Raw genomic sequence first — 106,087 nt, forward strand, 5'->3', positions numbered from 1 at the left:
GAACCCTAAAAAAGAATGAAATTCTACCATTTACAACAACGTGGATGGACCTAGAGAGTATTACACTTAGTGAAATAAGTCAAGAGAAAGACAAATAATCTATGTTATCACTTACACGTGGAATCTAAAAAGTAAAACAAACTAATATATATAACAAAACAGAAACACACTCATGGATACAGAGAACAAACCAGTGGTTACCAATGGAGAGCGGGAAGGGGGGAGGGGCAATACAGGGGTATGGGATTAAGAGATACAAACTATTATGTTTAAAATAGATGAGCAGGGCCTCCCTGGTGGCGCAGTGGCTGAGAGTCCGCCTGCCGATGCAGGGGATACGGGTTCGTGACCCGGTCCGGGAGGATCCCATATGCTGCAGAGCTGGGCCCGTGAGCCATGGCCGCTGAGCCTGCGCATCCGGAGCCTGTGCTCCGCAACGGGAGAGGCCACAACAGTGAGAGGCCCGCGTACCGCAAAAAAAAAAAAAAAATAGATGAGCAACAGCACAGGGAAATATAACCATTATTTTGTAATAATTTTAAATGGAGTTTAATCTATAAAAATATTGAATCACTATGTTGTACACCTGAAACTAATATAATATTGTAAATCAACTATACTTCAATAAAGCATATGGGATGACAGTACACACACCAAGCCTGGAACAGTGTTTATTGGAGGAAATAATAGAGATAGAACAGTAGCAGGTGTGTAACTCCACTCCCCTCCAACGTCCTTTTTCATAAGGGGCAGAAAACAGACTTTGCAGAGTCAGATAAGAGTCCAGGAGATGAACCTAACCTCTGGGCTCACCAGGTCCACAGCTCCCTTCCATGTGACCTTGGTCTGTGGTCCAAGTCGTTCAGATACAGTCATTTGATATGACATACCACCTCAGCCCTTTTCCACCACATCAGCATGCTTCCAGAGAGGTTATTCTTTTTTTTTTTTTTTTGTGGTACACGGGCCTCTCACTGTTGTGGCCTCTCCCATTGCGGAGCACAGGCTCCAGACGCGCAGGCTCAGCGGCCATGGCTCACGGGCCCAGCCGCTCCACGGCATGTGGGATCTTCCCGGACCGGGGCACGAACCCGTGTCCCCTGCATCGGCAGGCGGACCCTCAACCACTGCGCCACCAGGGGAGCCCCAGAAAGGTTATTCTTTTCACTCTGAGCTTTAACTAGTTTCTGTAATTGAAACAGACTCTTTCCAGAGGAAGCCAACTTCCTCCTTAGGAGGCCAGTCTGCAGGGAAGCAACATCTGGACAAGTTAATCCTTGCCTCTTTGTCCACCCGTTGATTTCGAAGGATAACTTCTATGTGTCATAGTCTGTTCCACTAGCAGACTTGTACCTGTACCCGTTGAACCCATACGATTGTAAAGCTAGTCTCTGGCTTTGCTGTAGTAGACACTGAAGGATGGTTAGAACAGTGAGCAGGAAAAGGAAGGTCAAGAATAACACCTGAAGTCCTCCCCAAAACCGGGGACCAAGGGATGCCAGAACAGACAAGAGAAGAGGTTCTAAGCTGCTGGTCAGGGCACATTACTCAGCCATGCTACCTGTCTCTATATACAGGAGTCTGATTGTTCTACCTTGCCACCAGTGTGAATCTAAACAACACAGTTTGGTCAGGGTACAATCCATCCCTTATCTGGTTTGTTAGGACACTGGGACTTGAGCCACTTCACTTGCTATTTGGTCTAGCAGTTGAGAGATCCCATATGGATCTCACCAGTTCATTAATCCCCCAACCCAGAAATGAAGCCCCATGTGAAGCCGTAGTTTCATGTACTATTTACAACAACCACTTCCAGGCCCAAGGCTGGTGTGGATCCTGGGAGTCCTGGAAAACGTGGATGGCTACCCCAGAATGAAGATCATATTCACTAAAGGCAAACAAAAGATGGCTATCTGTTTAGACAGTTAGAATAGCCCAAGGACACATAGTCTATTCCGGGGAGTTATAGTCATTCATGGTCATTGTCATGGTCATTGTCATGGTCATTGTTTCTACTGGTAGGCATAAGCCGCCTTGAGTAATTAAATAGGACTGAATCTGTAGCTGTGACTGGGGAGTGTGCATGGCCTGGAGAGAAGACAAGGTGCTTTATAGGCCCTGGGACCTGGGTCTTTTCTTGGTGGTTTCACTGGCAGGCATTGGATAGGGTAACACAATAGAGTATGCCAAGGGGCCAGGAGTGCTGGGAGCAGACGTGGCATTGTGACCACTCTCCCCTCCACATCTGATTCTAGACTAATGTCCCACCTTGGAGACTATCAGGGATGAAGAAATTTTCCTCTACCCTTCTAGGTTCTTCTGGCTGGTCTAAGAATTAAAATGACATGAGACAGATTAACAGGAGAAAATCAAAGAAAAGTTTAATAACATGTATACCTGGGAGAGACCCAGGAAAACTGAGCAACTCACCAAAAGGGTTAAAAACCTCACCTTAAATGCAAAAGAAGAGATTAGAGACGGAAGAGAATTTTAAGGGTAGTGGTTTAGGACTTCCAAAGTCAGGAAGGCAATTGACATTGAGATGGAAAAGCAAATGTTTGCTTAAACAAATGTTTGCTGGGCCAGGCAGTCAATGGGACACAGGGTGGATTCTGGTCTCAAAGAGTTTCCCCCGTAACACCTACTCCATATTCTTTTCAGGTATCTCTGGTTAGAGCTCTACTCTGGGACTATGTCTTCTATCTAAGTTCTTTTAGGCAGTTAGGGAAAAGGTCAAAGCTTCTTCCTGAGTCTTTTGGGCCTTGGATGTTTTCAGTTCTAAATAATCCACATGCCAAAGAGACATTTTGGGTTGGCAAGTTTTGCTCCCTTACAAGTGTTGCTCTCTTCTCAAAACGATCAATGTGAGCTTCCCTGGTGGCACAGTGGTTGAGAGTCCGCCTGCCGATGCAGGGGACACGGGCTCGTGCCCCGGTCCGGGAAGATCCCACATGCCAAGGAGCAGCTGGGCCCGTGAGCCATGGCTGCTGAGCCTGCGCATCTGGAGCCTGTGCTCCGCAATGGGAGAGGCCACAACAGTGAGAAGCCCGTGTACGGCAAAAAAAAAAAAAAAAAAAAAAAAAAGATCAATGTAGTGAGCCTTTTCTCCAACTTTAGATTAGGTTGTACTTTCACGAACACCAGACGAAGCACTCGGCTTGTGTTTGGAAGCATGCCAAACAGAAACGGCTGCTTTTCAGATACTAGAATCACATTCATGTCGATGAGATAGATATTCATTCTATGACAAGCACCACTCCCAAAGTGAGGCCTGGGAATTTCAGTAGATTCCTGTCTCCCACTCAAGCTCAGGATGGACAAGGACACAGGCCATTGAGTGCAAAGTGGGGCAGAATCATGGGCAACAGTTATAGCATTTTTGCTGGTATCAGTTGCTCTCTCTCCTGAGCTTTATTCATTTAAATTGAGTATCTATCATATGATTTTACCTGACAGTTTTGTGTGTGCGTGTGTGTGTAATTGGTTTATTTTGCAGTTTGTCTATAAATTCAGGGAGAAATAAAACAATCTTGCCAACCAAAGAAACTTCCATACCAGTTTAATATGAAGTAAGCGTTACAGTATTTACGCGCATGCGAGGTAGCACAAAAGTGTCTACAAAGTCTGAACAGAATTTCACACCACTGTATATAGAAAAGTAGAGGCAAAAATAATTAAAACTACTCTCATCTCTGGGATTAACTCCATAAACCTTCAAAGTTAGCCCCGGAGGCATGTGTGTTTACAGCTCAAAGGATCAGAAAGCACAGATTTGCACTGCAAAATCAAAAGGTTGGCCCTCCCGTGGGGCCTATTCTGTTTCCAGGAGACATCCCAAGGAGAAGAGGAGGGGGGTGTCAAGGAGGCAAAGGTCTCCTGGACCTTCTTAGTGACTCTAGGTCTAAAAATGTAACCAACACAGACAGATTAACAGGAGAAGAGCATACAAATTGATTTAGTACAAGTTTTCCGTGACACAGGAGCCTTCATAAGGAAATGAAGACCCAAAGAGACAGTTAGACTAGTGTACTTCTATGCTGGGTTTAAGGAAGAGTGGACAGTCCTGGGGGATAACTTAAGGAGTGTGAGGTCTAAGAAGTAAATTGGGGGAAAGTTAGCAAGGCTGGTTGGTTAGGATTCTTCTTGGTGTCTCTTTATCTTCAGAGATAAGAGTGCTCCTTTCCCAGGTATAGGGAGGATACCTCTCACCTGAGGGTTTTATGGCCTGTTTCTGGAAAGGAGGGCCAGAGGGGGAAGGAGGTCCGAGCGATTTCCCTTCTGCTGTTTTCTCAAACTTCTTCAGCTTAAAATATTCAGCATGTCAAGGTGCCATGTTTTAGGGTAGCGTGTCCTGAACCCATCAGAGGCAATCACCTCCCTCCTTTTTTTTAAACAAAGGAAGCTTGACCACGTCACCCTGACTTGGCCTGCTCCTGCCTTTCCTGCAACTGCTATTAATCATCTTTTAGAACAAATCACATGAAAACTGCCGGGACCTATTTTACATAGTATATGTCTTTATATACTTACAGAAGTAATACGCAAACACATTCCTGTAGTTTTTCGAAAAAGACAGAAGTATATAGAATTAAAAGGTAAAATTTTCTTCCTCCTCCACCCTCCACCCACAGCCCACCCTGCCCCCACTCCTCCCTTCAGAAGTGACTCTGACCTGTTTTTATGCATATCAAGAAACAAGGACAGAAGTGATCTGACTGGTTGGGTGGGTCCTCTGGCTTCTTGGGTCTTTCGCACCTCAAAGATGTCATGGCCCTCAGAGCAAAGTCTGGGGCACTGAAGGCCATTTATTGTATGAGGTTTTTCATTTATTTATAAGGAATGTTATCTGAAAGTTAAACCTTGCCAGACATTACCCTTGACAGCTTGATCAATGAATCTAGAAGATCTGTGATGGAGGCCGGGTCTGATTAAGATTTCTGGGCTTGTATCGATGACTTTTGACGAATTAAAAGATACTGGGAATTCCTGGTGGTCCAGTGGTTAGGATTCGGCGCTTTCACTGCCGTGGCCTGGGTTCAATCCCTGGTTGAGTAACTAGGATTCCGCAAGCCACGCAGCGTGGCCAATAAAAAGAAAATAAAAAGGAAAGATATTAAGAGTGCCTCTTCTCCCTCTTCTTTCCTCTCTCCCTCCCCTTCCCTTCCTTCTCACTGGAAACATTCTTCCTGGCCTATCACACACCTGCCAAAGTCTTCAATTACCACCTTCATTAGAATAACTCTGAAGCTCTCCGCAGGGATCCAACCTACAGCCAAGAGCATCCAGATGTGTCTTAGCAAGACTGGCAGCCAAGAGTGGCTCCACCATCCACCCCAATGTCCAAACAGAAACCTGAGTATCACCCCCCGATTTCACCCTCTTTCCTGTCCCCCACATCAAATTGAACGCCAAGCGCAGTGGCTTCTACCTTCTTGTTTAGTTCTTAAATCCAGAGCTTCTCAACCAGCGGGCCCTGCACACTGCCGTGCCCCAGACCTGGTTAGGGTGGGTTGAATTACCTGTGGGGCAGCTGGAGGAGGTGAGGGGCGGACCCCCAGGGCCAGTGCCTCAATCTGTGAGCAGTGTCCTCCCAGTACCCCAGTGCACAGGATGAATAGTATCACTTTTCTGTGTGTTCTGCCACTTGGGTCCTCTCCTCTCCATCTCCACGGCCACCATGACTGTGGTCCCCACCATGTGTCATCTCTTTGCTTCAAGCCTGCCCGTCCACTCCATGCACCACACCAGAACCAACAATCTTCCCCTGACGATACACTTCCCTGCTTCCCTGCCATCTGCAGGATAAACTTCAGGCTCATAGCCCGGTAAATCAGGCTATAGGACTCTTCTGTACCCAGTTGTTGGGGGAAACACTGACTGAAACTGCCCACCCTGGCCAGGCACCACAGTAACCATTTGCAGGAGTTATTTTACAACAGGAGGTCCTGGTAAGGAACACAGAACTAACAAGCCACCACCAACCAGAAGAATTTGGGAAAGGTCAAAAGGAGACGCCAGTCCATATGTCCTACCAACCTCTCAGAATCCTTCTCACTGGAATCCGTCTTGTCTGAGCAATGTGCACACCACCAGGAAGGACCCTGAGTCAGAATGATTGGCCAGAGACAACCTGGAAACGAATCCCATCACCATAAAACCCAAGACTACGAGCCATGTGGCAGAGCAGTTCTTCCGGGTTCCCTTACCCTGCTGCTCGCCGCCCAGGTGCCCCTTCCCAATAAAGTCTCTTGCTTTATCAGCACATGTGTCTCCTCGGACAATTCATTTCCGAGTGTTAGACAAGAGCCCACTCTGGGGCTCTGGAAGGGGTCTCCCTTCCTGCAACACACTAATCTTTCCTGCCTTCTCTCCGCCCCACCCCCACCCCGTTCCCTTCTTCCTCTACTTTCTAGGCACACCAAACTACAGGTCCATCCATCATCCTTTCAGTGCAATTCCAAAAATTAAAATCCAAAATAGTTTTGACAACTAAACATTTTATTTTCTTTCACAGCAAATTCATTTGGTAGCAAATGACTGACTGGTGGCTTTTTATGGTCTTAATTGGTCATGCTTAGTGCACGTATTTATACATTTTCCCTACAGATGAATTAATATTTTGCATTACCCACTGAGAAGTTATGAAAATATGTATAGGTACTGTATTATCATTCTAAAATTAAAAACTCTGAATTCTAGGGCTTCCCTGGTGGCGCAGTGGTTGAGAGTTCACCTGCCGATGCAGGGGACACGGGTTCGTGCCCTGTTCCGGGAGGATCCCACATGCCGCAGAGCGGCTGGGCCCATGAGCCATGGCCACTGAGCCTGCGCGTCTGGAGCCTGTGCTCCGCAACGGGAGAGGCCACAACAGTGAGAGGCCCGCGTACCGCAAAAAAAAACCACACACAAAAAACCTCTGAATTCTAAAATATAGCTCACCTTCAGGATGTTGAATAAGTGAGTGTGGACCTGTGGCAGATACTGGAATTGTCTTGGGCCTGGAATACTCACCCTGTCACCACCCCTTTTATCCAGCTAATTGATCGGTTGTTATTGCTGCTTCACAAACCATGCCAAAACTTGGTGGATGAACCAACAATCGTTGATTTAGCTCACACACCTGCAGTTTGGTCAGGGTTCAGCAGGGAGAGCTGGCCTCTGCTCCACCAGGTCAGCTGGGGTGGCTTGACTGGGGACTGGAGGGCCCATTTCCAGGATGGCCCACTTACATGGCCAGCAAGGTGGGCTGGCTGTCGGCTGGGAACTCAGTCGAGGCTGAGGACGGGGCGAGGGAGGGGACGACTCAGTTCCTTTCCACATGAGCTTCTCCACCAGACCCTCTCCACGGGCTGAACAGGCTTCCTCACAACATGGCGGCTGGGTTCCAAGAAGGGGACTGAGGGACAGGAAGTGGAAGCTGTCCATTTCTAAAGCACAGCATCACTTCCACCTATTCCATGATCACGCAGTTACAGGGTACTAGTCACAGACCTTGATGGGAGGAGTGTCACAGAATTTTGAAATGTTTTAAATAGCCACAATACTCCTCCTCATTCTTCAAGTAGCAGTTCCAATACCATCCCCTTTGAGAAGTTTCCTGCACTTCTTGGAAGAGTGCAAAATGCTCCTCCTTTGTATTTACCTACAGTGTGTAGAGAATTTCCTTTTTAAAATCAACTTTACTGAGGCATAATTTAAATACATTAATATTCCCCTTTTGTAAGGCTATGGTTTGATCGGGTTTTGACAAATGTATACACCTGTGTAATCACCACCACAATCAAGACGTAGAATATTTCCATTACGCTAAAAAGTTCCCTCCGCCCGAAAGATTTCTTAAAAAGCTCTGTTGAGACTTTCATTGTTCTTGTTCTTGCTGCTGCTGTTTTTTTGTTTGTTTATTTGGTTGGTTGGTTGGTTGGTTGGTTTGAGCTGTGCAAAGGGGAAGTAAGAGTTAAGAAAATCTATGATTAGAGTCTACTCTTCTAAATTAAGGGAAGCAGATGGAACGACGCATTTGTCAGCTACTGCTAACCACAAAAGTTTGGTAGTTCCAAGCGTTGCTATGCTTCGCCTCACTAAGGAAGTTGGGTAAAATGAGTAATGACAACTAAGTCCCCACCTCTACAGGCACAAGGCACATCAGATCTCATTTCTGCCTAAGGTGCTCCAATGGCTTCATGCTGCCTTTAGAATGAAATTTAATTCCCTTGCCCCAGATGACACCACTGTGATCTGGCCTCTGGGACTCTCTATGCTATGGTCACTTCAGTTCCTTCCTTCAGTTCCTCTAACTCAGTGTGTTCCTACCTCAGGGCCTTTGCACTAGCTGTTCCCCCTTTTGTGGCAATCAGATAGATCTTTTCAATGTCACCTCCTCAGAGAAGCTGTCCCTAAATTCCTGACCCAAATACTTTCCCTTGCATATCACAACATCAAAATGAAACCACTCCATATCTGAACAGGGAATGTAGAAAGATCTGGATCTTATGCCCCTTGTCTACAGTGTTCCTCTCCTGTGTGTTTTGGCAGTAAGCTCTATCTTAGGGCTAATGATCCTTGGTGGCACTCTGTTAGTGAAATCAAATTTGTGACAAAACATGTGATTGTAGCATTGATCATACAGTTTTTAAATTACTGATTTACTTGTCCACCTTAATTTCAGATGACAAATCCCTTGGAGGACATGAACTGTTTCTTGTTTACCATGACCCTGGCACACCACAGATATGCTCATTAAATATATATTGAATGACTGAAGAAATAAATGAATAAAACTGTTGATACAAATAATCAATAATCGATCTAAAATAAGGAACAGAAGAGAGTTTTATTTGAGCCAAACTGAGGACTATAACTCTGGAGGCGGTCTCTCAGTATTTCTGAGAAACTGTTCTGCTGAAGCATGGTTTTCAGCACTGTTTTATATCAGAACAAAGAACATACATCAAATGTGACAGGGGTACATTCCTTCAAGATTTCAAAAGAGATAGATTTGTACGTACACAGAGAGTCAGTATGACCCTGGGGTCCGAGAAGGGAAACTTATTTTCAAGGGAGCGCTAATATTGGATGCATAGGAAGGGAGTCATTTATTCTTATCTTCAAAGAGGAAATTCTTTACCTTAATGGTTAAGGCAGATGTGCAATGTATGTTTGACAGGACATAAGTCAGGCTGTTGAAGTTCACACAAAGTTCAAGCCCAATCATGTATAAGCCAGAATGACTTCCCCATACCTCAATATCTGAAAATTTCTTCCTTCAAAACCTATAATTCTAAAACTGAGCAGTATAATGTAAGAAGCCACTGTCACTGATTGAGATTTTGAGTTACCTCCTAACAAGAATCTTTACAGCTTCCCTGCTGGTCTCTTACTCTAGTTGCTACACGTGATGGTTAATTTTATGTGTCAGTTTGACTAGGCTAAGGGATACTCAGATAGCTGGTAAGGTATTTTTTCATCTCTTAATAATCAACTTTTGGCCCCTTGGCCAGATATCTAAATATCTGGAAGTGGAATTATTGAGTGGTATGATAAACACGTTTAATTTTATGTATATATATAATACTGCCAAGCTGTTTTCCAAAGTGGTTGTACCATTTTATACTCCCACCAGCAATATATAAGAATCCAATTGCTGCACATCCTCACCAACCCTTGGTATTGTGCATCTTTTTTTTTTATTTGAAGTATAGTTGATTTACAATATTTCACATGTACAGCAAAGTGCTTCAGTTATACATATATGTATATATTCTTTTTCAGATTCTTTTCCACTATACGGTATTACAAGATATGGAATATAGTTCCCTGTGCTATACAGTAGGTACTTGTTGCTTTCTGTATCTTTTAAGTTTTCAACATTCTAGAGGGTACATGATGACATCTTATCATGGTTCTATGTGGCATTTCCCTGATGACCAACTATGTTGAGAACCTTTTCATGTGTTTAAAGATCATTCTGAAACAGGCTGTACCTGGGACCTGAGACCCTTTGCTGCAGTGCTTGCAGCTGGACAAATGTTTCCTTGAGCAACAAAATACAAAGAAACCATAGGGACTGAAAATAACTGCATACATGCTCAGTTGGGGCAAATTATGTTCAAAAAGATACAGAAAGACCAAAAAAGCCCAACAGCCAATTCTGAAGAGCCAGGAGAAAAACAGGGTACTGGGAGCAAAAGCAGGGTACTGCATATGCACCCTGCACACACCACCACCAAAGGGGTGGGCAAGCCACCTAAGCCGCCCCTCTGGCCTGACCTCTGGCCCCACCCCTACCCTCACCCCGTATAAGGAACCAGCTCATCCCTCCTTGGGGAGTGAGCAAGGGAACATTTTACTTGTTTTCACTCCCTTCTCCTGCCGCAGGAGTCCCAATAAAGGCTTGCCTGAATTTCTTGTCTGGCCTCTTATCAATTTCTATTAATTAAGGAGGCCAAGAACCCTGATGGGTAACAATTCCTAGGTGAAATGGGATATGTGAACTTCAACCCGAAGGCAAAAAAGGAACAAACAAGAAAACACAAGCTTCCAACTCGTGTCCCCAAAACCTCTAACCAATGGGTTTAAAGGTCACTTGCCTCTAATAGCTTCGCCCACTTCCTGAAGTTCAGAGGTGTGGTGAACCCCTTCCTGCTTCCGCCATTCTTAGAAATGACTGTGCATCTTCCACCTTTCAGATAACACTATGGCACTGCTACGGTCCTGCACCCAAGTTGCTTAGCAAAATGAAACCAGATGTAGAGCAAACAACTCCCTTGTTCTTGTCCTGCTGCCTCACTACCATGTAGACCAAGACTTGAAAGCAACTTCTGGAGTTTGTCCCATTGATGTGGACATTGTGAAAATACTTCACTAATTTTATTTCAGAAACTGATATCTTTTTTTTAATTTGTTTGCGGTACGCGGGCCTCTCACTGTTGTGGCCTCTCTCATTGTGGAGTACAGGCTCCGGACGCGCAGGCTCAGCGGCCATGGCTCACGGGCCCAGCCGCTCCGCAGCATGTGGGATCTTCGCGGCCCGGGGCATGAACCCGTGTCCCCTGCATCGGCAGGCGGACTCTTAACCACTGCGCCACCAGGGAAGCCCTGATATCTTTTCTTGAGAGAAACTTAAGTGCTGAGATTTTTTTTCATGTGCTTCTTGCATTTAATTGGCTGAAGATACATCCGAATTATTATTTTTTTTTAAGAGAAAAGAGAAAAGGTTTTCTTAAATCTGGAAGAACAAAGCACAGAAGAACCAACAATGTTTCAAACAGAAAGTCACAAAAATTATAATCATCCTCATCAGTTCACTCAGTCTCATGTAATTAATTTTTTTCATCTTGATCCGTTGTTAGCACTTTTATGAATTCATCAGTTTTCCATTAGAGTTCTGAAAATGCTTATTTATTCAGTTCAGCAGTATAGTCAGTTACCAGAAACCTGTACTTGTCAGAGTCTTTTCCATGAATTCCTTGAAGATGAAACCCTTTTTTTTTTTTGCGGTACGCGGGCCTCTCACTGTTGTGGCCTCTCCCATTGCGGAGCACAGGCTCCAGACGCGCAGGCTCAGTGGCCATGGCTCACGGGCCCAGCCGCTCCGCGGCATGTGGGATCTTCCCAGACCAGGGCACGAACCCGTGTCCCCTGCATCGGCAGGCGGACTCTCAACCACTGCGCCACCAGGGAAGCCCTGAAACCCTTTTATAGGAACATTTTTGCAAAAGCATCAGAGTACACCCAGAACTGTCTGTAAATGACAAAAGACTTAAGAATGACCACGGTTAAAGATTTGAAGATACATCTGAATTCTTAAGAAAAATTTCAAATGTCTTCAAAGAAGTGGGCTTTGATTGGATTGATAGAAGAGAGGATACTTTTGTTACAGAAAGAGGAATGGTTATAAATCAACTAAAACCAAAAGAAAACAGGAATTGCAACAGATTGATTCTTAACAGGAACTTCATGACTGCCAAATGTTGCAGGTTTTGGACAAACACAAGCCTGAGGCAGGAAGCTGTGATGCAGAGCAAGTTATGGCATGATCAAACTTGCCATGTAATTGAACTTGATGCATGCCTCACCTGAATGGATGCTTTGAGAGCTACCGTTTATCCCTGCCACAGGAATGACACATGCTAAGTAGGGGCCACTCATTCAGTCTGGGTCCAAGAATGGAAAGACACATCTGGCGGCAGTAGAGCCACCACTGACCTGCGACTGTTGTGGGTTGAATTGTGTCCCCTGAAAAGATAAGTCCTAGCCCCCTGTAACTGCAAATGGGACCTTATTTGTAGATAGGGTCTTTGCAGATGTAATTAGTTAAAATGAGGTCATACTCATTTTAGGGTGTGCTGTCAACCCAATATTACTGCTGTCCTTATAAGAAGAAGAGAGAACACACAGAGACACACAGGGAAGAAGGCCATGTGACAACAGAGGCAGAGGTTAGTGATGTAGCTACAAGATAAGAACCCCAAGGACTGCTGGCATCCATCGGAAGCCAGGAGAGGGGATCAGAATGGATTCTTCCTCAGTACCTCCAGAAGAAACCAACCCTATCAACATCTTGGTTTTAGACTTCTGGCCTCCACAACCGTGAGAGAATACATTTATTGTTTAGCCACCCAGTTCGTGGTACTTTGTTCTGGTAGCTCTGTATAGCAGCCAATGTAAACATGAGCAAGTGAGTAACAAACTTTTGTTACTGGAAATCACTGAAATGTTGGCGTCATTTCTTAAATGGTTAAAAGTTAATATGTGCATTATGGAAAACTGAAAAACACAGGAAGCAAAGTATACAAACATCATCCACAATTATGCGCACTTTATAGCTTGATGTGTCCTTCTAGGTCCTATGTTTGTATACATAGAACTAACCAAATATTTTTATGTAGTTGAGATTATACAGTATGTATCATGCATTTCCACACATCATGATCATGCATATTTACCAATTGAAAGTCCAAAAACCATGAGTATTTTGATAACCAAGAATACCCTACACCAACTCAATCAGGAAAAAATAAAATAAAATCCTTATTCTCTTGGTGTGATGGTTAATTTTTTGTGTTAACTCGACTGGTCATGGGGTACCCAGACTAAATATTATTTCTGGAGCCAGTTCTAATCAATCAATCCTACTGGTTCTGTTCCTCTGGAGAATCTTGACTAATACACTTGGGGACAAAAATGTCATAAAAGACAAAAATGGCAACAGGCCTCTTACATAAAGATATTGAAAGAATTGTAATTAAAATACTACATTCCCTTATGCTCAATATTAAATGAGACAAAAAGTGATGAGTACAATGCTTTTAAGAGAATTCATTATCAGATATATTCTCTTAAAACATTATCAGGTAGGTATGTTTCCACTGAATTATTTAACAATACATTCCTACAGTACAGCCAAAAGAATTGTATACATACATAAATTGCTATCATCAAAATGTAAATATGAACACATTTGCCTACATCCCACCCCACCAACAACCTAATGTACAAGTCCTGACATTCACTGCTCAGAGGTGGTTTAACAATGCCATGCCCAAGATGCTTCTTTTGTATTAATTACTTCTTTTAAGATATTTACAATTTGGTTAATTCACTAACTCTACTCTTTATCATACAGTGTTAGCTCAAGATATCCATAAAGCTTAGATTAAACACAGGTGCTTTATAAAAAATGCACATATAGAACTATGGATATAAGCCAAGACTATTTTCCAGATATGGAGATACTAGCAGAGAGACCCCTCCCCTCATGTTCTCCCTCTCCCACTGTTTCAGTGACCAAGTACAGAATGGTGGTAGCCAGATTGCTAGAGTGGGAGTTACAGACAAGCAAGGGGAGAAGGCTAGAATGTTCCATGTGATAATGATTACAGCAGGGGACATCAGTGTGAAATAATACTTAGCTTAATGCAAACACAGATGGTTACATACTGAAATATTTATAGATATGTGTATATATGTGTTAGTATACATATATATTTTCTTGTTCAGTCAGCTGAGAGGGTCTCTAAGGAATTAGAAACCAGTGGCAATCCAGCCCCCAAATCTTGGTTTCTAATATCATGCTCCAGTAAAAGGAACCAGAGCTCTGCAGGGAAAAATGGCTAATTCTAGGGCAGGAAATATAAGATGAGCCTGGAATATCTTCTACTACCAGAAACTATAGAAGAAGTACTCAAACAAAAACACGATAATGGGGTACATCAGAAGGACACAGGAACCAGTTGCAAGTGCTCTATTTAATAACCAAGCTGAAACAATTTGAGCAACAAAATAAACAAGGTAGGGGCTTCCCTGGTGGTGCAGTGGTTGAGAGTCCGCCTGCTGATGCAGGGGACACGGGTTCGTGCCCCGGTCCGGGAAGGTCCCACATGCTGTGGAGTGGCTGGGCCCGTGAGCCTGCGTGTCCAGAGCCTGTGCTCCGCAACGGGAGAGGCCACAACAGTGAGAGGCCCGTGTACTGCAAAAAAAAAAAACACAAAAAAACCCAGAAAAATAAACAAGGTAGTATTGGACTATAAACAAAGTAAAAAATAACTAGCCATTAGTTCATATTGATATTAAACATTGACTGAGTTAATAAATAGACAAATCTCCTGTGCAGAAATCCTAATAATATATGTGGATACTCCACCATGAAGGAGGTGTAGCATAACTCCCCACTTTCTTCCAAAGGGTACAGTATGAAAACAGAGGAAAAAAGAATAATTTTACAGTGGAGAAAGTTGACCACATGACCTCAGGTGTGTGATCAACAGTGATTCATCATCTGTTGAGAAATGAAAAGTCACGTGGAGAGCATTTACCCTGATAAGATGTTACCAAATGGCACTTTACCTCTGTGGTCTTTCTCCAAGAAAACAATTACCCCAATATAATCACGAGAAGAACAGCAGACAATTCTCAAGTGAGGGACATTCTACAAAACACCTGTCTTGTACTCCTCAAAACCGACAAGGTCATCAAAAACAAGGAAAGTCTGAGAAACTTTCACAGCCAAGGGGAGCCTAAGGAAACATGATGACTAAATGAAATGTGGTATCCTGAAGAAGAATACCTGCATGGGGGAAACAAAAAACCATGAACAATCATCAGAAGACAAATGATATACCAGAAAATAATATTTTGTAACTCATATAAAAGACAAGCATTAGTATCCCTAATATACAAAGAGCTAACCAGACATTGAAAAAAAGAAAAAAGTCAGAAACCTAAGAGCAAAATGGGCAAAAGATATGAACAGATAGTTCACAGAAATATAAAAACAAGACACCTTTTAGATGCATGAAAAAAATCTTCAACCTCTCTCATAGTTAAGATAATTACAGATGTAAACTACATAAAATACTAATTTTTACCTATCAGTTGCCAAAATCCAAAAGTGAACCACATATTTCTATGGGAGAAGCAGTGGAGAAAAAGCACTCTCATGCAGTACCAGTGGAAATACAAAATGATACTATCTATAATCCCACCAAAAGGATCAAGTTTATGAATTGTATTCAACCCTTTGACCTGGCAATCTCACTTCTGGGAATTTATCTGATAGAATAAACCTACATGTACAAGGCTATTCATTAAAACATGGTTTGTAGTAGCAAAAGGTTGGAAATAGTTAATAACTAGTTTAATAAGCTGTGGAACATTCGCAATTGAAAAAAAAAGAAAGTAAATGAACAAAAAACTTATTTACTAACTACTCTTTTTGTTTTTCCTGTCTTCTTCCCACTTTCAGTAAACCGTCTAGGGATTTTTTTATTCAACCTTCCAAAAATCAAACAAACAAAAAAACAAAATATGATCAGCCTGCAACATCTCTTGACAGGAGCATAATCTGGTTCTGAATGACACCTCTCTTGTAGGATTTTAATACTAATTCCAAAAACTGTCAAGGAATGTCATTGGCTTGCGTTTACATAACTGATAATGTATTGATTCGTGTTAGTAAACCAGAAGGCTTGAACCTAAGATGTGAGTTAATTGGGGTTATACTAACTCTACTCTTGTCATACACTAGCAACTTCTTTAACATCTAGAAAAACTAGATGTTATACAATTTTAACTTGTTTGTCCTTTATACACACCATAGATGCCACGAAATAAAGCCAGATGCACAGAACGTAAGAGGATGATGGTTAATCTTGCCTAACTATAAACAGACTGGCTTCGAGCCCTTTGCCCTTTGTTCTCCTCCCTCCTCCCTGAATCAGCACAAATACCATGTGTTCTGCTCAGAGAGGTAGTTTGACCACTCCATTTCCAAAATACATGATTTCAAATGAATTTTAACAAAACGATATGTGCAAAATGTGTTATTTCACTACCTCCACTTTTAATAGATTTTATGTACTTCTAAACATCTAGAAAAGCCAGATGTTTCCAATAAGAACTTAAGTTTGTCCCTCATGTACACAGTAGTGTTGAATAAATTATACTCGTGTAACAACAGTTGTATCTGAATGTGACTTCTGGTTAGGAACATTATAGTCTAGGATCCTTCATTTCTCTTGATTTCTTCTCTCCAAAAATGACCAGCTGAATGAGATGTGGTTTTATGATTTCATTCCCAAAGCCATTTTCAGAAGACAATCTTTCTCTGAATTTTAACACAAAGTGAACAATATGTGTTCGTTTGCTAACTCTACTTTTGTCACTTGATGGGGAAATATACTTAAGAACAAAATCTTCTCCCAACCCAGAAATCCTCTCCACAAATATAATAGAGAAAGAAAACAGTTTTATTATTGGATAAGGATTAAACCAGAATGTGATGCTCATCACAGGGAAGCCATCAAGAGATTGGAAAGCCAGGAAGAAACCTTAGCTTTTCTTCAGGGCATCCTTCCTCATGCCAAGCAGATACAACCTATTACCCATGTTCTCAAGATAAGTTTTAACTAGTGTTCAAGTGCAAGGACTTGACAGCACCATTCATCACACATCATCCATCTTAAGTTCACCTGGTAATTGACGTAGCCATCAGGGTTTGCTAATTGGCTTTATCCAAAGGAAAAATAAACTTATTTTGAGTATTCATGATGAAAGGTAGTTTTGCAACTTAGTAGGATCACACTGAACCTAGGCTCCTAGCCTAGGCTCCTAGGCTCCTAGCTTCTCTCACAGAAGCTGGGGGACAGGGGCTATATCCCTTGATAATTATACTTCAAAGAGATGGCTCCCAGACCCTTGAAAAAGATATTCCTGGATTTATATACAGTACAGCTAAAGTTAAATGAAATGCACATAATATACCGGGCAATGTGTAATATGAAATCTTCCAGTACATGCCAGCAAAACACCTTTTGTAATTTTTTCCTCCCATCTCCTTCAACCCAATGAAGGAGTACAAAAAGTATACTGTAGAGATGATTTAACAATTCCATTTGCAAAGCTGATATTTCCCATAAGTTTCTAAAAACCATTTATTGTGGTAAAATATACATGTTATAAAATTTACCACTTAACCTTTTCTTTTTTGGGGGTGGGGCTTTTTTTTTTTTTTTTTTTGCGGTACGCAGGCCTCTCACTGTTGTGGCCTCTCCCGTTGCAGAGCACAGGCTCCGGACGCGCAGATTCAGCGGCCATGGCTCACGGGCCCAGCTGCTCCGCGGCATGTGGGATCTTCCCAGACCGGGGCACGAACCCGTGTCCCCTGCATCGGCAGGCGGACTCTCAACCACTGCGCCACCAGGGAAGCCCCACTTAACCATTTTTAAGTCTACAGTTCAGTGGCATTAATTACATTCACATTCTTGTGCAACCATCACCACCATCCATCTCCAGAACTTTTTATCATCCCAAAGTGAAACTCTGTACCCATTAAACATTAACTCCCCATTAGAACACCCCCCCGCCAAGCTCCTGATAACCAGTATTCTACCTTCTGTCTCTAAGAATTTGACTATTCTAAGTACCTCATATAAGTGGAGTCATACAATATTCCCATCAATTTTTAAAAGCTCTTTACAAAATGTCATTCTATCTCTAATTTTAGATATACCAAGCACTTCTAAACATCCTGAAAGATTAGAAATTTCAAATAAGAATTTAATTGTCTACTATATATACAATACTGTTAAATAAAACTGCACACACACACACATAGCACTGGTTATAACTGAGGTATCTTCTAAATATGACCATTTTGGCCTTGAACCATTCCCTCCTTACTTCCTTCTCTCTACCACAATACAGCAGGCAAGTACGGGCACGTATAATGCTTAGAGGTGGTTGAACAAGTTAATATTCAAAAGTCTTATATAGAAGGCAAGCTTTCCTATGAATTTCAACATGAACTGTGTAAAATATGATAATTTTTACTAACTCTATTTGTCATACATTGACAACCTCTTAATCATCTAGAGACTTGATGTTATCAAATTACGGTTCATTTGTCTATTATATACACTATATACACAGCAAAACAAAATGCATAAAGCTCACCAAAAGTGGTTTTGTCTGGAATTATGCAAATATGAACATATTACCATATTACCTTTTGCATTTCCTTCCCTCCCAGCTCCTCCAAACCATTGAACGATATGGACAGTAGTATACTCCTGACAAAGGAAAAATCAAAATGGAGTTGGTATTGCTAAGAGACCTCCCTAAAATGGAGCTGGGAGGCCATTGAAGAAGTGTGACTTATGTACATCCAGCCGGATGGAATCTGACCTTTGAACCACTTATTGTCTTAACGAAGGCATCCAGAACATCTGCCCAATGTTCCAGAAACTCAAGATACTTATCAGACCCTCACCCCGAATAACTCATGACAGCCTATCTCTTAAGGACAATTATTTCCTTTCTTGTGTCAGAGTACAGCCTTTTGCCTTTATAAGCCCCTGATCCTTTCTCTTCCCTGGAACACTCTTTCAGTTTTACCCAAATCTGTGTCTTTCAAATTGCAAATTTTAAGACTCCAAATAAACTCTTTTCTTACATGCAGACTTCTGTATTTTTTGGTTGACACTGCTCACAGAGGTGGTTTAGCAATTCCATTTCCAAAAGACAGTACTTCCTATGAACTTTAGCACAAAGATATTTACAAAGTGATATTTCACTCCCTCTACTTTAAACATATGTCAGGGCACTTCAAAACATCTAGATAGACTAGATGTTTCAAATAAGGACTTTGCCCACTATATACACAGCAGTCCTGAATAAACTGCACACATATGACAACAGTTATGATTTAAAAGTATCTTCTAAATATGAACATTCTGGCCTAGAACCCTTCTTTCTTCTCTCCATTCTCCACTGACCCAGTGAACTATAACACTCAAATTTTCAGGAGACAATCTTTCCTAGGAATTTTAACACAAAACATACAAAATGTATTAATTTAACATCTATGTTTTTGTCATAAATTTGAGACAGGCTGGAACCTGGGACCTAGGACCCTTTGCTGCAGTGCTTGCACCTGGACAAACGTCTCCTTGACAACAAAATACAAAGAAACTATAAGGGATTAAAAATTACCGTGTCACAATGGCATATTACTCAGAAATAAAAAGAAACAAAATCGAGTTATTTGTAGTGAGGTGGATGGACCTGGAGTCTGTCATACAGAGAGAAGTAAGTCAGAAAGAGAAAAACAAATATGCATATACGTGGAATCTAACACATATATATGGAATCAAAAAAAAATGGTACTGATCAACCTAGTTACAGGGCAGGAATAAAGATGTAGACATAGAGAATGGACTTGAGGACATGGGGTAGGAGGGGAAAGCTGTGGCGAAGTGAAAGTAGCATCGACATATATACACTACCGAATGTAAAATAGATAGCTAGTGGGAAGCAGCAGCATAGCACAGGGAGATCAGCTTGGTGCTTTGCCATGACCTAGAGGGGTGGGATAGGGAGGATGGGAGGGAGGCTCAAGAGGGAGGGGATATGGGGACATGTGTATGCATATGGCTGATTCACTTTGGCATACAACAGAAACTAACACAGTACTGTGAAGCAATTATACTCCAATAAAGATCTATTAAAATAAATAAATAACTGTGTCGGATATGCATTTGGGGCAAATTATGAACAAGATACAAAAAGACCAAAAACCCAACTGTCACTTCCGAGGAGCCAGGAGCAGAAGCAGGGTACTGTGCATGCACCCTGCACACAGCACCACCAAGGGGGTGGGCAGACCATCCAAGCCAGCCTGACCCTGGACCAACCCCACCCTCACCCCATATAAAGAACCAGTTCGCTCCCCTTCAGGGGGCAGGCAGAGGAAACTGTTACTTGTTTTTGCTCCCCTCTGCTGCAGCAGGAGCCCCAATAAAGCCTTGCCTGAATTTCTTGTCTGGCCTCTTATCAATTTCTATTGACTAAGGAGGCCAAGAACTCTGGTCGGTAACAGACTGGCAACCACTTTAACATCTAGAAAGACTAGATGCTGTAAACCAGGAATCATTTGTTCATTACATGCACTGTTACATACACAGCAACGTAAAACTAAATATATGACCCTAAAGGACAATGGTTAATCTTGCCCAAGAATACACATACTTGCTTAGACCCCTTTGCATTTGCATCTCTTCTCTCCTCCCCCAAACCAATGCACAAACACACACAATGTGTGCTCAAAGAAGTGGTTTGGGCCATTCCAAACAAACAAGCAATATTTCTTGTTAATTTGAACACAAAGATATTTATGAAATGTGTTATTTCACTATCTCTGCTTTTAATATATATCAGGCACTTCAGAACATCTAGAAAGACTATATATTTCAAAAAAGCACTTAGCATTGTCAACTATATATAGTGAGGAATAAAATGCACATATGGAACAGTGGTTTTACTATGAAAATATCTTCTCAACATGGTCGGTCTGGCATAGACGCTTCTTCTCTTCCTCCTCACACCTGCTCCATGTCCTCCAAACTACAGAACAAACATGGATGCGTGTGGCTCATGATGTGGCTTCTAGAGGTCATCTAACAATTCCATTGCAACAGGTCATTCCGGAAGACATTCTTATGATTGTTTTAAACAAATGGCTGTACAACTCATGTGATTTTGGGCAACTGCTTTACAGCCAGAAGGCCTAGATGTAGCAGAAGTTTTCCTTTGAAAGGTTGGGAGGGAAGTGTAAAGCAGCTTTTCCATGATCTATGTACAGGCCTTCCATAAATGGCCAGCAAATTTTCCTCAAGCACGGTGGGCACTTCCTCTTGGCCCAATGTAGTACATTATTCTACCATTTCTGGCTTCCAGTGTCAAGTCCTGAGGGCCACCGCCCCAACCTTAGTTGTCATGCGCTCTGTTCGCTTCCTGGCCCTGACAGCCTTCATCCACGTTGTTTGGGACCAATCGGTCGTGCCAGGTGCTGGATCTGTGCGACAACTTGGCCTGACGCTGAGGTGGCCAAGCTCATGCCAGCCCAGACCAGCCTTCCCTGCCCTGCTTACCCTTTCATTGTTCACCGTTGCCCTTGCCCCGCCATGCAAGCCACCCCAAGGCCACGTGTCCTCTGCAGCCTGGTGGGGATTCACCGCGGCCCAACCCAGACAGGGCGGCCTGTATGGCTAGGGCCAGGCTCAGATAGGCCTACGGCCATCAGGTCATGGTGATGGAGGGAGGAGGTATCACGGGGCGGGGGGTGGGGGCGGGGGGGAGCTGTGGCTCTAGGTGTTGCCAGGCTTCTTACCTGCCAGAAATTGGGGCAATAGTTTTCCCCCTTTTAAACAGCAACAGAGCTAACACAATCAGCTGAAGTTGTTAGTACTAAATAACCTCGTGTTTCCACCTCAAAATTTCAGGTTACTCTGAATCCACAGGATCTTAGTCACGGCACTGGGGAGGTGAAAGGAAACACTAGTCTGCAACTACTGCGTTTTCCTAAATGTTTGGGCTACTTTGGGTTTTCTGTTATTTGCAAAACATCCGAACGGATAAAAGTCTGTCCTTTCTTCCTGGAACAACCTTCCCTTTTAGACCAACTTCCCTGTGAAGCCACCATTTGGCAATTCATGTCAAAATTTGATATATAGATACCATTTAACAAAGTACTTTTTTCACTTCTGGTTCCTTAATTTATAGAACGAGGGAACAAGTCAGAAAGACATTCACTGCACAATGTTTATAAAAGAAAATAGGAAGGAGCGTCATGCTACGTCTTCCAGTTGGGAATTGGCTAAATAAGTTACTGTACATGTACACAACAGAATGTGGTGCAGTTTTTAAGAAGAATGGGCTGGGTCTATGCTCACATGGAAAGAGCTTCAAGATATTATGTCTTGACTGATAAAGAGAATGGTAGGATGGGCCCATTTGTGTAATAATAAAAACTCTAAAATTGTACGTGCATATGTATAGATGTGTGTATATGTGTGAGTATATAGGAAAAAGGCTGTAAAGTCATGGTAGGAAGGTTAGAGTGGGAGTATGGTTACGTTTAGTTGTGAAGAGGGGATTTCAATTTTTACTGAGTAGAATATGCTTGTATATGGTTTGTGTTTCATAAGGCTGCATACAGATAATCATTGGGTACATTTTAAAAAATCAAAATCATTTAATGGATTGGTGGTGGTGGTTTTAAAATCAGTCCATAAATTCTAGAATATTCCTCCATTTAAGAGGTAAAATTTACGGACTTCCCAGCTGTCCAGTGGTTAAGACTTCACCTTCCGATGAGGGGGGTGAGGGTTCGATCCCTGGTCGGGGAGCTAAGATCCCACATGCCTCCCAGCCAAAAAAACAAAACGTAAAACAGAAGTAATATTGCAACAAATTCAATAAAGACTTTAAAAATGGTCCAAATCCAAAAAAAAAAAAAAAACTTAAAAATTAAAAGGTAAAATTTAATTCCCCACCTCTTGAATATGGGATGCTGCAGGTTAAGGTGTACTTTCCTGCTCAGAACTGGAATCAACTATTTTTCTAAGAAGCTCTAGTTTCTTAGAGTGGGAAATAACATGTAGACTGAACCCTGGGGGAGTGCATTACCATTAGATTGGTCATTATTTCTTGGCTTTTTCAGTGGATAAAGTTAGAAATACACAGTTCTTTTGTTTTCAAAAGAGAAAATAGACTATGAATTCACAGTGTAAGAAAAAAGAGTTATTTGGATGAAGGTGCTTTCATGGTGTAGATGAATATGCAGTTTCCCATTCTCTTTTTTTTCAATTGCCTTTTTAAAATTTAGTTGCTAAGGACACACCATCAAATAATTTTTTCTTTTGGTAATGAATCTTCTATTTTAGTTGGAAAGGCAGAAACAATTACCCTCTCTTTTTCTAATATAGTTACTTGTCTCTGAATCATTCAAATTAAATTGAGCTGTTGCATAACCAAAATTAGTATCGGGCCTCCCTGGTGGCGCAGTGGTTGAGAGTCCGCCTGCCGATGCAGGGGATACGGGTTCGTGCCCCGGTCTGGGAGGATCCCATATGCCGCGGAGCGGCTGGGCCCGTGAGCCATGGCTGCTGAGCCTGCGCATCCGGAGCCTGTGCTCCGCAACGGGAGAGGCCACAACAGTGAGAGGCCCGCGTACCACAAAAAAAAAAAAAAAAAAAAAAAAAAAAAAATTAGTATCTTTTTTGGTCTAGCTAAATATTTTTTAAATAATATTTTTGAGACAGAAAAGTAAAAAGAACAAAAATATTTTATAATCTCAGCCTTCAGAGGATTACTATTAATGTTTTTAATAAAAATTATACATATACATGTCAGAGTGTTAACTGCTCATGGATTGGAAGACTCAATATTGTTATGGTGCCAATTGTCTAGGTATGCAATACAGTCAAAATCAACATCACTGCAGTTTTTTTACGTAAAGTGACAAGTGGATTCTATAATTTATATGGAAATGAGAAGGACCTAGAATAGGCAAAACAATTAGAAAAAGAAGAACAAAGTTGGAGGATTTATATGCTCTGAATTAGAGGCCTACTATAAAGCCACAGTAATCAAAGCCATGGAATATCGGCATGAGGATAAATATATAAATCAATAGAAACAAGTAGTAAGTCCAGAAATAGAGATGCATATGGTTAAATTGCTTTTTGATAAATATGCCAAGTAATTCAAAGAGGGAAAGAACTGTCTTTTCAACAAATGTTACTGAAACAACAAAAAAACCCAGTATGAACAAAAAAATGAAACTTGATCCTAACTTCACACCACCTACCAAAATTAACTCAACATTGACCTAGACCTAAACATAAAAGCTATAGCTATAAAATGCCTAAAAGAAAACATAGGTGTGAATCATTGCAAAGTTAGTTGCCAGGGTTCAGCAAACTATGGGCTGCTGACCAAATCTGAGCCACTACCTGTTTTTGTGAATAAAGTTTATACAGGCATGCTTGTTGAATTATGTATCACCTATGGTTGCTTTCATACTACAGTAGCTGACCTGAGTAACTGTAACAGAGTCCCTATGGCCCACAAAGCCTAAATTATTTACTTTCTGGTGAGAGAAAACCTATGCCAAGCCTTGAAGTTAAGCATGTGCTTATTACGTGCCTTCCCAGGTGGAAGAAAAACATACGATCTCTGAAAGACTTTTCCACAAATGTGCAGAGCAACTTTATAGACATAATAGACAAAACTGGAAATAACCAAAATGCCCATCATCAGGTGAATGGATAAACAAAGTGTGGTCCATCTATACAATAAAACTCTGCTCCCCATTCAAAAGGAAAAAACTACTGCACACAAAGCAACATGAACAGATCTCAAAAACGCTGTGCTGAATGAAAGATATAAAAGAGCATATGCTGTATAATTCCATTTATATGAAATTCTAGAATAGGCACAACTAATATATCTTGATTAAAATCAGATCAGGAAGTTTCTTGGGGCTGAGGATCAGAGGTTGGGGGTGATTACAAAGGGAACAGGGAATTTTGGGGGGGTAATCTTGACCATGGTCGTAGTTACATTACACAGAACTCATTGTTTGCTTAAAACGTGTGCATTTTATTTTACGCAATTTTTTTTTTTTTTTTTTTGCGGTGTGCAGGCCTCTCACTGTTGTGGCCTCTCCCGTTGCGGAGCACAGGCTCTGGACGTGCAGGCTCAGCGGTCATGTCTCACGGGCCCAGCCGCTCCGCGGCATGTAGGATCTTCCCAGACTGGGGCACGAACCTGTGTCCCCTGCATCGGCAGGCGGACTCTCAACCACTGCGCCACCAGAGAAGCCCTATTTTACGCAATTTTTATACCCATGAAGTCGATTTTAAAGTAAAAAAGAAAATTATTTTTTTTAGATGTTTATTTATTTATTTTATTATTTATTTGGCCGCACTAGGTCTTAGGTGTGGCACGCTGGATCTTTGTTGCCACGTGCTGGATCTTCATTGCGGCATACAGGATCTTTTTTCTTTTTTTTTTTAGTTGTTACATGCGAACTCTTAGTTGCAGCATGTGGGATCTAGTTCCCTGGCCAGGGATCAAACCTGGGGCCCCTGTATTGGGAGCATGGAGTCTTAGCCACTGGACCACCAGGGAAGTCTTGAAAAAGATTTTTAATGAATCAAACTTGAACTCATAAAATAGAAACAAATAGTAAAGCAAAGTCTCACTTTAGGACAATATTGAAATAATCTATGCAGAAATGGACCACAGGTCTGAAGCCTACTATTGACATAAGCACCTTGGAGACTAACCCTTGATCCCATTAAGTAAATGGTCAGGAATGTGCTGAGTTGGTTTGTGCTTGTTACCAACTGACAAGCATAAAATAATGTAAATGTGTTGGGTTGTGCTGTATAGATTTCCCATCAACACGCTGGAGACCAGAGACTTATGATAAGCATATGGTAAACGAGCAGACATATAATTTAAGTCTTCCCTCTAGGGAGGGGCCATAAATGTATACAGACCCTCAAATCAGGAGGGGGAAAACATCTGTAGCCTGCAGAGTCCTCACTCTAGTTGGGCCTTATCATCCACAGCCATACAACCACTGGGGACGTCCAGGGAACCAGAACCTAGTACCTTTACCTATTTACATATTACCACCCTGTGGATGTTTCCATAAATTTTGTAACCAGAGTGTAGATTCTTGTTTCATTACAGAAGGTATTCAGAGATAAGACATGGAGACCAAGTAGGCAAAGCAAGCATTTATTAACAGACGGAATGCTCTCAGGAGGGAGAGTGGGCAGGCTGAGTTCCTTCTGGCAAGCTGGTTATATGGGGTGTGAAAATGACTGGGCAGAATATTCACTGAGGAGGGTTTGGGGGGTAATTTCCTGGGTTTTGTCCCAGCTCCACCTTCCCGAGGGGAGGAGGAGTTTTTGTCCTTAGTTGGTCTTGCTCGGATCTGTCATGGTGTCAGTGCATGATGGGTACTGCTCTGGTTGCAATGCTAGTTCTATTGATATAAGGGCATAAAGAGCAAAAGGTTACTTTCTGATGCTAGAGATTCCCGCCATTCTTTGTTTGCCTCTAGGACCCTTGTCATCACAAGATGTATGGTTTCCTGTCACATGACTTGTGCCTCCCTTCTTTGCTCATATCTGGCTACCTGCCTGCTCTACAATTTTGCCATCAATGACACCTTATATTCTGTAACACTATCTGTGGACATCTTTTAAACACATCACAGTCCCCAAATCTGATACCCATATGGTGTGAATCCCCCAAAACTAAGCCTTTGACAAAAGTGGAATAATTTCAGAGTTGGCGGACTGAGTGCATTCTAATGTATATCATCTCTTAATATTTCAGTTGCTAAGCAGACACATCATCCTTTATCAAGATTAGACTTGAAACATGTATGCTTCCTTGTCTGCAAATTCGTCAGGAGAGCCTAAAGTAGGGCAATGTCGTGGTCATGACAGCCCTCACCAGCCTCTGTTTTCTCACAGTTCTGCAGGCTGGGAAGTCCAAGATCAAAGCACCAGAAGATTTGGTGTCTGGCAAAGTCCTGCTTCCTGGTTCATTGTTGGCTATCTTCTCACTGTATCCTTACAAAGCAGAAAGAGTGAGAGAGAGCCCTCTGGGGATTGTTATATAAATGCTCTTTATCATGTTGACGATGTACTCTACTATTCCTAGTTTGTAAGAGTTTTTATGATGAGAGGGTGATGGATTTTTTTTCAAATGGCTTTTCTGCATCATTTAAGTGATCAAGTGGTTGTTTGTTTTTTCTTCATTCTGTAAATGTGATGCTTTACATTCATTGATGTTCTTATGTTGAACCATCTTTGCATTCCTGGGATAAATGCCAATTGGTTATGGTGTCTCATCTTTCCAATATGCTGCTAGATTTGGTTTGCTTCTATTTTGTTGAGGATTTTGCATTCACATTAATAAGGTATATTGGCCTGTAGTTTTATTTTCCTGTGCTGTCTTTATCTGGCTTTGGTATCACAGTAATTCTAGCTTAACATGAGTTAGAACATGTTCCACATCTATCTGGGGGGAAGGGTTTAAGAAAGATTGGTGTTAATTCTTCTTTAAATAACTGGTAGAATTAATCGCTGAATCTACCTAGTCCTGGTCTTTTCTCTTTTGGGAGGTTTTTGATTATCAATTCAATTTATTTACTTCTTATAGGCCTGTTCAGATTTTCTATTTCTTCTTGAGTCAGTTTTGGTACTTTGTGAATTTCTGTGACGTTTTCCATTTCATCTAGGTTATCTAATTTGTTGGTATACAGTTTTTCATAGTGTTCTCTTATAATCCTTTTTATTTCTATGTGGACAAAGAATGTTGCCAGTCTTATCAGTAAACAAAGGATGTTGTGACCATCAAGACATCAGCCCCTACAGGCGCCCCAGAAGGTGTACCCTGAGAGGATTTAGGATGGAGAAAAACAGGATACTGGCCCTAGATAGTTAAGGTGGATATCAAAGGAATAATTTCATTAAGCCGAGACTCTTGCATCTTCCCATACTTGGAAAGTGCTAAATTCATTAACTTGAGCTGTCTGTTTTTTCTTTAATTAACAGTAATCTTTTGATGTTTTACTACTTGGTTTTTTGTAAAAACTCCTATGTATCCTGGCTCTTCCCTTACCTCTTTGGAAAAGTCCCCCAGAGCTACCTGAGAGGCTGTATCCAGGCTTAAGTCCTCAGTAAAGCTCCAAATAAAACATACTTCTCAACTTTCAGGTTGTACATTTTTTTCAGTTGACTTCTATAAGGGTAGTAGTGATGTTCCCACAATCATCCCTGACTTTAGTAATGTGAGTCTTCTCTATTTTTTCCTTGGTCAGTTTAGCTAAAGATTTGTCAATGTTGTTGATCTTTTCAAGTAACCAATTTTTCTTTACTCTGTTGATTTTCTCTATTTTCTGTTGGTTTTCTATTCTCTATTTCCTCTATCTCTGCTCCAATTTTTATTATTCCCTTCCTTCTGCTGGCTTTTGATTAGTTTTAGGAACTTTCTCTAGTTCCTTAAGGTATAAAGTTTGGTTATTTATTTAAAACATTTTATCTCTTTTAAAATAGACATTTACAGCTATAGATTTCTCTTGGAGCACTGTTTTTGCTGCCTCCCATAAGTTTTGGTATATTGTGTTTTCATTTTCATTTGTCTCAAAGTATTTTCTGATTTCCCTTGTGATTTCTTCTTTGGCCCACTGGTTGTTTAAGAACATGTTGTTTAAGTTCAACATACATCTGAATTTTCCAGTTTTCCTCCTGTTACTGATTTCTAATTTTATTCCATGTGTCCAGAGCATATACTTTCTGTGATTTCAATCTTTTAAAATGTTTTGAGACTTGTATTGTGGCCTAACATATGGTCTATCCTGGAGAATTGTTCCAGATGCACTTGAGAAAAATGTCTAGTCTGCTGTTTTGGTGGGAAATGTCCTGTATGTGTCTGTTAGATCTGGTTGGTTTATACTATTGTTCAAGTCCTCTATTTCCTCATTGCTTTTCAGATTAGTTGTTCTATCCATGTTGAAAGTGGGGTAGTAAACCCTTCAACAATTATTGTAGAATTATCTGTTTCTTCCTTCAATACTGTCAATTTCTGCTTCATATATTTTTAGCTCTGTTGTTGGTGTGAATATGTTTATAATTGTTATATATTCTTGAAGGTTTGACCCTTTTGTCAATATACAATGGCTTTGTTCTCTTGCAACAGTTTTTGACTTAAAAACTATTTGTCTGACATTAGTATAGCCACCCCTACCCTCTTTTGGTTACTATTGGCCTGAAATATTTATTTTTATCTTTTTCATTTTCTTCTTACTTGTGTCCTTGGATCCAAAGTGAGTCTTTTTTTTTTAATTAATTAATTAATTTATTTTTGGCTGTGTTGGGTCTCTGTTGCAGTGTGCGGGCTTCTCTTCTTGCGGAGCATGGGCTCTAGGCACGCGGGCTTCAGTAGTTATGTCATGCAGGCTCAGTAGTTGTGGTGCACAGGTTTAGTTGCTCCACAGCATGTGGGATCTTCCTGGACCAGGGCTCGAACCCAGGTCTCCTGCATTGGCAGGTGGATTCTTAACCACTGCACCACCAGGGAAGTCCTAAAGTGAGTCTCTTATAGAGAGGATATAGTGAGATCATGGTTGTTGTTGTTATTTTTAATCTATTTTGTTACCCTCTGTTTTTAATTGGAGAGTTTAATCCATTTACACTGAAAGTAGTTATTGATAAGTAACTCCTTACTCTATTATTTTGGTATTTGTTTTCTCTGTCTTTTTTTTTTTCTGGTTGTGCCTCAATTTTTCCATTACTCCCTTCTTCTGTCTTTTTTTTTTTTTTTTTAATGGTGTACCATTTTTATTCCCTTCTCATTTCCTTTTCTGTGAAAAATTTAAAAGTTATTTTCTTAGTGGTTACCTTGAGGGATTACAATTAGACTCTTACACTTATAACAATCTATTTTGTATTAATACCACTTTAACTTCAATGGTATACAGACACCCTGCTCTTTTACAGCTCTTTCCCTCCCCCGTCTGTTGTTATCACAAATTTCATCTTTACACATTGACTTTACTTAAAGTCAACTTATTTGTAGCTGTTAATCATATCTACAAAATACCTTCACAGGAACATCTTTTATAGTGTTTGACCAAACAACTGGGTACCATAGCCTTGCCAAATTGACACATAAAATTTAACCATCACAACAATCCCACCAGCAAAAAATTATTCAAGATAATAATAGTTTTATCCTATAACTTAATGTTGTATTCATAATCAGCAATAATGTTTTTTTGTTTGTTTGTTTGTTTGTTTGTTTTTTGCGGTACGCGGGCCTCTCAGTGTTGTGGCCTCTCCCGTTGCAGAGCACAGGCTCTGGATGCACAGGCTCAGCGGCCATGGCTCACGGGCCCAGCCGCTCCGCGGCATGTGGGATCCTCCCGGACCGGGGCACGAACCTGTGTCCCCTGCATCGGCAGGCGGACTCTCAACCACTGCGCCACCAGGAAAGCCCAGCAATAATGTTTTAATCTGCCATTTTCCCTTAAATAAAATTTAGTTGTTCTATTTTGATTTATGCTAACAGAAATGATACCATAAATGATATGCTGAAAAATTCCTTCTGAATGAATTCATTCATTTGCTTTCATTTTATGGACTTTTAATGAGCACTTATTATGTACCAGATAATGGAAATAGGAATATATAATGATAATGAGAGGGTGGCAATGATGATTTTATTAGTAACAGTAGTTTAAAATTTTTATTAAGTACATACTATGGGTCAGGCACATCTTATTTAATATAATACATAAAAGGTCAGTCACTGATCTCAAGGTGCTCATAAGCAGTGGGAAAAGACAAATGAAAAAAGAGACAAAACACAGTATAATAAGCATTATGCTGTAGATAAAGATGGAACCCCCTGACTTAACATGTGAATAGACATTAGCCAGGTGAAGAAGAGGAAAAAGACTTTTCCAAATAGTTGGAGCAACTATGCAACAAATGCAAATTCCCAAGTCTTGATTTAATATGGTATTATTATCTCGATAATAATATATCCTCTGGAAAGGCTGGAGATCAAGGGGATAGAAATAAGAATGGTTAGCTAGGCAGGGGTTACTTCCCTGGAAAGTTACCACAAAAGTTTTTTTTCTCTCTGCCATTGCAGGCTTCCAGACTTCTCCTATGGCTTTTGAAAAAGATCCAGTAAAGACTGGTATAAAATAAACTGTCTAACCCCAGAGTTGTTTTTCACAGTTGACAGTGCTGAGAACTGTATATAATCCTGAATTCTTATGTTATAAGGTACTTTGTGGCTGCTAAAACTCCTCAATAGGTAAAGTAGTGACAATGTGTATGTATTTTCAAGATAGGAATGTCAATGATAGGTTTGGAAAAAGGTACAATAAATTGGCATTTGGTAGTGTCAATTTTGTTAATTATATGAATAACCCTTTAGATAAAATAGTGAAAACCATTTATTGAGCATGTACTGTGTGTTCAATATTCAGCACTTAAAATGAATTTATCCATGTAATTTAACCCACACAACAATTCTAAGAGGCTACTTTTTACTCTTTGTCATGCATTATTGGTAATTTCACTTTATAGATGAGGGAACTGAGGCATGGAGAAGTCTGTAAGTAGGGTTCAATCATGAAAATAGAAACTGCTCCAGGTATTTCAAGCATAACGGTATTTAGGACAGAGAATTAGGTGCTTAAAAGCCTTTGGAAGGGCTGAAGGAGCTAATATCACATTAATTTTCGTTTGTGCTACTGCTTCTATGGTTGGTCCAGAGAATAGAGAAGTTGCTGCTACTGCCACCCAAAAGCCAGAAAAGTTGAGAAAAGCACTGTTGACTGTCTACTGAGGCAGAAACTGGCAGGGAAGCAAGCCAAAGCCCAAGCAAAAAACACCGAGCAATAATTTATGTCTTTCTGCCACTTTCCAGATCTCAGGAAGTACATCCCACTTGACAAAATGTAAATGAATCCAGAACACTGGTGGTAAGGGCATCTGGGAAATGTAGTTCCCAGGATTCCAGTATGCCTTGGGGAGAGCTGAGAAGGGTATGAGAATGAATGTTATTATTAGTTTTCTATTGTTGCCATAAAGTTACCACAAACTTAGTGGCTTAAAATAATACCCACTTATTATCTCACAGCTCTTTAAGTCAGAAGCCTAGTGGACTCAGCTGGGAGCACTGTTTAGGGTCTCATAAGACTGGAATCAAGGTGTCAGCCAGCCAACACTCTGGGGAAGAATCTGCTTCCAGGCTTGCTCCAGGTTGTGGGTGGAATTCATTTCTGTGGTGTGGTTTTCATGTGGTTCCTTCTATCTTCAATCCAGCACCCGTTGTTTGGGTCCTTCTATGTATGAAATCTTTATGAATTTCCTTTCTGCTGCATCTCTCTGATCTGCTATTTTGCCTTTAGGGTTTCATGTGATTATATTGGGTTCACCTGAAAAACCCAGGGTAATCCCTCCATCTTAAGGTGAGTTGATTAGTAAGCTTAATTATATTTGCAAAATCCCTTTTGCCAAAGATGTAACATAACCATGAGAGGAATACCAAGGGACAAAGATCATGGGAGTCAAAATCCTGCCTACCACAATTCTCACTGGAAGAAACTATCAAACAAAAAATTCCAACACAAGAGGCTAAGAGATTTGCTCGAGATCATCCATGTTATTCAGCTTTATCAATTTTAATAATAATACCTACAATGTACCAAGTGTCTACTATAAGTCTGGAAATATTCAAGGAGGTGTCTCCCTACTATCCCATGTATTTTTTTAAATCAAATATAGACAATTTTTTTTTTTTTTTTTTTTGCAGTACACGGGCCTCTCACTGTTTTGGCCTCTCCCGTTGCGGAGCACAGGCTCAGCGGCCATGGCTCACAGGCCCAGCCGCTCTGCGGCATGTGGGATCTTCCCAGACCGGGGCACGAACCCGTGTCCCCTGCATCGGCAGGCGGACTCTCAACCACTGCGCCAACAAGGAAGCCCCCTAGACAATATTTTATAAGAACTGTAAATGGAGTATAACCTTTAAAGATTGTAAATCACTATGTTGTACACCTGTAACATTTAATACTGTAAATCAACTACACATCAATAATAATAAATAATATAAAAATCAAATAGCAAATTGAGAGACTTCATAGTACTTCATATACTGAGTTATGAGAATTAATTTAAATAACATGGATAAGTGCTTAGTGCAGTGTCCGGGACAATTAAGAACTCAATAAATCCTTTGTTGTTATTATTCCCATTTTAGAGACAAGATCATTGTGGCTCTGAGAGGTGACCTAACTTGTCCAAGACTACATGGCTAATAAGTGACCCAGCACAATTTTGAATACAGATTGTCCAATTTCAAATGCAGAAATAAATGGGAAAAAATGCATGTAATGAACTTAATTGACATAATGCCTGGTAAATATCGATTGTTATTAAAATGACACACAAGATACCCAATCACCCTAAATAGGCATGATATTTCTAAAGGCTACTTACTCACTATTGACTGAATTAAGTCTAAATTCCTTATCTGGCTCCAAGTTACTTGCCTCACACTCTCTCCCACACCATCCTTCTCTCTCAGCAACCCTATACATACCCTTCAATTATATTCAAAATTGTTATTTTCTCAAGAGATCAGATTTGTGGTTACGAGAGGTAGGGGGGTGGTGCTGGGCACGGAGGGAAGCAGTGGAAATCAGATGAAGCCGGTCAAAAGGTACAAACTTCCAGTTATAAGATTAATAAGTACTAGGAATGTAACATAACAACACGTTAAACACAGTTAACACTGCTGTATGTTATATGTGAACGTTAAGAGAGTAAATCCTAAGATTTCTCATTACACACAAAATTTTTGTTCTGCTTCTTTAACTTCATATTTATATATGATGAATGTTCACTAAACTTATTGTGATAATCATTTCATGATGTATGTAAGTCGAATCATTATGCTGTATACCTTAAACGTATACAGTGCTGTATGCCAATGATATCTCAGTAAAACTGGGAGAAAAAATTTTTACGAAACAAAAAAATTGTGCAAAGATTGGCAACGTTTTACATTTTCCCTAGTGTTTGATATAAAACAGCTGGATTCTCACATCTGTTTCTGTATTCAATCTGTTGCAAAAGACATGTCAATTTTCTAGAAGCTTCTGGAAAATTCCATTGAACACTTGAGACTATGAGAATGAAAAAGGCCAATAACATCTTCCTATTGTTATGAAAATAGAATGACCTTGTAGACCTCCAGGGATCCCTGGACCATATTTTGGGAACAGACTGGGTTAGAGTATGTTTTTCTGTTAATGACCTATTTCTAGATTGTCCGACCTTGGCTCATTTTTCTAGTAGCCAGTAGTTACAAGCAGGCAGCTCCACCCTCCATGATGAGGAGGCCTTAATCGAACTAGCCGATGGTGATATTTCCTGCACCGGGTACAGTGAGGGTACTTAACTATTCAATGAACGCAGGATAATCACCGAAAGTGTGGTTATTCGGCTGCAGAGTAGGTCTCATGAAGCCTGATGCAGCCTAGCTTGGCAGATCCCTGGGTCAATTTAGGAAACTCGAGAGAACACAATGGGTCCATGACCACTCGCCTGGGTCGCAAAATTTAGGGAGTTGTCACAAACCTCTGAAACCAAGATCAATTATATTTTATTGTAGTGTTTTAAAAATTCAAATGGGTTAGCCAGTGCTTGCGGACGGGCCGCCTGTTTTTGTAAATACAGTTTTTTTAATAGTGATTTTCGGAAAAATTTCAGTCGCTCAAAGGAGAGGCCCAGCTCAGGCGCTTGGTCCAGTGACCCGTTGGTATGTATAACGGTCTGTCAAAGAAGCGCAGGAAGGCGAACTTTCCGCACCCCTCAGCCGACTTCCACTTCCCCGCCGCGTTCTCCCCGCCCCCTCCACCTGGTCGTCTCTGACTGGCTGGGCTGCCGCAAGTGCGCTCTGCCATTGGCCGGAAGTCCATCGGGGCTGGGCGCAAGGGAGACTTACTTAAGCTGGTCAGCGCGGAAACGTTATTGTGCTCGGCGGCAGCGGTTTTCGGAGGTTGTGGGGAGAGAAGCGGCCGGCGCAGCGCCGCTCTAGGTACGTTGGGGCCGGGCGAGAAGCCCGGGCGAGCGACGGTTGGCCGGGACGGAGTTTTCTCGCGCGCCGCGCGCCTCTCTGAGGGCCGGCCCCGGAGGCCTCGGAGAGCCGCGCGAGCCGGGCGGTTGCGGCGGGGTTGATTCAGAGGTGTCCGCGGAGTCGTTGGGGCTCCGACCCGGCCGGCAAGACAACGGCGAAGGGCGAAAGGACGTGTCTCCCCACCCGCTGTCCGAGCGGGCGGTGGGCGAAGCGGGAATGGTGGGCGGCGGCGCGGGCGAGTCGGGGCCGCGGAGGGACGTTGCCTCAGGGTTTGGTACTCGCCGAGTAAGTAAGTGGAAGCGTGGGGCCCTACCGGACTACTTTTACAAACTAACGGAGAAAATGTCGTCCTCTCCGCAACTTTGGGATTCCGTCGCCAAATTTCCAGGAGTTCCAGTTATAATTTATCTGAGGAAACCAGGTGCCAGAACAGTTAAGTGATCTTCATCAGGCGGTGGGGAGGCTTTCCTTGATGTACGTTTTATGCAGACGATACTAGAACATCAGGGAAAATAGAAAATTCCAAGCCTTTATGCCCACATGCCTTTTTAAAGGAAAGCGCCTGGAGCACAAAAGTGTAATGTACACCTGTGGAGCTCACCAGTGTAGGGATGCTGTGATTGAAGGATGAAAGCCGTGTACCGGCAGGCGTGGTTCTTTAACACCGTTTATTTTTGAGGAAGTTAAAAAGAAAAAAACCATTTCCTGCTTGTCGCCCTTTCCCCACCTACTTTCATTTTTGGCAAGTTCAAGAATGTGTCCTGTACAGAGGAAGCAATTATTTTGCTTTGTCTCTCTGATTACAACCTTGCTGTGCTTGGAAAACTGACTTACACCTTTCCGTGATACTGTGTTGAAGATGAAGTTTCCAACATTGTAAGCCAGCACGTGTGGCTTGCTTTGTGACGAGCCGGTATTTACTGCTCTGAAGACTCATAGATGGTCAAGACCGAGAAAAAGATGATCGTACTGAGTAATTCATTAGGAATAAAATGTTAAAAAGAAGAATTATGTGAAACCCACTTAAACGGGCTGTTATGCTAGATTGGGATTTAATACTCTTTTCATTATGATTTTGTCATATATTGTAGCCAGTAAATGGCGACATAACTATTTGCAAAACAAATGGGGAAGAACATTCAAGATAAAAATAATTTATATCACAGGAGAGCTATTGAAAATACAAAAATGAAGCATCTGGCTGAAGGACTGATTACACTGAGTTCAGCTCTTGTGAAGTATGTCTTCTTAGTTTGTTCATCCTTCAATACATTTTTGGAAATGTTGAGTCTGACCGTAATCAAATTAATCTACTTAACTCTCAGTCTTATCTGCAGATTTGTACAGACTACATCCTAAGATTGACTTCTGCCTCAACAGAAATGCGTGAACAGTGTCTTAATGGAAATGATTTGCGTCTTTTCAGAATTGGTGTATCTAGGTACATCTTGAATTTTCAGCTGTTTATCTTATTGACGCTTGTACTTCACCTCAACCTTCAATTCTGCTGTATTTCCTAGCTATTTAATATCTTGAATTCTGGTATGAAAATATTGCATGATCCCTGCATCTTTGCCTGTGCAAATCATATAGTTCTCTTATAGTGGGTGTGTACAGATGTATTTCATTTGATATCACATTTTAAATAATATATTGGATACTTGTTAAAAATAAAAATAAACTATGATTTTAAATGCACAAGAGTACTAGTTCTCATTAAGTTGAGTGAGATTATATTAAAATACAAAGAAACATATTATTCTATCTTATTTTGTCTCATATCCTTACATCGTTTAAATACTTATTCTGTTCTCTAAAGCTAATGCATTACTATAGACTCAGGTAACTTTGTATCCCTTTTTTATCTTTACCAATCTAAGTAGGACAGAAGGATTGTAGTCAGGTAATATCTAGAGGGAAGTAAACATAACTGTTTGGGTAGGGGAGATAATTGGATATAATGTGAATTTTTGAACTTCTGATTAAATTTCTAGGGATATAAGGGGCGTTTGTATACAGATCTTATTAAATTTAACCATTAATTATATACAGGCACTATATGTATCTACGAAATGTGGTATCATTAGTATACCTTTGAGGTTCTGCTGTGTATAGTGCTGCTGATATGAAATAGCTTATGGTAAAGCTATGGCAAAAGTTGCTGAGGCCTGTTCTGGTACTCTTTATTAAGGAAAAAATAACCCTGGGTGGCTTTCCAGAGGTTCATTTTTATAAGTTGAGTATTCATTTAAGCAGCATTTAATAAAACTTCTACATGAAAAGCATCTCACTGAGGATATAAAAGTAAGACAAGTCTCTGCCCACAAATATCATCACTAAAATATAAATTCCTAATGGGAAACTCAGATAAGGAAGTAGTTCTCTTGGGGGAAGGCTTTCTCTGAAGAGATGATCTTTAAATGTGACCTTGAAGGAGTGGAGAATAGGGAAAATGTTGGTATATGACCATTCTGATGAATTTGAAAAAAAAGTGAAGGATAGGTTTATAGGAAATTCGGAGATAAAATTTGATAGCTTCAGGAAAAAGGAAATATAAAAAAGATAATGCAGTTGTGATTCTCTGGTTATGTATTTGCTTGTAACAACTCAAGTACTGATTTAATTACAAATGTGATGAAAAGGTGTATAGGGTATAGAAAAGAGCTAAATCCTCATCTGTATGTATAGGACCTTGATAGTGGCTAAAATTTGTAATTCAAGAAATATTACTGTGAGTGTATTTTAAAATACTGAGATTAAAAAAAAAACAAGTTAGTTAAAAATGATTGTTACTAGGCATTGAGTGTTGACAAGCAACTACTTTATTTCACTGTGAGCATTTTATGCTTCTTAATTTTATACCACTACATCGATAAAAATTTTTTAAGTAAAAGCAAAATTCTACTAGCACTTAGAAGATGCTAATGCTGCTGGTCCATGGACCACACTTAGAGTAGTAAGGATTAGTTCATGCTCATTATAAGATTGTCACCTGGCACAAGTTGGTCATGTTTTGTCCTTTTGTTGACCACTATATATCCCTTAAAGGTAACCTTGTTACTTCCTAATATCTGATTTGTAAAAAAAAAAAAAAAAGATCCTGGGTTTAAATACTGGCTCTGAACTGTGTTTTCTTTGAACAAGTTATACAGCCTAGCTTAGATTTGTTTTGGTGTAAATGTAAAATATAACAGGAATTGTGCTTTATTTAGTATTGATATTTATAATGTATTAAGGTAATATCTCAGCAATAAGCATCACTAGAGATAGAGACATTTTGTAATGAGAAAAACCAGTCCACCAGGAATAGAGAAAATAAACTCAATCAGTAGGTACCCATGGCTTCAAACTATATACTGTAAGGGGGGAGAGACAGTGATTCAGTTAAAAGAAATAGACAAATCATAGTGGAATAGACAAGTTGTGGAATCATAGTGGATCACTCTGAACACACTCCTGTTTTAATAGCTGGAAGATTATAAAGAACACAGCTAAGAAATTTGAACTAGTTGGCGTCGACATAGAATAACACTGTACCCAACAGTGTTGGAATATAGGTTTTGCTCAAATACACATGGAGCTTTTGAAAAAACTGGCTGTGAAACTAGCCTCAACAGATAATACAGGATGGAAATTATTCAGAGGATATTCTCTGATTACAGTGGAATTAAATTAAGCTAACCTTCAACAACAAAATTGCAACTTGGAAGTCTGCAATTGCCTGGAAATAAATGTATTTCTAAATAATGCACAGATCATAGAAGGAATTACAATGGAAATTAGAAAGTATTTTGAACCAAGTAATAATCAAGAGGGCTTATCAGAATTTGTGAGACTTGACAAAGACAGGACTTAGAGGAAATCTTGTAGCTTTAAATGCAAAAAAAACAAAAAAGGGACTGAAAGTTAAAGATTTGAGTTTTATCTCAAGCTGGAACAAAAATCAAGCCTGAAGAAAATTGAATCATAAAACTAACAGGAAATGGTGAAATAGAACACTGCATACAATAGAGAGTCAGGAAAGTCAGAATGTCAGTGCTTTGACAGTATTGATTAAATGGATAAATTTCTAGTAAGAGTGACCAAGAGAAAGCGAAACAAAACATGTCAGTAATATCAAGAATAAAAAGAGACATCACTACAGATCCTGCATATATTACAAATGTAATTAGAGAATATTATGAAGAACTTTATAAACTTGAAATTCTGTTAAATTTTGAAATTTTGTGTGAAAAAAACAAAATTAACAGAAAAGTAAAATATAATGATTCCTGTGTCTATTTTTAAAAATTCAATCATAATTGAAAACCTTTATCACTAAGTTAACTCCAAGCCCAGATGGCATTATGATGAATTATTTCTAACATTTAAGGAAGGAGTAATACTGTTTGCAAACAAAAACTCTTCAGAGAATGGAAAAAGACTTTCCAGTTTTTTATATGAAGCCAGAATAACCCTGATTTCAAAACCTGATAAAGGAAAAGAATGACTCATCTTTCTCATAACATTGATACAAAGTCCTAAACAAAATGTTAGCAAGTTGAATACAGAAACATGAAGCAAAAAAAATGGGCATATTATGACTGACTGAGGTTTCTTTCAGAAATAAGCTAGGTTTAATATTTTAAGAGATCAACCAATATGATAGAAGTTAATTGAAAAAATGAGATTATATTATCATCTAAATATATGAAAAGGATAAAATTGAAAATGCATGAATGATAAAATCTGGGAATAGAAGGGTATTTTATTAATCTAATATAGAGCATTGGTAAAATGTATAGCAAAAATCATACTTAGTGGTGTTAATGAAACCCCACACCCCTTTCAAGATTGGTAATGAGTGAAGGATACCTGCTAACAGCATACCCATTCATAGCATACTGGAGCTTCTAACTAGTGCAATAAGAAAAATAAATAAGGCTTAGCAAGAAAATTATGACACTACATAGAAAGTTCAAAAGAACTTACTTGGTTTAATAAGTGAATTTAATGAATTAGTTGGAGATACAATCAATAAAAAAGCACTGATTGTATTTCTATATGATACCAGGCAGAAAAATGAAATTTTAAAGTGATGCCACATAGAAAGTATTAAAAAATGAATACCTATGTCAGTAATGGAATAGAGGAACAAAAGACATGAAACATATAAAACAAAGTAAAATGGTAGCCAGAAATCCAGCTATATCAATATTAATGTCAAGTGTGAATGGATTAAACAATCCAGTCAAATACCAGATTGTCAGACCAGAGGAAAAATAGCATCCAACTATATGCTGTCTGTAGGAGACACACGTAGATTGAAAGATACAATTATGTTGAAAGTAAAAGCATAGAAAAAATCATGTGAATAGCAACTATAAGAAAACTGGAGTGGCTATACTAATTTCAGACAAAATAGACTTTTAAAATAAATATTAGAGGTAAAGAGGGACATTTTGTAATAAAAGGTGCAGTCCCTTAGGAAGTTATAACAATTACAAACATGCCACTAACTAGCACCAAAATATATGAAGCAAATATTGATGAGAATTGAACAGAGAAATAGAAAATTTCAACATTAATAGTTGGAGACTTCAATACAACACTTTCATAATGGAAAACTAGGTGAAAGATCAATTAGAAAAGACTTGAATAACACTGTAAGTCAACTAGACCTAAGAAGCATCTTTTGAACACTCAACCAAACAAAAGCAGATTATATTCTTCTTAAATGTACATAGAAAATTTTCCAAAATAGACATTATGCTAGGCCATAAAACAAACCAACACATTTTAAAGGACTGAAACCACAACAGAATACATTCTCTGACCACAGTGGAATGAAATTAGAACGTAAGAAGAAGAAATTTGAGAAATTCACAGCTATGTGGAAATTAAACAACACACTCCTAAATAATGAGTGAGTCAAAGAAGAAATCATGAGGGAAGTTAGAAAATACTTTAACATTAATGGAAATGAAGACATAACATACAAAACATTTTGGGTGCAATTAAAGCTTTTCTTAGGAAATTTGTTGTGATAAATGCCTATATTTAAAAAGAGGACTTCAAATCAATAAACTGACTTTTAATCTTAATGCAGAAAGAGGAAACTAAACCTAAGCAGCATGAAGGAAATGATTAATAAAATAAGAAAGAAAAAAATAAAATTAATAAAATCAAAAGTTGTTTTTCAAAAAGATCAACAAAATTGACAAACCTTTACCTAGAGTGACCATGAAAAAGACTCAAATTACTGAAATTTGGAATGAAAGGGTGCATTACTACTGATCTTGCAGAAGTTAAAAAGATAATAAGAGACTCCTATAGAACGATTCACTTATATACTGATCAGTTTTATAGATGAACTAGACAAATTTTTTTTTTTTGCGGTACACGGGCCTCTCACTGTTGTGGCCTCTCTCGTTGCAGAGCGCAGGCTCCAGACGTGCAGGCTCAGTGGCCATGGCTCACGGGCCTAGCTGCTCCGTGTCACGTGGGATCTTCCCAGACCAGGGCACGAACCCATGTCCCCTGCATCGGCAGGCGGACTCTCAACCACTGCGCCACCAGGGAAGCCCTAGACAAATTCTTAACAAGACCAAAATGAACAAAACTGACTCAGGAAGAAACAGAAAATCTGAAAAGCAAGTAAAGAGATTGAATTAGAACACAAAGAAAAACTCAGATGGTTTTTATTGTTGAATTCTACCAAACGTGTAAAAATACCAATTTCTCACAAATTCTTCAGAGAAATAGAAGAGGAAGGCACACTGCCCTGATCATTCTGTGAGGCCAGTATTATCCTGGTAACAAAATCAAAGACACTGTAAGAAAATGACAGAACAATATCTCTTAAGAATATAGGTGCAAAAATTGTCAACAAAATACTAGCAAGTTGAATCCAGCAACGTCATGACCATGTAGGATTTATCCCAGGAATGCAAGGTTGGTTTCACATCCAAAAATATATTAATGAATGTACCATATCAATAGAATAGAGAACAAAGCCATATGGTCACGTTAATGCTGAAAAGGCATATTCTGACAAAAATCCAAGGTTCCTTCATGGTAAAAAAAAAACCCAAAAATCAAAGAAGTGGGGTTAGTTGGGAAATTTTTTTTAACCTGATAAAAGGCACCTGTGAAAAATCTACAGTTAACATCATGCATAATGATTAAAGGTTTTCCTCCTAAATAGGGAGCAAGACAAGGATGTCCACTCTTGCCACTTCTAGTCTACATTGTACAGGAGGTTGTAGGCAGGACAATTAGGCAAGAAAATAGAATAGATTGGAAAGGAAGAAATAAAACTATTGACAAATGACATGATCTTGTATGGAGGAAATCCTAGGGAATCTGCAAAAAACTATTCTGAGATGAGAATAAGATCAGTAGAGTTGCAGGATACAAGATAAATACACAAAATTCTATTGTATTTCCATGTACTTGCAGTGAAAAATTTTGAAGTTTCATTAACAATAGTGTCAAAAAGAAGTGTAAAACTTTAACTCTGAAAAGTAAACATTATTGAAAGAAATTAAATGTCTAAATAAATGGAAAGACATCCCATGTTCATGGATCAGAACACTTGATAGAATGAAGGTAATTGCTCCCTAAGTTGATCTAAAGATTCAACACAATCCCTATTGAAGTCCCAGCTCGCTTCTTTGCAGAAATTGTTAATCTGGTCCTAAAATTCATATAGATATTCCGAGAACTCAGAATAGCCAAAACAGTCTTGAACATTGAGGACTCACACATCCTGAATTCAAAACTTACTAGAAAGCTATAGTAATCAAGACAGTGTAGTACAGGCATAAGGACATACCTATATATCAGTGGGATAAAATTGAGAATCCAGAAATAAACCTTCACATTTATGTAGGCAATTGGTATTTGATGAGAGAAACAAAACAATGGGGGAGAAGGAATGCCTTTTCAAAAGGTGCTGGAACAGCTCTATGTCCACATGCAAAAGAATAAATGTGGACCTTCTCCCTCACTTTATTATTAACACACATAAAAATTAACTCCAAATGTATCCAAGAGGTAAAACAATCAAATTTTTAAACAGAGATAAATCTTCATGACCTTGGATTAGGCAGTGATTTGTTTTTTTAGATATGACACCAAAAGCACAAGCAACAAAAGAAAAAGTAAATTGGGCTTTATCAAAATTTAAAACTTTAGTTTCTCAAAGTATACCATCAAGAAATTGAAAAGACACCCATAAAATGTGAGGAAAAGTTTGGAAATCATGTCTATAGGGACTTAGATCTGGAATATATAAAGATCTCTTACAAGTCAACCATGTAAAGTCAGATAACCTAATTTTGAAGTGGACAGATTATCTGAATAGTCATGTCTCCAAAAACAATATACCAGTGGCCAATAAGCTCATGAAGTGATGCTCATCATCATTAGCCATAAGGGCAGTGCAAATTAAAATGACAGTGAAGTCATCACTCACACCAAGTTGCAATACTAAGACAGATGATAGTGAATATTGATGGATGAAGAGGTGCTAAAATTGGATCCTTCATACTTTCCTGGTGTGAATGTAAATTGGTCCAGACCCTTTGGAAAGGTTAAATGTAGAGTTACTGTATGATCAGCAATTTCATCCTTGGGCATATACCCAAGAGAAATGAAAACCTGTTCACACGAAAATTTATACGTGAATGTTCATAGCATTATTCATAATAGCCAAATCTGGTTCTTTAGCAAGATGTGAATATCCAAAGTTATTCTTGAAAGTACAGTTTACCCTTGAACAACATGAGTTTGAACTATGCAGATCCACTTATGTGGGTATTTTTTAATAGTAAATATTATAGTACTACATGATCTGCAGTTGTTGAATCTGCTGATGGAGAATTGTGGATATGAAAGCATCATAACCACATATGTGAAAGGCCAACTGTAAGTTATATGTGGATTTTCAAGTGCACAAAGAGTTGAACCCCAACCCCTGTGTTGTTCAAGGATCAACTGTGTGTGTGTGTATGTGTGTGTGAATATAATGTAAGAGTAAAACCTGGGATATAAAGTTCTAAATTCAGTGAAAAATCTCTTGACCTCAGTGGTTAATGAAATGTTAGCTGAAAAATGCTTTTAGGGAATGTTTAAATATACTAGGCTCCACAGAATTGTAAAGCATTTGTAGACCTTAAAAAATAGGACATTTTCATACTAAAATGACATGGAGATAAACATAAATAACAAAATGTAAAACATAACAAGTTATAAAAATCAGAGGGCATAAAACCAAATGTAAACTAAAGCTTTAATGTGTTATTTACAATAAATGTAATTGGATTAAATTCTATTAAAAGACATTCATTAGTTTAAAATATTTTCAATAGGTTTTATAAGAGACATCTAAAAAAAGTTGGTGGGATGCACAACAGTATATTCAGCATGAGTTACATCACCAGATAAAATAGAATAAAAGGGACAGATTAGATTATGTTTTTACAGTTTAAAATTAATAGGATGCTTTCAAACAATTACAGGCATACCTTGTTTCATTGCACTTCTCTTTATCGTGCTTCGCAGATAGTGTGTTTTTTACAGATTGAAGGGTTGTGGCAACCCTGTGTTGAGCAAGTCTGTGGGCAGCATTTATCTAACAGCCTATGCTCATTTGTGTCTCTGTCACATTTTGGTAATTCTTAAAATATTTCAAAACTTTTCATTATTATATTGCTTTGGTGATCTGTGATCAGTGGTCTTTGACGTTCCTATTGGAATTGTTTTGGCATTTTTTGGACAATAAATTATTTTCAAATTAAGGTATGTACATTGTTTTTTTAGTCTATTGTACACTACACTACAGCATAAATAGCTTGTATATGCCCTGGGAAACCAAAAAATTCATGTGACTCACTTTATTGCAATATTTGCAGTGTCTGGAACCTAACCTTCAGTATCTCCTTGGTATTCCAGTATACATCTGAGGGAAAGCAAAATTAGATCCCTTCCTATAACTATATCCTAAAATCTAGATGGATTGAGGATGTAGATTATAAATGGCAAATCTTTAAGACTTGAGAAAATGTAGATGACCTGTCTTTCTGACCTTGTGCTGCAGGACAGTACCACGATTCCAAAGACCTCTGTGAAATGTGGCTTATTTGCAGCAAAGGATTCAAGCCTAAATGTCAGGATGGTGATGCCAGTGATCCCCCAGTTAGACTGAGTTGTTGCTTTTTATGCTCCCAGTAATAAATTTCACTCACTCTCACTACAACATGTAAACTATTTCTTCACCTTTTAGGCAGTTACCAGTACAGTTGACCCTTGGAATTATTCTCTCTTTTTTTAAAATTTCTATTATTTCTATAGCTCTTTTTTTTCAGGCTTCATTTTTTTTAGAGTAGTTTTAGACTCAGCAAAATTAAGAAGAAGATACAGAGATTTCTCATATATCCCCTGACCCCCACATGCATAACCTCTCCCATTATGAATATCCCCCACCAGAGCGGTATATTTGTTATAATTGATGAATCTATGGATCATTCTCTTCTTGATCTTGATTCTGGTTAAATGGGTGTATTCAGTTTGTGAAAATTCTTTTAACTGAACACATGATATGTGCACTTTTCTGTAGGTACTTCAGTAAAACGTTTGAAAAAAAATCCAAAAAATTAAAAATTGATCAACCTTGCTAGAGAAAAGATTTGGTTTGTCTTTGGGGAATATTACAAATATCGTATTCATGAAAAGGCTATCAAATATGTAGTCATATAGGGAAAATAGAGTTCTATCTTGTATCAGGCCCTTAATGAAAATGTGCTATTTTTCTGGATTTCCTGATTTTTATGTATACATGACAGGTTTTGGCAATTTGAGTTTGTGATATTTTTTCTTCTTCTAAATAAATATTCACTTAGCCTTCAGGTCTAACAAATTCTGGAACTGTTGCTGGTCAAATGATACAGTGAATGAAAAAAATACAGTAAATGAAAACTTCGAGTAAGAAAATAGATAAGGATAAATCAAATTATTCAGGTAGCTTTGACTGGTTTATTTGCACCTTAAAATGTCTTAGATTCTGTCTTCGAGTTTAATAAGTGCTCTATAGTTTGTTAGGTAACTGGTCTATCATGTATTATACAATTTTTTTTTTTTTTTTACTTATGCCTTTAACTGCCTTGTAATTTGGCAGTTTTCCTTTCTTTTAAACCATTTACTTACCTATGGTTCAGATCAGGCTTGATGTGGATACTGAGAGATAAACACTAAAATATTTTTCCCTGCTATGTAGTAGATTTTTCTTAAATTAACAGAAATAATTCAGAATTAAGGATGTATTGAAACCTAACTTGGCTTTCTTATTTGAACTAGCATCACATTGTGTATTTTAGTGCTCATTTCATACTGATGATTGTTGAGAATTACTCGTGCAGTACCATTAATTTGGAAATTTGAACATTAGGAAAGCTTTAGAAAGGTGCCACGGTATGTAGAAAATGGAACATTCCACACAAAACATTGTTTTTTGTTTTTATGAAGAAATTCAACTTAATCTTTAGATTATCTAAAGTATGGCCTACTTGGATTATTTAAATCAGAACTTAATGGTTATAGTAGTGAGGTGATATAACAAAAAGTGGCCAGATAAATTATCAGACTTAGTTTCAAATAGAGGCCTACTGACAATATAAATTTTGACTTTATATAGAGTTATAGAGCAAAATTAAAATTATCAATGACAGATGAAAATGGGTATATTTTTCAATAAAAATAATTATCTAAATCTGGAAAGATTAGTCTCAGCATTATTTTAATATTGTAAGTAAATGTTAACTTTTGTCTGCTAGAGATATTCATTTAAATATGGTATCTTAAATTCTAGGATATGAAAGATGGGAAGTCCAGATAGAAGTAAACGGAAGATTTTAAAAGCGAAAAAAACAATGCCTACAAGTTGCCGGAAGCAAGCAGAGATCCTGAATAAGTCAAAGAAGGTTGAAGCACTAAAAACAGCAGCAATTGGGAATAACGTGTCAAGTAGTAATCAGAATTCAAGTACTGATGTCATAAGTAGCAAATGTAGACATTCTGAAAATGATGCTTCCTCTTTGGACTCTATAAAAAATTCAGTATGTGCACCAAAAAGTAAAGTATTTTCTCAGAATTTAATAAAACCACTAGAAATTGTTGATTCCGAAACAAGATTAGAATACACTGAAGAACAAGTTGTGTACCCTTATGAAAAGCCAAGTAAAACACTAGAATCTCCCAGGAAACTGTTTACTAAACAAGACGCAAAAGATTCACGAAACACTTCTGAAAACCATTTTGAATGTCAGGCAAGTGTAACACGATCCGTTTTTGAACATGAAGAGGATTGTAATCTGAAATCCATTTGCTGTCCATCCAGTGTATTGAGTGGTGTAGTTCAGATGTCAAAGTCTACAATAACCAATACCTTGGATGATAAGAGAATTGACAAGGTAGTTTCCTATTTAGAAACAAACTCCAATTCTGAGTTACGTGATAAAAGACAAAATAGCACTTTAATTTTAAATTCAGATATCCCTTTTGTGCCTATTGATAAAATACCTAAGTTGGTCAATTCAGTCATTTCTAGTAACTGTGCTGCTGACATTTTGAAAAGTGAAGAATCCTGTAGAACCTGTCATTCCAGCATTTTAAGTTGTGAAAGTACAGATGCAAAGTGGCTGTCCTCATTTGACACTGATAGGAATAACAGTAAGTGCATACTTATGTATCTCTTGGAGAAATTAAAATAGTTACTTTGCTTTGGGCAGTTTCATAATCTCAAACAGTAGAGTACACATAGACAGGAAAACAGTAAATGATAATTATTTCAGAGTATCTTATTTCTGAACCATTCTTGGTGGGGAGAGGGAATGGTATCCTCTATGTCCAAAGGGAAGTAAATTCTGGCAAAGAAGGAATCAATCACTTTCCTTTGAAAGTACAACAAAATCAAAAGATGGTTTATAGAAATTGCTTGGTTTATTTCATTTACACCTTTTCTTTTTTTTTGAAGTTTTATTAAATTAATAAGGAGGCTAGTTGAAAGAGAGAGTGGGTTTTTTAAATAGTTGAACCCATTTCTTTCCATAGAATTGGCCTGTATATCACATGCCAAGTGTAAGTGGATAGATAATAAGAATACATACAGGTTTGTGTGTAGAGTGAGAAACACATCAAATAATTAACCAATGAAGTTCTAGGGTTATAAAGTTATTAAAATAGCACAAGTAAATTTCATTAAAAGGGTGTTTTTGTAGGTTAATGAAATATAAGAAAAACTTGATTTACTAGGATAAGTTGTATTTGTTTTCTTGTGTATGCTACAGAGTGATCATTTAACAAGGTGAGTTTTAAATTGCTTAAAAATAATAGTAGGATCACCTATTAAAAATATGTAGGACTGCCTAAGTAACTCTAAAAATAATGTAAGACCACCAAGTAAATAACTGTAAACTGAAGATCAAATGCTGTAATTTATTGTTTTTGTTAGTATTAAATAAGTATTAAATGTGTATTAAATACGGTGGAAGGAAAGTATATCTGAGACCAGGACTAAGATATTCTTTTTTTTTAAGGATTAGTTTGTCAGAATTTTTTATACAATTACATTTTCTAAAAAATGCTGCTGTGGTCACATTTTAGTTTTTTAATTTGCTTAGGGGTCCCTAAATTAGAGAATTCCCCTGTTTCCTTCATTAGAAGGAATATTTTTCTCTCTCATCTTTCCGTCTCCCCAAGGCCATAATCAAAAGAAGAGGACGTTCTCAGAAAACAAAGAAAATGTTAAGCGTGTGAAAACTTCAGAGCAAATTAATGAAAATATTTCTCTAGCTCTGGGAAAGCAAACAACATTTCTGGAACAGGTAAAATATTGGGCTTAAATATTTGCTTCAGAAACTTTTACTTTTGATTAGTAAAAAATAGTAAAAGTTAATTGATCTAAACAATGAGTACAGATAACTTTCATGATGCAGGGCAGGGTATATGAAAACTGAATTATTAGCAGGTGGACGTATTAGGGAAAAATAATTGTTTACATCACCAAAACATCTCTAGATCCTTCAAAATGATCCTATGCAGAGTAACCTACAGAATCATTTGAAGGTAGAGTGCTGTGGTAGAAAGAGAATGGGCTTTTTAGTCAATATTATGCTCAAATCTCTTCAAGTCAGACACTACATGACCTTGAGCTTTGTGAACAATTCTGTCTCTTTTGTACTGGTCATGGGGTTCTTGATCTGCAGCTATAGCTGTTTATTATCACAATTGACCACTACTTCATAGACCCAGGCAACCCGGAAGTTCATTACAAAGTCCTGCTACATTCAGGTTTACTTGCCCTAATTTCCAAGAAATTAGGGAAAGGTTTACTTACCCTAATTTACACAGATATGGTGCATTATCTGATGTTTTGCTTTTATAGCATCATTAAGTGTCCTTTTCTTTTTGCCCCATTTCATCTCATTGTACTAGTTTCCATTAATGTCTGATCAACTCTGAGTATGGACCAAAAAATGTCCCAATCCAAACTATCCTGCTGTTTCAGAAACAAAAACACTGTTTCTAAAACAGGCCATTACAATTACATAGTTACATGTTATATCAACATATATTCACATAATAAATGGAAACCATTGAAAGACTCATGCAGAATCAGCTTAAAAGGTGAGTCAGTACTTCCCCTTTCTACCTCTTATTTTCTTCTGCAAGACCAAAGGAGACATTAATAAAAAATATGTAAATATTGTTTGCAGGGATGGGGTAGCCGAATTATGTTAAGCATGGATCTAGCTTAAGAGGTTGGGGATTGCAGCTGTGTTACTCCCAGTGATTAGTAGCTGAATTCAGAAATAAGTTCTGATATGGACATATAAATACAAAATTTAATCTTTGAACATTTTAATTTCACTGGCACAGAAAAATCAGGGTTTTCATTCACTACTATTATCTACCTCACAAAATACTTGGTCCAAGTTGACACAGAATATGGTCCTTCCCAGTGAGGTTTAAGGAATGCAGTTTATTTGTTATCCTCCCTCACCACTACCACCAGAAGCTTCTTAACATTGTCGGGTGACAGTGTGGGTTTTAGCTAATTCCTATCTTTTATCTATCTCTCAGTAACTACCTCTCCCTCACTTGATATTTTAATTCCTGTCTGACATTAACTCTCTAAACCACATCTTGTTTCTTTTTCTTGTTTGAATCCCAGTGGAATAGGGCCTCCCATTCCGACATTGTTCTTCTCTACTGAGAGAGTCCCAGAGCAGTTGACTCTTACCTTTTGACGTTTCAGCAGGATCTTGGCCTGGTTGACTCCAATTAAATTACTGAAGTAGAGGGGTTTTTCTTCCGAAGTCCAAGTTGTTCACCCTACCCACCATTGCAGAAAGTTGAGGCAGATAGGGGAGATATATATATAGGCATACCTATATATATATACACACACACACATACACATAATTTCCAGTTTTTCTCCAATCTTTAGGCCACTTTGCCTACCATCTGCAAATTGTAGCTAGGACTTTATCTGATTCCATAATTTTTGACACATTACCATCTGCAGAAGATATTTATGAGGTATTTGGTGGAGGTTATTTTATTTATTTATTTATTTTTGCGGTACGTGGGCCTCTCACTGTTGTGGCCTCTCCCGTTGTGGAGCACAGGCTCCGGATGCGCAGGCTCAGCAGCCATGGCTCACGGGCCCAGCCGCTCCATGGCATGTGGGATCTTCCCAGACCGGAGCACGAACCCGTGTCCCCTGCATCGGCAGGCGAACTCTCAACCACTGCGCCACCAGGGAAGCCCCGGTGGAGGTTATTGTGTCTTCCTTTTGTATGAAGAACATAACCACTAAATGAGAACAAATGTGTACTCTACACTAGAGGACTCATGCCTTAGTGGGCAGTTAGTCCAAAGTAACCAAGTTTTAAGAGTCTGCCTCCATCTGAATCACCAGGAGTACTTGTTTAAATTGTGGTGTCTTCAGCTCACTACTCACTGTTTTAAGCTTCTCTTTTCTCAGACTTACCTGATAAGAATCATTAGTGGTGCCAGGCCTCTTTTCAGGAAATTGTTTGGTGAATCAGGGTAGGTCCTAGGAATTTGTGAATTTAACAAGTATTCCATATGATTCTTCCTTACCAGGGAAGTTTGACGAACACTGTATGGCTTTTGCTTCTTAGCAAAATGGTATTTCCATATTCAAAACAGTTAAATATGTATTCCAAGATTCATCAGGGTATGAACTTCACGTATTGACCTCAGCCAGTGAACTGGCAAGCATGCAATAATCCATAAAAACCACATATGGGGACGGGTAATGGCTGTCAGTAAAATAGTATGATTTTCTGAGCACTTATTTACATAATACATACGTTTTGAGCAGTTATTAATCAGATATTTAAAAGTTGTGAGAGTACAAATGACAATCATGTCTAATAATGTTGAGAAACCACTGAAGAAATGTTAATGAAGAATTACAGAAGAAATCGAGTAGATGATAATGTTGAAGATCAAGAACAATTGGGAATGAAAAGGAAAAACCTTAAAAATAATCAAATAAAATGACTGAATATGACTAATCATCTAGGTGACATCAGTATAAAAGAGTTTAACATAGGGCGAAGAAGGTGAGGACGAGAGGAGCTGTGACGCTAGTTTCAGCTTCACCTCCCTCACTGATTCAGCATGGGGGAGAAGTCAGAAAACTGTAGGGTTCCAGAGGATGTGTTCAATGGTTTGAAAGTAACAGAGCTTCATGAAGCATAGTGTGTTGACCCTCCAGTGTCTAATGCCAAAGATCACCATTCCCAGAGCAAGCTGCTCAGTGATGTTGAGGCCCATCCCCAGGAGGACCAAGGAGAAGAGGAGTGCTTTCATGATGCAAGTGCCTCATCTGAGAAGGAGAAGCCAGGAGTGGACAAGGTTGAGAACAAACCTGATCGTGATGCGAATTCCTCTGAACTAGATGAAGAATACCTAATGGAACTGGAAAAAAAAATGCCAGATGAAGAGAAAAAGAGAAGGAGAGAAGAGAGCTCTAGACTAAAGGAGGAGGGAAATGAGCAGTTTAAGAAAGGAGATTATATAGAAGCTGAAAGTACTTACAGTTGAGCCCTTCAGATGTGTCCATCCTCCTTCCAGAAAGACAGGTCCATTCTGTTTTCAAATAGAGCTGCTGCAAGGATGAAACAGGACAAGAAAGAGATGGCCATCAGTGACTGCAGCAAAGCAACTCAGTTAAACCCCAGCTATGTCAGGGCAATATTGAGGAGAGCAGAGTTGTACGAGAAGACTTGACAAGCTGGATGAAGCCCTGGAAGACTATAAATCCATACTAGAAAAAGATCTGTCAGTACATCAAGAGAAGCTTGTATGAGGTTACCTAAGCAAATTGAGGAACGTAATGAAAGACTAAAGGAAGATATGTTAGGTCAACTAAAAGATCTTGGGAACTTGGTTCTTCAGCCTTTTGGACTCTCCACAGAGAATTTCCAGATCAAACAGGATTCCTCTACTGGCTGCTACTCCATCAATTTTGTTCAAAATCCAAATAATAACAAAGATAACAATGGCTTTTAAAGCTGGCTTGAAAATTGTATGCTGCCTGTGTTAGCAAGGGGAAAGGCTCTGCCAGTGTTTAACGTTTAACAGCATCTTATCTCAAAGACAGGCTATCTAGTAGAGGCCAGTGCTCCCTTCTCCCCCTTGTTTTATGATCAGGGTGAAACGCAGCTCCTGATGTAATGAGCCTAATTTGACTTCCATTTTAAGGTGGTGTCTGTGCAGCTGTTGCCTTGGTTCTGGCTGTTCTTTGTTTTGTCCGGGAGAAAGCCTGCTTGTCAAGGCTCACCTCCCCCAGCTCCACAAAAACAAGCCCAGCTGGAGTCTCCTGGGCCGAGCAAACCTGCTGGTCGGATACTGCCCAACCACGATCGATGGGGTCCCCACCTGCTGTTCCCTTACCCCGATCACACGCACTGCCCAGGCTGCCTTGCGTGGGCTCAGACATCTCCTAATTTCCTCTGTGGTAATAAATGCTTTCTGTGACAGTCTGAAAAAAAAAAAGTTTAACATAGAAACTATGTGTTTCAGTTTTGAGCACCAAGAAAGATATTATGGGAAGATATAAATATTACTAATAAATACCTTAAATATATCATGACAGATTTTGTTATTAAGAGAGACTACCTACTCTGTTGTGAAAGTTGCTAAAAGGGGCATGTATATTGAGCAAACACCTGCAGTGGATATTTCTGAATGTATGGCTCAGCAGAGCCATTCATATCAGTAGGCATTGAGATTAATTATGCTACCTGAAAATAGGCCAACCTATTTTCTGAAAGCTAGCCAGATAATGAAATTCATTAATGTTTCATGTGCTAACTACTATAATCTGATAGAATATCTGGCATGCATTATGCCAGATAGCATTAGTCACATAATTGCTTTTTTCAATTTTAACGATAAGTCATCCCCTCCCCCTGCAAAAAAAAACTAAGTAAAGGAGATTATCTTGCATATTTATTTCTTTCATTTCAATTCAGTGTTTTCCATTTTATGGAGCTCTTATGCATATTATCTTTTTATGTTCTTATGAAAATCCTATGAGCATCACTTGTTCAACATTGTATGACATCTACCCATTTGTGGACCAGGCAAATGAAGCTCAGAGATGTTGTGACTTCCCGAAGGTCATATACCTTGTTAATGGTGGGGTCAAGGCTCAAATTTTCATAATTTCCTTTCTGTCTACTACAGATCAACCAGCCATTTTCACTGGGCTCTGGTTTTTAGATAAGTGGAGTCCCTTTTTATAGAATACTAGGTTTCAGCTACGGTCATTAAAAAGTATAAATGGGATATATATAGACTTTTACTATTCCTTTAATTTGTATTATGGAATTCAACCAAAACTGTAGGAAACTAAAATTAGCACTAGGAGAATAAATTTAATTTCTAACTTACCCATATATTTAAATATTAGATGTGTTCTGCTGAATTTGCTATTTAACTTTTATAAACCTTATTGACATAGTAATATAAATATATAAATAAAGTACCTTTTATTAGTTACAGTAAATCCAGAAAAGAGCAAAGCTGTTTTTAAGAAGTAGAAAATAAAATTGCTTTTAAATTTGAAACGTGGAGTGTTTTGGTTTTTATTTTAAAATTCTAGGTCAGACATTTGATTCGACAGGAGATCTGTAGTATAAATTACAAACCATTTGATAACAAACTGAAAGAATTGACTGAACGCATTGGGAAGACACAGTGCAGGAGTAAACATGAAGCAATAGCTGATGAACTCTTCGTAAGTTTCTAATTTCATTTATTTCATTTGAGTTCTTTTAAAAAGTAGAATTTAATGATATTTTACATATTAGGAAAGGAAAACAGTAAAGGTGGACCCAAATCTGATCCCTGGCTGCAACCCTGATGTGCTATACCATTGATAATATAAGTTATTATATCTCAGCTGTATTGGCCCTTGAGACATACTTGTAGAACTATCAGCCATTCTGTGTCAGTTCAAAATATATTCTATATTAGAGCTTGTATAACCTGTTTCAAACTTTCTTTAGGTTTTTTGTTTTGTTTTACTCTTCTAGGGTTACTTGCTAATTGGTGTTTCTACCAACATTAGTTTTATTGTGAACCAATTAGAAGTTTGATTTTTTTAATCTTCTATTCTTGAACATCTTATACTAGATCAAACCTGATTTAAATGTTTGGCTTACATAAGAATTTCTCATTTATTTGGTGGATGCCTAAGTCTCACAAAATTACACTGGCAAATAGTTTTCTCTCCATCTCTATATGATATATTATTTGGTACTCTGGTTTTGTACTTATTTGTTTTTCTCTTCTAGACAAAAGTAACAAAACTTGAAAGACGTGTTAAAACGGTAATGTTATCTCAAAGGAATTGTGTGGAAACAAACGTGGTATCCAGCAATACAGCTTGTAAGGTTGGTATAAACGTATAGGAGTTTTAATAACTTACTTGCCCCACATTATAAGTAGTTGGATTGTAAGAGCAGAATATACTTCCAACAAAGACATAGGTTTAAAAGACAATAAATTTATACTTAGAATGTTCCTCTGACTCTATCTCTGGAGAAGATACCCTCAGATAGCCAAAAGTAAATGCCACCTGTATTTATTTCATAAAGTGAGTAGAGAGGTGATTTGTGATTGCCTGTACTGCCTCCCTCCCCACCATTTTATCATGATGAAAAATTTCAAACATAGAAGAGCTGAATTTTACAGTGAACGCTTGTATAATCAACGTCTAACTTCTACCTTTACTATTTTAATATATTTATTTTTGTCATGTATCTGCCAGTCTACTCATCCCCTAAGCCATCTTTATATTTGGTACATTCATAAGTACTAACGTATTTTGTATCAAAATACACTTTGCAGTGTACACCTCCAAAATATTTCAGCATGGGTATCATTAAGTAGAGTTTAGTATCTGTTTATATTTTTTATATAAAATTTGAAATAATCATAAGTATACATTCACTGAATTTTTTCTTGTGTCTTTATTTCCTTTAGTATCATATTTGTGCTAGCCTCAATAAATCAACTGGGAAGCATTTCCTTCCCTGTTTTCTGAAAGTTTGTGTAGGATTTTTATTACTTCCTTAAATGTTTGATAGAATCCACCTCTGAAAACTATCTGGGCAAGGACCTTTCTTTGTAGGAAGACTTTTTCCTGAAAATATAATTCTTTTATAGGTATAAAGCAATTCAGATTTTCCTATTTCATTTTGTGTATCAGTTTTGTAAGTTATCTTAGCAAGGAATTTGTCCATTTTATCTAAGTTAATGATTTTGTTGGCATAAAGTTATTGATAAAATTCCCTTGTCCTTTTAACCTTTGTAGATCTGTAGTGATATACTCTATTTCGTTTCTGATACTAGTATAATCTATGTTTTCTTTTTTTCTTGATCAGTCTTACTTTGGATATAATTTGTTCTTTTTCCAGCTTCTTAAGAGACAAAGAGCATTAATTTTTAACCTCTTCTACTAGAAAACATTTAAAGCTATAAATTTTCTTCTAAGCACTGCTCTTTCTACGCACCTTCTAAGCATCTTCTTAATGCTTATATTATGTACTTCTCAGTGTAGAGAGTATAATATAATCTGTATTATATTGTATTTTTGTTTTCCATCAGTTCAAAATAATTTCCAGTTTCCCTTATGGTATTGTTCTTTGACTCATGGGTTATTTAGAAGGATATGTTTAATTTCCACACATTTCTAGGTATCTTATTTTTATTGATATCTAATTTCATTTTGGTCAGAGAACATACTGTGTAAAATTGCAACATTGAGAGTTATTGACACTTATTTTATAGCCCAAGATATGCTTTCCCTTGGTGAATGTTTCATGTACACTTGAAAAGAATATTGGGTATAATATTCTATAAATGTCGCTTCTGTGCTAATTGTGTCAAGATGGTTGATAGTGGTGAATCATGGCCCCCAAAAGATGTCCACGACCTAATCCCCGGAACCTGTAAGTATGTTACTTAATGTGCTAAAAGAAGCTTATAGATGGGAAGATTATCCTGGTGGGCTCAATATATAATCACAAGGGTCCTTATAAAAAGGAGTCAAGAAGGTTAAAGACAAGATGGAAATGGGACAATGAAAGCAGAGGTTGGATGATTGCACTGAAGATGGAGGCAAGGGCTACAAGCCAAGGAATGCTGGCAGCTTCTAAAAGCTGGAAAAAAGGAAACAGATTTTTCCCCTGAAGCCTCCAGAAGGTATGCAGCCCTGCTAACAACTTGATCTTAATGAAACTGATTTCAAACTTCTGGCCTTCAGAAGTGTGACGGAATAAATTTCTGTTGTTTTAAACCACCCAGTTTGTGGTAATTTGTTATCGCAGCCTCGGGAAACTAATATAGAATGTGGTAACAGGAAGTATGGCATGCTGTTGTAACAGATACCTAAAAATGTGGAAGTGGATTTGGAATGGTAGAGGCTGGAAGAATATTAAGGAGCATGATTTTTCAAAAGCCTGGATTGCCTTGAACAGACTCTTAGTATTATAGAAATATAGATGATAAAGTCTGCAAGTGAGGGCTCAGGAGGAAATGAGGAACATCGTAGAGAAACCCTGTATAGTCTAAGAGAATACCTAAATCTTCATAAACTGTTGGTAGAAATACGGATATTTAAAAGCACTGTTGGTGAGGACTCAAAAGAGGAACATGTTATTGGAAATTGGGGAGGGGATGGGGTTCTTGTTACATAGTAGCAGGAAGCTTAGCTGAAATGTGACCTACAGTGATATGGAAAGCAGAATTTGTAAGTGATAAACTTGCATGTTTATTAGGCTGATGAGATTTTTGACCAAAGTGTTGAAGGCTTGGCTTGGTTTCTTGCTTCTTACAGTAAAATGTGAGAGAGAAGAGATAAATTGAAGGAGAAACTATTTAGCAAAAAGGAACCAGGATTTGATTTGGGAAATTCTTAGCCTATCCAAAATTCATCAACTAGAAGAGCAAGTTGGAAAATTGATTTATTTCTGGTCTTCACTCTTACTAGAAGTATAACAAAAGTAAAAGTTTCCTTGTTGAAGTCTAATGTTTATTCCTAAAATTTAGTATAATAGGAATAAAATGTTGTCTAAGTACTTAGGTATTTGTTTCTCCTTCTTTCCGTTCAAGCTAGGAAGTTGATTTGTGCTGTCATTATTTTTATTTCTTTTGAAGTATTTTTTAAAATTCATTTTGGCAGAGTAACTGCAATCATGGTCATCAGCCATTGATATACATATAATTTAATATATGTTTTACCGTGTGTATGCAAGAATATTTTGAGAACACTTTCCAAGTGGAATTTTAACCTATCATCAATTTTGTTGGAAGAGCACAATTGGTAACCCTCCCCTCAACTGCTTTTTCCTTACCCAACTAACAGGTTGCAAATTCAGAGACTATGAATTTGGATAAGAATCCAGAGTCAGTTAATAGTCCACAGGAAAGAAAAACTTCTGTGAACTCTGAACCTTCTAACCCTTCAGAAAAAGCAAGTGAAAAGATTAATTTGTCACGGGAACATAATGAGGCTGTTTCTGAAAGGTAGGCATTTCTATAAAAATGCATAAACTTACTTATCTAAATATGTTTGTAAACACATATACTCAATTAAGCATAAAATAGCTTAAAGTGTCATATTTATATGAATGCTATTTTTGTCCATTATGAAGAAATTGTTTCTCAGAAGCTTTTATTGTTGTTTTAACTGTACTAAATAAAATTTTGAATTGGTTAGGTGATCAGGTTTTTCATTGTGTTGCTTTCCATCTTTGGTATGGCAACTGGAGTGATCAACTGGATCACTCCAGTAGTTTCCACTTCTACACATGGAAGAATCAAGGCCCTATGAAACAGTGGTTTTAAAGAATTACACAGAGGAGTAAGACTAGGAGAAAAGTGTCTAAAATTAGTTCCCTGCATGTTGAAAGTAGTATCATGATAACTTCAAACTATAGTGAATAGGTTAACTTATTTGTCTGATTGATCACAAAGCAGCTGAGACACCTAATCTCCAGTCTAGTCTAATAGAAGGTTTGGGGCTGATAGGGAAGAAGTAGTTTAGTTTAACAAAGACGCTTGATTGGTGATCCTGGCCTGGAATTGATGTTCAAGGATAGGGGGATGGGGACATTTTAATGAATTCTCTTGACTGGTGATTCTCAACAGTTTTGGAGCTTTATAATATTATTTATTTATTCTTAACATTTCACTCCTTAAAATGTCCTATGGTTTTGCTTTTATATGTTAAATTATACATCAGCTTTTAAAAAGAGGAAAATTTATAACCAAAAATAAGTGAATTAAATGATGGCCATTGTTTGAAGAACACCACTCTTTTCCCCAAATAACTATGCATACTCAAGGATGCTATAAAACGAAAGAGAAGCATTACAGATCTACACCATTTACAGGAGATTCTTGGTATTTGGGAATTCACATGCAGTTCTGGCTCTTCAGAAGAAACCCTAATATTCCATGATATTGAGGCCAGCATTTTAGTTTTGAGCCAGGAAGCTGCTGTGAAGAAGGCATTTATTTAGTTGACAAAGGAAAGAGTCACATTTCAGTGAGTGTTTGTTGTTACCACTTATTGATGCCTGTGCTGAAACTCATAAAGTGACAAAAAAGAAAAGTGCTGTTGATGGAAGTGAAAAAGTGAAGACGCCATTAAAATAACATTTTATAGACTGATATGTTAACTTTATCAGTGGCTTATACCCATGATATGAACAATTCACCTCGTGCTCTATAATGAAGGAAGAATGTGCAATTTATGAAACTGTTTCAGGCAGCACTGTCAGCCCATGGTGAGTGTGAGAATAGGTGTAACAGTTGTGTAACTTGACCCTGATGAGTAGGTTCAGCGGTGAATTTTATAAAACATTTAAGAAAGAAACAATACCAGTTTTAAACTATCCCAAAGAATAAAAAAGAGGGAATATTCTTCATTTTATGAGACTAGATGCTAAAATTTGGTATAACTCTGATACTTTGATAATAAAATCCATTTAAAAATTTTACAGAAATGGAAATTACAGTTTACTTTTACCCACAAAATAGATGCAGATATCCTAAACAGAAACTAGTAAACCAAATTCAACAGTCTATAATTATAAAGTTGAGTTTGTTCCAGGAATGCTGCAACATTGGTTTAACAATAGCAAGTCAACTTACATAATGTGCCAGGAGAAGAGTCATCATCAGCTCAAAATAGATGTAGGATTTTATAAAATACATGTTTATGATTAAAAAGAAATTCTTGGCAAACTTGGGATAGGAGGTACCTTCCTTAATTTGATAAAGAGTATCTATAAAAACCCTAAAACAAATCTTATAGTGAAATATTGGAAATATTCCCTTTGAGATAAAAATAGAAGGATGCCTGCTGTTACCACTTTAAGGTTATACTGGATATCTAAGCTAATGCAAAAATGCAGAAAAACAAAAGAAAAATATAAAAGATTCAAAAGAAGAAACAATAAATATTATTACTATTCCTAGATGATTGGGGGTATATATGTAGGAAATCCAAAGGAATTTACAGATAAATTATTAGGATTAATAAGAGTTTAGCAAGATTGCTAAACTCAAACATATAAGAAATCAATTGTATTCCTATAAGATATAAAAAATAAGGAAATGAAAAATTTTTAAACATATAATAGTATTAAATGTATCAAGTACCTAGAAATACAATTAATGAGGCATGTAATAACTCTGAAGAAAATTATAAAACTTTGAGATATTGAAGAAGAATTCATTGGAGAAACATACTATGTTTATGGTTTGGACAATACAGTATTAAAAATGCTTTTACTTTTGTTCAAATTAATTTATAGAGGACAGTTTCAGTCAGTTTCCCAGTGTGTAATTTTATGGAACTTGACAAGCTGATTTCATTCGAAAATGTATACATAAATGCAATGGGTTAAGAGGCCAAGATTCCCTTTAAGTAGAGAAACAGAATGGAAGGAATTTGCCATCAGATGTCAGGACATTATGAAACTGCAGTAATTAGGATAATGTGATATTGGCAAGTGCTAGACAATAGAGCTGTGTAACAGAGAGTCCGGAAACCTATACCTATATGTATATGTGATTTGTGTTGGAGATTGTATGGAAGATCATTTGGGAAATGATTGACTTTAGTAAATTCATATTGCTATTCATATTGTGAGAAATATAAAAGAAATTGGATCCCTGAGTCCAATCCCTGTACATCAGTCTCAAGTGAATTAAGGAACTAAATATCTAAAGGAAAATTTTGAAGCTTTTAGAAGGTAACATAAAATGTCTTCATGAACTTCAGATAAGGAAAGATATCTTCAGACACAAATACCCTTGCCATAAAAGAAAAAAAATGATCAATTTTACCACATTAAAATTAGAAACTTCTTTTCTCAAAAGGCACTATATAGTGAGAAGACAGGCCATCGAGTGGGAGAAGATACTTGCAGCACATATAACCTATAGAGGACTAGTACCTAGAATATATATAAAGAGCTTCAACAAATCAATGAGTAAAAGCCAGATAATGCAAAAGAAAAATGGGCAAAAGACTTGTACATCTACTTCACAAAAGAGGAATTCCAAATGGCCAATAAACATATGAAAAGGTGCTCATCTTCACTAGTAATCAGGGAAATGCAAATTAAAACCACAATGAGATACCATTTCATATCAGGTAAGGAAAAGTAAAACATTTTAAAATCTGACAATACCAGGTATTGGTGAGGTTTTGAAATAAAGGGAATTGGTTTTAATATTTTGTTGGGTGAGTAAATTGGTATAGTACTTTAGAAAAAATTTGGCGTTATCTAGAAATATTGAAGATCTGAATATCCTTTGACCTAGCAGTCAATATCATTACTTTGTACAGTCATTCATTTAGAGTTGCCCAAATACAGTTGACTCTTGAACAACAAGGTTTTGAACTACTCGAGTCTACTCGTATACATGGATTTTTTTCAATAAATATAGTACCTATAAACAAATAATTTCTTTTTCACGTTTTCTTTTCATTTTTGATGTCTAATGTTTGTAATACATATAACATCTATGGTATTTGTATCATTAGGACAATATTGATGTAGGTACTGACAGACGATTCATCTTGTAAACAGACAACATAAACTTACAGTATCAATAAATAGAGGACACTACTGTAACTGTATTTTCCTTATGATTTTCTTAATATTTTTTTCTACCTTTATTGTAAGAACACAGTATATAATATGTATAACATACAAAGTATGTGTTAATCGACTGTTTATGTTACCAGTAAGCCTTCTGGTCAACAGTAGGCTATTACTAGTTTTGGGGTGAGTCAAAAGTTACACTTGGATTTTCTAATGCCTTCATTGTGCAAGGGTCAAGTGTATTTACCCTTTCTGTTGCTCTTTATTTCTTCCTGTATTTCCATCTGGGATAATTTTTCATCTGCCTGAAGAATTCCATTTATTATTTATTTTTAAAATTCTGCGCAGGATAAACTTTGTTCTTATTTGTCTGGAAATAACTTCATTTTGTCTTTATTTTTGAAGGATATTTCAACATAGGTATTGAATTATAGGTTGGCAGTTATTTTTAGCACTTTCAAGATGTCATTACATTGTTTTCTGACTTTTATAATTTCTGTGGAAAAGTTAGATATCCATCTTCTTGTTCCTTCTTTGAGGATGGTGTCTATTTGTCTAGCTGCTTTCAAGATAGTCTATATATTTTTGGTTTTCATCAGTATATTCTATGATGCTGGTGGGGGGGGGATTAATTTATCCTAATTGGGGCTCATAGTTTTTCTTGAATCTGTGACTTCATGTCTTTCATTATCTTTGGAAAATTCTTGGCTATTATCTTTTTAGATATTCTGCACCATTCTATCTCTTCTCCCCTTCTGGTATTCCAATTATACTCTTCTGTGTACACTCCATCTATTTTGTTCTCCATGCTTTTGTCTGGATATTTTCTACAATTTTCTAGTTTATTCTCTCTTTAGCTGTATCCAAGTAGCTGTTAAACTCATGTATTTAGTTCTTAGTTTCAGCTTTTTAAATTTTCCACTCTCCTCTTTTCATTGGATCCATTTTCTCTCCATTATTATAACTCTAGAGAAAGCCAGGAGGCTTTATAATTGTTTCTTCTGATACCCCAAGTGTTGAAGGAATTAGTGCCACTACTAACTTTCTGTGTCTATAGTCATGGTTCGATTTAGAAGTTTAAGCATTTTGTTTTTAGAATGTGAAGAAAATGGGAAAGGCAGTAACAGCTGAGCTGAAGAAGCTCATAGAAGAGAAGGCCTGTGGACCAGAACACATATTTGATGAAGAAGGAACTTGCTTAAATAGAAAGAAAATGCTTTCATATGCAATCTTTTCCAAAGAGGAAAAGTAAGCATCAAGGTCTAAGGCACCCAAGAACAGACCACTTCACCAGTGTTGATAGAATGAAACATTAATATTGTCTGAAAAATAAGTCTTGCATTGAATTTCATGTGAAAAAATGTTTACAGAGATACAAAGGAGAAAAAAGTAGTTACCAGCCACAGTATTATAAGAAATTTTCTACTGTTTTTCATGTGCTCCTTCCTACTCATTATTAACACTTATTTAATCTTACGTTTATGACATATCCCTCTTTAACAGATCAGGAAACCAAGTTTCATGCCCCCCAAACACTGAGCTAGTAAATGGCAGAGCCAGGATTTAGACCTAGACAGTTTTGTCTCCAGATCCCATGTATTGAACTATGTACTACATTATAATGTTACCTGGAGAATTTTAATTACTGATTTTAGACACAGAAGCTTTTCTCCAAGGTAGAATACAAGTAGAAGAATAGATGCATCTAGAAGACCACGAAAATCATCAGTGTGTTCAGTTTTCCTCCCAGATATAGTTCATTAAAAAAAGAGCCATCATTGGAAGCAGTCAGTGGAACAGTTTCATGAAAGTTACGTATCATTAAATGCTCATGGAATTCCAATCTTTAGTGTGTAGATGTATAAATGAATTTCTCAGGATAAGCATTAGCAGCTTTACATACATACATAGACAAATAATTTTTAAAATAAAGTTAATTGACCTATAGTACCTACTGAAAACTGCACAAACAGTAAATGTATAGTTTGGTGAATTTTGACAAAGTAAACACATTTTGTAATTATCACCCAGATCAAAAACAACACCAATGGCATCTGTTCTGCCTCATGCCAGTCACAAGTCCCACCCCTACCACACTGACTTCAGTAAACATAATCCTAACCTCTAACACCACAAGTTGTTTTTGTTTACTTTTCACCTTTATATAAATGGAATCATACTCAATGAACTCTTTGGTGTCTTGCCTCTTTTGCCCAACTTTATGTGTTGAGAGATTCATCCATGCTGTTGCTTAGTAACAATAATTTGATCATTCTCATTGCTATATAATGTCCATCATATGAATATACCACAACTTATTCCATTCACAACTGTTGATGGACATCTGATTTATTTGAAGATTGGGGAAATTATGATTAGTGCTGCTATGAACATTCCTTTACATGTTTGTTGGTGAATGTACATAGATAAATTTCTGTTGGACCTTTGACTGGAAGTGGAATTGGTAGGTCATAGGGTATGTGTATTTTCAGGTTTAATAGATACTACTAAATACTTTACCAAAGAAGTTGTATCAACTTACACTCCCAATGAGAGTATATGAGGTTTTTGTTATTCTATATCCTTGCCAACACTTGGTATTATCTGCCTTTTTCACTTTAGCCACACTGGCATGTTTATACCATCACATACAGGCATGCCTTGTTTCTTTGTGCTTTGCTTTATTTTGCTTCACAGATATTGTGGTTTTTTACAAATTGAAGGTTTATGGCAACCCTGCGTCAATTCTGTTGGCACCATTTTTCCAATAGCATTTGCTCACTTTGTGTCACAGTTTGGCAATTCTCACAATATTTTTTTTTCCTCACAATATTTCAAACTTTTCCATTATGATTTGTCATGGTGATCTGTGATCAGTGATCTTTGATGTCACTATTGTACTTTTTTGGGGTTGCCACAAACCACACCCATATAAGACAGCAACTTAATAAATGTGTGCATTCTGACTGCTCCACTGACCTCATCTGTCTCCCTTTCCTCAGGCCTCCCTACTCCCTGAGACATAACAATATTGAAATTAGGCCAGTTAATAACCTTACAATGGTCTCTAAATGTTTAAGTGAAAGAAGACCTACATGTCTCTCACTTCAAGTCAAAAGCTAGAAATTAAGCTTAGTGAGGAGGGCATGTTGAAAGCTGAGATAGGCCAAAAGCTAGGCCTGTTGCACCAAATAGTTAGCCAAGTTGTGAATGCAAAGGAAAAGTTCTTGAAGGAAATTAAAAGTGCTACTCCAGAACACGTGAATGATAAGAAAGTGAAATAGCCTTATTATTGATATAGAGAGAGTTTAAGGTCAAACCAGCCACAGCATTCCCTTAAGCCAAAGCTTAGTCCAGAGCAAGGCTCTAACTCTTCAATTCTGTGAAGGCTTAGAGTGATGAGGAGGAAGCTGCAGAAAAAAAAAGTTTGCAAAGGTTGGTTCATGAAGTTTAAGGTAAGAAGCCATCTCCATAACATAAAAGTGCAATGTAACACAGCAAATGCTGATGTAGAAGCTGCAGCAGGCTATTCAGAAGATCTACCAAAGATAATTAATGAAAGTGGTTACATTAAACAAAAGATTTTCAGTGTAGAAGAAACAACCTTACATAGCAAGAAGATACCATCTAGGACTTTCATAGCTGCATAGAAGTCAATGCCTGGCTTCAAACTTCAAAGAACAGGCTGACTCTCTTTTTGAGGGCTAGTGCAGCTGGTGACTTCTAGGTTGAAGCCAGTACTCATTTACCATTCCAAAAATCTTAGGGCCCTTAAGAATTATGCTAAATCTGCTTTGCCTGTGCTATATAAGTAGAACAACAATGCCTGGCTGACAGCACATCCAGGCTTGAATTACTGAATATTTTACTCAACTGAATGTTTGAGACCTACTGCTCAGAAAAAAGATTCGTCTCAAAATTTACTGCTCAAAGGGGACTTCCCTGGTGGCGCAGTGGTTAAGAATCTGCCTGCCAGTGCAGGGGACACGGGTTCAATCCCTGGTCTGGGAAGATCCCACATGCCACGGAGCAACTAAGCTCGTGTCCCGCAACTACTAAAACCCGCATGCCTAGAGCCCAGAGCCTGAGCTCCGCAACAGAAGACGCCACCGAAATGAGAAGACCACACACCACAACGAAGAGTAGACCCCGCTCACCACAACTAGACAAAGCCCACGCACAGCAACAAAGACCCAATGCAGCCAAAAATAAATAAATTTATTAAAAAAAATATTTACTGCTCATTGACAATGCACCTGGCCACCCAAGAGCTCTGATGGAGATATACAATGAGATTATTGTTGTTTTCATGCCTGCTAACACAACATCCTTTCTGTAGCCCATGGGTCGAGTAATTTCAACTTTCAAGCTTATTATTTTAAGTACTTTGTAAAGCTGTTGCTGCCATAGATAGTGATTCCTTCGATGGATCTGAGCAAAGTAATTTGAAAACCTTCTGGAAAGGATTCACCATTCTAGGTACATTAAGAACATTCATGATTCATGGCAAGAGGTCAAAAGATTAACAGAAGTGTGGAAGAGGTTTACTCTAACCTTCATGGATGACTTTGAGAGGTTCAAGACTTCAGTGGAGGAAGTAACTGCAGATGTGGTAGAAATAGCAAGAGAACTAGAACTAGAAGTGGAGCCTGAAGGTGACTGAATTGCTGTAATCTCATGATAAACTTTAATGGATGAGCAAAGAAAGTGGTTTCTTCAGATGGAATCTATTCTTGATGAAGATCCTGTGAAGACTGTTGAAGTGACAACAGAGGATTTAGAACATTACATAAACTTAGTTGATAAAGCAGTGGTTGGGTTTAAGAAGATTGACTCAAACTTTGAAAGAAGTTTTACTGTGGGTAAAATGCTATCAAACAGCATTGCATGCTGCAGAAAACCAATCACTTGTGAAAGGATGAGTTAATTCATGCAGCAAATTTCATTGTCTTATTTTAAGAAATTGCCAGAGCCACCCCAGCAACCACCACCCTGATCAGTCAGCAGCCATCAGCATCAACACAAGACCATCCATCAACAAAAAGATTACAACTTACTGAAGGCTCAGATGATGGTTAGCATTTTTTAGCAATGAAATATTTTAAAATTAAGGTATGTATTGTTTTTTTTAGACATAATGCTATTGCACACTTAATAGACTGTAGTATACAGCACAGTATAGTATAGTAAACATAACTTTTATATGCACTGGGAAATCAAAAAATTCAAGTGATTCATTTTATTGAGATATTTGCTTAATATTGTTGTGGTTTGGAATCAAACCCGCAATATCTCTGAGGTATGCCTATATTCGTTTTAATTTGTTTCCTTCTAATAATGAAATTAAGCACTTTTTTATATTTGTTAGTCATTTGGATATCTTCTTTCATAAAGTTTCTCTAAGACTTTTGCATGTTTTTCTTTTGAGTTGCCTGTCTTAAGTTTTTTTATCAGATATATTGACAACAAGTATCTTTTCCCATTCCAAGTCTTTCCACTTTCATAATAGTGCCTTTATATGTATTGACTCTTCTTAATTTCACTGTAGTCTTCTTTTTCATAGATTATGCTTTTCTGATGAACGTTCCATCTGGTTTTGACTATTTTCTCCATCCTCAGTATTCTTAAAACTATTCATCATAGTTTTTTTTAATGTCCTTGTTTTATAACTCCAGTACCTCAATCATCTGTACATATGTTTTTATTGTTTTTCTCTGTTTCTAGTCATTTGATTCTGTCTGTTAGTGTGCTTGATAGTTTCTGAAGAATTGGTGAGGCTCTGAATAATATCTTTCTATAGACGAGATTTATTCTGTTCTCTGGCAGGTAGAGTAGGGCCTGGTCACCTAATCTGCTCAGGTAATGGTATAAATTCAGGCCTGTTTTTATTTTGGTAAGTCTCCTTCTATATCTACTTTACTCTGGCTTTTAAGATGTAGCCCTTAATGGATTCCAGCTGAAAGCTTGGCGTGTTCACCAGGGCCTCTCCGCCTTGGTGGCTTCTAAATCTTTACCTTTACCTCCTCAGCCCAAAATTCCAATGAGATTGCCAAAATTTCACTCTGATTTTTAAAGTCTTTCTGTTTAATGTCTTAGACTCCTTAATAACATTATATTTGATATACTGTAGCAGCAAATAAAGATATTAAAAACATTAGAAATATAGCAATATTAAATGAAGAATTTTGAGATTGATAAGAGATTTTGACTATAGTGTAATGAAAAGAATTGCTTATAGTTGTAGTTAAGCAACAAAATAAATACAGCTATTAGTCTTGCATGCTGGTATGGCAGCTGACACAATACAATCTAACAAAATTGTTTTGAATGAAGTTAAAGACAACTAAGCACTACTAGATCCATCTTATGGAAAAAAACGAAGAAACGTTTTGGCCAACCCAGTATATTCAGGCAATGGAATACTGTTTAGTGCTAAAAAAAGAAATGAGCTATCAAGCTATGAAAAGACATGGAGGAAACTTAAATGCATATTATTAAGAGAAAGAAGCCAATCTGAGAAGGCTGTATACTGTATGATTTCAACTATATGACATTCTAGAAAAGGCAAAACTGTGGAAATAGTAAAAAGATCAAATGTTGCCAGAGGTTGGTGGGGAGGGATGAATAGGCAGAGCACTGGGGATGTTTAGGGCAGTGAAACTCTCTTACATTATACTGTAATGGTGGATACATGTCATTGTATATTTGTCAAACTCCACAGAATGTCCTAACACTAAGAGTGAATGTTACTGTAAACTATGAACTTTGGGGGTAATGATGTTGTTAACGTAGTTTCATCAGTTGTAACAACAGTACCCACTGGTAAAGGATTTTGTGGGAGGTTGTGTGTGGGAGGGATAGGGGGTATATGGGAAAACACTGTAGTCAATTTTGCTGTAAACCTACAGCTGCTGTAAAAAAAAAAAAAACAGTTATTTAATAATTTTTAAAAGTACAAAATATTGCTGTGAAAACTTAATGGAAATATAAATATATGGTGAGATATGCCATAAATATATGGTGAGATATGCCATGTTTACAAATCAGAAAATTCATTGTTAATGTCACTTCACCCAAATTGTTTTGTATATTTAATGCACCCTTAAACAAAATCATGGCATCCTTTTCTGTAGAAAGTAACAAACTGATCATAAACTTGTATGAAATGCAAAAGACCTAGAAGGTGAAAACAGTGTTATAAGAGAACAACGTTGGAAGACATACACTACCTGAGTTCAAGACTTACTATAAAGCTATAGTAATTAAGAGAACGGTGTTGGCATAAGGATAGAAATACAAATCAATGGACAAATTAGAGAGTATATATAGAGTCCATTGGCTTTCAGCAAAGATGCCAAGGTAATTTAATGGGGAAGAGAGAGTTGTTTCAACAGCTGTTGCTGGAATAACCAGAGGGGAAAAGTGAACCTCAACTCTTACACCATACACAAAAATAACTTGAAATGGATCACAGACAAAATACAGACTAAAAATTAAAAACATCTATAAGAAAATGGTACAACCCTGTGTATAGAAAATTCATGCAGCTAATTAAATGGGCTTACTGAAATTTGTGTCAAGGTTTTCTTAACAAAAATTCTGATTTTAAATGTCACATTCAAAAAAGTGGAGTCGGGGTCAAATGGGAGCAAAAGACAGTCTCATGACTCAGAATATTCTGTAACCATAATCAGCATCATTTATCATTATTGCCTCAGTTTAGTAAATGCATAGTAAATATTGCTACTATAGTGATATAATGTAGAGTAGTGGCAGAATTAATTTTTTAATATCTTTATTTTTTATAGTTCTATATCAGTAACAAAGTTTTAATCAGTTTCTTTTATACATTGTTTCATTTTCAAGAAGGCAAGTATATGTGCTAGAGTGGCTTTTGTATATTTTGTACATTTATATATGTTGAATACTTATAGTTCATACATTTGGATTTATTGTAAATGGATTTCTATTAAGTTTTTAAAAATTTATTTATTTTTGGCTGCATTGGGTCTTTTGTTGCTGTGCACGGGCTTTCTCTAGTTGTGGCGAGTGGGGGCTACTCTTCGTTGCAGTACACGGGCTTCTCATTGCAGTAGTTTCTCTTGTTGTGGAGCACGGGCTCTAGGTGCACAGGCTTCAGTAGTTGTGGCACATGGGCTTAGTTGCTCCATGGCATGTGGAATCTTCCCAGACCAGGGCTCGAACCTGTGTCCCCTGCATTGGCAGGTGGATTCTTAACCACTGTGCCACCAGGGAAGCCCTCTAATAAGTGTTAAGGGTCTATGTTTATTGTATATCATGAACTTTCGGTCATATAAATAATTGACTATACACAGGGTTTCTTGGGTACTTGGTTTTATCATTTTCATTTCACATCCTCCCCATTGTTAGATTAAAACATATCAGTTATGAAATGTTAAATTAGAAGAATTAAAACCATTGATTGCACGTCTCAGCATAATCACGTTTATTTTATTTATTTATTTATTTATTTATTTATTTATTTATTTATTTCAGTAATGATGATATCATGTTGATTTCTGTGGAAAGTCCTAATTTGACAACTTCAATTACATCAGATCCAACAGGTATCTTAAAATATGACCTATCAAATCAGAAAGCCTCAAATCAGTATTTGTTTAAAATAGAGAATTGAATATTATCTTTTAATAAAATAAAAGTTTTAATTCTACTCTATATTTATATCTGTGATTAATATTACCTGTGATTAATATTTATATCTGTGATTAATATTACCTGAATAAATCAGTGATTGCTTAATAAAATTGAGGTTTCTTATTAACCTTGTGTTTATCAATTTATGGCCTTTTGTTTCTTTACCGTGTTTAATGGCTTTGTAAATTATAAAACTACTTACCTTTCATATCCGTTATTTGTACTTGTTTACTCTGGTCTTGTTGCTGATAGTGATGGTTTATTTTTTGTTTGTCTTTTGTTTTATCGAGTTATAGTCTACTAGTTTGGCTAATCTTTAGTATCTTTGATTTTTTTAAACTTATTAAATAATACTTCTGTTACTCTTTAGAGTTTCTCATTACACTTAATGTAAAAATCTTTAACCTTAGATTTCCAATAAATTTCCTTTCCCTTAAAATAGCTATCTTTTTTGGCTCATAATTTCTCCTTCAAAATTCCCCATTTCCTTTTCATTTTTACTATATATTAGAGAGTTTAATTTGCATCTTAATTTCAGAAAGCTTTGTCTGCACTTATATAGCTACTTAATTGCCACCATGATTTGGGCTGTTAACATTGTAAATCAAATAGTTAAGGGATATTAAGCATTTATCTCAGGCTTTTACTGGTTCTGTGAAGAATCCTCCTCAGCCATCTCAGGTGGTCTAGTCTAAAGATACTATAAATTAAAAATGTGTAAATTTCCAAGTTATTTCCTCAAATGCTATAGTAGTTTACAGATAGCTACTCAAAAAAGAGTTACTAATATAGCTGTAAAGTTACAGAATGAAAAAATCTTTTGAACCAAGATTAGAGTTTGCTTTTTTTGGACTGGTTCATTGGTCTTTGGAATAAGTAAAGTTGATTGAGTTACATTTTTTATGATTATATAATGGTTAATTAGCATCCCCATTATTATTGTTTCAGCATTCACATATTATAAAGTCCATAAATATTTAATAGTTAATAAACTTGTCAAATGCTCATATTTTAATAATTTTCTTTCAGATACTGGAAAAATTACATCAGGAAATTCTAACAATTCACCTGATGCTGAAACTGAAGCTATGGTAGGTACTAAATATTGTCTCTGAATATTGTTTATTTGAATATGTTAGTTCTAGGAACTTTAGTGTTGCTACATGTTGGATGACTCATCTTTGTCATTCATTCTTTGGGAGATTTATTCTCTGAGAAATTAATGTCTCCTAGTTAGTGTGACCAGGTTCCAGTCCAGCTTAAACATTAAAAGCAAACAGCTAATGATAAACATATTTCACAACCATATTTATTACCAAATTAACTCATTTAGACTCTGCTTAGTTATATTCACAGAAACCATATAGTATTTCACGAGCTTCTCTTTCATAGTACAGTTAAATTAAGCTGTAAGACTTATAGAATGTTCAATCTCTAGCTTCTAAGTGGTAATTTTAAATGATATGTGTTTTATATTTAAAAAACATTTTCTGTTGAGGCAAAATCTTTTTTAACAACTTTTCAGGCTAAAGAGAAGAAGAAACTTGATTCTGTGATTGATCTAACGAAAGAAGCCCTGTCAAACTGCAACACAGGTAAAGGATTTGTCTTTTTCAAGGAAGAGGGAAGGGTAACAACTCAAAATACATTTGACCCATTTATGAAGTTTTTTTGTGTGTGTTAGTGTGTGTATTTAGTAGCTCTATGCAGTTTTATCACGTGTGTAGATTTATGTAACTGCCACCACACTCAAATTATACAGCTGTTCTATCACTACAAGGTTCCCTCATGCTACCCCTTTATAGGATTTTTTTAGAGTTTGCTCCCAGTCCCTAAACCCTGGCAACCACTAATCTGTCCCTCACTATTATAATTATATGTTGTTTCATGGATGTTATATAAATGTGATATAATATGTATCCTTCTGATACTGGCTTCTTTCCCTTAGCTTAATTTCCCCCAAGGGTCATCCAAGTTGTTTAGTAACTATTCCTTTTTATTGCTGAGTAGCATTCCATGGTGTGGATGTGTAATAGTTTATCCATTCACTCACTGAAAGACATCTGGGTTGCTTGGGACTATTAGAAATCTCTTTTCTACCTGTGAGACACACCTTTTTTCCTTAACCATAGCAATACTGGCTGTGAGAGGATGCTAGGGCATAACATGAAAATGCAGAGGGAGAGTGACAGCAGTGCCCTCTTTCTCAGATTTAAACAAAAAGAAGTAAAATAGAGTCTTCTGGGGCTGGTAATCAATCATAAGGTTTCATCTCTTAATTGCACTTGAATGTTTATGGTACTCTTTTGATGAAATATTTGATTCCACTTATTAGCATTAGTAAATTAATATTAAAAACTGGAGATTACTACAGGAACTATATAGTCCAGTTCATTCTCCGATCTCAACTGTGGATCCAAACAAAGGTTGGAACCATTGGAATCTTTAGGCACCCCATGATAGAATCAAAAAACCCTTCAGTTTCCAATTTCATGAAGATTAGAATGAATTAAAAAATGAAATTGGAGTCCATAAGGAAGTATCATTAATGATTAACAATTTTAACATTAATTTTAATGATTAAGATTACTAAATATTTTTTAAACTACACAATACAGGATTCGAGTTGCAGTAAAATAAAAACACAGATTCATTCAGTGCTTGATAAAATAAGTTATACCTGTAATGGGGTTGAGGGGGGCTTCACTTTGAAATCGAGCAGTTGGAAAGATAGATCATGCCAATTCATGATCCTAACTCATGATAATGTGAATGTGAATCTGTCTTGTAAAATGTTCAGTTCTGAATAAGGGTATGGTTAGTTAGTCAGATGAAACTTGGACCGTTTCTCATATTCCCCAGCTTGATGAATGGTATCACCAACTCATCCAGTTTCTCAAGCCAGAAGTAAGAGTCACTTTTGACTCATAGATATGCCTCATTCCACTATGTAGTCAGCTTTCAAGCTCATCAGTTGTCTCCCGAAAAGCTAACAGATGTAGTCCATATATTTCCTTATTTCAGAATTCTATCATCTTTAGTCTATTGCCATAACTTGATAACTAATATTGCTGCCCTACCTTACTGCTTTTAATGAATCTTCTAAGTTGCCACTAAAATATTATTTCCTGTATACAAATCTGGTTATGTTTTTGTCTTTAGGATAAAATCCAAATTCTTTAACAAGATATACAAAATTCTTAATGACTTAGACCCTGAAAATGTTTCTAGGTTTATCTTCGACAGATTCCTTACCTCTTCCTTGATGGCTTCTCAGTAGGTAGTGCTTCTTCTCTCCTTGCCATCACCACATATCCTGTTCTCTTTGCCAGGAATGCTCTCCCCTCTGTACCTCCCCAGGCTTGTCTGATGACCCCACTTCTCATCCTTCAATGTTCAGTTTAGACACTTGTGACAAACTGTTCTGGCAGAAATTGTCATCTTTGCTCTCCTTACCCTTGGTATTTTGTGCATGCCTATATTATACCTTTATTTCATTGTTTCTTTACATATCTATTTTCCTAAAAGGACTTGAAATTCGTTTCAGCAGCATTAATGTTTTTATTAATCTGTATGTTTTCATCTTTTTAGCACAGTGCTTGGCACACAGCATACGTTCCAAAAAAAAAGGTTGAATTAATGCAGATTTTCCACTAAATAGTTTTAAAAGAAATGTAAGTTTATATACTGTGAATGGGAGTGTAAATTAATCTTTCTGGAAGACATTCTGTCAATACCAAAACTTTACAAATATGCAAGCCTTGTGACTCAATTCTTTGAATAGTTTCCTGAAGAAAATAAAGTATAGGGGAAATATGAAAATGTTCATTGCAGTGCTATTCATGAAATATAAAACTTTGGAAACCCTTAAATTTCTAGGAATAAGGAATTAATTACAAAAATTAGATTTATATGGTACAACCATATTCAACCATTAAAAATAATGTTGAGGAAGTATATGTATTGATGTAAACATGTTAATAATATAACAAGAGAAAAAAGTTATAAAAGTATATATGTAGAGTCATGGTGGAGTAAATGGGCTCAGACTTAACTTTTCTTCAGTAAACAAGTAGAAAACTAAACAAGATATAAGAAACAAGATATAAGAAAATAAATTTTAGATATTGCAGTACAGGACTGCAGTCCTTTAGAGAAAGGAAATGCATGAGATGAGCCCTATGGGCTGCACCAGCTTTCTTCCTAGATTGTGGTGCACTGATGGAGATCCCAAGCAGAGAATGGCTGTCTTGCTGAGGTAAAGAGAGATTGGCATTCAGAGAGGCTGAGGCAACTGGAATGAGGGGAAGAGTACTATCAGATGAGGAAGCCACTTGGAGAAAGAGCTCCAAGAGGTTAGCATAGGAGTCCTTTTGAGTCTTTGCTGAAATATTAAGTCACACATGCAGAGTGAAATTGCATGAGTCTGGGCAGAGAATGACCAAGGACCTTTACACTAAACAATTTCCAGAGCTCAAACAGCAGTGGGAAATGTTTCAGGTCTGACCAGCCATCGTGGTAGATTCTTACTGAATATACAGGTGTAAACTCATCTTAGAGCAAAGGCAACTCTAGCATTGCCCTAATAAAACTGAACTCAGAATTCAACTCACAACCATGTAAAATTCATAATATCCATTATCCAATTTTAAAAAGTCCCTCGAGATGTGAGGAAGAAAAATGGAATCCATAACCAGGAGAAAAATCCCTCAAAAGAAGCAAACTTAGAAATGACAGATGACAGAATTAACATACAAGGACCATAAAAGAACTGATAGAAGTACAGTCAGAGATTTAAAGGAAAACATGAACATAATAAGAGAAATAAAAGAGAACCAAATGAAATAAAAATACTTGAAGTTCAGTGGATGGAATAAATAGCTTATTAAACACCAGAGAAAGAAAAACAAATTGGTATACTGGAAGAAATAGTACCTGACCGTATAATTTGGAAAGAAACTACACAAATTAAAGAAAGAATATGAAAAGAAAAGAAAAAAGACTGGGAAAAAGGAATCAGACCTTTAGTAAACTGTGGGACAATATCAAGTGGTCTAACATACATGTATGGTCAAAAGTTTTACAGATTTAATGAAAAGTACAAGCCCACCATAACCAAGAACTTCAATACTCTGCAGGCAGGATAAATACAAAGGAAACCATGTCAAGGAATGTCATAATCAGTTCCTGAAAACCAGTGATTAACAGCAACAACTTTAGAGCAATCAGAAAGACACCATATATATAGGATATATAGGGAAGAAAAAAGAATGCACAGTTTTCTCAATTGGAACTATGCAAAACAAATCAAATGGCATTATTAAAAGGCTGGGGGAAAATAATTGTCAAACTAGAATTCTATATCCAGCTAATATAACTTATAAACATGAAAGCAAAATTAAGACTTCTGTTTATTAAGATAAACAAAAGTTGTTGCCAGCAGACGTTCACTGTCAAAAATAAAGGAAGTTCTTCAAGCAAAGGGAAAATATAAGATGGAAAGTGGATCTACACAGAGGAATGTAACAGTATGTTTTGGAGTTTATAATTTATGTAGAAGCTAATGTATGCCAACAGTAGTGTGAAAGATGGTTAGAGGAATGGAAGTATGCTGGCTGTAAGGGTGTTACATTATGAGTAGTATAATGTTATTTGAGGATAGACTATACATTATTAAAGATACTTGGGGCTTCCCTGGTGGCGCAGTGGTTGAGAGTCCACCTGCCAATGCAGGGGACACAGGTTTGTGCCCCGGTCTGGGGGGATCCCACATGCCACGGAGCGGCTAGGCCTGTGAGCCATGGCCGCTGGGCCTGCGCGTCCAGAGCCTGTGCTCCGCAATGGGAGAGGCCACAACAGTGAGAGGCCCACATACCGCAAAAAAAAAAAAAAAAAAGATACTAGATACAAACATACAGCAGTGCCTAGAGCAATATTTTTTTAAGTGCAAGTATGGCTGATAGACCAATAGTGGAGGTAAAATGGAATTTTTAAAATACTCTATCCAAGAGAAGGTGCAAAGAACAAATGACACTAAATAGAGAACAAATTACAGGATGGTAGATTTAAACCCAACCATATTGATACTTAGAATAAGTATAGAGGGTCTAAACACTCCATAAAAAAGCACACATTGTTGGACTGGATAATAAAACAAGACCCAACTATGTGACAACTACATGATGTATGTTAAATATAAATATATGGATAGGTTAAAATTAAAAGGATGTAAGAAGATAAGCCATGCAAAAACATACAAACAGGGCTTCCCTGGTGGCGCAGTGGTTGGGAGTCCGCCTGCCAATTCAGGGGACACGGGTTTGTGCCCCGGTCTGGGAAGATCCCACACGCCGCAGAGTGGCTGGGCCCGTGAGCCATGGCTGCTGAGCCTGCGCGTCGGAGCCTGTGCTCCGCAGTGGGAGGGGCCATAACAGTGAGGGGCCTGCATACCGCAAAAAAAACCCCAAAAACAAAAAAAACATACAAACACTAATCATAAGAAAGCTAGAGTAACTATATTATTATCAGATAGACTTCAGAACAAGGAATATTACCAGGGATAAAGAAGGCTGTTTTGTAACAGTAAAGCAATAATTTCATCAGAAAGACACACTAAACCTATGTTTATGCATATAATAGTAGAACTTCAAAATTCCTGATATAAAAACTGATCAGACTGAAATTATAAGTAGACAATTATAATTGGAGGTTCCAACACTCCCTTCTCAGTAATCGATATAATATGTAGTCAGTAAAGTTTTGGAAGCCTGGGCAATACTATCAACCAACTTAACCTGCTTGACATTTATAGAACACTCAGACCCAGCCACAGAAGAATACACATTCATTTTAAGTGCATATGAAACATATCAGGTTCTGGACCATAAAACTAGTCTCAGTACATGTAAAAGTTTAGAGAACATACTCTGTATGATTACAGATACAATTAAATTAGTAATAACAGAAAGCTAGTTGGGAAATCCCTAGATATTTGGAAGCTAAAGATTACATTTCTAGATAACCCATGAGTCAAAGAAGAAATCAAAAGGAAAGTTTAAAAATATTTTGAACTGAATGAAAATGAAAACACAGCATATCAAAATCTGAGGAATGCAGCTAAAGCAGTGCTTAGAAGGAAATTGCTAGCATTAAATGTTTATAGTAGGAAAAATGGAAAGTCTAAAATGAATAATCTAAGATTCTGCATTAAGATGCTAGTATAAAAAGAGCAAATTAAACCCAAAGAAAGTAGATGACACTTCACTAGAGAAGATATGGGGATGGCAAATAAACACAAGACATCCTCAACATTGTTATTCATTAGGGAAGTTAAGACCACAATGAGATACCACAACACATCCACTAAAATGGCTAAAATGAAAACAACTGAAAATATACAAGTGTTGGTGAGGATGTGTAGTGACCTGGAATTTTCATGTTTTGCTGGTAGGAGTGTAAAATGGTGAAACCACTTTGGAAGTGGTCTGGCAGTTTCTCAAAACATTAGCTATACTCTTATCAAATGACACTATTATTCCACCTTTAGGTATTTATCCAAGACAAATGAAAACCTACATCTACACAAAGACTTTTACACAAATGTTCATAGCAACTTTATTCATAACAGCACTGAACTATAAACAGTCCAAATGTCCATCAATAGATAAATAGGTTGTGGCATATCTATCTCTACAGCTAAGTACTAGTCAACAATAAAAATGAACAAAATATTATTATATGCAACAACATTGATGAATCTCAGAAACAAAATGTTGGGCAAAAGAATTGTACGTACTATGTGATTTGCTTTATGTCAAATTCTAGAAAAGGCCAATCTAATCTTTAGTGACAACAGACCTGTGGTTTCATGGGGCCAGCGGTGAGAGAGGGATTGAGAATGTTACCAAGACCAAGTTCATACTGCTCGCTGCACAACAGGCCAATAAATCAAGAGATGAGTTGTTGGGTCAAGGAATGGTGACAGCAGACCGAGAAGATGGTGGACTAGTGTCCCAAAGAACCATCTTCTCCGAATTAGAATTCAGGCTTCTTTTATACTAAAAGAGGAAGGGTGTGTGGTTGGTTGCTGCAAACTTCTTGGGGCTGGAATCCTTTGTTCTTGGCAGCTAGCTGTCCAGTAGGTCATTTCACAATGTTGCTATAAACCTCCAACAAGACAAATGTTATTCTCTGTTCTACACCTTTTTACCTCTATTTAAATGGATAAGTGTTACATCTTTTAAGGTCAGGACCTTGAGAAAGAGCTATCCTGTATATTTCAGGCTACGGGCAACATTTTTAACTTGTAGCAAAATCAACAGAATACAAAGGTTAAAGTAAAAGAAACAGATCCAATGTGGAGTCAGATTTGTTCTTCCATATTACCAGAAGGGACACTATTTGGGGTAATAAAAACATTCTGTCTTGATTTTGGTGGTGGTTTCACAACTGTACATTTGTCAAAACCCAATGAATAGCACATTTAAAATGGGTACATTTGGGGGACTTCCCTGGTGGTCCAGTGGTTAAGACTTCACCTTCCAATGCAGGGGTTGTGGGTTCAATCTCTGGTTGGGGAGCTAAGATCCCACATGCCTTGTGGCCAAAAATCCAAAACATAAAACAGAAGCAATATTGTAACAGATTCAATAAAGACTTTAAAAATGGTCCACATCATGGAAGCAACCTAAGTGTCCATCGACAGATGAATGGATAAAGAAGATGTGGCACGTATATACAATGGAATATTACTCAGCCATAAAAAGAAACGAAATTGAGTTATTTGTAGTGAGGTGGATGGACCTAGAGTCTCATACAGAGTGAAGTAAGTCAGAAAGAGAAAAACAAATACTGTATGCTAACACATATATATGGAATCTAAAAAAAACAAAAAATCGTTCTGAAGAAATTAGGGGCAAGACAGGAATAAAGACACAGACGTAGAGAATGAACTTGAGGACATGGGGAGGGGGAAGGGTAAGCTGGGACAAAGTGAGAGAGTGGCATGGACATATATACACTACCAAATGTAAAATAGCTAGCTAGTGGGAAGCAGCCACATAGCACAGGGAGATCAGCTCGGTGTTTTGTGTCCACCTAGAGGGCTGGGATAGGGAGGGTGGGAGGGAGACACAAGAGGGAGGAGATATGGGGATATATGTATATGTATAGCTGACTCACTTTGTTATACAGCAGAAACTAACACACCATTGTAAAGCAATTATACTCCAATAAAGATGTTAAAAAAAAAAAAGGTCCACACCAAAAAAATCTAAAAAACTAAAATGGGTACATTTTATTGTATGTAGGTTATATCTGAATAGTTAATTTTTAAATACAAACTTTAAAAATCATTTCTATCATATAAATATTTACATAAGTGAACGTGCATCTACATGTGCATATACATGCAGCAAAGGATCTGAAAGGTCAAACACCAAAGGGGTAAGTTGAGACCAGAGGCCACAATTCTCACCTAGCAGTTTAATGAGGAGGAACCTTAAAATTAATCGGGTACTGGCTCCTGTTGCTTTGAGAATACAAAGTGCTAAAGTAACCATTACTGGGACTTCCCTGGTGGCGCAGTGGTTAAGAATCCACCTGCCAATGCTGGCGACACGGGTTCTATCCCTGGTCCAGGAAGATCCCACATTGCCATGGAGCAACTACGCCTGTGCACCACAACTACTGAGCCTGCGTTCTAGAGCCCGTGTGTCGCAACTACTGAACCCACGTGCTGCAGCTACTGAAGCTTGCGCACCTAGAGCCTGTGCCTCACAACAAGAGAAGCCACCGTAATGAGAAGCCCACGCACCACAACAAAGAGTAGCCCCCACTTGCAACTAGAGAAAGCCTGCACGCAGCAGCCAAGACCCAACACAGCCAAAAAACATAAAATAAAATTTAAAAAAGTAACCGTTACTCATTTTTATATAGATAAGGATAAAAGCTGCAGAGTATTTACAAGACATTGACATTGGTGACACAAAGGATCTAAACATAAACTGGTTTGGGATAAAAGTCCTGTTTTGTCTCTTATCATAAAGTTGAGTTTCTGTCTTAGCCTGTTTTAATTTGCCAAGGGCTTGTTGACTTACTACCTTGAAAGAAGGAATGTTAGTTATGGGAAGTTTATATCTATTAGAATTTTTTTTGTATGAAACTGTTCACTTGAAAATTTAAAGGAGGTTATTTGTGTCAGCTCTTGTGCATTGATTAACCTGCAGATTATGATTTCACAAATCTAGTTCTAATTAACAAACCAGTTAAAAAGGGTGTATAGATTCTCTTACAATTTGTAATTTTTAAAATTTATTTCTTATACAGCAGGTTCTTATTAGTTATGTTTTATACATATTAGTGTATATATGTCAATCCCAATCTCCCAGTTCATCCCACCCACCCCCCCACTTTCCCCCCTTGGTGTCCATAGGTTTGTTCTCTACATCTGTGTCTCTATTTCTGTCTTGCAAACAGGTTCATTTGCACCATTTTTCTAGATTCCACATATATGCATTAATATATGATATTGGTTTTTCTCTTTCTGACTTACTTCACTCTGTATGACAGTCTCTAGGTCCATCCATGTCTCTACAAATGACCCAATTTCATTCCTTTTTATGGCTGAGTAATATTCCATTGTATATATGTGCCACATCTTTATCCATTCATCTGTTGATGGACACTTAGGTTGCTTCCATATCCTGGCTATAGTAAATAGAGCTGCAGTGGACATTGTGGTACATGACTCTTTTTGAATTATGGTTTTCTCAGGGTATATGTCCAGTAGTGGGATTGCTGGGTCGTATGGTAGTTCTATTTTTAGTTTTTTAAGGAACCTCCATACTGTTCTCCATAGTGGCTCTATCAATTTACATTCCCACCAACAGTGCAAGAGAGTTCCCTTTTCTCCACACCCTCCCGAGCATTTGTTGTTTGTGGATTTTCTGATGATGCCCATTCTAACTGGTGGAGGTGATACCTCACTGTAGTTTTAATTTGCATTTCTCTAATGATTAGTGATGTTGAGCACGTTTTCATGTGCCTCTTGGCCATCTGTATGTGTTCTTTGGAGAGATGTCTATTTAGGTCTTCTGCCCTTATTTATTTATTTATTTTTTGCAGTACGCAGGCCTTTCACTGTTGTGGCCTCTCCCATTGTGGAGCACAGGCTCCGGATGTGCAGGCTCAGCGGCCATGGCTCATGGGCCCAGCCGCTCCACGGCATGTGGGATCTTCCCAGACTAGGGCACGAACCCGTGTCCCCTGCATCAGCAGGCAGACTCTCAACCACTGCGCCACCAGGGAAGCCCTTGCCCACTTTTTTTATTGGGTTGTTTGTTTTTTTAACATTGAGCTGCATGAGCTGTTTATATATTTTGGAGATTAATCCTTCATCCATTGGTTCATTTTCAAATATTTTCTCCTATTCTGAGGGTTGTCTTTTCGTTTTGTTATAGTCCCCTTTGCTGTGCAAAAGCTTTTAAGTTTCATTAGGTCCCATTTATTTATGTTTGTTTTTATTTCCATTACTCTAGGAAGTGGGTCAGAAAAGATCTTGCTGTGATTTATGTCAAGGAGTGTTCTTCCTATGTTTTCCTCTAAGATTTTTATAGCGTCCAGTCCTAAATTTAGGTCTTTAATCCATTTTGAGTTTATTTTTGTGTATGGTGTTAGGGAATGTTCTAATTTCATTCTTTAACATGTAGCTGTCCAGTTTTCCCAGCACCACTTATCGAAGAGGCTGTCTTTTCTCAATTGTATATCCTTGCCTCCTTTGTCATAGATTAGTTGACCATAGGTGCATGGGTTTATCTCTGAGCTTTCTATCCTATTCCATTGAACTATATTTCTGTGTTTGTGCCAGTACCATATTGTCTTGATTACTGTAGCTTTGTAGTATAATCTGAAGTCAGGGAGTCTGATTCCTCCTGCTCCATTTTATTCCCTCAAGACTGCTTTGGCTATTCAGGGTCCTTTGTGTCTCCATACACATTTTAAGATTTTTTGTTCTAGTTCTGTAAAAAATGTCACTGGTAATTTGATAGGGATTGCATTGATTCTGTAGATTGCTTTGAGTAGTATAGTCATTTTCACACTGATTGATTCTTCCAATCCAAGCACATGGTATAGCTCTCCATCTGTTTGTGTTATCCTAGATTTCTTTCATCAGTGTCTTATAGTTTTCTGAGTACAGGTCTTTCACCTCCTTAGGTAGGTTTATTCCTAGTTATCTTATTCTTTTTGTTGCAATGGTAAATGGGATTGTTTCCTTAATTTCTCTTTCTGATCTCTTGTTGTTAGTATATAGGAATGCAAGAGATTTCTTTGCATTAGTTTTGTATCCTGCAACTTTACCGAATTCATTGGTTAGCTCTAGTAGTTTTCTGGTGGCATTGTTAGGATTCTCTATGTTAGTATCATGTTATCTGCAAGCAGTGACAGTTTTACTTTTTTCTTCCAATTTGTATTCCTTTTATTTCTTTTTCTTCTCTGATTGCTGTGTCTAGGACTTCCAAAACTATGTTGAATAATAGTGGCAAGAGTGGACATACATTTCTTGTTCCTCATCTTAGAGGAAATGCTTTCAGTTTTTCACCATTGAGAATGATGTTTGCTGTGGGTTTGTTGTATATGGCCTTTATTATGTTGAGTTTCCCTCTATGTCCACTTTCTGGAGAGTTTTTATCATAATGGGTGTTGAATTTTGTCAAAAGCTTTTTCTGCATCTATTGAGATCATATGGCTTTTATTCAATTTGTTAATATGGTATATCACACTGATTGATATGCCTATATTGAAGAATCCTTGCATCCCTGCGATAAATCCCACTTGATTATGGTGTATGATCCTTTTAACTTGTTGTTGGATTCTGTTTGCTAGTATTTTGTTGTGGATTTTTGCATCTATATTCATCAGTGATATTGGTCTGTAATTTTCTTTTTTTGTAGTATCTCTGGTTTTGGTATCAGGGTGATGGTGGCCTTGTAGAATGAGTTTGGGAGTGTTCACTCGCCTGCAGTTTTTTGGAAGAGTTTGAGAAGGATGGGTCTTAGCTCTTCTCTAAATGTTTGATAGAATTCACCTGTGAAGCCATCTGGTCCTGGACAGTCCTGGACTTTGGTTTGTTGGAAGAATTTGTGTGTGTGTGTGTGTGTGTGTGTTACACAGGCCTCTCACTCTTGTGGCCTCTCCCATTGCGGAGCTCCGGATGTGCAGGCTCAGCAGCCATGGCTCACGGGCCTAGCTGCTCCGTGGCATGTGGGATCTTCCCAGACCGGGGCATGAACCCGTGTCCCCTGCATCGGCAGGCGGACTCAACCACTGCACCACCAGGGAAGCCCTGTTGGAAGAGTTTTAATCACAGTTTCAATTTCATTACTTGTGATTGGCCTGTTCATATTTTCTATTTCTTCCTGGTTCAGTCATGGAAGGTTATATCTTTCTAAGAATTTGTCCATTTCTTCCATGTTGTCCATTTTATTGGCATAGAGTTGCTTGTAGTAGTCGCTTATGATGCTTTATATTTCTGCGATGTCTGTTGTAACTTCTCCTTTTTCATTTCTAATTTTATTGATTTGAGTCCTCTCCCTCTTTTTCTTGTTGAGTCTGGCTAAAGGTTTATCAATTTTATTTATCTTCTCAAAGAACCAGCTTTTAGTTTTATTGATCTTTGCTATTGTTTTCTTTGTTTCTATTTCATTTATTTCTGCTCTGATCTTTATGTTTTCTTTCCTTCTACTAATTTTGTGTTTTGTTTGTTCTTCTTTCTGTAGTTCCTTTAGGTGTAAGGTTAGATTGTTTGAGATTTTTCTTGTTTCTTGAGGAAGGATTGCACTGCTATAAACTTCCCTCTTAGAACTGCTTTTGCTGCATCCCATAGGTTTTGGATCGTCATGTTTTCATTGTTATTTGTCTCTAGGTATTTTTTTGATTTCCTCTTTGATTTCTTCAGTGATCTCTTGGTTATTTAGTAATGTATTGTTTTTCCTCCATGTGTTTGTGTTTTTTTACATTTTTCCCTGTAATTTATTTCTAATCTCAAAGCATTGTGGTTGGAAAAGATGTTTGATGTGATTTCAATTTCCTTAAATTTACCAAGCCTTGATTTGTGACCCAAGATGTGATCTATCCTGGAGAATGTTCTGTGTGCACTTGAGAAGAAAGTGTAATCTGCTGTTTTTGGATGGAATGTCCTATAAATATCAATTAAATCTATCTGGTCTAATGTGTCATTTAAAGCTTGTGTTTCCTTATTAATTTTCTGTCTCGATTATTTGTCAATTGGTGTAAGGGAGGTGTTAAAGTCCCCCACTATTATTGTGTTACTGTCGATTTCCTCTTTTATAGGTGATAGCAGTTGCCTTATGTATTGAGGTGCTTCTATGTGGGGTGCATATATATTTATAATTGTTATATCTTCTTCCTGGATTGATCCCTTGATCGTTATGTAGTGTCCTTCCTTGTCTCTTATAACATTGTTTATTTTAAAGTCTGTTTTATCTGATATAAGTATTGCTACTCCAGCTTTCTTTTGATTTCCATTTGCATGGAATATCTTTTTCTATCCCCTCACTTTCAGTCTGTATGTGTCCCTAGGTCTGAAGTGAGTCTCTTGTACACAGCATATATATGGGTCTTGTTTTTGTGTCCATTCAGTGAGCCTGTGTCTTTTGGTTGGAGCATTCAATCCATTCACGTTTAAGGTAATTATTGATATGTATGTTCCTATTATCATTTTCTTAATTGTTATGGGTTTGTTTTTGTAGGTCCTTTTCTTCTTTTGTGTTTCCCACTTAGAGAAGTTCCTTTAGCATTTGTCGTAGAGCTGGTTTGGTGATGCTGAATTCTCTTAGCTTTTGCTTGTCTGTAAAGCTTTTGATTTCTCCATCAAATCTGAAAGAGATCCTTGCCGGGTAGAGTAATCTTGGTTGTAGCTTCTTCCCTTTCGTCGCTTTAAATATATCGTGCCACTCCCTTCTGGCTTGTAGAGTTTCTGCTGAGAAATCAGCTGTTAACCTTATGGGAGTTCCCTTGTATGTTACTTGTCATTTTTCCCTTGTTGCTTTCAATAAGTTTTCTTTGTCTTTAATTTTTGTCAATTTGATTACTGTGTGTCTCAGCATGTTTCTCCTTGGGTCTATTCTGCCTGGGACTCTGTGCTTCCTGGACTTGGCTGGCTATTTCCTTTCCCATGTTAGGGAAGTTTTCGACTGTAATCTCTTCTGTAAAGACAGTAAACAGTTTCTCGGGTCCTTTCTATCTTCTGCTTCTGGGACCCCTATAATGCAAATGTTGGTGCATTTAATGTTGTCCCAGAGGTCTCTTTTTTTTTTTTTTTTTTTTTTTTTTTTGCGGTACGCGGGCCTCTCACTGTTGTGGCCTCTCCCGGTGCGGAGCACAGGCTCTGGATGCGCAGGCTCAGCAGCCATGGCTCACGGGCCCAGCCGCTCCGTGGCATGTGGGATCTTCCCAGACTGGGGCATGAACCCGTGTCCCCTGTATTGGCAGGTGGACTCTCAACCACTGCGCCACCAGGGAAGCCCCCAGAGGTCTCTTAAGCTGTCTTCATTTCTTTTCATTCTTTTTTCTTTATTTTGTTCCATGGTGGTGAATTCCACCATTCATCTCCCAGGTCGCTTATCTGTTCTGCCTCAGTTATTCTGCTATTGATTCTTTCTAGTTTATTTTTCATTTCAGTTATTGTATTGTTCATCTCTGTTTGTTTGTTCTTTAATTCTTCTAGGTGTTTGTTCTTTAATTCTTCTAGGTCTTTATTAAACATTTCTTGCATCTTCTCGATCTTTGCCTCCATTCTTTTTCCGAGGTCCTGGATCATCTTCACTATCATTATTTTGAATTCTTTTTCTGGAAGGTTGCCTATCTCCACTTCATTTAGTTGTTTTTCTGGGGTTTTATCTTGTTTCTTCATCTGGTACATAGTCCTCTGCCTTTTCGTTTTGTCTGTCTTTCTGTGAATATGGTTTTCATTCCACAGGCTGCAGAATTGTAATTCTTCTTGCTTCTGCTGTCTGCCCTCTGGTGGATGAGGCTATCTAAGAGGCTTGTGCAAGCTTCCTGATGGAAGGGACTGGTGGTGGGTAGAGCTGGGTGTTGCTCTGGTGTGTAGAGCTCAGTAAAACTTTAATCTGCTTGTCTGCTGATGGGTGGGGCTGGGTTCCCTCACTGTTGGTTGTTTGGCCTGAGGCGACCCAGCACTGGAGCCTACCCAGCTCTTTGGTGGGGCTAATGACAGACTCTGGGAGGGCTCACGCCAAGGAGTACTTCCCAGAACTTCTGCTGCCAGTGTCCTTGTTCCCACAGTGAGCCACAGCCACCCCCCACCTCTGCAGGAGACCCTCCAACACTAGCAGGTAGGTCTGTTTCAGTCTCCTATGGGGTCACTGCTCCTTCCCCTGGGTCCTGATGTGCACACTACTTTGTGTGTGCCCTCCAAGAGGGGAGTCTCTGTTTCCCCCAGTCCTGTCAAAGTTCTGCAGTCAAATCCCACTAGCCTTCAAAGTGTGATTCTCTAGGAATTCCTCCCCCCACTGCTGGACCCCCAGGTTGGGAAGCCTGACGTGGGGCTCAGAACCTTCACTCCAGTGGATGGTCTCCTGTGGTATAATTGTTCTCCAGTTTGTGAGTCACCCACCCAGCGGTTATGAGATTTGGTTTTATTGTGATTATGCCCCTCCTACTGCCTCATTGTGGCTTCTCCTTTGTCTTTGGATGTGGGGTATCTTTTTTGGTGACTTCCAGTGTCTTCCTGTCGATGAGTGTTCAGCAGTTAGTTGTGATTCCGCTGCTCTCGCAAGAGGGAGTAAGCGCATATCCTTCTACTCTGCCATCTTGAACCAATCTCTCATGCATCGATTCTCTTACAATTAAAAGTGTAAAATCATTACCTTTACAAAAACATTTTTTAACACCAGTAAATAAAGTGATTAATATGTTATCTTTGAAACAGTGCAGAATCTTAATTATCCTTGTCAGTTAAAAGAAAAATACAAATAAAAAATTTTATTGGGGGAGATTCATAAAGTACGTTGAACAGTTATATCACTGCACACACAGTGGATTAAAAATGATTTTTGCTGCTTATTAGATATGTTCAAACTTCTGAAATTTTTAGCTGTCTGGCCCTATTACTTTCCAACATGGAGCCCCTTTTCTTACCATTCCCATGATAGTTTCCCCAGTTGTCCTCAAACCATTCTTGCGCCTACTAAACTTTCTTTCTCTCCATCACACCCACATCTTCTCGATTTTCCTCCTTTTCTTTCTTCTAACCATCTCTCTTTCTTCCATTCTCTCTTCTGTCTCTCCTCCCTCCCCCTCCCTTTCAGTAGTCCACAATTGATGTCTAATTCCCTCTAGGCTTACCATGGGATACCTCCAACCCCAGCCTGTATGAGTTTTAGTTTGAATTCCCAGGCCTTGTTTGTATCACACATTCTTATAGGTTGTAAACAGTTCTGTGTTTGCAAACATGCTCGTTGACTTAACAGAGCAAAATCTGCCTCTAAGACTGCTAAGCAGGAATCCCTCTCCCATGGGTAATTTTTCCTAGTTCCCAGTTGCATCATGACATTAGTGTTTACCTTAAGTGAGGAATTTTTGTCACATTAAAGAAAAATTCTCTATATTTGATACCTTTGCATATCAAAAGTTATCTTCTTATTTCACAGTTTTATAATTTTAGTTCACATTTAATTACTACCCAAGATGTAAACTACTGTTTGCTTTAAAGGCTATGGGATTGATTATTGCAGATACATTTTACTTTTAAACCTTCTGTTGTTCACAGAAAGTCCAGTATCCACGCTTGAGTCACCTACGAAAGCTATTTCAATCTCAAAAGAGACAACCCCAGTGGCACAAAATGCAGCCCAGGTACTGATATGAAATGTTCTGTAAGGGATATTCATTCCAAATTGAGTGGAAGTACCCATTTTACTCATAAAGAAACATTTGGGTTACATTTCATCTTAGAAAGCACTTTAATATGCTTTTTTAAATGTGCTATTGTGAGTCTACTTATTTACTCAATTAAAATAATTTAATTGGGGCTTCCCTGGTGGCGCAGTGGTTGAGAGTCCGCCTGCCAATGCAGGGGACACGGGTTTGTGCCCCGGTCTGGGAAGATCCCGGAAGATCCCACATGCCGTGGAGCGGCTGGGCCCGTGAGCCATGGCTGCTGAGCCTGCGCGTCTGGAGCCTGTGCTTGCAACAGGAGAGGCCACAGCAGTGAGAGGCCCGCGTACCGCAACAAAACAAAACAAACAAACAAAAAATAATAATAATAATTTAATTGAATTTTCCAGAAGCTACAGAATTAAAACAACTATATTTTTTAGTCCAACAAGTTGGAAAAGATTTTCAAGAGTAATAACCATTGTTGATGAAGGTGGATGGAAATGGGTGATCTCCTACACTCACACTTTTCATGTTTGGGAACACAGGTTTGGAAATGAGATGGAATATTTCTCCAGAATGTCTGGGACCTAACCCATTCTGGATTAGTGATATTCCAGAGTGTAGAGATCTTAACTCTAAAAGAAGCTTATGCTTGAAAGAAACTGGATCCAGCCTCATGTATCCTTGAAGCATCCTTTTGTTCTTATGATTTTGATAAATGGATTGAGGAATGGGAAATATATATTGTAGAACTGCAGTTGACCACTTTAAAAAAATCAGAACCCACCAATTCAGCTTGCTAAACTTTTTATAAATGTGTTTTAGGTTCTTGAGTCCTTTGAGCACCTGCCACCTCTCCCAGAACCACCACCACTACTACCTGAACTGGTAGACAAAATCCGAGACACACTTCCTCCCCAGAAGCCTGAGCTCAGAGTAAAACGGGTGCTGAGACCCAGGGGCATTGCCCTGACTTGGAACATAACCAAAATCAATCCCAAGTGTGCCCCCGTGGAAAGCTACCACCTCTTCCTGTGCCATGAGAACCCTAATAATAAGCTGATCTGGAAGAAAATTGGAGAAATTAAAGCTTTACCACTCCCAATGGCCTGTACTTTATCTCAGTTTTTAGCTTCCAACAAATATTATTTTACTGTCCAGTCAAAAGACATTTTTGGGCAATATGGACCATTTTCTGATATAAAATCTATTCCTGGGTTTTCTGAAAATCTTACCTAAAAGTAAAAAAAGTATTTGATAATTATATATTGTACTACATTTTGTTTTTTCATATTTCAGTTGTTTGCTTACAATGTTTCTCTAACCCTATTCAATGTCACAATGTTTCTCTAACCCTATTCAATGTCTTAAAGGGCCAGTTCAGATTGTGAACCCTTTATACAGGGACAGTCCTCTTCCCTGTGTTGTAAGTGGCCTCTAGTTTCATGAATTTCTGATTTGCATTCAATAAATACTTCCAATGGATATGTTCTAAGACATACACCATCATGGACCCATGTCGCTAAGCTGTGTTAGGTACAATACATTCGGTGACTATGGAGCTGCTGCTTCTATCAGAAGCCCTAGGATGCAAGCAACCACCATTTCCTCTCTTGAAAATCAGCTTTTGGTGACCTGCTTGTGGTCAGTATAGGTACAGGAAAATTCAGCTCTTTACTGAGGCCAGATCATCCTTGGGGTGCATCTATACCAAGATTTTATGAAAATAGATGTCTTCCCATTCTGTTCAAATTCTAAGGGCTATTAATATGTGCCCCTCCCTATTCCCCCCTTTTGTTTTAGGCCATATCAGTCATTTAGGGAAATAGTCTAGGTTTTCCCGAAATCGGTTTGTATACTTACATACGTAATAAAACTAGTTAAACATTGTATGCTGTGTACACAAAAAATACAGTATCCCTTGTAAAATAAAAAATTACCCAACCTGCTATTTCAGTTGAGGAAAATGGAGTTGTCTGCCTTAGATTTAAGGCTTTAATTTGCTGATTCCCTAATGAGACCCTTTGCTTATTTCCTGGCTACCATCATTACTTACAACGTAACACTAAGGGGCTCCCATAGATGTCCTGCTTACCTCTGTCTGAGGGAACACTGATGTGAGCTGTGGCTCCTACAAGTAGCCCAAGAAACTTGACGGGTGAGCAGACTGGGTAAGTGTAAGTCAGGCCCTGATGGGACAAACCGTGGATGAGTAATACTAGGACACTGAGAAAACAGAAAAATAACGGTTAGTGTGAAAGTCTGTTCAAGAGAGGCATTCTTTTCTGGTATATAGTGAAAGTTCAGGCCTCAGAGGCTCTGAGATTTAAAAAATTGAACAGGAATGGCTTTCCTTGGCATTTTGTGAATGCTGTCACATCTTCAGTCATAAATAAAGATGTTATTTTTCAGTCTCCTGTGTCTACCTTTTAAAACATGACTGAAAGAGCCAAATTCTGAACTGAATTTGAAGACATGAGCTGCCCTCTGTGAGGTCCTATTTCAGGCTCGGAGCAGTGGAGGGTGTCCTGCAGCACAGGACAAGGGCTTCACTTGAAGACAACTGCACCCTTGGGTTGGCATCAACTAGCCATTCACTCACTAAGCGAAGCCCAAAGCCTTGATGCCACAACAAGACTTTGGTGTGCATCAGCAGAGCGAAACTGCATCCCAACCAGCAGATCTTCTGGAATGTTGATAGGTATACAAGTCTTAAGCAAAAGAGCTCTTCACAATAGTATAGAGAGGAGGAGGAGGAATGCTGATAGCAAGCAAGCATCTTACAGCTGGTGGCCCAGAAAGCATTAATGTTTCTTGCCTTTTGGAGGGGCAGGAGCAAGCTCCTCAGCTGTTACCTATCAGGGACACCAGAAGAGCACCAGCCTGAGAATAAGACCCAGGACTGTACAGTTACGTAGTACAAGGTAAACACCCTGCCTCCACCCAGGAAACGTTTCATGCGCTTTTGGTGGGAAACCTTTATGCCTCCTTTAAGCAACAGAACCAAACTCCTGATTGATGAGCTAAAATTGAATATATTGAGAAAAGGCTGTGGGGCGGTTCCTGGAATCAGCAGGGAGCTGAGAGACTCTGGCTTGGAAAACAGGAAAGGGGAAAAAAAGATACTTTGCAACAAATCCCCATGAGGTTTCAAACCTGAGACAGTTTATGCAATTTATACCCCATAATGATATGATATTTTCTGCCCATTTTAAAGATGTGGAAACATGTCCAGGGAGCTTAGTTGGCTTGCTCGAGTCACAGAGACCCAGCCCATTCACATGCGGCGCCCTGGTCCTGGGTTCCAGCTGTATACACAGGCTGTGTGGCCTCGTGGGGACAATGGGCGGAACAGAAAGCCTTCCCCACTGTCCTTGCTGCCTTGTGGTTCCAGAATCAAAACCCAGACACATATCAGATTGGCTTATCCTAGGGCATGTGTCAAAGCTGCAAGGTGAACAAGAAAGCAAACCTCTGGCATTTTTGGTCAGTGAGAGGTATACTCCGCTACTCTTGACACTCAGGGTAGGTGTAGTGGCTTTGGATGATGTCCATGTCGCTAAGCTGGAACTACCTTTCCAAGGATGTCCTTCCCTGGCTGGTTCAAGTTTAGCGTTGGTCACGAGACACTGCATGCAATTTGGAGCAGAAGCAAAACATCAGTTCTGTGTTTTATGTTCTGAAGATAGATACAGGGCATCAGAGTGTGGAGGCTTCCATGCGCTCCTGGCTCACAGACCCACAGCTCCTGCCAAGTGCCTGGCCAAGTGAAGGGCACCTCTGTGTGCTGCTCTGTGCCTTTCCTCTAGGCCACGTTTCCTGTGGCTTCGAGGCTGGAGGTGGCCACACAGACGTGCTTCCAGTTCGTACTCGCCCTTGTCCGCTTCCTTCCTTCCTTCCTGATGGCCACCTGGCTGACCTCTGGCGACTCCAGACTCAACACTAGACCCAGAGGGAACAGTCTGCATAGGCTTCTCCACCAGCTCTCCCACACTGGGCCCAGTCTAGCCCCTCTAATCAGTTCCAAGTTCTATAGTTTTGATGGCTTCCTCACCAAGACCACAGGGCCCCCAGACAGAGGAGGCGCATCCTCACCCCAGGAACTGAGTATCAGGGCAGTAGCTTGTCCAACTGTCCTGGACACTGAATGTCTCATATGTTGTTCTCGTGGGATAAGGCATTCACAGACAGACCCTGAGTCTGAAAACCAGTTCCAACACTTACCATGAGGTCGGCATCTCTCTGAGCCTCCTTTTTCTCAATGTGTAGAATGAAGGCAGTGCTGACTCCTTCCTTCTGCCTCTTTCTCCCTCTCTTTCCTTGTTTAACTGGTTCTGCTGCCTGAGCTCAAGAGCCCTGATTCAGGGTCATTGTAAGGAGTTAACGATGTAACACAGAATACCTAGGACAAAGCAAGTCCTTTATTAGTAAATGGTAGAAAGCAAAAACATAAAACCTTTGCTGGGGATGGGTAAATTAGAAATACTTTGTTTCCGAGGTAACTGCTAATTTACTGGGCCAAAGGGTCAGCAGGAGCTGGCATGTCACTCAGAGGTGGCCATGGAGATAGAAGAAAATTCTTCTAAAAATCATAATGTGAACACGTTTCCATTATGGAGACAGAGGCAGAGATTGGAGTGACGCAGCCACAAGCCAAGGAACACCGGAGCCACCAGAAGCTGGAAGAGCCTCTGGAGGGAGCACAGCCCGGCCAACACCTGGATTTCAGACGTCTCTAGAGCTAGGAGAAAATACATGTCTGTTGTTCTGAGCCACCAAGTTTGTGGTAATTTGTTACAACAGCCCTAGGGAAACTAACACAAGCACCCTTCCCTGGGACCACGATTTGTTCAAAACGTGGACACCTGGCCCTTACCCCATATGCTGCGGAGGTGGGGCCTCCTGTGTGTTCCTAGACACTCATGTTGGCCGGGGGGTGTTTTTATGCCCCCAACATGGAAGATGCAAAGCCTCTGTCAATCATTTCACAATGTCTTCTGTCAGTGAGATGTGCCCGACATCGTGAAATCAGATGGTGGCTTTATCTTTAACTGGTAGATGGCACCTGTTGAAGAATAATCAGTATCAAGGCTTCAGAGAACAAAGGGCCTTATTTGGGTCCTAAGAATTGCAATTCAGGAGTCACAGATTCAGGTAAAACCAAAAGAGTGTTCTGGGGAAGAGGGAGTCAGGGGCTTATAAAGGCAAAAGCCACAAGGTTATTGTCTGGCGAGTATTATGACTGACGCAAAAAGGAAATACTTGTCTTTAAGGGATAGGCTGAAACGAGTTATTTAGGGTAAGGGTCTAATAGGTATCTTGAGCTTCTGGAACATTGTGCAGATGTTCTGGATGCCCGTGTTAAGATACTAAGTGGTCAAAGGTCAGATTCCACCTGGAATGAGACGTGCGTGAATGCCACTTCCTTGACAGCCTCCTGGCTCCTTTTCGGAGAGCTCTCTTAGCAACTCACTCCATCTTATTTGCTGAAGTGGCAAATGCTCAGTGATAGACTTACATTACCTATTACCACAAATCCAGAGGATAGAGTTAAATCACTGAATTTTAAAAATCAGGAGACCTATAATGCAGACAAATCTAATTCAGTCAGTTCCTACCTTTCAGCCTCCTGAGATTTTCTCAGGGGGAGGATGTGGCTACTTGATTTTTTTAATCCGTGTTGAAAGGGATCAAAACATGCCACCACAAAATATGCCACTTTGGCGTAAGGATTATGTTAAGCTGAAAACCGAAGACACAGGAAGAGCTCACTTCGCTCCCCCTTTCTGCCTAAAATCAAGGCATAAATTTCCACTTGTAAAGGTGACATAAATTTCCCTCTGTAAAGGGGTTTCCCTCTCCAGTACCTGGAAGACCTGAGATGAATCTGCATAACAAACCCTATTAAGTAAACCTTTATCTGCTATATATTTCCTAGTCACCTTCCCACAATTTACCACCTCTAGGAGCCCCAAATCCCTTTCCTTTGTCACTTCCCCAGAATCTAATCGCCCTTTGTTAAAGCCCTCCAGGTCTAACCACTTCTTTGGGGTTTCACATGTTTTCTCTGAAACCTCTGTGCATGTAAAAATATTAAAATTTGTATTCGTTTTCTCCTGTTAATCTATCTTTTGTCAGTTTAATTCACAGGCTCCATTCATAGCCCCTAGAAGGGAAGAGGAAGTTTTCTTCCTCTACAATGTGAACTATGGGTGGTAGAACTGTGTTGGGGTAAAGAGTCCCACCCACTGGGATCTAATCCTCCAAATGCACAAGCAAAATCTGAGACGACAGAGACCACAGGAATTACGGTGGGTGGTGGGAGAGCTTAATAGATTAGCTATTTAGATGGTGGAAGAGAACAAACATTAGTTAAAACTCAGACCGTCACTGGTCAACAAGCAACAACTCTTATACATAGACAGTGAATTAATCATCCATATACCAGGATGTTTTTCTCAGATTTCTTTGAAAGGAAAATTTCTTATAATTTTAAAACTAGGGCCAGGGTTTTGTGAGATTGAAAGCAAGCAGGACCCTGCAGGGCCTTCCTGGTGGCAGATCCCTCTGTGTCCCCTGTTATTGTTTGTAGGAGAAAGGCTTCAGTCTCCTAGGCCTTCCCCAGGATCCAAAGAGTAGACTCAAGCAGTTACTAATTAGAGAAGTGAGGGAATGCAGAAACAAAGGAAAAGCAGTCCAGCAAGAAAAGTAATGATAGCTTAAACAATAGGTCAGCCATAAAGCCGAGCCACAGGACCCCAGTTCCTCCTCAAGGGATATAGATAACAATCGGACACATATCCTTGAGTTGTTTTACAGAAACCAGGGCCTCACTGGATAGAAATTGCTGACCACAAGCACGTAGACCCCAGATTGGTTGGAGTCAGAAGACTGATGGTTAAGATTGCCCAAACACCTCCCTGTTACCTCACCACCGACCAGAAGAACATCCATGAGCTGATCATGTACCCTGCAACCCTCACCCCTAACGTTGCCTTTAAAAATCCTTCACTAAAAGCCATCGAAGAGCTCGGGTCTTTTGAGCATAAGCTGCCTGTTCTTCTTGCTTGGCACTGTGCAATGCACCACAACCTGGTGTCCGTAGATTGGCTTTTCTGTGCGTCTGGCAAGTGAACCCGAGTTCAGTTCAGTAACAAGATGGACAACTGTTTGTCAATGCCAGTGAAATAAAACACCTTAAAGATTGCAGTAAGTTGGATCAATAAAGATGATATCAGAAAACATATCTGTAGATGCTATGACTGACCACAGGGGCAAAGACACCTGAAGTTTCTTTTCCTTACTTTGATAGAGGGAAGTGACGTCTGATGTATGAAGAAAATATTTCTACACTCAAGATTTATTTAAAACGATTTCTAACCCAATTATGTTTCCCTGGATTTTGGCTGTAGGGGAATATAGTAAATGCAGTTGGAGAGGCTTGGATGGAATTTGGGCCAAGATAATACAAAAGGCAGATCATATTTGATTTTTGCCATACAGAGTTTTAACTATTCACATTAAAGAGAGTATTGAGTTTTGGGGGGTTCCTAAAGATCTGAGTAATCTGTGGGATGGATGTCCAGAGTGCCTGTGAAGGAAGGATACAGATGCAGCACAGCTGGTTCTGTAATGATAGCAAACGGCCAATTCTGGCCGTGGCAAACTCTGCCACCATGGAAACCACACATGGTGGTAAGGATCATGGGGAGTGTGAACTACCCACAAATTGCCCCCATCACCTCCACAGCTTGAGGTCAGTTCCTTTTGAGCTAACTGTGCTTATCTACCACTTCTCTCTCCATGAAAAAAAATTATCTCTTAGCTTGGGGATACTCACCCATGTCTTGCTCACAGACTGGGATCCATGTGCAGCAAGCAGAGATATTTGGGGTAGTTTAAGTAGTAGGACTGAGGGCCCTGTTTCAGGCCACGTAGGCTCTGTATAAATGCAATTTGGTAAATTTGTAGGCAGGGGTTATTCGTCTGAGCGAAACAGAGGCCAAGCTTAGGTAGGCTGGATTGTAGCCCAAGACACAGGAGAAATTCTTAGCAGCTGTGTTAAGGTTTACGACATGGTAAAAGTTTGGTAAAGACATCAGCCCCGGCAACCCAAAACTCTATTTTCACCCATTGGTTAAAATTTCACAGTGAAATATTCATGTGTTCATTCATCAAGGGATCTACCAGATTCCAGACACCGTGCCAGGTGCTAACATGGAGAACAAGACTTATCACTGTCCCTGCCCTCTTGGAGCTGACCTAGTGGGGGACACAGGAGACAAATGGAAAGTACACACATGAGATTTTCAGAGAGCCATGTGATGTGGTCCATATGAAAATAAGGAGGGAGATATGGTGGGGCATGATGGGGGCAGTGAGGTTATGTGAGACAGGCTGGTCAAGAAGAGCTTCCTGGAAGAGGAAGCACTTAAGCTGAGGGATGATTAAGAGAAAGGCATGAGAGTGCCTGGGGGAAGGGCTTGTGCACATGGAGCTTAATGCACATGGGGAAATTCCTCTGAAGGAAAAGGATTTGGGTGTAAGAGGGGATCCCACAGGACAATGAAATGCAATGCATGACCCACAGTGGATCCTGGATTTAGAGGATATTATTTGGACCTTGGTGAACTCTGACTATGGATAATAGTGTTAAATCACCTGAAAGTGATCATCGTATTCATCGTATTGGGCTTACCTGGGAGGACAGTCTTGTTCTTAGGAGATACTGCCGGCGTCCTTGGAGGCAAAGTGCCTTGATGTCTGCAGCTGACACACAAATGGCTCATAAAATATTTATACACACACACACATACAAAGAGAAAGATAAAAGCAAATGTGACAAAAATGTTAATAGTCGGTGAATCTAAGTAATGTTATTCATGCAACATTTCTGCAGGTTGAAAATTTTCAAAATAAGCAGTGGGGGGACAAAACAATGGATCACGGACTCTTAGAGTCCACGTAGGGTCAGATGAGACTACCCTCTAGAAATCCTGATTTAGCTGAAATTTGCAGAATGGGTAGAACTCACCAGGTTAAGTGCACAGGGAAGGATATTTGCAAGAGGCAGGTGGTTCTGGACAGTCTGGTTTGGGGCCTGTGGGAGGAGGCTAGACCTCCTAGTACCTCCCAGGCCACTTGCCTCTCTCCCCTGCCTGGAGGTGGAGTCTCTCTCCCCACCTCCTTGACTCTGGGGAGATCTATGACTGCTTTGACCAATAGAATACAATGAAAGCAATGCTGGGCCAGCTCTGGGAGCTGGCCAGGCGGCTTCTACTTCCTGCCTCTTGGACACCAGCCACCACGTAAGAGGTGCAACCACCGTGAGATTACCAGGCTGTGGGAAGCCCAGGCCATGAGACCCTGGAGGACAAGATGCCACATGGAGAGAGGGAGAAAGAAAGAGACAGGCCAGGGAGGACTGAGATGGCAGACCCGTGAGTGAAGAAACCATCTTTGGAGCAGATTCTGGATTGCAAATGCCCCAGCTGAAGCCACGTGGAACAGACAAATAGCCCAACTGAGTCCTATCCAGATCTGGACCCACAAAACTGTGGACAAAATAAGTTATTTTGGGCTTCCCTGGTGGTGCAGTGGTTGAGAGTCCGCCTGCTGATGCAGGGGACATGGGTTCGTGCCCCGGCCTGGGAAGATCCCACATGCCGTGGAGCGGCTGGGCCTGTGAACCATGGCCGCTGAGCCTGCGCGTACGGAGCCTGTGCTCTGCAACGGAAGAGGCCACAACAGTGAGAGGCCCGCGTACTGCAAAAAAAAAAAAAAAAAGTTATTTTAAGCCATTAAGTTTGGGGGTTGTTTATGAGGCAACAACAGCACCTGGGACACTCCTAGAGACTATTGTCCATGTTAAGAAGTTTGGTCATCATCTTGGGAGTAACAGAGAGCCATTGAAGCCTTCAGGCCCAATGGGTGACAGGACCAGAGTGGAGGCTGTGGTCACTCTGGCTGCCACATAGAAAATGGGCTGGGGGCTGGGGTGGGGGCGATGGGTAGGGGGGAACCAGGATGACAAATTACAAGTCCATCGCAATGGTCAGGGTGACACGACAGCAGCTGGGACTGGGTTTGTGGAAGTGATGTCCAGAGGCAGGGGAACTGAAGAATAAATCCTTTCCAGGGAAACATCAATGCACATACCAGCCCCAGACCCCAAGGTCCAGTTATTCTGAACCGATGCCACTAAGGAAGCCAGAATAAATGTGCACACCCTTCTTCCTCCGGGAAAAAAATAACATGGCAACAGGAAATGTAGAATGACCACAAAAGGAATCACTGTAATGATTTTTCTTCTTTGGGGAATATCCGATTTGAAAAAAAGATGGAAATTTTATCTGACCAGACCAAACCAAATTGTTTTGGTTTATGATTGGGATGGTAATTGAATATAGAAATGTATAATATCCAGGTCAGTAGCCAAATGTTGAGGCTTTGGAATGTTTGCGGTTTACTGCCGGCCTTCAACGTCACAAATTTCATCCCTACAAGACCTGAACGAACAGTTTGGAAAATTGACCACCAGGTGGCGGTAATGCCCCTTCTCCACCTTTCTGAAATTGAAAATAAACCTGCTTTTTGTCATGTTTGGTGTTGAAACCAATCGATTGTCACAAAACTACCAAACAACATATTTGAAATATGGTGCCAGTGTAGCGAGACTTTGGCTAATATTTAGGTACAGCACAGTCCTTTCTTCCCAGACCTCCACATTGATTCTCAGTTGATTTTGTGTCTTGAGTCAAAATTTTTAATTGGAATTGCTTCTCTAAACTTAGAGTCAGAAGCTCTTCCTTGACCGTGTTCTCCACTCCAGAACTTCAGTTCCATTTAGAAACAAAAGCCCTTGCAGGTGGATTTTATCATCCTCACTTCATTTCATCAAATTGGAATTGATGTAGATTAGAGGCAGTTAGTTTAAGCTGAAAATCCAATGCAAGTCAAAAAAGACTCAGATCTCAATGAGACTCTGGAAGCAACTTACCCTTAGTTGTCTGTGATGAAAATGTAAAGCTTTTCTGAGGGACTGGATTGAAAGTGGCAAAATGTAGAGCATAGAAACGACTCACATTACCGCCTCATCTCTGCTCCTCCCCTCTCCCCATGACAAGTCAAAACAGGACAAAGCTTTCCAGAACTCTGCAGCAGCATGCGGACATAGATGAAGAGAGAGCCTGGGACTTCCCTGGTGGCGCAGTGGTTAAGAATCCACCTGCCAATTCAGGGGACGTGGGTTTGAGCCCTGGTCCGGGAAGATCCCACATGCTGCGAAGCAACTAAGCCCACGTGCCACAACTACTGAGCCTGCAATCTAGAGCCCGTGAGGCACAACTACTGAAGCCCGCGCGCCTAGAGCCCGTGCTCCGCAACAAGCGAAGCCACCGCAATGAGAAGCCCGCACACCGCAACGAGGAGTAGCCCCTGCTCGCCGCAACTTGAGAAAGCCTGTGAACAGCAACGAAGACCCAATGCAGCCAAAAATAATTTAAAAAGAAAAGAAGGCAAAATATTAGCATCTGTTTAAAAGAGAGAGAGAGAGAGAGAGAGAGAGAGAGAGAACCTTAGTTCCCATAGTTGTCTAGTGGACCAGAATTTCAGCAGCAGAGGGGTTTATGGCAGGGGCCTGGGATAGCCCACAGAATTGTGTTGTAGGCTAGAGAAGGCTCAGAAAGGGGCACAGAGAATAATCAAAGGGACGGGAGCTAATGGAGAGAAAAAGATGCAGCTGCTTGAGGGCTGGGTTTTCCACCCTCACAAGCCTAGGAGAGAAATGTTGATTGACTTGACTTGGGTCACATGCCACCAGACACCCTGATGGATCGACCTGCCCACCCACTGGGAGGGAGAGATGATTCCAAAAGGAACTTGGGGTGTTGCTACCAAAGCAAGGGGAACTGCATGTTAGATGACCAGAAAGAAAGCAATCCGTGTCAACATGATTCACAGGTATTTTGAAAACCCGTAGACCATGAAGTGAGATTTCCTTTCTTTTTAAAATTTATCAATTTTGATTGGACTGCAGGTCACTGCATTTCCAAACCACCTCTGAGGTCTGTTTATCCTGCTGAGACAAAGAAGAGAACCAGCAGAGAAGAAAGGAAGTTCAGGTTGGATGGGCCACGACCACCTCTTAATTTGGGCTCCCAGCTGTGATCCACCAACAACGTTTGGTTCAAATACCTGGAGAGCTCGATAAGAGAGCCGATTCCAGGGTCCCACCCCTTGAGGGTCCCACTCCACAAGTCTGGGGTGTGACCCAGGAATCTGTATTCTCAACATGCTCCCCAGGGAGTTCCAAGGCAGCAAGTCCTTGGACTAGACTTTAAGAATCAACCCCCTACCCCACCCCTTCCCTACCAGCAAATTATAAAGACTTTTTCACGTACAAGGAGACAGAAATTTAGGCTGAATTTGAAATCAGTTGAGCTGCTGGCAAAATCTGGCAAATCACACATTTTGCTCACTGGCTCTCTGCCTCCTTTGCCAGAAAACAAGCCAAGCAAGACGTAGGCTGGAACTGGAGGCTGAGTCATCCATCCTTTAAATAAGCACTCTGGTTACTGAGCCAGCTCAGCCAGGGGCAGTGAGGCTGCAGGCCACACCTTGCTAACAAGCGGAGGCAATTCTCTGAGGCTGGCTGTCTGCAGTTCCCATTGAAGACTGCAGATCCCGGCTTGGAACTCCTAGCAGCCCGTCTCTCCCATTAATCCCTTGGGAAAGCCTTCCGCTCCAGCAGCTGCTCCACATGTTGGGTCCACATTTTCCGCCTCTTCCTGGAAGAGCCTGGAGGCTCCTCATCCAGGAAGCCCTTCTGATTCAGTCCCCCTGTTTTCAGCCTCTGCCCACCCTGGAGCCTTCAGCACTTCCCTGAACCACCCGTTTGAGCCTTTTTTTTTTTTTAAGTTGTTGTAAAAAAATTTATTTTTTTCATAACATAACATGAGATTACCCTCTTAACAAAGTTTAAGTTTATGGAACTATACCGTTACTTATAAGGACTATGTTGCACAGCCTCTCTAGAACTTTCCCCTCTTGCAGACTGAAACGCTGTACCCATTGAACAGCAACTCCCCATCCCCCTTCCCCAAGCCCCTGGCAATCATCCTTCTACTTTCTGTTCCTATGAATTTGACCACTTTAAATACCTCATGTAAGCAGTATCAGATGATGTGGAGAAAGAAATGACAGATGAGTGGAGAAAGAAAACGTGATATGCACATAGGATGGGATATTATTCAGGCACGAAGAAGAAGGAGATCCTGTCACACGCTACAATGTGGAGGAACCTGGAGGACATTATACTCAGTGAGATAAGCCAGACCTGGGAGGTCAGATTCTGCCTGAGCCTGAGCGTCGTTCACCTGAGGGCAGCACATTAGAATCACCTGGAGACCCTCAACAATCTCCACACCTGGCTGCTCCCCAGACCAAGGAGATGGCAACCTCTGCAGGATCCAGCCTTCAGAAGCCTCCCAAGTGATTCCAGCATGTGGCAAGGTTGAGAACCCAAGATTTGGAGTCAGAAAATCTAATTTTAATCCTCAAGTCTGCCACTTACTTGGTAGTTGGGCTTGGCCCAGTGACTTGATGATAATAAAAGATGAATAGCCCTCACTGAGCGCTGGGTGTAGGCCCTCTGCTGTTGCTGTCACAGCTGTTCCCATTTTACAGGCAGCAGAGGCCCAGAGAAATCAAGCAGCTTGCCTGAGGTCATACAGCAGGAAAATGCTGAGACCTGGTTTGAAGGCAGGCAGCCAGCTCACCGGGAAGAGTTAGCCCTGGCGTGCAGGTCTCATTGGTCCTAGTGAGATATTTCCAGACATCACACCTAATTCTGAGAACGTCTGGGGACCTTTCAGGGTCCTTTTTCTCAGGACAAAAGACATCCACCCCAGGAGACAGAGGGTGACAAAGAGAGAAAGCGGGCTTCAGGAAAATGCAAACCTAAGCACAACTAAGAGGACAGAGGCATGGCGGCCACCTTGTTACACCCCGTTCCCCATCACCAACTCAGCATCAGACTAGGGATGTGGATGCTTTCCTGGCCAGGCTCTCCTCTCCAGCAGCATTCATCTCTGGACGAGGCAGCAGCACGTCATGGCAATTTAACTTCCCCTTCTGGCAAAAAAGAAAGAAAAAAAAAGAAAGCTGTTATTTAAGGGAACCCTGTGCCAAGGTCAAGTCACACCTCTCTTTCCTCACATGTGTCCAAGTCCCCCGTGAAATTACACTGTTGTCCTTCTACAAACACGGAGAGGCAAGTCTTTCCTGGTTCCTCTGGTCTCTAGTTTGTTCTAGTTGATGACAAATATTGAGCTAATATGCAGTTTAAGCTTTGGGAGCAGGAACATGCTGTGCTGTTCAGAGACGGGCCAGGGGCCACGGTAGGGGGGAGCTGTCACTGGCTTCTCCCTGTTTCCTCTCCCAGTGGCATGACCCGCTGTGGACCCTGGTGGCCTCCTCATGGTTGCCAATCACTGTATTTCCTGGTATATAAAGCCCTACAAGTGGAGGTTCCCAGCTGGGGGCAATTTTGCCTCCCCTCCCCAGGGGACATCTAGCAATGTCTAGAGACATTTGGGGTTGTCACACTCGAGGGGTGTAGTTGGCATCTAGTGGGTGGAGGCCAGGCTGCTGCTAAACATCCTACAGTGCACAGGAGGGGCCCCCACAGCTGAAAACTATCTGCCCCACCCAATGTCGATTGTGGCAGTGTTGAGAAACCCTGACAGATAATATGAAGCTCTTTCAAGGAAAAATTTTGAGAAAAAACATTCACAAGTACTTTTCATAATACAATTATTCAAAATGGCTTCAAAGTGGTTTTGCACTTAAAATATATTCTTCTTCTCATGCAAGAATCATAAATTCTACACTGACATCCAGCTGCAAACTGTAAATCCCTCTCAATGTAATATTCTACTAGCTGAAAACAAGAGTACAAATTCTAAAACTGAGCTGAAAATTAATAAATTGAGCTCAATGAAAATAGATACATAGCCATGTCTGGTAGTAATAGATTAAACTGTAAAGCAGTGAGGAATAACTCACATTAGCTTTTATCAGCTGTCTTGTATTTGGCTGAATTGTATGTGAAAGAAAAAAATTTTTGCTATGGTGCTTATTGCTCTGTTGTGTTGCCAGGTACCACCACTAGGAGGTGGTAGTATTACCTTCTATTTCACTCCCTGGCCACTTGGCCTTTCGATGCCCATAAAGCAAATGCATTGGAAGCAGGATAATTTTTGGACACATATGTTTTGGAGGGAGTAGTAGAGATTCATATTCATGTCTATACATAATATACTTCTTGTTCCAGTGTTTACCTCCAAATGTAAAATGAAAACCCATCTGTACATAGGTCTGATCCCTTAAAATGATGGTTTGCAAACTTTTGTGATCATCAGAATAAACTGAAAGGCTTATAAAATTCAGATTCTGGGTCATGCCCTTAGAGATTTAACAGGTTTAAAATCTGCACTTCCACAAGTATTCCATTTGTGCCCTAAATGGTTCAACTGTTTCACACACACATGTACACACACACAGTATTCTCTATTGCATGGCCCTAATTGGAAGCCTGCAGTAATAGATTACATTAATGGCCCCAATCTGCTCCCACCCTCACCTCCCATCCCCATCCTTGTGTTCCTCTCACTGAAGGAGGGAGTTGATTTCCCCTCCTGTGAACCTGGGTAAGATTTGTAAACTGCTTGGCCAGTAGAAGGCAGAGAAGTAATGGTATCTTAATTGCAAGCCTAGCCCTTAAGAGGCCTTATGTTTCCACTTGCTCTCGTGCATCTCTGCCATCACATGAGACTATACCTGAGTCAGTCTGATACAGGACAGGAGACATATGAACAAGGTTGAGTTGCTTCAGCCAAGGGCATTATCAGCCAACACCCAGACCTGTGAGCACATCCAGCCAAGGTCAGCAGGGCTGCCCATCCAAACTCTAGCTGATCCCAAACACGTGAACAATGAACACTGATTGTTGTATGCCACCATGCGTTGTGGCTATTTGTTACCCAGCAGTAGCTAACTCACCAGCTGCTGTCTTGCAAGCATCCACTGTTGATCAAAGGAGGCGACTTTGGAGGATCCGAGAGACCAAAGGGAAAGGCTTTGCCACCTTGCTCTACTTAACTGTTCTTCCCATCACTTTCCCACCAATAAACTGGGCACACCAGTGTCTGCCCTATTTGGTGAGTGGTCATGAGAATCAAATTAAATGATACAATTCATATGAAGGTGCTTTGTAAACTGGAGTTCTGGGTATCTCTGGAAGCACAATGTTCCCTACATGGTGCCAGGTCCTGTATGTGCATTACCTTATTTAATCCTTACAGCCGTGTATCCTAACTGGCCCTGCTGCCCAGTCCTTCCTGCCCTCAGCCATCCTGATACAGGTCTTAGCTTAAATGTCGTTTCATCAATGAGTCCGTCCCACATGGCCTATGTTGCTCTCTTTACGTGACAGTATTTCCTTCACAGATTATATCCCAATTTGTAATTTTATTTATCTTTTTTCTTGCCTATCGTCTGCTCCTCTCCCCACTATAATGTAAGCTCTGTGAGCGCATGGGACTCTTCTGTCTGGTACATCTTTGTGTCTCTGGTGCCTAGCCCAATGTGTGGCACATAGTAGGTGCTCAACAAACATTGGGTGACGGGGAGACCAATGGAGTAAGCATTACCCTGGTTTTGCAGACTAGGACACGAGGTTTAAAGAGTCTAAGTAGCTTACTCAAGCCTCCTGGCTCCTAATTGCAGAGTCGGATTGGAACTGTGGTTTACACTGCCCCCCAGGGAGGTTTGGTTGGTCGCAGAAGTCCTGGGTCACGGCCTTGGGTAGGGACAAGAAAAGCGGCGATCAGAACAGAAAAAGGCAAATGAAAGCTCCTGCCCCCTGGGCGATGAGTCAGAAACCTCAGCTTCTTAAAGCCAGGCAGGCTCTGTAATTAGCGCGATCCAGACACCTGGCAGAGACGCAGCTCCCACCGGCCATCTGTGTGGGGTTACACAATGCACCTGATCCAGCCCCTTCTACCCGGGTCCCTGCAAGCCCAGAAGCTCAAGTGGGAACTGTGCTCAGAACGGGGTGAGAGGATGGGGCATGATGGGCTTTCTTGGAAGCTGGAAGCATCTGATGATACACCCAGGTGTGGCTAAACCAAAGTATATATTTCTAATCTCCTGTTGGATTGGGATGCCCTACAAGGTCAGCTTGAGAGAGGAAACCCCGTTCAGAGAGAGGAGACTCAGGGGAAATCTGACAAGGGAAGAACGAAGCACACATGTGAATTCCCTTGCACCAGTGAGGACATCAGCATTCACGCTTTCTTGTATTACATATATCCTCCACCAATGCACCCATGTAAGAAAGACAAGATTGGCCGGGGTTGTGGTAGGTGGAATCACGGCCCCCCGAGATGTCCATATTCTCATCCCCAGAAGCTGTGATGTGTTACTCTACGTGGCAAAAGGACTTTGAAGATGTGATTAAGTTAAGAATCTTGAGATGGGAAGATTATCCTGGATCATCAGGGTGAGCCCAGTGTAATCACAGGGCCCTTCTAAGAGGGAGGCGGGAAGTCAGAGAGAAGATGCTTTGAAGATGGAAGGAGGGACCATACACCAAGGAAGTAGGTGGAAAAGGCACATACTCCCAAAGGAAATAAATGAATTCTTCTCCTGGAGCCTGTAGAAGGAACCAGCCCTGCCAACAGCCAGTGAAACTAATT

At 39.2% G+C, this 106,087-nt stretch overlaps 1 protein-coding gene and 1 pseudogene across 2 annotated transcripts; both read left to right on the forward strand.

Moving 5' to 3' along the window:
• Positions 1–46,883: 46,883 nt before the first annotated feature.
• Positions 46,884–89,567, forward strand: ATF7IP2 (activating transcription factor 7 interacting protein 2; the record flags this gene model as incomplete). Its single annotated transcript, XM_079719162.1, has 10 exons — positions 46,884–47,733; positions 48,763–48,887; positions 54,209–54,343; positions 54,903–55,001; positions 57,977–58,137; positions 70,251–70,321; positions 71,439–71,500; positions 71,944–72,004; positions 88,219–88,304; positions 89,154–89,567. The coding sequence occupies 10 exons, from the start codon at positions 46,884–46,886 to the stop codon at positions 89,565–89,567; spliced, it is 2,064 nt and encodes a 687-aa protein (XP_079575288.1).
• On the forward strand, positions 51,718–52,611 carry LOC307062551 (tetratricopeptide repeat protein 1-like; annotated as a pseudogene). Its single transcript has one exon. The product of its transcript is annotated as a tetratricopeptide repeat protein 1-like (transcript).
• Positions 89,568–106,087: the final 16,520 nt, after the last annotated feature.

The sequence above is a fragment of the Hyperoodon ampullatus genome (genome assembly GCF_949752795.1).
Source record: "Hyperoodon ampullatus genome assembly, chromosome: 14".
Classification (NCBI taxonomy): Eukaryota; Metazoa; Chordata; class Mammalia; order Artiodactyla; family Ziphiidae; genus Hyperoodon; species Hyperoodon ampullatus.